The 141,811-nt window shown below is 32.7% G+C and overlaps 15 protein-coding genes, 1 non-coding gene and 2 pseudogenes across 23 annotated transcripts in view; 10 read left to right on the top strand and 8 right to left on the bottom strand.

The window, feature by feature from the left end:
- Window positions 1-832, top strand: part of LOC133677570 (protein FAR1-RELATED SEQUENCE 5-like) — a 972-nt gene extending 140 nt beyond the window's left edge. Inside the window, exon 1 of the mRNA XM_062099648.1 lies at window positions 1-832. This exon is cut by the window's left edge and continues 140 nt beyond it. Within this exon, the coding sequence (XP_061955632.1) occupies window positions 1-832 (832 nt within the window).
- A 3,907-nt stretch (window positions 833-4,739) lies between these two features.
- LOC133676859 (protein FAR1-RELATED SEQUENCE 12-like) lies at window positions 4,740-7,754 on the top strand. Its single transcript, XM_062098638.1, has 2 exons — window positions 4,740-5,249; window positions 6,091-7,754. Exons 1-2 carry the CDS (start codon window positions 4,977-4,979, stop codon window positions 7,024-7,026), a joined length of 1,209 nt encoding a protein of 402 aa, XP_061954622.1. The 5' UTR covers window positions 4,740-4,976; the 3' UTR covers window positions 7,027-7,754.
- Window positions 7,367-8,614, top strand: LOC133676860 (protein FAR1-RELATED SEQUENCE 9-like). The gene is made up of 2 exons (XM_062098639.1): window positions 7,367-8,014; window positions 8,142-8,614. Exons 1-2 carry the CDS (start codon window positions 7,367-7,369, stop codon window positions 8,148-8,150), a joined length of 657 nt encoding a protein of 218 aa, XP_061954623.1. The 3' UTR covers window positions 8,151-8,614.
- Window positions 8,615-11,651: 3,037 nt separating this feature from the next.
- LOC133677317 (protein trichome birefringence-like) lies at window positions 11,652-14,940 on the bottom strand. Its single transcript, XM_062099266.1, has 5 exons — window positions 13,805-14,940; window positions 13,254-13,446; window positions 12,956-13,149; window positions 12,699-12,857; window positions 11,652-12,416 (listed from the first exon to the last, which is right to left on the bottom strand). Exons 1-5 carry the CDS (start codon window positions 14,758-14,760, stop codon window positions 12,062-12,064), a joined length of 1,857 nt encoding a protein of 618 aa, XP_061955250.1. The 5' UTR covers window positions 14,761-14,940; the 3' UTR covers window positions 11,652-12,061.
- Window positions 14,941-26,530: 11,590 nt separating this feature from the next.
- Window positions 26,531-28,858, top strand: LOC133676456 (uncharacterized). Its single transcript, XM_062098097.1, has 4 exons — window positions 26,531-27,472; window positions 27,594-27,664; window positions 27,974-28,074; window positions 28,226-28,858. The coding sequence occupies exons 1-4, from the start codon at window positions 27,134-27,136 to the stop codon at window positions 28,645-28,647; spliced, it is 933 nt and encodes a 310-aa protein (XP_061954081.1). The 5' UTR covers window positions 26,531-27,133; the 3' UTR covers window positions 28,648-28,858.
- Window positions 28,859-29,539: 681 nt separating this feature from the next.
- Window positions 29,540-31,698, top strand: LOC133676457 (thioredoxin-like 3-1, chloroplastic). Of its 2 annotated transcripts, XM_062098098.1 has the most exons (5): window positions 29,565-30,159; window positions 30,271-30,345; window positions 31,150-31,216; window positions 31,313-31,330; window positions 31,455-31,698. In XM_062098098.1, the coding sequence occupies exons 1-5, from the start codon at window positions 29,837-29,839 to the stop codon at window positions 31,551-31,553; spliced, it is 582 nt and encodes a 193-aa protein (XP_061954082.1). In that variant the 5' UTR covers window positions 29,565-29,836; the 3' UTR covers window positions 31,554-31,698. The 2 variants fall into 2 exon arrangements, with proteins under 2 accessions (XP_061954083.1, XP_061954082.1); XM_062098099.1 differs by lacking the exon at window positions 31,313-31,330 and having other exon boundaries at window positions 29,540-30,159.
- Window positions 31,699-31,952: 254 nt separating this feature from the next.
- Window positions 31,953-34,431, bottom strand: LOC133676454 (probable protein kinase At2g41970). Its single transcript, XM_062098096.1, has 7 exons — window positions 34,298-34,431; window positions 33,796-34,052; window positions 33,572-33,698; window positions 33,220-33,493; window positions 32,765-32,897; window positions 32,597-32,683; window positions 31,953-32,376 (listed from the first exon to the last, which is right to left on the bottom strand). Exons 1-7 carry the CDS (start codon window positions 34,392-34,394, stop codon window positions 32,251-32,253), a joined length of 1,101 nt encoding a protein of 366 aa, XP_061954080.1. The 5' UTR covers window positions 34,395-34,431; the 3' UTR covers window positions 31,953-32,250.
- Window positions 34,432-36,769: 2,338 nt separating this feature from the next.
- LOC133677422 (E3 ubiquitin-protein ligase SINAT2-like) lies at window positions 36,770-41,765 on the bottom strand. 2 transcript variants are annotated; one of them, XM_062099481.1, is made up of 5 exons: window positions 41,609-41,765; window positions 40,013-40,195; window positions 39,856-39,905; window positions 38,087-38,473; window positions 36,770-37,567 (listed from the first exon to the last, which is right to left on the bottom strand). In XM_062099481.1, exons 2-5 carry the CDS (start codon window positions 40,110-40,112, stop codon window positions 37,247-37,249), a joined length of 858 nt encoding a protein of 285 aa, XP_061955465.1. In that variant the 5' UTR covers window positions 40,113-40,195; window positions 41,609-41,765; the 3' UTR covers window positions 36,770-37,246. The 2 variants fall into 2 exon arrangements, with proteins under 2 accessions (XP_061955465.1, XP_061955464.1); XM_062099480.1 differs by lacking the exon at window positions 39,856-39,905 and having other exon boundaries at window positions 39,906-40,195.
- Window positions 41,766-51,052: 9,287 nt separating this feature from the next.
- On the top strand, window positions 51,053-55,294 carry LOC133677569 (E3 ubiquitin-protein ligase UPL5-like; annotated as a pseudogene).
- A 2,763-nt stretch (window positions 55,295-58,057) lies between these two features.
- LOC133676740 (pre-mRNA-splicing factor ATP-dependent RNA helicase DEAH10-like) lies at window positions 58,058-68,919 on the bottom strand (annotated as a pseudogene).
- Window positions 68,920-69,303: 384 nt separating this feature from the next.
- On the top strand, window positions 69,304-72,615 carry LOC133676737 (gamma-tubulin complex component 3-like). The gene is made up of 3 exons (XM_062098468.1): window positions 69,304-71,694; window positions 71,839-72,274; window positions 72,381-72,615. The coding sequence occupies exons 1-2, from the start codon at window positions 69,416-69,418 to the stop codon at window positions 72,131-72,133; spliced, it is 2,574 nt and encodes an 857-aa protein (XP_061954452.1). The 5' UTR covers window positions 69,304-69,415; the 3' UTR covers window positions 72,134-72,274; window positions 72,381-72,615.
- A 783-nt stretch (window positions 72,616-73,398) lies between these two features.
- Window positions 73,399-76,086, bottom strand: LOC133676739 (DNA-3-methyladenine glycosylase). Of its 2 annotated transcripts, XR_009835656.1 has the most exons (7): window positions 75,742-76,086; window positions 75,547-75,618; window positions 75,329-75,452; window positions 74,696-74,766; window positions 74,004-74,061; window positions 73,695-73,921; window positions 73,399-73,570 (listed from the first exon to the last, which is right to left on the bottom strand). XR_009835656.1 is itself a non-coding variant. In XM_062098469.1 (6 exons), the coding sequence occupies exons 1-6, from the start codon at window positions 76,033-76,035 to the stop codon at window positions 73,758-73,760; spliced, it is 783 nt and encodes a 260-aa protein (XP_061954453.1). In that variant the 5' UTR covers window positions 76,036-76,086; the 3' UTR covers window positions 73,399-73,757. The 2 variants fall into 2 exon arrangements, 1 of the variants encoding a protein (XP_061954453.1); XM_062098469.1 differs by having other exon boundaries at window positions 73,399-73,921.
- A 5,626-nt stretch (window positions 76,087-81,712) lies between these two features.
- LOC133677623 (uncharacterized) lies at window positions 81,713-83,689 on the top strand. Its single transcript, XM_062099732.1, has 3 exons — window positions 81,713-82,805; window positions 83,098-83,177; window positions 83,309-83,689. The coding sequence occupies exons 1-3, from the start codon at window positions 81,915-81,917 to the stop codon at window positions 83,400-83,402; spliced, it is 1,065 nt and encodes a 354-aa protein (XP_061955716.1). The 5' UTR covers window positions 81,713-81,914; the 3' UTR covers window positions 83,403-83,689.
- Window positions 83,690-85,779: 2,090 nt separating this feature from the next.
- TRNAG-UCC (transfer RNA glycine (anticodon UCC)) lies at window positions 85,780-85,851 on the bottom strand. The gene has a single exon. It is a non-coding gene; the product is annotated as a tRNA-Gly (tRNA).
- An 8,231-nt stretch (window positions 85,852-94,082) lies between these two features.
- On the top strand, window positions 94,083-102,585 carry LOC133676657 (uncharacterized). The gene is made up of 8 exons (XM_062098372.1): window positions 94,083-94,662; window positions 95,218-95,586; window positions 95,663-95,922; window positions 97,793-97,934; window positions 98,067-98,438; window positions 98,543-98,674; window positions 99,686-99,814; window positions 99,912-102,585. Exons 1-8 carry the CDS (start codon window positions 94,534-94,536, stop codon window positions 102,213-102,215), a joined length of 3,837 nt encoding a protein of 1,278 aa, XP_061954356.1. The 5' UTR covers window positions 94,083-94,533; the 3' UTR covers window positions 102,216-102,585.
- Window positions 102,586-109,241: 6,656 nt separating this feature from the next.
- Window positions 109,242-110,214, top strand: LOC133677475 (uncharacterized). The gene has a single exon (XM_062099555.1). It carries the CDS (start codon window positions 109,391-109,393, stop codon window positions 109,973-109,975), a length of 585 nt encoding a protein of 194 aa, XP_061955539.1. The 5' UTR covers window positions 109,242-109,390; the 3' UTR covers window positions 109,976-110,214.
- Window positions 110,215-113,263: 3,049 nt separating this feature from the next.
- On the bottom strand, window positions 113,264-124,137 carry LOC133677473 (kinesin-like protein KIN-7K, chloroplastic). Of its 2 annotated transcripts, XM_062099553.1 has the most exons (24): window positions 123,830-124,137; window positions 123,363-123,652; window positions 123,183-123,280; window positions 122,361-122,450; window positions 122,212-122,264; window positions 121,777-121,842; window positions 121,636-121,689; window positions 121,430-121,489; window positions 120,169-120,247; window positions 119,644-119,711; window positions 118,684-118,746; window positions 118,377-118,481; window positions 117,694-117,798; window positions 117,450-117,557; window positions 117,224-117,370; window positions 116,751-116,933; window positions 116,373-116,528; window positions 115,955-116,179; window positions 115,715-115,855; window positions 115,502-115,627; window positions 115,366-115,416; window positions 114,963-115,010; window positions 114,661-114,864; window positions 113,264-114,116 (listed from the first exon to the last, which is right to left on the bottom strand). In XM_062099553.1, the coding sequence occupies exons 2-24, from the start codon at window positions 123,617-123,619 to the stop codon at window positions 113,547-113,549; spliced, it is 3,057 nt and encodes a 1,018-aa protein (XP_061955537.1). In that variant the 5' UTR covers window positions 123,620-123,652; window positions 123,830-124,137; the 3' UTR covers window positions 113,264-113,546. The 2 variants fall into 2 exon arrangements, with proteins under 2 accessions (XP_061955537.1, XP_061955538.1); XM_062099554.1 differs by lacking the exon at window positions 123,830-124,137 and having other exon boundaries at window positions 123,363-123,768.
- Window positions 124,138-135,119: 10,982 nt separating this feature from the next.
- The window catches only part of LOC133677262 (uncharacterized), a 7,422-nt gene continuing 730 nt past the window's right edge, over window positions 135,120-141,811 (bottom strand). For 2 of the 4 annotated variants that reach the window (XM_062099184.1, XM_062099185.1), the window contains 11 exons: window positions 141,220-141,501; window positions 140,851-141,110; window positions 139,956-140,109; window positions 139,529-139,638; window positions 139,317-139,404; window positions 138,562-138,894; window positions 138,409-138,483; window positions 137,119-137,726; window positions 136,377-136,485; window positions 136,079-136,258; window positions 135,120-135,675 (listed from right to left, as the gene is read on the bottom strand). In XM_062099184.1, coding sequence (XP_061955168.1) covers window positions 135,499-135,675; window positions 136,079-136,258; window positions 136,377-136,485; window positions 137,119-137,726; window positions 138,409-138,483; window positions 138,562-138,894; window positions 139,317-139,404; window positions 139,529-139,638; window positions 139,956-140,109; window positions 140,851-141,110; window positions 141,220-141,387 — 2,262 coding nt within the window. In that variant the 5' untranslated portion in view covers window positions 141,388-141,501 and the 3' untranslated portion in view covers window positions 135,120-135,498. Of the gene's footprint in view, window positions 135,676-136,078; window positions 136,259-136,376; window positions 136,486-137,118; window positions 137,727-138,408; window positions 138,484-138,561; window positions 138,895-139,316; window positions 139,405-139,528; window positions 139,639-139,955; window positions 140,110-140,850; window positions 141,111-141,219; window positions 141,502-141,595; window positions 141,698-141,811 lie in introns of all 4 variants that reach the window. The other 2 variants (XM_062099183.1, XM_062099182.1) reach the window with 2 other exon arrangements.

Genomic DNA, 141,811 nt, shown 5'->3' with positions numbered 1-141,811 from the left:
TGATTGCCAAACAGAGGAGGAATTTGAGTCGAGGTGGGAGTCGTTACTGGAGCGATTTGATCTTTCTGAAAACCCATGGCTTAGTAGTCTGTACAAGTCAAGAGAAAGATGGGCTTGTGTGCTTATCAAGAAAACCTTCTGCGCAGGTCTGCAACATGGTGAGAACATCCAAAGTGTTTTCCAAATTCCTAAGAATGAGAACACGGGTCTATTAGAGTTCGCCCAACAATATCTGGAAGTGGTGAAGAGAAGACGCTTGGAAGAGCTAGACGAAGATTTTCAATGCAATGGAACTGCCCAGGTGACAATTTTAACTGGTAGTGCAATTGAGAGACAAGCAGCCGATATATACACGCGCACATTGTTCAAAACATTTCAGGAAGAGTTTCTGAAATGTTTATCAGTGACAATAGAAGAAACCGCCAGTAATGAGACAATTACCACATACAATCTGACAGAGGAAGGCCACAAGGAGAGCGTTGTGGAATTCAATTGTTTAGACTCTAGAGTTCCTTGCAGTTGCAAGAAGTTTGAATCTTTTGACATTTTATGTGTCCACGCCTTGAAGGTACTGAATGCAAGAAATATCTTTCATGTACCCCACAAATACGTATTAAAGAGGTGGACAAAATCTGCAAAATGTGGTGTGCCATATGAATATGAACAGGAGATGGCTGACGAGACGAAGCAGCAGACAGTGAATTTGCTTATGCACAAAACTTTGAATGTCTTTACTAAAAGTGTGGCAATTGAGGATAGCAAGAAGATAGCTGGGGACTTTCTGGGAAAGACATTAGAACAGATAGAAGATGTTCTAAGAGTAAAGAATTAAGGCAGATCATCTTGAAATGATAGACATGAGCAGGGGTATGATTTAGTGTATGTTCAATTCATTATCCCTTTGTTCTGACTCGATAGTGTTTCCTTACACTAAATGTCCTTCTCCGAAACAGGTTCGAGCAATGGATTGGGAAAACAGCCTGAGATTAGTTTGTTCTCACCGTCACTTCAAGTGGATTCTGGGATTACTACTAAAGATGATGGCGATAGGGGCATTAGAGACTCGGAAGTCGACACTGCAAAAACAAGTGATTACGAAGATAACCAGTTGATCAAGATTATATTTTTTAATATGTAACAGTGATATATTAGATCAGGTTTTACAGCTTAACCTTTCATGATCCAAGTGATAGATTTCAATGAGTTTAAAAGACTTTGTATTTTTAAATTTTTTTTATTTAATTATATGATAATAAAATTAAATACAAATAAAATTAAGTACAAGTCAAATATTAGAATATTTGTTTGAGACTAAATATTTTTATATAAAAAAATCAAAATAATTTATAAAATAAAAATTTAGAGAGTAAAATAAAATGACTCGAATTATTTAAAATTTACGACTTAGGTAATGGACATGACCACAATGAGTTAACCTAGTTGAACAATCTATCTTTTTCTTTTTTTCATCCCTTATTCTTTTCTTGATTGGACCTTGATTGAATCTTAATTGATCTCGAGTTGGATTAAATCTGGAACTAAATTAAAGTTATAAAAGATTTAGAGATGAAATTTTAAAAATATTATATTATATTAATTCATTTTATCTAAATTAACCTATAAAATACATAACTCTCGACATAATTCTAATTAGATAAACCGTTTAGGCAACATGTCTCTTTCCTTTATCATCCCTTAGTCTCTAACGAGTCATGAGTCGCTAATGAGATAGCAAATACAAGAAGTCCCACTTGAGTCAAGTTTAGCAGCGAATGTTTATGCCATTGTTTTTTGGTAAAAGATGAACGTCAATGTTCAGGTGGGTAGTCACAATATTTTCTGCCCTATTTTCCTGCTTTCAAGGCGATCTTGCTTTTTGGTAAACCATGTATATACCATTTGCTGAGGACTGAGCATGACGACCATATTCATCTCGTGCTCGTTTGGATAATAATGATCCTGACACTTTACAGCAGGTGGCATTCGATACCTATATATTTATATATTCTATGAATTAAATGATGTTTCTAGGTTCATAAACTAAGAGAAGATTAAGGATAAAATCTGTTAACAGAGAAAGGACCGAGGAGATCAATACCTCTTCTGCAGACAAAATGTAGCAGTGAGTTCACATGATTGAGTAAACACCATAATGCTTATATTTTGAAAATTGGGCTTTAACTAAGAGGTGGTTTTCATGCAATTATGGTTTTCTGGAAATTATTTTTTTATTTTTTATTAAAAAAGTTGATTAATAAAAAATACTTTTTAATTAAAAAAATTTGACTTAGTTTCTATAAGAGTGTTTTTTTTATTTTGGAGGGAAAACGCTTTAAAGAAGTTGTGAAAAATTTAGAAATGTTATATTATTTGTTGATTATATCAAATTTGGTCTTCAAACTTTTGATTGCTATATATGTTTTGTTTTAAATATTTTTTCAATTTTATCCCTTAGAATTTAATTTTATATTAACTTTGGTCCTTATTTTTATGATTATTATTTGCTTTTCCCTTATCATTTTTTAAATGAAATTTTTTTCTATCAAATTTGGTCATCATTCTTTTGATTGTTACTTATTTTATTTGAAATAATTTATGAAATGGTAATTATTATTATGTTAATTTTTTCATCTTTTAATTTTTTTTATTTATTAGATTTGATATCTATTATTTTGATTATTATTTATTTTATTTGAGATAATTTATGAAATTATATATTTTTTTAAATTTCATTCTCATTCAACTTTTTAATTTGTAAGATTTGTTCCTCATTATTTTATAAACTTGGAAAAAATAAAACATTAATAATTTATTTTCCAGCTCATTTTTCATGATATAATCAAACACTAAAAAGTATTTTCCAACTTATTTTTCATTACACTACCAAACATCAAAAAATAATTCACTTTCCAAAAATAAACTACTTTCCAGTAAACAAACAAAGTTCAAAGCTCTCTATTTTTTTATTTTATTGTCTGTTTTTTTTTTATTTCAAGACACTAGACCAGCCAAAAGAGACAAGTTTTAAGTCTGTCTTACTTCCCTTATTTCTGTCCTGCGAGGGTAAATCTTCAAATTATTTGGTCACTTAATGTTAGGATCACCTGGTTCTAATAGCTGAAACTAGACTTCAGGATCATCGCTACAGAATAAAAATTGAGCAGATGAAACTGGTACTCCACTGTTGTTTACCTCGCATTTTTGTTTTTTTTTTTTTTAAGAAGAAGAAGAAGAAGAAGAGGAAGAGGAAGAAGAGGAAGAAGAAGCGTGGGCCACCTATAATAATGGGTTAGTCTGTCTTCCTACTGGACTGGATTACTAAGTCCTACTTTTGATAATAAGCCCCATACTTTCCTATATTAATTTTGAGGAGCCCATTCTGCTTTCACGGCCTGCTCCACGAATATATCGCAACACAGAGCTCCAAACTCCAGTTTACTAATGTTGTCTACTTAGATGTTTTTTTTATTTTTATTTTTCAAATTCTCCTATCTTATTTTTATTTTTGATTTACTAAATTGGGTTTTCTTCAAATTATATATCGAAAAATTCAAAACATTATTTTAAATCTATTTTTTATATAATGAACTTTATACAATTCAGGTTTTAGACAATTTAATATATTATTGAATTAAAAAAAATTAAAAGAAAAAAAGAATTTCTGGTACCTTGAAATTTTCTTCGCTTATTCTAATTTTTTAAATTTTACTTAGAGAATTATTGTAATTTTCTACTCTGAAAATTTTAACAAATAAATACTTTAGACTTCAATTTAATTCATGAAAAATTATTTATTGTAGCCTATAAGTTTATCCTGAAAGGAAAAACTCTTTCAATAATACCTAAATAAATTTTTTAGTTCAAAAGTCCCATAATTTAAATCCAAAAGTATTTAGATTTAATAATAATTTTATGTTGTGTAATTAAAGCTATTAGTGAAGGAAGTTCATTAGCTTTTGGTGTATGAAATTCTCTATAAAAAAGAGTTGAAGAAAGTGTTTGGGGTTGGTTAATTCTGAATTATTTTGACAAAACTTTACACTCTTCTTCACCAAACTTCTAGCATTGCTTTTTTGGTTTTTTAAAATTGTGTTTTTTTTTTAAATTTCCTTCTCATCTAGAGTTTATATTCGCTTCTTGTAGATGGATAATTAAATACTATTTTAAGAGTTTATTGAATCTTGTTAAGTGCACCTAAATAAAGTGTTGTTGTTGGATTTTTGTGAGGCTTATTGAAAAAAGCCATTTTGCACCAAATAGGAGCAATAAAGCCTTAAAAATAAATAATTAATCATTATAATAACAAAGTTTGATCAATTTTTAATAAGTAAATAATTTTTTTTATTTTGTTTTAATTTATATGAAGATGTATTATATAATAAGTATGTATGTTAGCACCTTATTTTGATATCAAATATTGTAAGTTCGATATGTATTTAGTGTGCATGTAGGAACTTTATATATAATCTTTTTGTTATAATTACAAGTTATTATATAAACTAAACATATTTACTTGTTTAATTTTATTTGTTAATATTGGGCAACATGAACTGCTTTTGTTAAAAAGATTCAAACTACAACTGAAATAAATCTCCTTTTTCCCCGGATAGTTAAAACTTAAAAGAGATATAATAATAGTCCAATACGTCGGTATTGACAACGTGGGTGAAAAAAAAATTAAGATAATTTCTCAGGTCAATATAGAAGGAGACTTGTGGCAGTCCCGTAGAGATTACGAAGTGGTCTTAGGACCACCTATCCTCGGTGAACCAGCCACAAGTGTAAATGCGTGGACGCCTTGTGAGTCGTGCTTGGCATTGAGAAACCCTTTTTTTCCATGTTCTGTGTAGTTTCGACATTCTCAAATTCCAAATATAAAAACAATCGGCTAGTTTTGTAAGAACTTAACGCGATATCAATAACTCCTTGATCTCGTATCTTTCTGTATTTCCTTTTTATTTTAACTCTCCGAACAAATGGTTGAATCTGTTTCAGGAAATGATCCTCAAACCAGTTCGGGTCTGGATGGTGATTGGCGCCAAGGTCTTGACGAGCCATCCAAATATACGAAGAGGAGGAGGAGGAGGAGGAGGAGGAGGAGGAATACAGATGTAAGCAGCAGCAGTGCATTAAATGGCGCTAGTGATCTATCACTATCGGAGGCTCTGTCTCAGATTTCTAAAGATCTAAGTCTATCTTCACCTTCATTATGTTCTGGAGAAGAAGAAGCAGACAAGGAGAATATTGAGGTAAACTGACATCTCCTTCATGCTATAAATATTTAGGATGGAAAATATGAAATTGGCTTAGAAGCATAAAAATATTATTTTTAAAATGCTTATTTATCTTGTACAGTTATATCATTTTCAAGATATAACTAAGTTTTTTAAATTTTAAAAAAAATAAAAAGATAAGATTAAAAAATATTTGTTTATTGTGTTTTTTTTTCTGTGTAGTAATGTATTTTTATAGATTCAAAACATAATGATGAAATAATTTAATTGTTGATAAAATAATATGACTGTTTATCAAACAATATGACTTTCATAAAACAATATAATTATTCATGAAATAGTTATATATTAAATTAAATTGAATAGCTGCTATTTAATTTTATCTCAACAATAATAAATATCAGAATTAATTACAAAAATTAATCAAATAATAAATTAATCTCATTAATATATTAAGTTTCAAGTTTCAAATATTATCTTTTAATATATAAATATATCCATATAATAGCATTAAAAAGCCAAATAAAAAAATTCATCTACCATAGATTAATTTACTATTCAATAAAAACTAATATTTTTGAGATTAGAAGGGAGTGTTTCTTTTCAACATAAAATATATCTTTTCTTTCTTTGCTTATTTATAAACTACACCAACACTATTCATATCCTCAATTTTTTTTTTTTTGGTTCAATATAGATAATTTTCTTTTCAGTTATATTTATGTGGCAATTGTAAGGGACCTTTTCTCTATCTTGAACATTTGTTTGATATCATCTTTTGGAGAGAAAAATTTCCCTTCTAATTTGAGTAGATGACTATAATTAACACTCTTTCATCAATGTGAATGTAAAATAGCTAGCTTTACATCATTTAGAGTGTTATGGGGTTGATATGCTGTCATCGGACAGCAATGAAGATGAGGATGAGATACAAGCCACATCAGTTTTTGGTGCAAGTGAATCGAAGGATAGTTGTCAAAAACCAGAAGTTGGGATGGAATTCTCTTCTGAAGAGGAGGCTTACAAATTTTACACAAGTTATGCAAATAAGATTGGTTTCAGAACAAGAAAAGGGAAGGTGCAACGATTGTCCAACGGAACCATTAGAAAAAGATTCCTCTTTTGTTCGAAACAAGGGTTTCGATTGAAGAAACAAGCTGACAAGATAACGAAGTACAAGAGGAAAGAAACAAGAACAGGTTGTAATGCCAAGATCCAGTTTTCAGTTGAAAATGGAAAATGGGTGGTCTCGCAATTTTCTCAAGAGCACAATCATGACCTTGAAGATCGTAGGCATATCACAAGATCATGCACTAAAACGTCCGAGGCTCACTTGATTCACACCGGAAATAACGCAGAGATGGCAATGGATGCTGGAGCTCCAAAATGCACAGAATTATGCAATATGGTTTGGAGTACACATCCTGAAGAAGTTCAAATCCTGTTAAATTATCTGAGGCGTCTGCAGGTGGAGGATCTGTCACTCTTCTATGCAGTTCAGCTTGACTCTGATAATCGCCTGAAAAATCTTTTCTGGAGAGATGGGAGGTCCATGGTAGACTATGACTACTTCGGCGATGTTCTTATTTTGGACACAACTTTTAGGATGGACAAATATGACATGATCTGTGCACCATTTTGGGGACTCAATCACCATCGGCAGTATGTCATGTTTGGCTGTGCTTTCTTGCTTGATGAAAGCAAGGAGTCATTTGTGTGGTTGTCGAGACTTTTTTGGAAGCAATGGGAAGAAAACAACCAAAAACAATTGTTACTGATGAGAACCAAGTGATGGTGATGCAGTAAAAGTGGTGTTGCTGGATGCAGAACATCTGTTTGGTGTGTGGTTTATCCGCCAAAAAGCATTAAAGCACCTATCTGCATTTTATAGTCAACCTGATTTTGTCAACATCTTCAACGAATGCGTCTCTTATTGCCAAAATGAGGAAGAATTCGAGTCAAAGTGGGATTTTCTACTCAAGAAATTCAATCTCTGTGAAAACGCCTGGCTGAACAATCTGTACTTGTCACGAGAAAGATGGGCTAATGTCTTCCACAAGAAAACTTTCTCCGCAGGCATAAGATGGTGCAACGACAATGTCAATGTTTTCCAAAATTCAACAAGTGACACCATGGACCTGTCAATGTTTGTTCATCAGTATCTTAAAGTGGTAGAAACACAGCGCTCGGCAGAGCTAAATGAAGATATGCGTTGCCGTGAAACAATCAAGGTGTTAAGTTCCAGCGCAATGGAGAAACAAGCAGCCAATATATACACCCCCACAATCTTCAACATATTTCAAGAAGAATTAATAAAATGTTTGTCAGTGGCCATAGAAGAAATTGCTAGTGATGGGACGAATGCTACATTCAAGCTGACAGAGGAAGGCCAGAAGGAGAGCATTGTTGAACTCAGCTGTCTGGATTCTAATCTTGCATGTAGCTGTAGGAAATATGAATCAGAAGGAATTTTATGTGTCCATGCCTTAAAGGTACTCAATGCAAGAAATGTCTTTCGTATACCAGACCAGTACATATTAAAGCGGTGGACAAAATGTGGTAAAGATAGTGTGGCAGAAGTTGAGCATGTTCAGAAGTTGGCTGGTCAGAAGCAACAGCCAATGAGTTTGCTTTTGAAAAAAGCTTTGGATGTCATTTATAAAACCTCTGCATTTGAGGATTTCCCAGAACATAGCTATGCATTATTTAGACGAGGCATCAAAAAAGGTAGAAGCTGCGCTAAAAACAAAAAAACACAGATCATTTTAAATCGAGAAGAGGTAACAATTCACCTAACTTCCATTTATTTTTCATTTCACTATAATTTTGCTTTTATTGTTGTTGTAAACCTTTGATTGTTGGGGCTATTGTCACACATTACGCTGGTGTCTGAATCGGTTTCGACAGATGGACTAGGCATCAGCCTGCCAAAGGGCTAGATACCAGCCTGTTTTCGTCATCATCTCAAATGGATATTGGGAAAGTTAGGGTTGGAGGTTGTACGGCAATAAGAGAGAGTTGGAACTAGAAACTGGGCAGGGAAGTTCAAGCTCAAATGATGATGCAGAGAACCCTTTGGTTCAGAAGGCACGACGCTCGTGCAGAGTACGCAAGCCCAAACTCCATGCAATGTAACCTGTACCAAGATGAAGCTCCGTGAGCTATAGAAGCATACGTTGTTGTTAAACTTGGATCAGCATGATGAAGCTGATGTAGTAAACTCAACTATTAAAACTTTGATTTGTCATGCTTTCATTATGTATATAAATAAAAAAGTGAAACACTACAGAGAAAAAGAAAAAGAGGGTGAGAGTTTATAATTTATATAAGCTTGTTGTTTATACAATAAAAAAATAAAAAAGTTGTTTATCTTCCCTAAATGTTTCAAAACCACTACTAGCTATCTCACTAACAATTAATATTGGAGTTTTATTTGTAAAAAATAAGAGTTTTTGAGATACGATTAAAATTTCAAAGTTATCAAAAACATGTTTTGATTATTTCATGGTATAAGGTTATTAATTACAAATCTAAAGGTGCAAAAATCATCATAATCAGAATTTTTAGTAAACGACACATATCATCTAAAACATCTGCACGGTCAACGATGCATAGCCAACACGCCTAGAGAAAAAAGATGATTGATGTGCACGCATGCATATATTTGGGCCAAGCTAAGCCACCTAAGTCACTTAAGTCGAACCATAAGCTAAACCCCCAAGCCTTTTAGTCGAGCCATGAGCCCATTAGCTAAGCCGCCATCTAGGAATATTTTCAGTTTAACCCTCTGAATCGACAAACATCTAGAATCAATTTTTGGACCGGTTCAGCCCATTTTATGATACATATAGTAGAGCTGCTTAACGTTCTTGGATACGTATCATTTTCATCTATGGTTATAGTGTTAGAGAATAATATAAATTATATTTTGGGACCTTACCTAATAACTTAAGCTATTGAGTTGAGATAGTTATTTGACATGGTATCAGAATCTTGATGATCAAACGGTCATGAGTTCGAATCTCATCATTCTCATTTATTTGATAAAAATTAAGCATTAGACAGTGGGAGTTTGTGCAAGTTTCAAGCCTAAAAAGCTTTCACTTGAGAGGGTGTGTTAGAGAATAATATAAATCATATCTTGAGACATTACCTAACAATTTAAACTTTTGGATCGAGATAATTCTTTTACATATAAAACCCTAATTAAAAAGGAAAGGAAGAGAATAGGAAAAGAAATTGACATGATAGTTGTTTGTGTTATATTACATACAATGGCAATTTCTTATTTTAATCATTTTTAAAAATTTTATTTGACTTGAGATGTAAAATGGATTTTTTGGAATTATAGTGGAAAAATAAAAATATGATCAAATATTATGATATTTTATGTAATCATTAATTTTAAATAAAATAAATTTTAATAAAAAAACCAAAATCAAATCTAAAGGAAAATAAATTAAGTGATTGTTTTGAAAAATTAGAAGATTTGGCATGGAAATCGAAAAGATAAAAAAAAAGGTTAATAACACCAAAACAGAGATTTGTTGACCACGCGTGTCTCCTTAGATATGAAAACATTTTCAAAGAGATTCCAATGTCGCTTTAGAAGTCAATGTTTAGACACTGAATGACACCGAGCATGCTGCTTAAAGTGCACAAGCATCATCCAGTCAGTAATTTTTTTAATATTTATACTTATATTTTTAATTAAAAAATCACCCTTAAAAGTCTGTGCGCTAGTTAAATAAATTAGACTTTTAAAGGTATTTTAATGATTTTATTGTGCTTTAACAAAAAACACCCTTAGATTGCAGTTAATTAAATATTGCTTTTGAAGATTATTTAGTAATTCTAATGTGCTAAGAAAAATTAAAAGGATGCACAAAACCAATCTAATAACTTCCATTAGATCCAATAAAAAGATTGTTCTACCCCTATTAGTTAGTGTAATGGTTTTAAGGCAAAATAGTAATTTTATACCCCTTTATTTTTTTATTTTTTAAAAAAATAGTGATGCACTCAAAATTCATTACAAATGAAAGGGTTCAATTGAAATGTGAGGTAACTATGAGTTTATAATATTGTGTTTGATCACTTGCACAAGAGCTCCAAGGCATTATTTTGGGATATTTCACTTATAGCCAATGACATTGGTCTAGTAGACAGTAATTGGAAACTGAAAATAAAATTCTGATATCATTTATAATATTGAGGTTCAAATCCCACTGCTCTAGATATAACAAAAACATAAACATAAAAGGGATATACTTGAAGGAATTTTAATACAACATAAAAGGGAAATTCATAAGCAGCTAAACCTACAAGGAATTTTCGGGTTGTAACCGATGCATTTATATCCTTGAATTATACCATAATGGATCTATGATCAGGAGTGTTTAAAAAAATCAAAAAACCGATTAAACCGAGAAAATCAGAAAAAAATAATCGAAAAAACCAAACCATGAAAAAAATCAATTAAACAATTAAAATTTTAAAAAAACCAACCGATTCGGTTCGGTTTCGGTTTTTTAAGCCTGGAACCGAAAAAACCGAACCGAACCAAAAAATCAGAAAAAAACCGAAAAAACTGAGCCAAACCAAAAAAACCGAGCCAAACTGGTTTTAACCAGTTTTTGCTCTACAAAACTGAACCGAACGAAAACCGGCCGATTTGAACTGGTTTCGGTTTGGTTCCAGTTTTTTTTAAAAAAAAAATTCAGTTTGGTTATTTTTTTTGATAAAAACCGAACCGAACTAAAAATGAACATCCCTGTATTATAGCATAAAAACAAAAAACAAAACTTGCCCGTGCAAAATTGCCTTTCAGCATTGAACTTCTTTCGCAACCAGAACGGAAAAGAATCACGAAAAATATGAGTTCATTAATTATTGCATTAAAAGATATGCGTTATATGAAATAAACATAAATAAATAAAAGGCCTACGTGTTTATAGCTAGTTCTGCTTGCCGACACTTGCAAAATAGGGGAAATCAGCTTGTAATAAAATGCAAAGGCACAGCATGTTCTTAAAGCACTGTCCTAGAAATACCCCTGCTATTCAATGGCATCTTCACATCTCATGTGCTTAATCCTAGGCTGCCCTTTTAATCATGTGAAAAAATAAAAAAGGTAAACACAGCATGGCGAGAGAGAGAGAGAGAGAGACCGCAGTGCGTGATACAAAAATCGTCAAAAGTAGCAATTACCTAACAAACAGCCGGTCGTCTTCATAGTTGGAATTTCCAGATTCACGGACCAAAAACATTGACCACGACTCAATTACAAGTGAAAATGACCGAAAGCTTGTTGAACATGATCATCAAAACAAATCACATGCTTAACAAAAATATATTAAATGGTTGTAAATTAAGCTTAACAATGCAATGCAATGGTGGAAGGATGAGGAACAATAATTATTAATTATAGCCCACTATTTCTTTATTGAAAAGAAACTTAGTAATTAATTTGAACATTTACAACCCTCAAAGCCTTAATTTGAGGTTAATGGAATAATAGTTTAGGAAACAAGAGTGTAAACTTCAGCTTCAATCTCTTCTCTCATCTTTCTCCTCTTCCATGTATGTATATATATAAACAAATAGATTTATATTATTAGAAGCACATACACTCGTCTCTTGCCTTGTTTCTCTCATAATTCATGGAGAAAACAACACTATTTCTTGGATCTTCCCTGAGTTTCTTTGTTTCTATAACCCAAAATTGAAGGGAAAGGAAAGCTATACTGCATGTACATGTAGTTTAAACCCCATATTACCTTTTTTTTTTGCACCCTCAAAATTTGCGTGGCCTTTCCTTGCTTTACCTATTGCCTCTTCTGCGTTTGCTGCTTCTTTTTCTCGTTTACTAAAAGCTCCGCATAGAGAATCTCATTCCATGCATCCGGCACACCGGGAAGACACCAATGGCTGCAGTCTTGGAAAAGCAATGGTGATTTCCTTTCCACGGGAGACAAGTTCTGCTTCCTGTACACTGAAGGGTGACCATCCTTCCGGAAATCGGTCATTTGTGTGACATTTAGGTATCTGACATGGGTTTTCATATTTCTCAGCACTTTCTCAAGAACCAGCATCTTTGGTGGATACTCCCTAAGGTATGTAACATTTTTTATGGGCTCAACCTCGCTGTCACATTGCCCACCAGAATTCCATTGTCCACCACTGCATAAAGACAGATGCGAGAAGTTTTAAATAATTGCTCCAAAGCTGTAAAAGTACTGAATATTAACAAATATAAAGAGATCACGAAACAGTTCATTCCTGTCATAATTCCAAGATCAACCTATAGTTCCTTATTTTAAAGTCTTAGCTTGAGCAAGATAACAAAAATTGCTTCACCATCACTCCCTCAAAAGTGAAAAGTGGAATCAAATCAAATACCAAGGGAGAAGAGTGCAAAGAAATCTTCCACTAACAAATAAAATATTATTTGATTCATTTTACCTGAAATGGGAAGCAGAATATCCTCTAAAGAGCACCAGAGATTTCATAGGATTTACATTTGCATCAACCCATCTGGCCCATGTTGTCAAAGCTTTTCGAAAGGCCTCCAGAACATTCAACTCATCATACACATGACTCCCTTCTTGGTAATAATCTTTCCTGCAAATACAAGATGGTAGTTTAGTATCCCTCCAGATATTTTCGGATTTTCAAGACACCAGTCACTGGAAAAACAATCTAAGTGATTACGAACTCACCCTTTGGAAGTTTTATCATGCGTCCACCAGTGTCCAGTATTGAAGACGATGACATCTGCACCTTTATATTGACTAGAAGACCGCCCCACCAAATCAAGCCGAAGTGTCTCCTTCTTTGATCCATCTTTTTCAGGCAATTCCCATTCTTGAACTAAGAAAGGCGATACAAAGAACTCAACTGTGCAGTTATAATCCTACCATTCATTCAACGAGAAATTTCACTAAGTTAGGAATATGCTTAACAAATCCACAAGAATTATAGCTGCAAAGATTGAGTGGATGGAATTTGATAACCTACTTTGAATAGAAAAGAGTATGAAGCTTCCCCTCGAAAATGGACCCTTCCATTCACTTCAAAAACCTTGCTTTGATCTTTCACTGAGCTTTTTAGAATACAAACCAGAGATTCCCACATATTCCTGTTCAGGGAATCACCGACGAAAACAAGCCGCTTTCCTCTCAACATGTCCAGCATATGACCAGGATTCAACCTAAGCAAAACAATTCAGATTAACAAAACTAAGGTAAGAAGAAGAAGAGGCCACAAATTTAATTGATTGGTCAATTTCAATTAATTCGTAGGCTAAAATACAATTTTTTTTCCTACGCATTAAATGAACAGGAGGAGAAAATCTCCAAATCAGGAAGCAGAAATTGATCTGATCAGTAGATTACTAACAGACTAAAACTAAATGGATCAACAATTAAAAGATCACTAATCTCAATACAAAGAGAGCCCAAACTATAAATTCATAGATAAGTTTGATTTTCTAAGATCAAAAACCCAAATCAGAAAACTTTCCCTGATAAAAATAACAGGAAACTTCAAAAAACCATTTTATAACGTACCTTGGTAAAGTGCACCCTTGAGGCCTCCATTTATATTTCTGGTAGTCTTTGTCAGGTCTGCCATTAAGTATACAATTAAACTGCTCATCAATCAATGAACAAGACCCAGGTCTGTAAAGTGGATATGAATCATCTTTAACCCATTTCCCATCAAAAAAATCGCAATTCACCAGATCATCAATCCCCTGCTTCACATCCACCCCTGAATCAGTCTCATTGCTCTGTTTGGTCACATTACTTTGTTTCTTCAAATGTGAAGCAGTGAAATTCGATGCCACACTCTTGACATCTCCTTTCTCTTGATCCCCGGAATTTTTCTTCACGAAAGGGCCTGACTTTGTGGGGGTATTTTCACTTTGATTTGCTGCTAATTGGGTTGTACTTGGGACTGCAACTGTGGTTTGATTTGGCTTTAAGACTTGACCTTCATTAGAATTCGGTGCGGTTTGAGTTTGATTATTTGCAAAGTCCGGCTCTTTAATGACAAATGAAGAATTTGCGGTCTGGTGTGGTTGCAAAACCGTGCTTGGAGTGAGGTTTTTTGCACTTGGTGGGACTTTAGCTTCTGCCTTGGTATTGGGTGGCTGAGACAAGGTGTTATTAATTCTGGTGGTGTTTTGTGAAGGCAATGAAGAGGAATCGTGGCCTTGCCCTCGTGGGGTGGTGGTTGCTGTAGGTGTGTTGTTGGGTAATAAGTAAGAGAAAATAGAAGAATCAGGAGAAGCAGTACTAGTGCTAGCACTGCTACTGAAAATATTAGTGAACCAAGGAGAAGATGAGTTTGGAGAAGGACTAAATGCCAAGAAAATGGTGAAAGCAACAAAAGCAAGCATGAACCCATACGCAAAAGTCACAGTTGTCCTTGTTTTAAGAAGAGAAGATAGGTTCTTCATATCTGTAATGATGTTTCCTCCATTAGTAGAAGAAAGGTGCTTGCTGGCTGTTGTATCAGCCATGGAAAGAAAAGACTGAACACTCTTATCTTCTTCCTATGCCGTTTCTCTCTAAGAAATAAGAAGGAAAATGGAATTGGTACCGATACTGGTTTAGAGAGAGAGAGAGCTGTGTGGTTTTCGAAGTCTAAAGTGAAGGCTGTTACTGTTAGAAAGAGAGAGACTTCTATCGTATGTAGTTTGACAAGAAGAAGACACGATCGTCGTTAAAATTGTCAAGAGATAGGATTAAGGAAATATTTTGACTGCCATAGACATGGTTTCAAGGAATATTAGCATCAAATGCCACTGCTTTTTCACTGCTTGTCATGTGACATGGTAGGTAGAGTATTTTAGGTGGTGGAGATGACAATTGCCGCCACTCATCCCTCCATCCTCGCCACCTTTTTTGCCATACTTTGGTTGTATCTAGTGTTTTACCTTGAATTTATCTTTTTGCTAGAGGAGATGAGTTTTATATATTTTAAAAAAAATTAAAATTGTCATTATCACATCTCATGATGATGATGGTATGTTTGAATTTTTTTTTGTTAGTTAGTGGTTCTCATCAATTGAAAATTTGGAATTGCGTTTTAATGTTTCTAAAAAAATAATAAAAAATATATATTTTTTATATTTTTAAATTGTTTTAATACATTAATATTAAAAAAATTAAAAATTTATTATTTTAATTTATTTTCAAATAAAAAATATTTTAAAAATAAACCATCATACCCCAGCAATAAATACTACACAGGACATTTCACAATCCTGTGAGAAACTCTTTAATGGACGGGGGCCGGCATGCTTGTTTCCAAATCAATCCTTTTCTCAAAAATTCTACGCCTATATGATTATTTTTGTACATTTAATTAATTGCATTTATTTCATATCTATGCTAACAATATTACAAACTTCTATAATTTCATGAATTTGTAGAAAAAATAAATCAAATTCAAGTGGTAGCTAAAGATATTCGATTTCTTTTGACATTTCATGTTTGAAATTTAAAATTAATATCTATAAAAAAATTGAATACATCAATTTGATATGAGATACATAATTAAAATAGATAAAAAATAGATTTAGGTTTGATTAATATATAAATTTAAAAAATATCCATTGTTATTAAATTAAAAATAATAAAAACTAGCCAGATTGAGTAAATATAAAAAAAATAACATAGTAATAAATTTTATAAAAATCCAAAGAATGTAGCAGCTACGTATAAAGGAAGTGGCAGAAGATGTAATATGCGACCCACTTGCTAAATTAGGGATACCCTTAAAAATTCCGCTTCACATCATTCAGTTGTTTTTCCACTACTTACCGCTTCACTTTAAACGCGCTTCAATCGTGTGGGACCGTAAGCGACAGCCTCCGTTTCCTAAAGTACACTAAATACCGTACGTGTCAACGATCTTGATGTGAGATTCAAGATCTACGGCCATGATTGAAGCAACACCATCTCGATATTGCAGTAGGGAGTTGTCGGTGAGTGAATGTGTGGCTGTGGCGTTATGTGATTGGCTGGACCCATCAAAAACAATATAAAATCGGCAAAGAGGAAAATCCAACTGTAATTTGTGTTGGTGCTTGCCAATTGTTTTATTTTCATGACATTGTCGTTTTGGGCCTGCAGTTGTCTTCTTGTTTATGACAATAATAATTGTTTTTTATTTAAAAATATTTTTTATTTTTTAAAATTTATTAACAATTTAGAAATGGCATCTTTCATTTCTTTTTGTTTTTTCCAATTTCCAATATTTTTTTCAGCTGGGTATTGATCAAGTAAATTCACCAATGTACACAAAAAAGAAAAAAGAATTTTGTTTATTATAATCCCTTTTCATATTTAATTTCTTTTATTCAAGAGCTAATAAAAAAAAATTATTTTCATTAGGTAATAATGTAATATACATAAATATGAACATCGGAAGATGTGCTGAGTTTCTTTTTCTTTCTTTCTTTTTTTATTTAATTTGAATTAAAATAATATCTACAATTTGATGGAAAGAAAATAAAAGGAAGGTGATTGCGGTAGTTTTTTAAAATGTTTTTTATTTAGAAATATATCAAAATATTATTTTTATTTTTTAAAAAATTAGTTTTAGATCAGCGCATCAAAATAATCTAAAAATACTAAAAAATATTAATTTAAAGTAAGAAAAAAATAAAAAAAATTAAATTTTTTAAAAATATTTTTGAAACGCAAAAACAAACATCGAGTATAAAATCAATTATGATCATTTGTACCTAAAAAATCAAGAAATAGACCAACCAAGCAAGAAAGAAATAATTATCAAGATCAACACTTAATTACTCTAAAAAAAACACCTTAGAAGAGGAGAGTTGATTGCTTGTGAAAAGGAAGGGATAATATTAATAGTTAGTGTCGAGAGAAATGTGGATTACAGCATGATATTTGCTCGAATTTTCAAAGGCCGCAGCACGGGACATCTACTTGCTACCAACCATCATATATGATCATTGTAAGCTCAAGGTGTTTGTTTGACTTCTTGCATTCATGCCTGCCCATTTGTTTGACTCCAAGAAATCGAGCAGTGTTAAAAGACCAAAAGGATTAAATAAATAATTAAGAAAATAAAAAAAGTTTGGTCTCCTTTGAAAACGGTAGCAAATTCTTTTCGACTTGCTCCATAGTTAGATATGCTTGCATTATATACGCACTCGAGACCTTGTTCAATGGATTGGTATCCTAGGATGTCAACTCTTTTTTTATGCTTACTCACCGACCTCAGACGGTCTTTTTTTTGCTATTTAATCCTTTTTTTTAATAGTTTTGATGTATTCTTATTAATATTATTTTCAATCATCAATTTTTTTCTAATTTTTTATATATTTTTAAAATTATTTTTAAATACAATTCAAGCTAGAGGTGAGCAAAAAAACTAAAAACTGAGAAAACTGAAAAAAAATAACTGAAAAAACTGAACCGTGAAAAAAACCGATTAAACCAATTAAATTTTTGAAAAAACCAGCCGGTTCGATTTGGTTTTGGTTTTATAAGCCTAAAACCAAAAAAATAATTCAAATGATTCAAATGATTTAAAATAAACAAAATAAAAAATAATTAAAAGAAATAAAACTAAGATAAAAAAAACCCAAACTTTTATTTATAATTTAAAAAATACTGGTTTGAATACAATTTATTAGGTTCCCAGTTGACATGTATTAGTAATAATAAGAAATAAATCATTATTGATATTCAACTAATTAGTTATAATTGGTCTATCTCAAATTTTTCTAGTCTATTTTAATAGTATTCTTAAATTATTATTATTTTTTTATAAAAATTTAAATTCCTCTAAATTTACTGAAATTTGCAAATTAATAGTAAAATTGACAATTTATGAAACATGCTCATTAAATCAGCCAAAATTTATTTCATTAAAAAACAGTTAAGTTATAAAATCAAATTCAATTTCATTAAATGACAAACAAATATAATTTTTAAATTTTTAAACAAACCCTAACATGTACAAATCATACAACAAATTTCTATTAAAAAAAACTATAAAAAATAAACACACAAACAAACTATATATATTACCTCAAAATGCCAAAAAAATAACATTTAAAAAATGGATTAAAATAAAAAAATGGTTAGTTTTGCTTATTTGATGTGGTGAATCTTAAAACAAATTGAACCAGAATAAGAATGCTGACAAACTAAGAGTTGGAGTGGCCGGATTTGTAATGATGAAATCTTGATTTGTAATAAAATACAAGGATGTTGTGTGTTGTTTTTTATATAATAAAAAAATAGAAAAAGAAAAAGAAGAAATAAGAAAGGGAAGAAGGGAGGTAGCTTGGCAGTTTATAATTTAAATATTACTAATGTATTTAATGTCATATCATTTTTCTTTTCTTTTTTTATTTATTTATTTCTAATTGTAATTCTCTTGATATTCCTCACTGAAAACTTTTCATCAATAATATATAAAAAGAGAAATATAGAAGAAATATTTCATTGGTAAACGAAGAGACTGTGTTAAAATTGAAATTGAAAACCACTTCCTTTCCTCTCAAATTTTCCAGTAACAGGCTGTGACAATTTTTAAAGTTGACTCAATTGACTAGGCTGTATAGTCGATATATATATATATATATATATATATATATATATATATATATATATATATATAAAATCAAAGATCAACATGGGAGTCTGCCAAATTTGAATTAACACAGTGCCAACTTATTATTTTATAAGATGGGGAGAAAATCCTTACATAAATCAGCGTGGAGTGGCTGGACTTGTATGCATCAGCATTAATTCGAGGTCCAAACGCGTCAGCCTCGTTAAAAGGGGGGCTAGCACTATTCTGTCGGTGATTAAACCGTCGCTGTGTTTTCTTTTTTTGAAAGACTTCCACGTTTGTTTGTTTTTTTATTTTGTATATATAAATATTTGGGTTAGTTTAGTTGTATATTAATTAATTTCATAAGTTTTAAAATTAATAATTATATTAATTTCTAATAATTTTTAAAAATTTTAAATTTATAATTATTAAAAAATAAACTTAATATCTGACGAACTAATCCATACTCTAATATTGTTTTTGTTCATTTTCTTGCCCTCACAAGCGGAAAAGAAAGTTAGGAGCATGCATGGGCATGATATACTCAATGGCTAGGTAAAATATTTTTTATAATGTTCAATGTTATTACACAGCTATATATATATATATATATATATATATATATATATATATATATATATATTAGAGAATAATATAAATTATATCTTTGATCTTACCTAACAGCTTAAACTTTTGAGTTGAGGTGGTTCTTTAACATGGTAGCATAGCCTTGATGACCAAGTGGTCACGAGTTCGAATCTCATCATCCCTATTTATTTGATAAAAATTAAGCACAAGGTAATATGAGTCTGTGCAAGTTTCAAGCCCAAAGGGTTTTCACTCCAGGAAATGTGTTAGAGAATAATATAAATTATATCTTGGAACCTTACCTAACATCTTAAGTTTTTGGGTTGAGATGTATATATTGAGAATGCAATACTCTGGATTAATGACAAGATTTGTTGGATAATTAGTATGGTAACTCACTCATACATTACGCTAATAAATGTATGATACATAGATGAATTTATATATGAATACATCCATTCACCAGCATGTGATGTCATTAATTAGCACTAGCTTCCGTTTGCTTTATATTAAATAGTGAAATCATAGTTGTCCTTTATTTTGCGTGCGTCAACTTATGGGTAATTGCCTGGCAAAATCAACAAGTAGAGAGGACGAGGGGTTCGGATTTGAACAAACGTAGAAATATTCGGATTATAACAAAAGTTCATTTTCAAGATGGATGAATCAATCCCCTTGCAGGCATGGCTTGTAGCAGTTGCTGATACCGATGCTTGGCTGAGTGGTTGAAAATACAGCAGAAAATTAGCAGAGCTGACGACGAGCTAAGAGCACAGGTTCTCGTAGGAGGAATTTTACTTCATGGAACTTTCATTTCAATATGAGTTGGATTATGCTATGTGTTGAGTACTGTGCAAGGATGCCTAATAAAAGGCCCATCCTGGTTTTATAAAGGCCGAAAAGAAGAAGAAAACAAAATAACTCAATTATTCAAAACTCAACCACTCGTTGAAATTCAATGCGGGGGTATATTTGCATTTCAGCAAATTCACTCGAATTATTCAAAACAAAAAACCCTAGAGGACTTTTTTCTATGCAAGTTCAAGAAAATAATTTATTTTTCATGTTTTAATTTATATATTAAAACAAAATTGGATCATAGAAGTTAAGGACGTTCAAGTAAAATCATAAACGAAATTAATGTGCATTTCAAATGTTTGGGGTTAATTTAGCATCGATGATGATAGATGGAGACCTAGCCGTAGTCAAAACTATCCTTAAGACCTTCAAATTCCTTCAAAAATCACTTTAATGATATATATAATTTGTTATAAAAACTATTTATAATTTCATGAATGATTCATGAGGTCAAGCACTTTGTATAACAAAATATTTTTTAATTAAAAATATATAAAAACATGAAATTAATATTTTCAGAAACTTCCGTGATTGTTTGGTGGAATTAAGATATTAACCCCACCATCTCGAAACAAGAGGAAACTAAACACAAAGTGACAATATATACACGAGGTAGGGGGCTAAGTCATCTCATTTAAAATATCATCCAACCATTTTTGTCCACCGACTATTTTCGCACCTTAAGAACCAATCACCACGAACCTTTTGGCCATGGAAGAAGACAAACTGCACCTCCAATCTCCATGGGTTCTCTCGATAATGGGACTTTTCTTCAAGAATAATAGTTGGCTATGGACGACAAGCTACAAAGATCATAACATGATGCCCTTTTCTGTTCACATGTGTCTCTTGGAAATCTTGTTGGCTAAGCAAAGCTGTTCCTACAAGATCTGATTACAATTAAGAACCTGTTTAACGCCAAATCCAAGAATTAAAATATTTACTTACTGGAAAACCAATGAATAGAGACAATTAGATTCTTCACGATCCATATTCCGGATTGTTTTTTCTCGTTTAATATAGTTTTTTTCTGAATTTTAAACCACAATTTTCAATAAAATAAAATAAAATAAAAAAGCAGCCTTCGAGGCCCTACCGATCGATACAAATAAACAATGATAAAATGTTCAGCTGTTAATTATGAAACCAAATAAAGATTCCGCATAGGATATGTTTAGTATAATACATGCTCTTTAATTAATTAGTAAGAAAAAAAAAGGTGAGGAGGCCGATGTGATCCGACTCATGGAGTATTGTGCCTCAGGTTTTGCCAAATTTAAGGCAATCGTATGCCTGCCTCGTACTAAACAATAAACTTTGCTATCCTCCCACCCCCTAAATAAGTCCTTTTAATTAGCAGCCGTAAATTAAATGTTCGTTCAAAAGTCAAAATATAATAAATACTCTATTTTGCTTTTTTACCCTTCATCATATTCTGAATTTACTTAAGATGAAGATACAAAGACATGATTACAAGTAGGAATGAGAAGACAAAACAATTAATAAATTTTAATTACTCTTTTATAAATTGTGCATTATAACATCTCATGTTTAGATCATGGTACAATTTTTTGGATTATAGTCTTTGTTTTGTTTGGAAGTTAAAAAATATTTTTATAAAAGTTTGAAATTTTTTTTTTTGTGTTTTTAAATTGTTTTAAAGTATTGATATTAAAAATATTTTTTAAAAAAATATTCTTTTAATATATTTTAAAGTAAAATATATTTTAAAAAATATCCGCTACGGGTTTTTCGAATAATAACTTTTGAATCAATCTATGTATTAAGAAAATACTTGGGAGAGGGATAGATCAGCACATAGCTAATTGCAGCTCGATCGATCTAATCTTAGTTTTCATGTGTTTAAACGGTCTTGAAATCGAAAATCTTTATGACATATATTGAGAGTATGAATGGCACAATTTTTGCTTTCTTAAATTTGTAATGTTATATATCTCGGCATTATATATTATAAAGACATTGGATGAAACAATTACAATTATATATGTCTATATATAACACGTACGCATAACAAATTGTTTTTCTAGATGGATCGATTTGTGATGTAAGAGACCGAGTTTCTCTCACTTACAGTTCTAGACAGATATTGCACATGGAATGTTGAGCTGAATGTAGCAATTCCTTGTCACCTCTCTGCTTCTTCGATCAGCTAGTCTCTCCACGAGTCCACGTGAATGGATCCCACATAGGGATCTTCTTCTTCTTTTTGGCCATCTCATGAAGGGATACACCCAAACAAAAAGTGTGCCTCAAGAGCATCAAAATCAAACAGTGAAAGGAATGTTAAAGGAAATTGCTTGTTGTCTTGTTTGTAGATGGATATGGCTCCACAGACGGTTTCAAGATCGATGGTAGAAAACGTTGTTTCCTCGAGAGTTATTATTCTTTTGCGTTGCGCGTGCATGAGTGTTGACAGAGATGCCATGATGTGAAGGTAATACAGCCAGGAGTGAGTTACAAGCATGAATTCGGGATCATTATCGTACTGAACTGAGTTTTATCGCATGCTGGGGCTCGCAGTACTTCAATAAATCATATCCTCGATCCCTCTCTCAATCTTAAACTAATCACATTCTTGATCTCGACTTGTTAATGCGACTTTTTCCCCTCCTAGTGCTGTTCATGAAGGAGTCAAGAGGCCAGCTAGTAGAGAGTCCATGAAGCATTTTCGGGCCCAGTGGTAGTTTCTTAATGCTGTTCTCCACTCCATCCCCATGTGATCAACTCGAAAGAATACAAAGCAAAAATAACTTCTTCTTTTTTATTAAGAAAGCATGCATTAAGTAGTAACCTAAGCAAGTTAGTCACACGACCAATTTATTAAAGTGATCGGAACATGTTTCCTGGTGCGAAGCTAACAATAGATACCATTTTGACCTTATTAAAGTCACCTGTCAGAGAATTACTTGATCAAATAAAGTAAAACTTACCTTAGCCACTTGGAAACTTTTGTTTTTTCTTGCTTAACGTTGCCTCTTGGAACTAGGAAGCTGAATTTCGTTTCATCCTGATTTCTTCATTAGTGCAAGAAGACATCAGCATAATATATTAGGACTGATGAAATGGTTTAAGTTGGTTTTTATAGAAGAGAGAAAAGCTTTATGAGATTGTATGCGTATGTGAGTATATATAGGTTATATGACAACATTTGGGATTGAAAATAAAAGAAAGAAGATCCTTACCTTCAAGGCTAAAGGTTGTTTACGTGACCTTGATGTGTCCTACCAAAGGCAAAAGTGGTTATTCACTTGCTATTTATGGTTTTGAACTATTCGAGGGTAAGAGCTTAATTAGAAATTATAAAGGCTCAATATAAAAGCTATTCCCATTCTGGGTTTATAAATTGTGCACTATTGATGATCATTATTGGACCAATCCCTAGATTAATATGTGTATGAGAAACATGCTCACATTTGATGCATGTATATTTTTTCTTCTTAATGGGTGGTTAATAGATTAAATTTGAGTAGGAGTTAGTGCATTTAGGTATACCCACCCGAGAATGTTAATATGTTAGACCCCAAAGACATCCATAGCTTCAATTCGAAGGTGCCATGCTTTGGACTCATTGAGTCATCTAGGCTTCCAAAGACCAAATCGATGACACTTGCTCTAATGACATATTGGACCTCAAAGGTAACCCTAGACCTAACTTCAAACTTATAGTAATACGATCCTGATTTAGGTCACAGGTATTTGAGTGAGTTTTAGGATCCATCATGAATTTGGATCCATATCTACCTGGGTCCAATTACGAGCAAGCAAGCATGGTCGTATCTAGGAGTATAAATCTCAAGTTCATCAGAGAGTCTCTTTCAACATGATCTAACAACCTAATTTATGGATAACAACTTTGAAAACAAGGAGACAACACATGATTATTCAAAATTAACAAAAAAAAACTAAGAGGTGTGACATTTTTACTGTATACAAGTTTACTGTGTAAACTCTCACGTCTCACTCTAGATTAGAGCAATGCCACTTTTTAATTTTATTTTTTTATTTTGATCATCTATTTTTTTCTATTTGATTTGATCATTTTGTGGTCAGATTGGTGACCAATTGATCCCAATTTATAAAGGAAGAACAATATTCAAAGGGATAGGACCAAAGTGAAAAACACGATGGCAATTTCAAATTGGCATAAAAAGTTAACTTTGATCCTTCTACTTTCCAATTAATATATTTCCAATCCCTTAGATTTATAAAATTTACTTTTGGTATATAAATTTTTTATATCTCATTTGTTAATCCTTGAGTTTGAAAGAGAAGAGAAAGAATCACTAGATTATAGTGGAAGAGAGTGAAACACATCGATTGACACTAATTTCGATCACTAAAAATGTTGATCATGGTGTCAACGAGTTTCACTTGATTAGAGAAGTTTCAATATAGCGTTCTTTAGCATTCAATTTTTCTAAGATAGTAGATCTGTACCCGTGAAGTTATTTGAATTCAGGTTGGTTTTTGTTTATTTATTAAATGCTATTTTAAAGCCATAAACAAGTTTAGTAAGGCTTTTATGTTGTTTTTTAAGTTATCTCGGATGAAAATGGGTTTAAAATGAGTTTTTGAGTCAGTTGCAGGTGAAAGCCTAACTTTCAAGTGGCTGGAATTGAACTAGAGACAACATGTTGTCTATTTAAAAAACTTTCATTGATAATATTTAGTTAATTTAATCCTTCATATCAACAACAAGAAACTCGCCTCGCTCAGTTGGTAGAGTGCAAAGCTCATAATCTTGATGAATATTTATATTTCATAAAAAAAAACACTTCTTTTTTTTTCTTTTTTTTTTCAAAAAATAAAAAGGAAGGTCGGCCTAGCATATAGGCCTTGCCTCTTTTATAGTCTAGGGGTGTTTGCACACGTGGGCCCTCAAACCTAACCTATTTTGCCATTTACTTAGTTTTTTTTATTTTAATTTAGTACATTAATTAAAATTTTATTTGAAATTTTTTCTTTGAATGCCATCTAGTATTTTGTGTTTTTTTTTTACTACGGTCATAACCTTTTTTATTACATTAATTGATGGTTTTTTGTATAACCCTGCATGATTTTTTTTAAAAAAAAAATATTCGATTGATTTCTTATGTATATTATCGCATAATTAAATAAAAAATAGTTTTTTAAAAAATAAATTTGTTAGACCCAGCTATTTCATGTGTTTGACAAGTTAATCCGAGTTAATTCAAGATGTCATTGTCTCAATATTTAAAAAATAATGTTGTGATGTTGTTATCTTGAATCTTTTCAAATCAAATCAGGTTTTTGCTAGGTTGATTGTGTCATGTTTTAACTCGCTTGGTCAATCAGGTCATATAAAGTTAACTTTAATCTGGTTTAGTTTAAAACTCCAACCAAACATGGATCCAACCCAACAAATCATTAGTTTTAATTGAAACTCATTGTAACAATATTAGCATTGCTTGTATAGACTTTATTTCATTAGAATTTAACTTTTGATTGGATATTTTAATTTACATTTGTTTCTCATCTTCACGATATATTATTTAGTTAATGTTAAAATTCTTTTTAATATTTATAAGCGCATAGAATTCTCAATCTATTTTACGAAACATATGCATCAAATTTTGCCTTCACGAATAATCTTTTTTTTTTCCTATGAGAAAATACATTAATAACTATTGGGTATTGAATAATTACTATTTGATTCCAATCCCATTTTACTACTTTTTTTTTTAGTTCAATAATAGAGGTTATTGTATCATTTTGCATGTCAATCGGAATGGAATTTTTCCTTTAAGGGATCTTAATAATACAGTCTCATTATAGGTTTGGTACGTCCTGGAGAATATATTTCACTATATTTTAACCCAATATTCAAAGTTTAGAGCACATAAAATAAAAAGTAGAGAACAAACTTTTTTTTAATTATCAATTCTAGTTCTTAATTATAATTATATATTCCTTACGAAGCTTGAAAATCCGATTTCCCTAAATTGCTTCAGGGGCATTGATGCTTCAATTGTTTTTTATTTTATTTTTTTTGCTGTTCATTAAAATAAGGGATAAATTATGCTCTGTCAAACTTTTGATAAAGAATATTACATCTTCCATAACCCCACACATCAAAAGAAACTCTGCAGCACATGCATTACATCTAAAGCTTAAAATATTTTGATAAATAAGACCAATCGTATATTGATATATATATATACTGATTCTACAAAATGTTATGAACCTGGCTTGAATGATCTTAGACTGTATGCTGCGCAAGCAGACCACCCATCAATGAACGAACCCTTGAGGCTGAGCGGTGGTGCAGTTCACCGATAAGGGCTCTCAAATCCTAGGTTTATTTGCAAACAAAATCTGTTGCCTTGAGAGGTTTCCGTTATGGAGCGGCTCGAGTCATGATTGGACATTAAACTTTTACGCCCAAAATTTGGCATTTGGTCCACGCTCCATAACACCCTAGGCTGCTGCTCTTATAGCCACCATGTAGCTACTAGACTGCTTTGGCTTCAGTGCCTCTCCATGTTCCATTCACCCACGCACACACTTGCATCCGTACATCATCAAACTCCCCAATAATTGGACAGTCATGAGCACGCACCAGGCAACAGCGTGGCTCGTTTCTTTTTCCACAAAAATCAACCGTACCCAAGGAACCGCGTGCTAGGTGTGGCTCTCTGCCTGTGCGATTATGCACCCAAGCATTAAAAAGCCTTGTACAATAACGAAGCACAGAAAACCCAGAGGTTATTTCCAAGGAGATGCGTGGGTGATCAGGTAGGGTTTTTGTTCTTTTCCAAGAAATCCCAACCTGCAAAAATCAAGCGATTACATGAGTCAATGAAATGAGGATCAAGAAACAATGGAGGGATGACCCTCATTATCATGCTTATTCTACACCACCTCCACCACCACCACCAGATCGTGTATCATCAACAGTAGACCAGGCGCCAACTGATGATCCTCTTTTGAATGGTATTATCAGAAGAGCATCTTTTATAAATTCACAAGAACCACATGACCGCTACCGTATCAGCCCACCATATGTCGATGATACCAATAAGTTAAGTCCCCATTCTTGTGTTTCTCATAATGCACAGCTCTATCTACCCAAAAATCAACGGTCCTTTGACCCACCACCTGTGATGAGGAGCACAATCAACGCCTCCATTTGCTCTAACCAGGTTCATCATCTGCAAATACTTTTCATTCCTTTTCTTTTGATTCTTGAAGCTCGAAAACTTATGTTGTATAAGCTTGGACATACCTCGCTTGTCTGATGTCTTTAGCTGGATGCTTTTGCAGAACCCAGAAATCTTAGCAGAAGAAAGAACCATTGAAGAGAAGAGGCTCGTTGCTGCAAATGCCCATCAGAGGTTTCTTTACTATCCTCAAAACAACACCAAAAAAAATAGCATTCCTTGTTGTATCTAATTAATCACCAAGCAGTTTAATTAAACCCCATGATTTTTTTCTTGCTTAAATTTATAATCCCATATCGTGTAATATTCGTTGTAAGTAAAGACTGCTTATTTATTTATTTATTTTTTAGCTTTCTTCATCTTACTTATCTGGTAATAATTAAAATGTGAAGATTTTCAAGAAACATTATTAATTATATGCATTTTGTTAATTAATTATCAGCTGTAACAGGTGTGTTTTTTTTTTTTTTTTTCTGTACCCAGTACTACTACAATGGATAACAACAGGCACAGCAGCAGCAGCAGCAGCAGTAGCGCAGACATATCAGCTGCAACTTCAGTTTCCTCGTCCTTACCTGGTTATGGTATGCATAACTGTCCATAACTACATGATATCATACCCCAGCTCTACCATAATATTATACTATAGACATACTTATGTGACATCGGTGATAAAACTATGTGCATATAGCTGTTATTATAACATTGATTTGGTTATTTGTTCATGTACTACAGGAAGCTGGTGTGAGGAAGAGAAAGTGTTCCCCTTAAAGAAAAGAAGGATTAGCTTGGAAAGATTCATAAGCACCCAAGAATCTAGAAAAGTGGACAAACAGAAGCGAAACAGGAAGATTGCCAAAATGTGGGCTCGCTCAGGAACTGAGGCTATCTATGGAGAAGAGAGGGACTACAATGAGGTTGAGATCAACAGTGATCAAGCAATAGAAGAGAATTTGATGACGAGGTGCACTAAGGTGAATGGGGCAGGATGGAGATGCAGCAAACGGAGGTTTGAAGGGTATTCTTTATGTAAGCACCACTTCAACATGCAAAGGATGTACAACAGCCGTCGTCCAAGATTTGGTGGCAGTAAGAAGAGGAAGAAGGTAATGATAAGCAGTATCCTTGACCGGACAATGCCTTTGCTTGATACATGAAAAACTTATTACTAATCAGGTTCTCACTCAGAGATCATGACAATGTATATAGTAGTTGAAGTAGGGTGTCATAAACAAGTGAACAAGAAAATTAGTTCTGGTGATAGACAAGTAATCATAGAATGTCTTGATATAGATGTCTTTTTGTCTCAGACATATGATCATGTTTCGGTGTCACAAGTGGAAAAGAAATACAGAAGTAATTTGCTTATTTTCCCGTGCCATCCATGTTTCTCTTTACAAGTTGGCATTTCCCTGGATCCAAATCAGACCAAGATTTTCTGTTGCCTGCCCAGACAAGGCGTACGAGGTGTTATTTGCCTCGATCAATTTTGTTCTCGTAAGGACCACAATTTTGTTGACCGATCGATCATTCATGGGTTCCATCTCTACGGAAGTTGGCCTACTAATAAACCGGGATAGTTTGTGCTTTAGTGATCAAAAGAGAAATGAATCTTATTTGATAATTCGAAGCCAGAAATGTTAGTTCATGGAGGAAGCGCACTTCTGCATCAACCTTTTTTGAAGACAGGTGGGCTCTCCATCCATGTAATAGAAAAAGGAAAAGGAAAATAGAAGGCCTGAGGTCCTCAAGATCCAGTGAACCGATATCTGGGTCAGACCAAAATAAATGGATATTTACCTGCCTTCTCTTCGAGACGGTAGCTCTTCATTTTCATTAAATAATTATTCTAGACAGAAAACATTTTGTGAATATAGATGAAGGAACCACACTGAGGATTTCAGAAATAGCATATTAAAAATCTAATTAAGAAAATGCTTAATTTTGAGACCAAAAATAAGAATAGATTTGGGGCTTATACAATAAAAAAGGGCCTAAATCCAATCCAAATTGCATCAACATTCAACGATGGCTCCCCATCTGTGGCCCCCACTTCCTTAGCTTCCTTCCCATCCCCAAGCTCACCTTCAAGAAGATAAGCTTCTTTACAAGTTGCAACCATTTTTTTTCCTCCATTTTCGAAACAACCAAAAACACTTAAAAAGAAAGAAAATCCATTCTATCTCAAAACCTCAAGAAAACACCACACCTTAAAAAACATGATTTTCTTCAGTAATTCTCCCCAACCAGCATTTTAAAATATCCCATTTTCTTCCTTGAATTTCTTCCTTGAAAAAAAGAGAGCGTTATATATATAGAGGGAGAGGGAGGGGGAGAGGGAAAAGAATGTCAGTTTTAGCAGCGAATCCTCACGTTTTATACAGAGAAGTGCAGTACCACAATAAAGACCAACAACAACAGTTATGGAGTGGTGGTGGTGGTAGCAGTTTATTGTTATCACAAAGAACTTCTTTTGGGTGTTCTTGGTTTGATGGCAGAAACAAAGACCTGTGTAAAAAGAATTCAAAGAGAGATGTTAAAGTAGCAGCGTCTTGGCCAGATATGACTAGGCCAACCTCCGTAGAGATGGAACCCATCGATGATTCTCACCATCTTGATAAGATTCTCCTTCAGGCTCACGAGCTTTCCCAGCCCATTATCATTGACTGGTATCATCACTCTTTCATATTTTGCAAGAACACCGTTGCTTACACTGAATACTATACATCTCCTTTCATGTCCCAGTAAAGGATTTTTTTTAAGAAAATTATTTTGGTTAGGATGGCTTCTTGGTGCCGGAAATGCATTTATTTGAAGCCAAAGTTGGAGAAATTGGCTGCTGAATATGATACCAAGTACCCTCTCTTCCTCCATCTCCTGTGAATATATATATATATATATATATATATATATATATATATATATATATATATATATTATTTCCAGCTTTGGTTTAGCATGATTTCAATTCATAAATATCTCTGACTATTCCGAAATATCCTAGGCAGCCACTTTTATGACACCACATATTTCACGGCATATAGCGGCCGGTTCAACGGTGTTTTAATTTTATTTGTTTATGAAGAAAATTAGTTTTAAATTATTTTTTTAGTGGTTTTAAATTGTTTTGATGAGTAGAAATTAAAAATAAATTTTAAAAAATAAAATAATTATTTTAATATATTTTCAAGTGAAAAGTACTTTAAAAAATATCTCTACTATACTTTTATCAAATCTAAAATTATAATAGTATGGTGTATATTGTTTCTTAAATTATTTTTACTAGAAAATATATTAAAATAATATTTTTTTAATATTTTTTATTTTTAATACAAGAAGACAAGTAAGAAAAATAAAAAGTTAATTTAAAATAAAAAAATAAAGCTAAAAAATAAAAAATAAATAAAAACACAGTTGAATTTCAAAATCAAAATGTAGCTATAGTCCATTAAAGACCCACACTCCATTTACAAAAATGGTCCATTAAAATTCTAATTTCCATCATATCACGTGTTTTTACTTACTATCCAATTTTGTGTTAATTTGCTAATTAGGAAATAAAAAATTTCTCTCGTTGCCCCTCTCCATTTCACAGGTTATTGATAAAATGTTGCCATTTTAGTTGATTGATTTTTTTCTTATTATTGGTTCGAAAATAGAATCAAATTTTATTGCGTGGACGTCAACAAGGTGCCTCAGGCTTTAGTGAAGCGTGGAAATATATCTGTATGTTTAATTTATACTCTTGTCTCAGTTAGTTTCTTGGCTTAACCATTGTTTAATTTTAATTTTATTTTTATTTTTTGGGGTCCTTCTTGCCAGAAAATGCCTACCATTCAGGTTAGATTCACTCTTTTAATTATTTTTATTATCTATTCTATGATTTACAAAAAAGGGTTGTTAATTAGGTAAAATATCGATGGATATATAATGACAGCACCATTGGATCGTCATTGTATTGCAGTTATGGAAAGATGGAGAGATGAAAGCAGAGGTGATCGGAGGGCACAAGGCCTGGCTTGTGATGGAAGAAGTGAGAGAAATGATCCAGAAATTCGTATGATATCTGTACTGTGCATAACGTTCTGTTCTTGTCTTCAATTCCCATATAGAAAGTCAGAAATATGTACAGTGGAACTCTTGAGTTACTCCTCTGGACTCCATTAAAAAGAACCTGGCAAATAAAGAGGTAAAGCTTTGGTAGTAAATTGCTATTATTTTTATTATTACTATCATTTGTTTCCCATGTAGTAAAGCGCCAAACCACCCTCAATTCTCGTCCCTTGGGCCGAGTGGTCAAGGGGGTTTCCCGGCGAGAGTTCGAGTCTCTCAGGCGACGTTGATGTCTTCATTTTTTTTAACCCAATGCTGCCATTTTGGCTTTCTGGGACTTGATATGATGCAAGTACGCGACAAAGAAAGGAAACGAGAAGGCAGAGTTTTGATAAATGACAGCAGTCCAAGTTCAAATGAGAGTAGTAATAATTGATGGAGGGCAGCAGCCAGCCTCGACACCGAGCCATCTATTCAGAGTTTCTATTACAATTTTAGATCCTTCCAAAATCAAAAGAAGTTCTTCCGGTGAAATTCCACAGCAAAAAATAGTCGAACACTACTGATACATGATGGAAATCTTCCTTCTTTGTCCAAGTAAAACTAAACATTATTTCAACTTGACAACGTCAATATCAAAGCCATTTTGGAAGGACCGAGAAGAGGTTTTCATATCACGGAAGCCTGGTCCTGGAGTAATCTGTGACTTATGCCTGAGACTCTGGCCCTGCTGGTTTTGAGTTGAGAAGTGGCTGAAGAGCCTTGACAACAATTGTCATGTTTGGCCTAAAGTCCGCTTCATACTGAACACAAAGTGCTGCAACTGCTGCTAACTGATATACCGATTAAAAACACACACATAAATGAGCACAAAATACGAGGGAAAAATAGAAGAAGAGAAGAGGATCAATTGCAGTTGCCTATTCCCAACATTCACTTTAACCTATTCTTTTTCCCATCACAATCGCAACTAGAGCCTAGCTACAAATCTGGGCTGCATGCTTGATAAAAATAAACTATTGAGGAAAAGCAACCAGGGGCAATAGTAAGAACCTTGGCAACTGCCTTGGGAGGGTAATCATTGTTTAGCTTGGGATCCACGCATTGCTTCACTTTATCCTCACTCAGTCTTGGCGTTGCCTGCAGCAATTACATTTCTGCTAGGTATAGGCACAGATGAAAGCAAAGGGAAAGGAGGCGTGCTTATAAACTGAAACATACCCAGGTAACAAGACTCTGCTGCCCTTTCGGCATTGTATGGTCTACTGGCTTTCTTCCTGTCAGCAATTCTAGAAGAACAACTCCGAAACTGTAAACATCACTTTTCTGAGTTATCTGCCCGGTCATGGCATACCTGAAAACAAACCATGGATTAGAAATGAGGGTGCAAAAAATCTTAGATACTGCAATGCAAGCATCAAGGAAGATAGTAAAAATATTATGGCAGAATTAAGAGTTACTACTACCTACTAGGCAACCTAAAGAAGTTTAAGCAAGCTCTTAGCATCTTGAAAGCAATAGATAGCAGAAACGATGCCCATTTTGGTTTAGGACACTTCTCTACATTTAGACAGTCATTGCTTTGATAATAGATGAGAGGGTGTATGTTGATGATTAGTAAGCCAAGACTGCAATTTCAGACAACAGGCTAGGATTAGAGAAGTTATGAGGCTTACTCTGGAGCATGGTAGCCAAATGTTCCCAAGACCCTAGTCGAATGCAGTCGAGCAGCAGTGTCAGAATTGGCATTGGACAGGTTGAAATCGGCAATTTTGGACAAGAAATCATCGAAGAGTAGGACATTGCTTGATCTAACATCGCGATGAACTATAGAAGGCTGAACCTTTTCGTGCAGATACTCGAGGCCTTTTGCAGCACCATAAGCAATTTTAACTCTCTGGTTCCAATTCAGAACTGGACCTGGTTCAGCCCCTTCTACGCCCTTCCTCCCTGCACCATAAAATTAACTAAATATGAACCAAATTGCAAGAAGAAAATGAAACTAAGAAACATCATAGCTGGAATTACCATGTAATACATCATGTAAAGAACCCATCACTGCAAACTGATAAACCAAGATTCGGTTGTTTGCCTCCAAACAATACCCCGTCAACTCCACAAAGTGCTCATGTTTAAGTCTTGAAACGACAGACAACTGCATGACCCCAGATGCAAACACTGAATCAAGATTTTGTGACCAGCACATTGTATTTTACTAGAAAGAAACTTTCCCGTTATCTAACCTATCTAACCTGTGCTTCAAAATCAGAATCTGGTTCTTGTGAACTGCTGGTGTCTAGCTTCTTAATTGCAGCAGGCATGCCATCTTTTAACTTGGCATAAAAAACTCGCCCGTAAGAACCTTCTCCAATCAAAGCCTTATTACCAAAGTTTCCTGTCATCCTATTTAACTCATCCAATGGTATTGATGGGATTTCAATGGGTAAGACCTTCTGTGGAGCTCCACTTCTGGCTTGATTGGCACCTCTTGGCTCTCCTCTCGCGCTGCCTACAATACACAGTAAGAATTATTGCGTCAGAAACTCAAGAAAGAAGAAACCCAGGGAATTCTCGAGAAAACATTGACGGCTTGTTCTGCTTGGCTGCTATTCTATTTGGCATTAAACTATACTCATTCTTCAGAGAAGGAATTGCCAAAAATCTGGCATGCATGCTATTATATCTCAATAATCGAGGCCAAGAATTCAAGAAAATTTAAAACCAAAATTGGAAACAAAGAATAGAATGAACTACCGCCGCCGCCATATACATTCGCTCCTTTAGGTGGGGCTGTGTATTGATTAGCCGGCGGGCCATTTGGTTCCTCCTCATAACCACCGCAACAGAACATATCAACAATTGGATTAATCTAACAAAAAACAATATCCTGCAATCCCAGAAAAACCAAACCGTATAAAAACATGTTATCATGAACACAACTAAAACAAACAATAAAAGGTCCTTATTAGCGAATCAAAACCCATGATTAAGAACTATCTTTTAGAATAAATTGCACCTATTTTCATCCCTATTGAAATATTTCATCGAAAACAATGCCGACTCCATAACATTATATCAATTTCTGCACAGTGGGCTACACTAATGATGTTGTCAGAATTTAATACGTGTTTGAATTGTTAATCTACATTTTTCTCAACGTTAAAATCAAGAGGAAATGGTTGAATGGTCATCATTGAAACACACATACCTACAAGGCGGAGATCAAAGATGACTCGATAGAGGCTGTCAAGAAAAGAAGTAGAAATTGACAGACAGAGAGACAGAGGGAAAGAGATCTAAAGATGAAGAAAAATGTGGAAACAAAAGAGACAAAAAGAGATTAATTGTTGTTGATGTTGTTCTGTTTTTGGGACTGAGAGGCACAAGGTTCCCTTTTGGCGTCGCGGGAAATTCGGTTTAGGAAATTGTTCATCCGCTAGAACTAACCTACTTCTACGTACAGACGTGCCTTCACGTTTTGCATACATCTGCACGTCCCTTCCCATGCACTCTTTCTTTCTTAATTTTTAATTTAATGCTTACTCATACGGTCCATCTTCAACTCATCATGATTCTTTTTTTCTTCATAACAAATGATGATCATCAATCATCTTCTTCTTGGGAGACCTCACATCAACGGGTCATGGTCCATACATATGTAGACTTCGTTGCATAATTGTCAAATCTGACCTGGGATTTAGCCTATTCACTTTCTGAATTCTTAGATTCATACATGAATATAACTGGAGAATATTTTTTTTGTAAAACTTACTATAATTTATTAATAAAAATAATTTTTGATATTTGTTTACAAATTTTTTTAGTAGTGATAGAAATATTTTATGTTAGAGAATAATATAAATAGACAACACCTAACAACTTAAATTTTTAGGTTGAAATGGTTCTTTGACATGGTATTAAAGTTTTGGTGATCAAACGATCATGAGTTCAAATTTCATCATTCTTTTTTATTTGATAAAAATTAAGCACAAGATAGTGTAGACTTGTGTAAATTTCAAGTCCAATAAGTTTTTGTTTGAAAGGGTGTGTTAGAAAATAATATAAATTATATTTTAAAACCTCATCTAACAACTTAAACTTTTAGATTAAAATGGTTCTTTGATATTTTGGGTAATTAGATCACAAGATCAATCGTATTTTAAAAAAAAAACAAAATAACTTCAAGTTTTTTTTAATTTTTATGTTTTGACTTGTCTAGGTTTGGATCATGATTTTACTAGGAATCCATCAAGTTATGGGTCAACTCACTGAGTCACTTAGATTTCAACAACTCATTGTCAAAATCAATTCAAATTAAAACCCAATTTGGGTTATATGCTATAGATTATGGGATTAACTAGGGTTTAATACCATGCTTTATGCTTGCATGGTGGATACCTGCTACTGCCATGTTCTCAAATCTCCCTTGGTTAAGGTCATGGGTCAAGGACTTGACTTAATTTGGCCGCGTTTGTTTCTTTTTATATTATGATTATAACAACAAATTCTGCCTCGAACAAGCTGGAGCAGAAAAGATTGCAAGAGTATTCTCTTTTTGGCTGCATAAAATAGTTGTTCTTCCATCCTTCTTTTAACACCTGAGATTTCCTTATCAACAGATTCGACCATTATCTTATTATTTTGTTCTGCCCTAGAAAAGTTCAGTGCTGATTCACGCCTTCAAAGGAATTAATCTCCCTCCTGGGAACCAAGTTCTTAATTATACTTAAGATTAAGATGCACTGGTTTGAATCCATTAATGATTGATGAATATCCTAAATCTATTTCACCAAATGAAGAAAAAATGCAATTCAATTACAATAAATAAAATAAATTTGATTGGAGTCATGAAAACTTGGATAAATTATATTTAATAGGAAGATAAGTACTTTGGTAAGCAGGAATGTTTAATTTTAGCTTTATATATTGCTAATCTATTAATTTAAGCTAGTTTTCAAGAAGCCAAATACTGTCTTCCCCACCTTGTAGTATTTTGATGGTTGTTTTTTAATGTATTTTTTATTTAAAAAGATATTAAAATAATATTTTTTTTATTTTTAAAAAATTATTTTTAATATTAGCAAATCAAAATAATATGATAATACCTCAAAAAAATTAATTTGAAGTTTAAAAAAAAATGCAATTTTTTTTTCAACCATGCTTTTGAAATATAAAAATAAATTGATTATTAATTTGTTGGAGTGACACTTGAAAGGGCACAAGGAGTTCAAACTACGAATGCTAAAGATTAAAAAGAGATGTGGTAAACCTTGCAGGTTTGCAGGTACAGTATCAACTGATATTAGTAAGGCATACAAGGAGAGAGAGAGAGAGAGAGAGAGAGAGATGATCTTTTCTTTCTTCTCACCTCGATGTGGGCATGAGGTACAACAACATAGCAAAATAGAATTCAGTACATTCAGTGATATCCAAAATGTGTTGACTACAAATGCTTGAGCTGAACAGATCCCTCAGCCAGCAGATTTCACACCGAATATCCAGTTCTTACACTGTCAGCAGAAATCTGCTCCATTCAACCGCGCTGACAAAATGGACGAAAGAGACCAATCTCGATCATAACACACCAAGACAACTGAAAACACCAATCGAATAACCAAAGCTTCATCTTTGGCGCATTGAGAAACCCTGGTGTCCTCCTAAATTTTGTTAACTGTACAATAACCTTAGCATCAGCTTTCAATCTCATTCTTCTTTCCATACACGACCAGTAACCCTCAACTTCAGCTCTTTCCTATCCCCACCAGAGAAGTAGAGAGCCAAATTCCTTTGAATAATAAGCCCATCCTGGCTATCGCGAACTTTCCTGTGACTATCACGGATGCTCCTGGGAATTCCTTGCCATACCAATTTTCGGCCATTGCCACCAACTTCTAAGCTGTAACTGAATTTCTTTGCTTCATTATCATCACCCATAAACCTTAAGAAGGCCATATAGACAGGTGCCATGCCCAGTTGGAAAGCCTCAAAATGCAAGCAGAACTGTCTTCCAAAACAGTTAAATACCTGCAGAGGATCACAAAATTCAGTCGCAGAGTGATTAGCACTGCCAGCAACACAACTAACAAGTAAATAAAGCATGATTAATGATTTTGAGAACAGCTTTCCAAGAAAAGTTTATTGTAACAGAAGATTATGATGCAACCATGTCAAAGCAGCATGTAAAACAGTGCATTTACACTTCTAAATGCATCCACAGCCAGATAAACGCAAGAACCCATGAGAAGAAAGAATAAACAACTGCTCCAAAACAACCCAGCAGGAAGCATGCATGAATTATATCAAAGTCTCTTTCATTTTATTTTTTCCCGTTTCCTTTAAGGCATTTTTCTATTAAAGATTGAGTCAGCATCTAATCTCAACCCCCAGAAGAGAAAGGAAAATTAAGAAGTATGGCAACATCTTACACGTATGAAAATAAGTCTAGCATCATGCACAAATGCATGCAATGACACTCATACAGATGAAGAACCCACAAAAAAGGTTAAGCAATCCAACTTTATCATGCAACGTATTAGGACTTACAGTAAGCATCCATGTGGCATTTTCAACTTCATGTGGATTTGATTTGACATAGCGATGATTGAAGGTACACCCATCATGCATATCAACCTTGTGATCGTCCTTGAGATGAGCAGCAAGGGCAGGGATGTCACCAGTGACAGAGCACTCAGACCCAGCATAAGGGCAGCTATATGGACGAAATCGACAGTGTTGCTCATGCTTGAGCTTGCTGTAGTATGGGAAAACATCAAGACATCCTAAACTCTGGTATTTGCAGGGCAGCTCCAATGATTCTGCAACTTTCTCCAAAGCCAAGCACCGTATATTTCCAAGATCATAGCGGCAAGTAGGGCAACAGTTATGTACTCTAAGCTTGCAGGCTGAACATAGAGTGTGTCCATTTGGGCACTGTAACAACCAAGTCACACAAGGAGGGGGAGTTAAGAAAATTAGTTATAATATTAAGCAAGTTTAGAAGATATAAAACACAAATGAAAAGGAAAAGACTTTTGTTAAAAAACCACCTCAACCCAATAGTTTAAGCTTTTAGATGAGGTTTCAAAATATGATTTAGATTACTCTTGAACATATCCCTTCAAGTGAAAGCCTTTTAGACTTAAACTTGCACATACTCAAATTACCTTGTGTTTAATTTCTATCAAATAGAATGGGGGTAGTGTGATTCAAACTCGTGACCGCTTGGTCAATAAAGCTCGAACCATCTCAACCTAATAACTTAAGCTTTTAGGTGAGATCTCAAGATATGATTTTATATTATTCTAACAACTTCAACTTACTGATTTGAAACAATGAACTGAATCTCCAAACCTAATTGACCTAGTAAGCAGCAACAAGTTATCCAGTAAACCACTCACGAGGCATTTTTGTCCTAAAATGACTCCCCCTCGCCCACACACACACACACACACACACACACACACACACAAGAGTCTACAGCTAGCTCGCTCTTTTCCCCAAACAGATTCAAAATCCCTTCTCAATTCCTTTTCCACCCCCCTAATGCAAGCAACACTCTCACCCACAAGTTATTCTTCTCCAAAGCCCTTGATGAGCATAGCTGTTTTTTTTACGTTCATGACCTAAATAGGACATATAAAACAAATTGGTAGACTTCCACACTTTTGCAAGAAAACAAAACAGCGAAGAGTCTTCAAACAGAAGTTCACATATCTTTGGAATGTTTGCAGTAAAGATTCAATCAGGATTGGTAATCAAAAGCGTATATGGCTCCAGAGGTAACATCCATTCTAGCATTTTCATAATGCCTGTATATAGTATTTACAACTTGTGCTAATAATATTACATTACAACACAAATAATGACCATATCCACAAATCTGTAATTTTTATGAAATATACTTTATGTCAGTAATAACCCCATAAACAGGATAACATAATTGATTAACTTCCAAATTTCCTTTAAGCATCAGTTCCCTAGCAGTATTCCACCTCCCCAGGTTCACTAAAATGAGTACTTGCCAGTCATTGACATGATAAATGCCTTATTACGGCAATCTACAATTAATCTATCTTAACTTTTTGAGATATCATAGGCAGTTTCCTTCACTATAACTTTGACAACTTGTTATAAGTTTCAGCTATTCCACATGTTGAGATCCTGAATTAATCTCCTTCAAATATTTTTTTGGGAAGCAGTTTCAGGTGACATGTGATAGGTCAGAAACTACTTAAAAGAGCATGGAGTTTGCATGTTGCTTTAAGGAAGCGACCAGATTAAAGGAGAAAAATCCATGATAATTAAGAACAAACCTGGTGAATTGGAGGATACATTAAATTTGTACAGACAGGACACAACAAACCTGGTGAATTGGAGGATACATTAAATTTGTACAGACAGGACACTCAAGGAGTTCATGGACACCATTGTTTGAATAAACCCCGTGCTTTCCGCTCAGAATAACAGTACCTTTTGTAGGTGCAATGTTATTTTCTGATTTTGACGTTGCAATGTCACATTCTGCAACTAATTCAAGAACTTCTTTAAAAGCACTGCCCCCAGGAGCCATTGCTATTCCGAACTGGATAATGTTTTCCAATAACTAAAAAATGCACCACTTTCAACTCTCAGAAGGATCCACACTCCATTGGCCTGTAAAAGAAATAAAAAATATATATATATTAATAGGGAAGCTATATCTCATGCACAGCATACCAAATGTATAGTCTAAATTTGATCACTTCCAACGCAACAAATGAACATAACACTTTATTAGAAAGAAGTTACTGTGTTATTTGTTTTCAACTTAAACATGCTAGAAGGAATTTTGGCGGGTTTAGGGTTTTGAGGGAATGTACAGTAGCCTATTGTACATGGAGACCACTGGCCAAGAACTAAATTCAGTGTGTGCAAATTCATGAGTGTTTTATTAAAGTTTGTTAATTGGTTTTCCAATAGATTTCAGCTTAACATATAATTTTATTCTCAGCCCACCCCTTCAAAATCACATATGATTTGAGAAAGCAAAAGACGTTTCTTCTCGTAAAAAAACAAAAAACATGCAATAAAAGCATAAATATGACATGAAACACCATTTAGAAAACAGGGCTTTTCAAACTTGTTGCCCCGTTATGCTATCAACCATAAGACATCTTTGGTAACCAGAAGAAAAGGGAATGAAGAACAGTATAAAAAATACATGTTACAAGCTAAATAATTGACAGAGAACTGTGCAGAATAACCTGACTTGATGAACTATATGCAGTTAGAAGAAAGTTTCAAATTGCCGAAGACATAATGCTTCTACAGAAATTCATCCACCATCATCAATGTGACTGAATCTCTATTTTAAGCAATATACGTGAAAATGCTAAAGACTTAATCAGAGTTTTGCAAGAAACAACCTTCCCCGCCATGTATCCATCAGAGCAATCAAAATTAGTTGACCAAAGAAAAGGACGTAAGAAATGAGCCTGAATTCTGCCTAAAAATGCCCATTTTACACGCACCAGAAAGCAAACAATCAAAATATGAGACGAGAATAGCAAATAAAAACGAAACCCATTTCAAAACTTGGACCAATCAACCACTTTTATCAAATCAAGATTCCGACAATAAAATTACCTTTAATATTGAAAATACCCATCGGACCAATCACAAAATGAGACAAATAAAAATATGAAAGGAAAGAAACCTATTTTCCATATTAAACATACACATTCAATCTATATATCACCCAAAAAAAAAAAAACTTCCCAGCCGACTTAATCATAATCAGAGCCACCCAATCAAACACGAGCAACAATGAAACAAACAACCCCCATTTTGAATTTCCAAAAATTAACCCAAAAGCAAAAACAAAAACAAAACAAATACAACAAAAGATAGACCAAAACAGGAGATACCCAGTTCAGAATTTCCAAGCTCTTTGTTGTGTCTTTACATGTATAATCAATTCAGACAAAACATCGAGACAATGAATTGGGAAGGAAAGCAAAAAAAAATTAAAAATTTAAAGAGAACAACAAAAAAAAACAAACTTGACACACGAGGACTCCGCATTACCCGGATTTGGAAAACGAGAAGAGGAGGGGGAGTCTTGTTTGCATCGATGTTAGACCGTAAATGGTCTCGGTCTGGCTTGGTTTTGTCTATTTATAACGAGTTCTGAAGATAATTCAGCTAAGCTCTTTCTCGAGAAAATATAAATAATAATTGAGCTCCTTCAATATATATTGGTTTCGTAATATGGATAAGCGCATATCAGTCCCCGTATTATATAGTTGCTGACAAATCAAACACCCATCTTCAAAATCTTGCAAACTGTAGAATCTTTGGGTAAGATAACGCAGCATTTTAAAACGTTGATCTATGACTTGGTGATTCAGGGCTTAGGCTGGCCGAGTTTTAAAAAAATAGAAGGAAAATTGACTTGATATAATCTTGGTCAATTCACTTTTTCCATGATCTAAGATTCATCCTGAATTGACCTTAAGTCAACCCATTAGCTGAATTTAAAAACTATAGTTTAATGTATTTGTGTTCCTTGTCAATTTGCTTATGTAAAATAGTTAAATTTAATAGAATATAATATGTTAAATAAATAGTTGTAATAATACACTTGTATAATATTATATTTCAAGCTTTCCATGGATAGTGTTATGTTTTCAAGGTATAAATTAAAATTCTTTTGTTGACTATATAAAATGTACAATAATATAACATGATTTTATTTGTAAACACAATAAAAATATTGTTTTTGCATAGATGAACTTTTTGCTAAGGAAAAAATAGGAAAGGAAAACATATAAAGAACCTCACCATTAATCCATTTTATATTATTGTTGGTTCTATAAAGAAAAAAACATTTAATGAGGCCATTGAATTTAACTTAATAAGTTATGCAAACGAAGATTTAGGGGACTTGTAGTATTATTTTTTTTAATTTTCTTTTCTTTTTTCTAATAAAATTTTTTAGTTAACTAGTTTATTTTTTCATTTTTTTTATAAAATACATTCAAAATTCGATATTAAAAACTTGTTTAGCGATCAAATTTCATAGGCATCCAAACACAACATTATTTTAATTTCATATAGTTTAAAACTCATCCTAACCTTACATTTGAACATTCTAGACGCGATTCAACATCTAGATGCGTAAAAATTAATTTTGATTTAAGTTTTGAACATCATGATCTCTAAAAAGCTAAACACTTTAAATTTAGAATTGACTCAACACTTGAACATCTTAACACATAGTCATGCCCGATTCTTAGATGCCTTATTCTCTAATCCAAATCATTTTAGAGACAATCCAAAATTTGTTCCAACCTTAACCTCAAACACCTAAAATGTGGAGTTAGCCTCCTTCATCTAGCTTGGCCTCCAAGTGTTCCCTAATCCAGCTTCATGATAAGATTTTTAATGGTTTAATCTATCCCTGGATGATGAGATATTTCTCCTATTTATATTTATATCTCTAATTAAGTCTATTATATCCTTGAATGTATACTAATTTTTTAATTTGCTATTCATGCAATTTTTCGAGTTCATCATTAGAATCAAACATGAAAGTACATGACTTGGAAACTTGAAAGCATATTCAAATATAAACTTATTTTTATTTTTATGGTGAACAAAAACTGTATTCAAGCATGAGAAATTAAAAAAGAAAAGGTTTAATCAAATATTATTGTTTTTTTATTTATTAACAATTCAAATATTATTTTCAAGTGTTTTTTTAATAGATTAAAAAAAATCGGCCATCAAAACTGGTTTGCATTCTTTTATGGTGATAAAAAACTAAAGGGATAAACCATGGAAGGTCTCGGAGACATTGGCAAGATTTTTAAGTTTAGGAACCGATTTGTTAAATCCCACAAGCCCGAGGACTGATTTGTAGTCATTTATAATATTGAACACGGTGGTAAAAGTCGTCGGTAGTTGACCAACGATTCTACGCGCACGCAAGCTTTGAAATTTCTTATGTTACGTTTATCTTGAGATCGGTTGGAGCTGACTCTTACAGCATATTTGGCAGTGTTGTTATAGATGCTTTTTAAATAGTTTTTTGTACTGAAATGCATGCTAATGATATTTTTTTATTTTTTAAAAATTATTTTTAACATCAGCACATCAAAACGATCCAAAAAGTACAAACCGCACTCAATTTTAACAAAAAAAAATTCAAATTTTGATAAAACACAGATACAAACACAATACCAAACACAATACCAAACGTTCCCTTAGTGTCCGCAATAGGAACAGCCTCATTACGTCCTCTCCACTATGCTCCAACTTTCTTCTTGCATACAACACCGTTACTATCTCCAATAGTTGCATTTAAAATTGATCTGATTTGGCCGATCAATGTAGTAAAAACTTCAATTAATTTTATTTTTTAAATTAAATAATATTATTTTGTTTTTTAAATTTTTCTTATTAATCCAAATTAACTTTCAAATCAGGTTTATTAATAATATGTTTTTGTTTATCATTATATTCACTCTATATAGGTTTTGAGATTTTAGTTTTGGTCTAAATATTTATTGTATTTGTTTTTTAATTTTTAGGTGTGAGAAAAAAAAAGAAAGTCATTGGATAACAGCTAAAAAAATAATTTTAGTTTTCTTCTAGACATCTCAATTGTTTCTTGATTTATCATATTGGCTAGGTCATGTCATGTCATGATAATTTTATATCAATTAATTTAAAATTTAAATTAAAAAAAATAAATTGAAATGTTATAAAGTTAATCACCTGGGTAAAGTTTAATTATAATATCGGGAGGCTTTAACAATTTACTTTTACATTTAAAAAATTGGTTGACATGCATCTTATCGCAAAGCAATCATTTAGTACTTATCTTGGTATGATTGTTACTTAAGATCTAATCGGTGAGAAATTTCAATGTAGGAAAATTAATCTAAAGATAATATACATCACTATGAAAAAGAAAATCACTACTTGATGAGCGCAATAGCCTACCATTCATGTATTTATGAGCATCAAACTATATATTAGGGATTATTAATGAAACTTTTTTTTCAGCAATTTTGTTTTTCTTTGTTTTTCCTTCCGAGGCAACTTTTTTTTAATTATTAATATAGAGTTTAGGTTAATTTATGTATATCTCGATTAATTTTATAAAATTTAAAATTAATAATTATATAAATTTTTAATGAATGTTAAATTTTTTTTTGCAATTTGACAATCACGAGTATAGTTTTTTATGTCGACTTTGCTAGAAAGATTGCGTGTTCACTGTAACATGACTGTAACTGTTGTTGTCTCGACTCTCATGTTTGAGTCTACCTTGGCATTTGACTTTCTATGCATTGGTATACTGGAATCCTATATGCATTGACCCTTCCAAGTGAAAAAGAAGATGCATCATCTTAAATAGGATGAAAAAGAATAATATAAATTTTAAAATTTTATTTAATAATTTAAATTATTAATTTGAGATGATTCCTTAATATAATATTAAAGTTTTAGTGACCAAGCGGTCACGAGTTCAGATCTCATTATCCATATTTTTTTGATAAAGTAAGGTAGACCTGTGTAAGGTCCCGTTTGTTTGCTGGAAAGTAATTTTTTTTTAGAAAGTGAATTATTTTTCGATGTTTGGTAATGTAATGAAAAATAAGTTGGAAAATATTTTTCCAGTATTTGGTTATATCATGGAAAATGAGTTGGAAAATAACTTATTAATATTTTATTTTTTTCAAGTTTATTAAAATAATGAGGAACAAATGTTACAAATTAAAAAGTTAAATGAGAATTAAATTGAAAAAAAAATATAATTTTATAAATTATCTCAAATAAAATAAATAATAATCAAAATAATAGAGATCAAATCTAAAAAATAAAAAAAATTGAAAGATGAAGAAATTAAAATAATAATAATTAACATTTTATAAATTATTTCAAATAAAATAAGTAGCAATCAAAAGAATGTGGAAAAAAATTTGATAGATAAAAAAATTTCAATTAAAAAATAATAAGAAAAAAGCAAATAATAATTATAAAAATAATGACCAAAATTAATATAAAAAATAAATTCTAAGGGATGAAATTGAAAAACAAATGTTCAAAATAAAATATATATAGCAATCAAAAGTTTGAGGACCAAATTTGATATAATCAGCAAATAATATGACATTTCTAAATTTTTCAAAACTTTCAGAAAGTGTTTTCCGTCCAAAATAAAAAGAAAACACTTTTCTAGAAATCAAGTTAAATTTTTCTTTGACTGAAAAGTGTTTTTCGTTGATTAATTTTTATAATGACAAACAAACACATGAAAGTTTGGAAAATAATTTTCTCGAAACTAGTTTCTAGAAAATAAACATAATATCTAAGTTTAAAACAATTTTATTTAAAAAAATATGTTAGATAATAATATAAAGTCTATTAAAAAATATCTTTTAACACATAAAAATGAAAAAAAAACTGAGAACTTTCACATTGACAACATTGGTCCAACGTTCACCAACCATTGCTATTATCTACAGAAGATGCCAAGGTAGGTCCATTATTCAACATATTGCCGACTTATATTTCAACTGCCGACCTATATTATCATTTCACATACAAATTATAGATGATCCAATATGGTTGTTAAAAATAAAATAAAATAAAATAAAATTAGGTGATATATACTATTCATAAGCTATGGCACTGAAAACTACATGCAAGCACTCATACTTGTTTTCTATATATATAATTGCTATACGTCATCGTAATGCTTATCCACAGCCAAACCCTACCATGCATCCGTCAGCTAATTTATCTCATAAGTCATATCCCTACCGAGCCTCCTGTGATAACATGCTAAAGTCAATAAATTATTTCCACCTAAATCCTTATGGACTTTGTTTATTTCAGTATTGTGTGGATTTTGTTTTGTAAAGTATTTTTTTGTTTAAAAATATATTAAAATAATATATTTTTTTAATTTTTTAAGTTTATTTTTTACATCAACACATTAAAAAAATTAATTTGAAATAAAAAAATTAATTTGAAATAAAAAAATTCAATTTAATTTTTTTAAAAAACAATTTTAAAAAAAACAAACAAATATATAAATAAGTTAATTACACCTTGATTGTCTTTGATGTCCAAACATGATTAAAAAAAACACCTCCTGTGTCTATATATGTTAAAATAGAAGCACAAAACACGCATATCTTAACAAATAAAACTAATTGGATACTCATATATATATATATATATATATATATATATATAATCGATTTATTGTCCTTCTCCCGATTGTCTTTCCTTGTATTATCGATCTTGATCTCTTGTGGATAAGGATGCTTCTTAGTCCACAAAGGATAGGGAGCATAAATATATAAAATGATGGATAAAATAAAGATGGGGTTGGTATTTATGTCGTATCTCGTAGATTATGTGTAGCAGGTGTTTACAGTAAACAGATTATGTAAATCGTGAACTACTTATAGAGCTAGGCTATTTTACAAGTTTCCCATTGTTGGCAGATAGGCCAGTTTTTGACGGGCTCGGAAAAATAGGCATAATATTTTTTTATAAATAAATAAATAAATATAATATTAACACATACAAAATTTCGGAAAAATAATATTTGACCATAATATATATTAATGAAAATAATAAAATGGTGAGTTTTGCCTTTTGGGACATTGTTTGTTAGGCGGCCTCGACTGCAAGTGGGCGGTGAGTCCCGAGATGTCTCATCCAGTCAGGGGGTCCATTCCGAGTTCCATCCCAAGGCATCTCATCATTACCGATATGTTATGTTTAGAAATATATAACAACGAGACGAGGTCACCGCGCCCTGCTTCAGATTTATAAAATAAATATATTTAATAATATTATAATTATGAAATAAATAATAAAAATTAAAAGTATGATATAACAAATATTTCATGACAGAAAAAAAAAGTTGTGTTGGTGAACAAAAATTTAGAAACTGAACAAAATGATTTGTAGCAATCTACAGTATTTTTTGAGGAAAGATACAGTGTTTTCACCACATAATTTAGCTTTTCAGTTCATAAAAAGAAAAAAAGCTAAATTCTTTACTAACATAATATAAAAAAAAACCAACAAATATAATTTTGGAATGAAAAAAACTCATGAGAAAAAACGTTGCAGCAATTGACAATGTTTTGTGAGGAAAACTATAGTGTTTTTCCCAATAAAATAAAATAAAAAACCATTTAGAGAAATATTATAGCAATCCACAGTATTTTGTATGAAAAACTACAACGCTTTCCTCATATGATTTAGCTTTATTGTAATTATAATTATTAACCAACTCAATATTAAAAAAAAATCGACAAAGATAATCTTGGAAAAAATCATAAAAAATCACATAGGAAAACACTGCAATAATTCATAGTGTTTTAAAGAAAAAAATTACAAAGCTAAATTCTTAATCAATTCAATATTAAAAAAAAATTGACAGAGACAATTTTAGAAAAAAAATAACAAAACAAACACCAAAAAAAGAAAAAAAATCATGTTGGAAACACTGTAGCAATTCACAGTGTTTTGTGATGAAAGCTACAGTGTTTCCCCACATGATTTAGCCTTATTTGTAGTGACTTGTAATTGTAATTCATAAACAACTCAATATTAAAAAAATAAAATTAAAAAAGATAATTTGAAAAAAATTATAACAAAAAAAATCCATGCAGAGAAACATTGTAACAGTTAACAATGTTTTATGAGCGAAGCTACATTGCTTTCCTGACATGATTAAGCTTTATTACAAAGTTAAATTCTAACAAACTCAATATTTAAAAAAATAAAATCGACGAAGATAATTTTGAAAAAAAATATTATAAAAAAAGAAAACACAAAAGAAACTGGGAAAAACCATGTGAGGAAAAGCTGTATCAATCCATAGTGTTTTGTGAGGAAAAACTTGTATTTACTTGTAATTGCAATTCTTAACCAGCTTAATATTTAAAAAATAAAATTGATAAAGATAATTTTAGGAAAAAACATAACAAAAACTATTTGGGAAAAAACACTGTAGCAATCAACAGTAATTTTCGAGGAAAGTTACAGTGCTTTCCTCACATATTATAACTGTAATTTTTAACCAGCTCAATATTAAAAAATAAAATAACAAAAGATAATTTCAGAGAAAACCATAAAAAAAAACCAAGCGGAGAAACACTGTAGCAATCAACAATGTTTTAAAGAAAAAAAATTACAAAACTAAATTTTCAAGTAGCTCCATATTAAAAAAATCGATAAATATGATTTTAAAAAATAAAGAAATAAAATAGAAAAACTATGTGGAAAAACATCACAGCAATCCATAGTATTTTAAAGAAAAATATTACAAAGCAAAAATTTTAACCAGGTCAATATTTAAAAAGTAAAATCAACAAAAATAATTTTGAAAAAAAAAATAAATGAAAAAAAAGAAAAAATAGAAAAGTTGAAAAAAAAAGTAATTTAAAAAAAAACAAAAAAAAAGAGAAAAGTTAGCAAAAGAAAAAAGATTGTAATCCACATTACTTTTAGGTGTGGGGGGGAACAGTGATTCCCCCGTATCATTTAGAGTATGTTAATAATATTTTTTTATATTTTAAAATTTATTTTTAATATTAAAAAATATTAAAAAAATTAATTTAAAATAAAAAAATTTTAAAAGCACAGTCACCCAATAATAACAAATAGGTTTTAAATTGAGTTACTATAATTTTTATCATAGTAACAAACATCATATATTAATTTCATAAATTACTAATTTAGAATTTAATTAAAACCGAGTTAATAAAAGTTTTTTAACTAAAATAATATTAATTTTTTTAAAAATCACATACTAGATTATCCCGAATTAACTCTTTATTCATCACCCAACTTTTAAGATCAAGTTAGTCATAAATCGAGTTTTATAACTATAAATTTTACCTTTATACATTCTCAGCTCAGCTCGGTAGTCCACAATCCAAACACCAGTTTCCAAGATTGCTCGCTAGCCTGGCTTGATTATATTTTGCCAATGCTAAAGTATCTTCTTCTCATATGGTCGGCAATTTCTGGCGGAAGTCCTCCGAACTTGGGTTGATAGCCAATTTCAGGCAGAACTAGCGCCTGCCATGTATTATAGGCTCTCCTTACTATATATACTCGAGCCAAACTTGAGTAAGTTAATACATATACTCGATGTTAGGGATGATTTGGTCTTTCGAGGATAAAAAAACTAGATTGAAATAAGTTGTTTTCTATTTTTCTGCATATACTGTGTTTTTTATTATAGTACTAATTGTTTTTTAAATGTTTTTTTATTTAAAAATATATTAAAATAATAATATTTTTATTGTAAAAATAAAAGTATTACTGTATTTATTTTCATCTAAAATATCATTATCTTAATGGTATTCTAACTTACTAATTACGCTCTCATTATTATAAAAGAAAAAAGAAAAATAAAAAGAAAAAAGAGTATGTATATAAATATGATCATTTTATTGGATTAATTAAATTGTGGGATATGCTTCCTGAGGTTTTGCAGATCACACCGTCATTGCTCAAGAAGTTGTTGATGGGTTCATCTTTTTGTTATGCCACGTGGATTTCATTATGTGTAGACGGTAGCACACATTGTATTGTACACCGACCCTAACTAGCCTTGCTAACACATGCCACGGTACACTCTAGAGTACAGCATTCAAGTTCGCGGGAAAATATAATTATTTTTTAAAATATTTTTTATTTATAAATATATTAAAATAATATTTTTTTATTTTTAAAAATTATTTTTAATATTAGTAAATCAAAATAATCTAAAAATATTAGTTTAAAATAAAAAAATAATTTTTTTTAATTTTTTTCAAAAATACTTTTAAAACACAAAAACAAATTATTTTTTATATTGAGCTCAAGAATATATAAAATTTTAAATAAATATCATTAAATATTTGTTTAGAATTTTTTTTCATCAAAAATATATCTACATACAAATTAATTTTATCATCTTCTTATCAACATGTTTATTATCTTATTAAAAAAATGGAGTAGATGCATGTTAAATTCATGAATACATACATACATACATATATATATATATATATATATATATATAATCTCATCATTCAAAATCTATTGTTTTTATAAAAAAAAATTATAATATTTAACTATACTATAAACACTTAGGGACCGTTTGGGAACGCGGCTGCGGCCGCGTTCCCAAAAAATTTGAAAATTTTTTGTTTTTTGTTTTTACTAAAATTTAATATGGTTTGTACGTTTTGGATCGTTTTGATGTGCTGATGTCAAAAATAATTTTTAAAAAATAAAAAAACATCGTTGGCATGCATTTTTACACGAAAAGTTATTTAAAAAGCACCCGCAACCACACTGCCAAACACGCTCTTACTCGGTACTAAAATTCAAAATTTATCTTTTCATGTAAAAAAAAAATTATAATGCTCAAGATGTAATTACCATTACTTATTTAATAAAAAAATAAATCCAAAATTCATTGCTGACGGCTGTTAAAATAAACACCCAGAGCCAGTCCCTCAAGAAACCCCACCGAGACAGAGACGACTCCATTTTCGTCCAGTCCTTTCATCGTCGTTTAATCTCTCCGTTAATCAAAACCACGCGGTTTCACTCTCTCCGACAACGATCTCGAGCCTTCTCCCCTACCTTAAAGTTTCCCAGGTCGGGGAGAACACAATCATCACCGTTCATCAAATTTCTCTTCCCCAATCACCCACCGTTGATTGTCTTCATCAACAGCGCTCCTCCACCGTTGATCACCGTGTCTCTTTTCCAAACGCAAACTAGACGATGTGGATGACAACGACGCCGTTTTCTCTGACTTAATCTCTGTCGGGATGCGTAAAGACGACACCGAGTCATCCACCGGCAACAATCAAGAACAACGACAACCTCCCTCCATCTCCTCCACCAATCAGCTCTCCACACGTGTCTCCGACGCCTCCACCTCTTCATCATCCACCAACTTCCCCTCCTCCGCCATGCGGACCACCACACCCTCGCCGCTGCGGCGGTCGCAATCAAGACTCCAATTCTTTATCAGAATCATCTCCGAAGCAACTCATGTTGTGATCAACGCGAACTCGAGCGATTCTGTTAAATTACTCCACGAACGGATTCGCGTGATGACCGGAATTCCGGTGATAGAGCAGAGATTAATCTACTTAGGTAAGCAATTGCAATACGAGAACAAACTCTCCGATTACTCTATTGAGAACGATTCGATCCTTCATTTAGTCGGTCGAATGCGTAGCACTAGGCATCCTCGTACTTGTCAATTGATTAATGATATGGTTTCTTACATTTGTCGGATATGTAAGTCTATGTTGCCGTGTGGTGCTCATCCTTACACGTCAAAGCATATAAAGGAGTTGATGGATGAGTTCTTTAGTTTGACGCCCAAGGATGATAAGGAGGATGCTTCGGAGCACTTGAATGTTTTTTTGTCCAATAGTGCACCGGCTGCGCTAGTTGCACTTTATGTTTCGAGTATTAAAGGGAATAAGGAGTGTGCGGAGGGTGCTATTAGGCACTTTTTGAATTCGTGTAGGATGTCGTTGCCTAAGAATTTTCATTTACAGTGTGTGCCGATTGTGATGGAGTTTTGTAATTTGTTGAGGAAGGTTGGGAGTGACGATCCATTGTATGTTGTTTGTAGGAGTTGTCTTGGTTCGTTGTTGGAGAATGGTAGGGGTACGTGTGGGTGGAGGTATCATGGAGAGGAGGAGGGGAAGGGAGCTGTTGTGCAGGAGATTTTTCCATTTGTTAGTGAGTTGGGGAGCAAGTTGTTTAAAGATTTGATGGGGAGTGTGGTGGAGAGTATGGGGCCATCGGAGGCTGATGTTAAGGATTTTTCGGCGTTTTTGATACCATTGCATAGTGTGATCTCCGAGCAAAGGGGATTTAGGAGTCCAATTTCGATGCCTCTGAACAAGTTGGCGTGTAATTGTCCATTGTATGCGAAAGAAATTGAGCAGCTTCATGTGATATTCATTGATTTGCTGAATATTATGGAGAAATGTCTTGGGAAAATGCAGGATTCATCGAATTTGAAAACGAATGGAGAAAGTGAGTTGAATCATACAGGTTGGTCCCAATATTTGTTTATTTTGAAGGAGTTGAATAACATTGCTAAACTTTATAAGGGTGCTGAGGAAAAGTTTTGGACGGTTTTGAGGCTTAGAAAAGCTTCCTTGTGTGTGCTGATTGTTAGATATGCTAAACGAACTGATGATCATCAGTGGCTTCTTCAGCATAAGGATGTGACTGATTTTGACTCTAGTAGGCATTTGGCTATGATGATGTTCCCTGAGGTGAAAGAAGATTACGAGGAGCTGCACAAGATGCTCATTGATCGGTCGCAATTGTTAGCAGAGTCATTTGAGTACATAGTGCATGCCGAATCAGATACACTGCATGGTGGTTTATTTATGGAATTTAAAAATGAGGAAGCAACTGGTCCTGGTGTATTGCGTGAGTGGTTTTTCTTGGTTACACAAGCTATATTTGATCCTCAAAATGCCCTTTTTGTGGCATGCCCAAGTGATCGCAGAAGGTTCTATCCTAATCCCGGTAAGCTTCTGCTGCCTTTTTAATAAATGCTTTACCTGAACAATGTATAGGCTTTCCTATACGTTTTATCTTTTCTTGATTGAATGTAGTTCGAGATGATGAAAATTCATAAACAATATGTTGAACTTCCCTGTGTCTAGTGTGGCACACAAGCATCATGTTTGGAACATTGATTTGCATATATTCATACGGGAAAATAAAAATATACTTAGAGAAACTCGATGGGCAGTTCCTGCTATTATAGGAACTTATATTTAATGTGTAATGATGTTACTAGTGGGTGAGTTCATCTGAAATTGCTCAACCTAAATTCTTTTGGAAGTCAAAATCAGGATTGGAAAAATGATTTTTGGATGGTTCAATAGTTTTAACGTGTCAATGCTTATCCATCACTCACAACCAGGAAGAGTTACACCTAAATCCGAAGAATGTGAAACTTAATATTAAATTTAGGTCATAATTTGGATTGAAATAACAATTTGAAGAAGGTTGGAGAGTTTTCCCACACTTGATCGAATACTGTGGGGCTTAAACTTTTATATTTTGCTAATATTGTTTGGTATTTAACTGTAGGAGAGATTAGTCATTGCACTCTGTTAGTGCTCTTTCACTAACATTTATTGGTATAAAAGGTGTTTACCATGTGCGTCCATGGCAATATGGGATAAAGGAGCATTGCATCCTATAGAATAAGTTTCCTAGCATAAATTTGTTAAGCTCTAATTGCTGAACCTCTTGTTTTACAAATATTTTTTTGTGAAATACCTGAGCCCCTAGTATTGTTCTACATGAATGTTTTCCATGTTCTCCAATTCTGTTATCTGAACTCCATATTTTGACAAATATGTTATTGTTTCTGTTTGGAGGATTAACATATGTAATTACTCCACTGCATTAAAGTTGCATTGATGAGCTCTGAAATGGCTCTTCAAAGAATTATCATTGAGGTTTTTTATTGTGTTCTGGTTCTGGTTCTGGACTTGAATTAAGTTCCATTGTCTTGGTTGGATTCAATTGTTGGCATGGACAACCACTAACAAACAAAGTATAAATATGGACTTCATTGTTTTCACTTCACGTGCAGCATCTAAGGTGGATCCCATGTACCTTGATTATTTCACATTCTCTGGTCGAGTGATTGCGTTAGCTTTGATGCATAAAGTGCAAGTCGGCATTGTATTTGATCGTGTGTTTTTCTTGCAATTGGCTGGGATGCATATTTCTTTGGAAGACATACAGGATGCAGATCCATGCTTGTATAGCAGTTGCAAAAAGATTCTTCAGATGGATCCTGAGTTCATTGATTCAGATGCTTTGGGGCAGACATTTGTCAGAGAAGTTGAGGAGCTAGGATCCAAAAAAGTTGTGGAACTTTGCCCTGGTGGGAAAGGCATTGTTGTAAATAGCAAGAACCGGGAGAAATATGTCAATCTGCTCATTCAACATTGCTTTGTCACATCTATTTCTGACCCTGTATCTCGATTTGCACGTGGTTTTGGTGATATTCTTTCAAACCCTGGGGAACAGAAGCTCTTCTTCCGAAGCTTGGAGCTCGAAGATCTTGATTGGATGCTATATGGAAGTGAAAGACTGGAAGGCTCACACTGAGTACAGCAGCTAAAATGAAACTGATCCTCAGATATCCTGGTTCTGGAAGGTATGCTCTTGCACGCTTGCATTCATGTTATATCTCAAATCTAAACTTTTTTTTTTTTTTTGGCGGTATAGGTTCTTCTTCATCTCATATTTCTAGACTTTATAATCTTATAATCAGTTATAATCTTTATGGGATGGATAATATATTTTCTTGGGAAACAACTATCTGTAGAATGCAGACTGTTTGTGTTCTTTTCTTTTTATATTTCTTGGAAGTTTCTTTTGTTCAATATTTTCTACACAACAGAACAATTCTTTTCTGTATATCCTTACCAGGTGTGCTGCTGTTTTGCTAATTAAGTATAGCCTAAATACTATGTGAAATTCATTCTTTTCTAATGTACGAGGGTGTGAAAAATAGGACATGTGAGGTTGTTTGCTGGTTCACCATTTGACTGCTGCATGTCAGATAATCACTTTGGTGCAATTTCTTAAATGCTGAACGATGTGTGACTTAAGTTGTTGACACATGATAAATACTGAAGCAAATTCAAAGTGCTTTCCATATTTGGCTTGTCACATCTACAGATCATTTTGAATATCAAATGCTTAAGGTTGTGCCTGGAATTCCTCAACATAGTGATGATCTCATGGTTAAACAAGGAAAGCATATTAGGAACTTAGTTTGTGTTTGCTAAGATCAAATTTAAGAGTTTTAAGTTATGTTGTTATGGGAATTTTTGGTGTTGAAGTTTGAATGCATGGTATTCATGCAGGCATTTACACAAATACAAATATCAAAATGTTGAGCATGACTTGAGTGAGGTAATTTTCAATCAAATTGTTTATTAGGAGTCCTCCTTCCACTGATATAATTCAGACAGCAACGAAGCTGAGATTACTCTGTAGTGATCGAGAAGATTGCTCACCGGCTTATTTAAAAGTGGGATTTTCAAACAATCATTACACATCCACTGTCAAATAATTTCTTCAAAAAAAAAAAAACATTTTCTAAAATGTTGTTGATTCATGGTGCCTATAATGCCAATCGAGCACCACCTAATACCAGATTGATGTAAGATTCTTCACTAGTTTAAAAGGCTTGAGGACCTCCAGGTGGTGATAAGGAGAAGTTCTTATTTTATGAAATTTGACAAAAATCAAAATTCAGACAGAAACACATGATTTTCAACCTAAAATTTAATGTTTCAACCAGATATTATAATATTCCTTAAAAAAAAACCAATATTAATCTATTTTGCAACGCTTTTAAGGAAATTTGTGATGTTCGGTTTGGATTAAAGACAGTTCTTTAAATTAAAGTGAATATGGATGGCAATAGAATTCCATTCTCTTATCTTGTACTCGTTTTTCATATATCTCTTGACCTTAATATTTAACTTCGTTTTTATTTGACCATAATATATATTAATGAAAATAATAAAATGGCGAGTTTTGCCTTTTGGGACATTGTTTGTTAGGCGAGCCTCGACTGCAAGTGGGCGGTGAGTCCCGAGATGTCTCATCCAGTCAGGGGGCCCATTCTGAGTTCCATCCCAAGGCATCTCATCGTTACCGATATGTTGTGTTGGCTTCAGAAATATATAAAAAATAATATTTTTTATATTTTAGAATTTATTTTTAATATTAAAAAATATTAATTAAAAATAAAATTTTTTTAAAAACACAGTACCACTATAATAACAAATAGATTTTAAATTGAGTTACCATAATTTTTATTATAATAACAAACTGATCTGTTATATTAATCTTGTAAGTTGCTGATTTAGAATTTGATTTAAATCGAGTTAAACTAGTTTGACTTGTTTTTTTTTTATTTGACTCATTTTTTTCTGTTTTGCTTGGTTTTTTCCTGATTTGGCTCGATTTTTTCTGATTTGACTCGGGTTTTTTTTTTTTTCCAGTTTCTAGCTTTTATATATATATATATATATATATATCCAGCTTATAATATGAAGCTTCTATTTTTTGGGGTTTTTTTTTTAATTTCATCTTTTAATAAGAAGGTTTTATTAAATTTTATTATTTGATATTAAGCTGATGATAAATAAGTTTTTGTATTTTTTATCATATAATAAAAACATTTGGCTCTTTTTTATTTTTTGACAAATTTATCCTTTAATATAGAGTTTTTATTTCCTTCAAGCTTTTTATTTTTTTTAATCGATATTTTATTTGCTACAATTTATATTTTAATATAAATTTTTTTATTTAATTTAATTTTTTAGTATTGTATTGATTTTTTTTTCTTTAGACCTACCAAGCGAATAAAATTTCATATATTTTAATTTAAAACTTATACCAAACAAATAAATAAATAATTAGATTGATTGAGATATTTTAAATTTAAAACTGTTGTATTGAATTTTATAATAATATTGAAAAGTTTTCAATTGTTTATATATTAATTTTTTTAGCACGGTCGATAAACTAGTAATTAGACAGGTTATGAGTATATTCTCCAAAATCAATCTCTCAGCATGGTCGCTTAGTGGTTGGACAGCATTTCAGTTGGAAATATCATCCTGCAAGGCAGAATTCTCTATGGGTTCGTTCTCCTGTCATTTCCGGCTTTTGGGTATTGTTGTGCCCTCGTGTGTTTTCTTCATTGTAATACTAGATAATTGGCACGTAATTTTATAGATTGAATTAATTTTTTTAAAATAAAAAATATTTTGGTATTATTAATATTTTTTTTAATAAAAACAAAATATGTAAAAATTAATTTAATATGACTTGGTTATCTTAGTGATTTCAAAGACAACCCAAATAACATGTAAAAGTATAGTTTTAAATCAAAATAAATATTTAATATGAGATTTTTTTAATAAACATTGAAACAACAACATATTAGATTAATTTGGGTCAACTCGGATTAACTTACACATCTGCATATCAAATCATAATATCATGATAACTCCATAAACAAATTACAAACTTTAATTTTTATTAAAATTAAAATGAATGTTGAAGAATGAAACTGAAAAAAATTAATTAAAAAAAACCTAAAAAAATTACCCAAGTTAACTTGAATTAACATGTCAAATCTACGATCTGGATCATGAAACTAAAATAACTCAATCAAAAACAAATCAAAACAATTATAAATCACAATTCTTAATAGTATACCCCCCCTCCACACAATTATTGTTCATTAAAAGAAATCCCTTACAGTTATAGAAATCATGTTAGATTATAAAAGCATGTGTGTTCAACTAAAGTTTAATCTAGGTTAGTTTGTCAAACCTGTAAATCAGTTCCTTCGTAAAAGATAATCCAATAAAAAAAAGAATAAAACAATAGAGCTCATTTAAAAAAAGAAAAAAGGTAATTAAAATATTAGTTGATAGAGTTCATACCAAAACTTCAACCCTGCATTGCATAATAGTGAGGAGCAAGCTCAGTCAACCACAAATAATCAATTCTAGTTGTGTTGCGAATGTACTTCTGACTTGTTTGGACTAGTTCATCAAAAATTACACACTCCACCTTTGAGTGGTGCAACACAGAAGTAGGGTGGATCTGCACTACTTGACCGCTTGCTAAAGCCCTGCCATTCATTTCAGCAAATTTGAGGGTCTTGATGTAGGAGAATGGAAAGCGAGACATGACATGAAAAGGGATTTCAAGAGAAGGTGGATGCCATGACGAACTCGCCAAAGACTTGTTAACAAGGGAGAATAATAGAAAAACGAAAGAATCCTGAAGGAAAATGCAAATGGATGTCTGAGCTTATATAGAGAGATATAATACCTGTATGTTCCCTCGGGTTGCTTCAAAGCTGCATTAAGGAAAAATGAAGCAGCAAGGCATCTACGGAATTGAAGAGTGTCCTCTCCACAAGAAGAAATAGGAAGACCCATCTGTTCAACATGTCCTCTAATCTGGCTGCAGTGGAAAATGACCTCTTAAATCAAGATTGCTAGCTAATAAAGATCACAATAGGTCGAGTCTCGAGAATTTCTTGAACATAGAATCCATATTGAAATTAAAATTTATAAGTGAATCCTACCAGAAAGTAAAGTAACCTAAGGGAAATGAGGAAGAAAAAAGGGTAAACAACCTGTGAATGCCACAAGCGTGCCTTAGTGAGCGACCATTAATAAAATTTTCCTGGCACCATTTTCTCAGTATCTTTTTATTTTTTCCTTTACAGGATAGTCCTCAACAGAAAACTGAAGAGTAAAGGCAGCAAGTGATTAAGTTTAGTAATTCCTCATTTAAAATTATTGACTCTAAAGATATAGTAATATGGAGAAAACAAAATTGTTTCAAACACCGTCAGAACCAGAAACGCCCCTTGTTTTAAAGAGAGGAGGACGGGTTATTCACATTTCATTTGATGGTCAGAGACGAATTGAAAACTAAGCAGTGAGAATTCTAAAGGTGAAAAATAGAAATGTCTCCTACATTACCCCTAATATATGGAAATATTGACGTAATTTCATAGAATTATTTGGTCTGAATGCTACATGAAGAACATAAGCCAGATGAAGGAATGGGAAGACCTAGGATATAGAGGAGCATAACATGTGTGATTCGGCAGAAAATATAGATTACCTACCCCATGCTCCTTTTTTTTTCCATTCTATTAAAAGAAACCTATTCAGTTAGAGTCCCCTGAAATATCTAATTTTCGGTATGAAACAAAATTTTTGGTACGAAAGACTCGACTCTTATTACAAATGAATTTAGAAAAATGATTTTCTATTTCGAAAAATTTCTAGAAACCATTTCATTTCTTAGTGTCAAAATAGGATATATGGTATAAAAATAGAGAATCTAATATTTTTCTCATTTTTTTTATACCAGGTTCCATCCCTCTCTTCTGTAAAAGTTCATCAGCAACGCGATAAACATTAATCAAAGTAAAGTGGTCACCATCAGGACTTGCAAAAAACTTCTTTGCAGTTTTTGCCTGCCAAGAGAGAGAGAAAATGCCTTTTAACATAAGGTTTTACGGGTTTGGGTAGGTAGCATAATACAATGCAAGAATAGAAAAAAGCCAGTCCTAACATCATATTGACAATGTTTGAAGAGATTCAGAAACTACAACAGTCCTTTAGCAACGAATAACATATCACACAGAAATCAGAAGTGCTGGAACATTTAGAACCCAGAAAATATGTATATAAAGAAAAAAGTAGAAAGAAATAAAAAAAAAATGAAAATTCTCATCAGGTCATCCGTACTATTAAAAACTACCTAGATCAGTGTTCCAATCATTCTCTGAACACCTAGTCTCCCATTGACTTTGCTCACATAATAGATAATTCTCGACCAGTTTTTATCACACACATCAATGATAACTTAGCTAGACAATGCAATGTTGGGAATTCCAACCGATGATGTTCTAATAGTTGTCCATTGAAGACTAAGCACACTGACACAATATTTAACGTGGTTCGGCAAATCACTTACATCCACAGGAGAAGCAATTTGATTATATAGGAAGAGAACAAGATTTACAACAATAGAGGAGAAGGAATTATCCACATTTTGCAATGAGATGACAGGTGCAAGGAGAAGAAGAAGAGTTCCCAGATGAAGCTCAGAGCAGAGACTATGTGAAAAGTCCATGTTGAGTTCATCCCCACTTATTAGCTAAGTTAATATTATCAAGGTTGAAGGATTAAACAATGATAAAAACAGTTGTCAAGGTTAGGATTCACTAATGGTTTTAGAAATAAGTATGGTATAAACTATTTTTATTACTCAACTAGAAACCACACACAAAGGAGGTTCCAATCGGATGATTTATCCTAAGAGTTCATTATAAATTTTTAACATGACCATATTAATTATCTTATTTTAGTAATACCATACTTTTAAATGTTATCAGAAATTCATGATGCTAACTTATGTTAACAACAAATCAAGTTCCTCTCATAACAACGATGTCGGCCGAAGACTATGAAGGATCAAGCATTTATTGTACCAAGTGTTATACAACACCAATTTAGATTAATCATTTAACAAGTAAGGTATTAAGAATTAGTAAGATAAAAAGATATGAGATATTAATAACAAACTTTCTTGGTTATAAACATTGAAGTCCATGTTGAGTTTATATTATACATATTCTAACACCATTAGTGAAACCTTTTCACCTTGACAATATTAACTTTACTAAACATTATGAATAAGAAAAACATAAATAAACAAGATGAGAACATAAATATGATATAAGTTAACTAAGAGTAGTAAAGGAAATGAAAAGCATAAACAAAAAATTAATGAAAATAAAACATGAAATAAAACTTGAATATTACAAAAAGAGAGCAAGAAAATGATCTTGATTTGAAAATCAAGATGCCTAAATGAATGACAAATGCCTCTTTTTATAGACTAAAATTTGGAACTATTCATTTGGTAATTGATTATTAATGTAGTGGCAAACTATTGATTTAGTGGACAGCAGCACTCAAACATTTTGGCTAGATGAAATGATATTGATGCAATCAGAATTTGGCAAAGTGTTCTTTATGAAAGTTGTTGGCAATCATCTCCTCTTTCCACCCACAACATTTCAAAGCATTTGGATCACTACAGACCGAGATATGGCTAAAATACTGAGTAGTGATTCTGATGGACGTGGTGGATAGCCCTCAAACTCTTGTCTGGATGAAATGTCATTGCTAACATAAGAATATGAGCAAGTAGTCCTCATGAAAGTTGTTGGAAATTATTTTATTTTTCCACCCACCAAATTTGACATTATTTTACCCATAGCTGAAGTTCTAGAAGACAAAATGACGTCAATTTGGTGGGTAGAAAAATAAGACAATTTCCAACAACTTTCATGAGGACCACCTGCTCATATTCTGATGTTAACAATGACATTTCATTCAGACAAGAGCTTGAGGGCTATCCACCACGTCCACCAGAAGCACTACTCAATATTTTAGCCATATCTCGATCTGTAGTGATCCAAATGCTCTGAAATGTTGTGGGTGGAAAAAGAAGTTGATTGCCAACAACTTTCATAAGGAACACTTTGCCAAATTATGATTGTATCAATATCATTTCATCTAGCCAAAATGCTTGAGTGTTGTTGTCTACCAAGTCTACTAAATCAATAGTTGGCCACTACATCAATAATTAATTACCAAATGAATAGTTCTGAATTTTAACCTATAAAAAGAGGCGTTTGTCATTCATTTAGGCATCTTGGTTTTCAGATCAAGATCATTTTCTTTCTTTGTAACATTCAAGTTTTATTTTCATTAATCTTTTGTTTATGCTTTTCATTTCCTTTACTACTCTTAGTTAACTTATATCATATTTATGTTCTCATCTTGTTTATTTATGTTTTTCTTATTCATAATTTATAGGTACTGTAATGAGACGACAGGTGCAAGGAGAAGAAGAGTTCTCAGATGAAGCTCGGAGCAGAGCCTGTGTGAAAAGTCCATGTTGAGTTCATCCTCACTTAACAATTCAGCACACATAATTGGGCAAATGTGTGCGACTTCTTCATCTAGATCAACCACCATGATAACCTTTAGATGCCTTCTTATCGGGTAATCTCTTTTGTTAATTCACCACCACCACTTTCGGTTCAACTCTCAACCTCACTCTTTTCTCTCTTTGCGATGCTGCAATGGCAGCCACTACTTGCTACCCTTGGTAGCCCACTCTCATATTTCTCACATCTTTCTCTACACTCTCTCTCTCTTATTTTGCCTCTAAATGATGCCTCTATTTATAGGCTTTAGTGGCAAGCTCCTCCAGCACATTTGTCAACATTGATGGGACAAGAAAGCCATAAAACGTGACACCAATTATGCCACAACATGTGCTTCCACTTTGTACCAAGTGGGAGATGAGTTGTTCCACCTGTACAAAGTGGAAGCACATGTTGTGGCATAATTGGTGCCATGTTTTATGGCTTTTTTGTCTCATCAATGTTGACAAATGTGCTAGAGGAGCTTGCCACTGAAGCCTATAAATAGAGGTATCATTTAGAGGCAAAATGAGAGAGAGAGAGTGCACAGAAAGATGTGAGAAATATGAGAGTGGGCTGCCAAGGGTAGCAAGTAGTGGCTGCCATTGCAGCACTGCAAAGAGAGAAAAGAGTGAGGTTGAGAGTGAAGTGGAGTATTTGCCGCAATAATGGCAATTTCGTAACATGTCAGACAATGACATGAACAAAGTTATTGTTGGATGCCATGGTGAAATAACTTAGCATTTGACTTAGTACAGATGAGGAACTTTGTCCAGTCACTATTCATCTTAGAAACATATAACAAGCAATTGATAAGCACATACCTCTTCTGACTTCTCACGAGGATTATAAAAAAGAAATTCCACAGAGAGCATTGAAACAGCTATCAACATTTCTTCCAAACAGTTGAACTGACTAGCAAGGATGAGAGCTTTGGAATAAACAGGGTCTAAGGGAAGCCGAGCCATTTAATGCCCAACAGGATCCGACAACTTACAGTCATCTGTCAAAGCACCCAGCAGAAACAGCTCCTCCAACGATTTTTGAATAGCTGCCCTGTTACATTCAGCAACAAAGGATTACTGATCTGTTTAAAAAATGCAGGTCCCTAGAGACAGTACAGAGGAAACAACTCTATTCAACCAGACAGCTTCAGTAATTACAAGCCAGGTAAACATCAATAAATAAGGTTACCAGGTAAACATCAATAAATAAGGTTATCTGCCACGGGCATGAACCAAACAAGAATATTATCTCTTACCCTCACTATACACAAATAGATGGCCAGCCAGCCTGGATTAACCCAATTATAACATCCAACATTCAGCATCTGAACCAGCAAAACAATCAATTTGTTAAGTTTTTAACATCTTAAAAATGTTAGGTATATTCCCAAATGGTTATTTATACTATACTATACAATACAAATCAATAGGTAACTTGACCTCAGGCTCTACCAGTAAATATGGGCTGAATTCATGTTCAACTGAAGGAGACTTGAAGATGCAACATACACCAGAAGAAGCCCCTAAGAGGAGGCTGAAGGGGATGGCATGAGAAAGTGGCTAAACTGAATCTTTATGGAAAGAAAGACATGTCCATAGTCAAGCAGAAAAACATGTGGGGAATTTCCGTCTAGGTTAAAATCTTAATGATGGTAACTAATCTACAATCATCTGCTACTAGCAACACAAATGCAGAACGAGAATGGTGCACCAAATCAATGGAACTGTGAAAAAAAATCTGAAGATTCACCTTGATGGTTTTTCCAGGAAATCAAATCCTATAATATCATCAACGCCTAGAGCCTTGAGCTGCAAAATAACATTAGAGAGGTTGCACCGTTTGATCTCTGGCTTTGTTGAATCCTCAAGCTTCTCAAATTCACTCTCTGGGTAGAGTCGAAAGCACTTCCCTGGTCCTTCATGGCCTGTGCGTCCACTGCAGTAACAAAATGTTTGTCAATCTTGATTATTATTTGATCAAAAACACCATTTGATGGAGACAGTGTGTGTGTGTGAAATAATGTTCAATGAAAACTAAATAAACAAAAGAAAACAAACATCTATTTCTAACCGTTTAGATAATTAATGCATTCAACCAATTCTAAGCTTCCAAACATGCAAATTCATGTAAAGGATGGCACACGCGCTTATAGAGAGGGAGGGGGGATGCACCCAATGGCATAGGACCAAAATAAAAAATCCAAGGAGATGGTTATAACAGAGCATGGATAGTTTCATAGTCAAAATAACCATGAAAGAAAATCACTCAGATGTTATAAACAAGCTTATGTATAGGCAGGCTGGATTACAGGTAACAATTTGTTGACAGAAAGTGAATCGTACAAATTTAAGAGGAATCTAGTAACTAGAACCGAATTAAATCTCGTTGAAAGTTGATCACTAAACTCAAACTGAATAGCCTTTGTATTAGTCTCTGTTTCACCCAAGCATAATTCAGCATGCCTACCTCCTTTGAAGAGCCTGGGCTTTTGATGTTGGAATAATTATCAATGATTCCATCCCTTTGACCGGATCGTAAGAACGTGCTTTTATGAATCCAGGATCTATAACATATTTGATTCCAGGTATAGTCACTGATGTCTCAGCAATATTTGTTGCCAATATCACCTACAAAGTGCTATGATTAAGAATACTGAATGATCGCACGGAAATCAAATCAGAGTTTAAGGCACATGTAAAATATTAAATCCATTAATGTGTAGCATAGAGATCGAAAGCATCTAGAAATACTGTGTTACATATGAATTATTTGTATCCACTCACCATACATCTATTTCCGATTGTGTGTGTGTGTGTGTGTAGAGATGAATTATAATGGATATATAAATAATAATTATGTTTACCAGTTAACATAACCAGCCACTAAGATTCATGCATTTCATTTTTTTTCAGAGATGATGCCAGTAAACTTCAGATTATTATCATCATTGTGGCTGTCAATTCTAAGTGCCACCAATTCAAGTGCTATATAGAGGATAGCTCAAAAATATCATTAAGCTACCTTACGATGTCCAGCTGGAGCTGGCATGAAAACTCGCATTTGCTGTTCTGATGGAAGAGATGAAAATATTGGAACAGTTAACAACTTTCGACTTTCTTCTGGTAACTTTTGAAGTTGCTCCTGTACAAGTCTCTCAACACCTTCAATCTCTTCTTGCCCAGTTAGGAACACAAGAATATCACCTGGGCCCTCCTCCAAGTGGATCTAGCACAATTAGTAGTAGCAATATAAAAAAACTGCACAATGAACTTAAATATTTGTGAAAGAAAATCATAAGGGTCCAAGAACCATTTGAAGCATTCGAGTATTAGTTTACAAATCAATCACACTCGGGTCAATTGAGGGAAAAGGAATTTTTTAATTTTTGTGTGAAAAGTTGGAAAAAGATTGATTTCCATCTTCCACGTAGAACTATTCTAGAATAGAACCGAGGAACTTGATTTCAGCTATACATGTGGCACCAACAAACATGAAAAACTGCATTGAATATGAAAAAAAATGGGGACATTGAAAGGTTTGACAATTTGAAAATTTTGGTGGTCAAAAGTGAAAGTCAAAAAGCTTGAATGCAAAGTCTCAGAACTGCAAAACTTTAAAAGATAATGAAGGTTGATGGATAATGACCTGGAATATGGTAATCAAGGCTGCATCTACATAATCTGTCTCTGCATGAAGTGTATAAAATATACACATGATGCTGACGGCCTTCAACATGAACAGCTCTGGCACCACCAAAGTACTCTGAGAAAAGACGCGCATCCAAACTGGCAGACATGATTATTAACTTCAATGGAGGAAATTTCCTTTGGCACTGCTTGAGAAAATTGGTGCATTCGGCTCCTTTTTCACTCTCCTTCGTTATGCCATTGATGGCCTTCTTATTATTGACAACAGCATGGTCAATGACAGATTTCAACCTTGCTCTCTGCACATTTTTCAGCAAGCCCAGTAACACATCGGTGTGGACAGTTCTCTCATGAGCTTCATCAACAATTATTGCTGAATACCTAGAGAGATATGGATCCAATAATGCTTCCCTGTAAGTGCATCAAGAATTCCATCAGCTCATTCATATTGCAACGATCTGAAATCTACTATCCTTGTCATCTTCAGCCTACAGATTCATCATTCCTCTCTCAAACACTTGGCTCTCTCAACATACCCATAACATAATGTTTGCAAATGCCCCATTTACAAATGAATAAGAAAATATTAAAAAATTCTCTGACCAGATCATTCTATGAACACTGACTCCTTCACATGAAAAATGAACCAGTATCAGCAATCAATAGCACACAGCAAGCAGCACCTTTAACCCTAACCCTTACAATATCTACACAAACTATCAAAGAGTACAAGACTTTATTAGAAAGCTCCATAAAAATGAAACAATACAGCATTTTTAACAACAAAGGACCTAAAACTGAGCAGACTTATTGGTTGCCTCAGCAACAATCCAGCGGTCATGTACTTGATCCTTGTTGAGCTGGAAGTCTTATCATCAAATCTAATGGAATATCCAACCTTTAGATCCAACTCAACACCACATTCCTCTGCAACTTTTTTAGCAACCGTGACAGCCGCCACACGCCTAGGTTGTGTTATCCCAATAACTTTTCCATTGGGACAGAACCCAGCATTAAATAGAAACTGAGGCAACTCTACAAATCAAAAATAAATAAATTCAATTGATAAGAGATTTACACTCACATCAACAAATAATAGTACTGCAAAATTAAAGAACTTACGAGTTGTTTTTCCGCTTCCAGTTTCACCAACGATGATTAAAACGTCATGGCTTTTAACCTCTTGGGCAAGTTTTTCCTTAACTGGATAAGTGAATTTGTTTTTTAGGTAAGAAAAAAAAAGGTCAGAGAGAAGCATTGGTTCTATCTAACCTGAAATATTTCTAAAGATCTAGGAATTAAAAAAGCACCTGAAGCAATCGGTAGAGACTCTCTCTGGTTTTTAACTATTTCACTCCTGCATTGCAATACATAAATCACTTCGGTTTCAGCCAGAATTTCAAAAAAAAGAAGAGGAGGTAATAACTTCAATTAGCTCCTAGAAATTTAAATTCATTGAAGATCTTTCGAGATCGGAAGTCAAATGGAATCCTCTTTCTTTTCTCTAATTTACTAACCTGAAAACAAACTCATAAAAAAAAAAAAAAAAAGCGTAGAGAGAGGACCTGGAAATAGCATCGGCGGCGCTGCGAGGTTGATTGGAGAGCTTGAGAACAATTTAAGAGAACAATTTAAGAGAACAAAATGAGTATCGAGGGATTAATGGAAAACAATCAAAGCAAAAAGAATGGCTTCAGCGTGACTGAGTTTACATGAATAGTGCTGTTATCGCATGCCGAGGAGTTATTAAAGTCAACAAACAAGCTACATAGGTAAACTATAAAATTTTCGTTACACAAAACTTACTTTTAAAGTTGAAGCAGAAGACACTGAACCATCCAAGCCTGGCCTGCTGATCAGGCTCGAATCATTGTAGAAGTTATGAAGCAGCTCTGGAGACTTGGATAAGGTATTGTAGTATTGCTCTGCAAAGGCATTCCCCACCACTCTTGGATTAAGTTTGATGGTAGATTCATCCACCTGTGTTGCCATCTATGCGGAAATAAAATGAACATGTTGTTAATAAGAGGGTGTTGATTTCTATAGTTTTGTTGTTTCTAATAGCAGGGTTTACACACTATCACTATCGTTTGTTTAGACACTATTTATGTAATGGGATGAGAGAAGTAACTGTAGGTGATGATGATAACTACTGCTACTTACAAAGACGAACGATCAGAAAATGAATTGTGCTAACAGATTCCAATTAACAGCTGTTGCTAATACTTTTTTCTATAATTTCTCAGGCGTACGTAAATTCAGCAACAAACTACTATCTGCTTCGACTTCCAAGAATAAGTGTTTACAACGTCAAGAAAGATGATAAAGAAATTGTAGAGTAAGTCGAGCAAGTCATCAAATCTGAAGCATGCCCCCTAAACACTGATGCAAGGTTTACCACACTCACTCAGCATCACATCAAAAAGCTTTCTAGCTTCATCACTTTGTCATTGCAGAAGATATCCATCCATCATGTAGCAATATTTAATACACAACCCAATATTCTCAATCTTTAGGTTCATTTTATGATTAGGTTAGATACCTTATTGCCACCATTTCATCCACTAATTTCATATCTTGGTTATATTTCTACTCTTCACCAACTCAACTTGCAAATTGATTTTCAAACTAAATAATCCAAAGTTCACACAACATGCAAGAAACACACATTATTCGTCAAGATATGAAGGGTACAAATAATATGATTCCTACCAATTCCATTTGTTCGAACAAAAGTAACACGATCTCGTGCTTTTTCAACCTCATACTAAACTCGACGATAGAAGGCCGAGGATTCCCACCAGGCATGTGACTGGAGCAAACTAAGGCACCATCAATGATACTGAAGGAGACCATGCTACTGCTACAACTGTAAGTACAGGTGTTAAAGGGAGAAAAGAAGGCCATACCCATTTGATGTTGAATTAAATACGGTGTTTATAGTAAGGAAAACACTTGGCTCGAGGCAGTGCCGCCCCATCACCGAGATCGTTCTTTCTGGCTGATGCCTAGTGTTTTTGCAAGAAAAGACTTTTAAAGGAAGCATACCGCGCGCGTGAGAGATACCATGTTAAATTCTAGTATCTAAAAAAAAAAAAAAAATTTATCTTTTAACTGGGCCGATGCCCGAGCTTCACAACCACGGGTTTGTTTTATTTTTTATTAAAATATTTAGATATAACAAGTTTATTTTGAAAAATAAATAAATTTAATAGTTAATGTTATAGTTTCGATTAAGTTAGTTTTATAAAAATAATATATTATTAATTTGGATTAAAAAATAAAATTATAAATAATAAAATTTTATTTATTTTTTAAAAATTATTTTTGATATTAATATATTAAACTAATTTAAAAATATAAAAAAATTATTTTAAATAAAAAAAATTTAAAATTTTTAGAAATAAGAAATATTATTTTCAATAACTACATTAAGGACTCCAATTTAAAAAATATAAAAACTCTACATTTCCCCGCCGATTAAAAAACAAACAAAAAAAAAACCTCTCTCGCCCTCAAAACCCTCACTCTCTCTCCTCCCTCATTTTCAAAAAACAAATTCCAGAAATGGAAGAAGACCAGCAGACAATCTTAGATCTAGTCAAAGAACTAGTCAATCGCTTACTCTCTCAAAACCCACAAAACCCTAAACCTCCAATTTCTAACACTAACCCTAACTCTCCTGATTTCCAAAATTCTCTTCGCTACGCAATCCGCATTCTCTCCAGCAGGTTAACCCCTTCAATTGCGCCTGATGCCGCCGCAATCTCTGAATCAATCAAGCGTGGTCTCGCTACTCAAGGTAAATCCTCTCAAGCTCTCACTTTTTCTGAATTATACAACAAATTTGCATCCAAAACGGGGTCGGGAAGTATTAATAACAAATGGGCAGTTCTTTATTTGCTCAAAATCATTTCTGAAGATAAAAAAATTGCACAGAATGCGCCAAATCCATCGCCTTTGTTAACTAACCTGGGGTTAAATGAGCTTGATTTGAGTAGTGAATCACGGGTTTCGCATAATTTTAAGAGAGGGGAAAAGGATTATGATAATGGGGTTTTGTTCGTTACTAAAGATCCTGAGAATTTGCGGAAAATCGCTTTTAGAGAGTTTGTTAATTTGATTAAAGAGGAAAACGAGGTGTCTGAAGAGGTTTTAGTGAGAGATGTGTTATATGCTTGTCAAGGGATTGATGGGAAGTATGTGAAGTTTGATGCGAATGTTGATGGGTATGTTTTGTTGGATTCAATTAAGGTTCCAAGAGGTACGAGGGTTATGGTTAGGAAGTTGTGTGAGTTGGGATGGTTGTTTAGGAAAGTTAGGGGGTATATTTCAGAAAGTATGGATCGGTTTACCGATGAAGATGTGGGAACTGTAGGGCAGGCATTTTGTGCTGCCTTACAGAATGAGCTCTTGGATTATTATAAGTTGTTGGCTGTGCTTGAAGCGCAGGCGATGAATCCAATTCCATTGGTTTCAGAGACGGCTAGTTCGGGTAATTATTTGTCATTGAGGAGGTTGTTGGTTTGGTTTGCTGAGCCAATAGTGAAAATGAGGTTGATGGCTGTTTTGGTTGATAAATGCAGAGTTTTGAGGGGTGGGGCGATGGCTGGGGCTATACATTTGCATGCCAAGCATGGAGATCCATTGGTGAATGAGTTCATGAGGAGCTTACTGCGATGTGTATGTTCACCACTTTTTGAAATGGTTAGGAGTTGGGTTTTGGAAGGGCAGTTGGAGGATATTTTTGCTGAGTTTTTTGTTGTGGGTCAGCCAGTGAAAGCTGAGGCACTCTGGAGGGAAGGTTACAGGCTTCATGCGGGGATGCTTCCTTCATTCATTTCACAACCCCTTGCTCAGCGCATTTTAAGGACTGGGAAGTCAATAAATTTTCTTCGTGTCTGTTGTGATGATCGTGGTTGGGCTGATGCCACAACGGAGGCTGCAGCTGCTGCTGGGACCACGACTAGAAGAGGGAGTCTTGGATATGGTGAAACTGATGCACTTGAAACTCTGGTTGTTGAAGCAGCAAAAAGAATCGATAAGCATCTGTTGGATGTTATGTACACGAGGTATAAGTTCAAAGAACATTGCCTTGCAATCAAGCGCTATTTACTTCTGGGACAAGGTGATTTTGTTCAGTATTTAATGGATATTGTTGGGCAGGAACTTTCTGAGCCTGCTAATACAATTAGTTCATTCCAGTTGGCAGGGTTGCTGGAAAGTGCAATTCGTTCATCTAATGCTCAATATGATGATCGTGACATATTAGATAGGTTAAGGGTGAAGATGATGCCACATGGAACTGGAGATAGGGGCTGGGATGTTTTCTCATTGGAATATGATGCCAGAGTACCATTAGACACAGTGTTTACAGAATCTGTTATGGCAAGATATTTAAGAATTTTTAATTTCCTGTGGAAGCTGAGGCGAGTAGAGCATGCTCTTATTGGTGCGTGGAAGACAATGAAACCTAATTGTATTACTTCTCATTCTTTCACCAAGCTGCAGCATGCAGTCAAGTTGCACTTACTTTCAACACTGAGACGATGCCAGGTCCTTTGGAATCAGATGAATCATTTTGTAACAAACTTGCAATATTATATCATGTTTGAAGTTCTGGAGGTTTCATGGTCTAACTTCTCAAATGAGATGGAAGTAGCGAGGGATCTTGATGATCTACTTGCAGCACATGATAAGTACCTCCATTCAATAGTAGAGAAATCTCTTCTTGGTGAACGATCCCAATCCCTTTACAAGTCACTCTTTGTCTTGTTTGACCTTATATTACGTTTCAGAAGTCATGCTGATCGGTTGTATGAAGGAATTTATGAGTTTCAAACAAGGTAAAAATCTGCTATGTTTTTTAATGATTTTGTTTTGTCAATGAATGCTAGCATTATCAATACATAATGTCAATGCCAATATTTGAATAGTTTTTTTTCCTTTGATGAATGTGTCCAACCACTCATTATTCCTATCATCTGCAGAACGAGGGCATCCTCTTTATCCTCTCAAGACAAGAACAGATCACGGAGGCAGACAAGAGACAAATCTTCAGAGCCTGGATCGTGGCTTAATGATGGCAGGAAAGCTCTAGAAGAACGTGCTGGTGAATTTCTTCAAAATATGGGGCAGGAACTGGAAGCAATATCAAAGGAATATACTGTGTTGCTCGAAGGTTTCTTGTCTCAGTTGCCTGTGCAGCAACATGTTGATTTGAAATTCCTCTTCTTTCGGCTTGACTTTGCAGAATTTTATAGTCGGTTGCATCCTGGATCATAGCAAAGTTATTAATACAACTGAGTTTAATCCATTGCTCGAGGCATGAGCAGAGTTCAGTTATTTGCTGCACAATGAGTGAAGAGTCATGCAGTGTCTTGCTGACGCCAGGATTAACCTTTATATTCCACTGCTTGATTTTAGGTATTGTATGAAAATAGCTGCTCAATCCTTTAATCAAATTAGCACATTCAAATAATTTTGTTTTCGCTTCTTTCCAGGAGTCTGATATTATCTTTTATCTTATCAGATGGTTTGTGCTCCTTTCCAAGGGTTTGCGTGAAAGTTTGCGATCATGTCAAAGGTATCTTATATCACGAAGGAGTTCTTGAAATCACTGCAAACATTTTGGATATTATAACCCAATTATTTGTTGGCACGTTTCTTCTTATTGTTGCAAGCTGTTTATGCTGAGCTTGTGCATCTGTATCATAGTTATGTATTGCCCAAATGTTGAGCATTTTGATATATAATTCATTTTAGCATCTGCTTGTTTTTTCAACCCTGACATTTGATACTTGCTGGTTATTTGGGTTGGGATGGCTGCACTTTGTGTTAGCTGCAATAAACATATCATAATTCCTTGTGTTCCTGGGAAGCCGTCCTTGCAAAGAAAACTGTGTTCTTATCACAAGGGAATGAAAACATGCCACAGTATCTCAATATGCTTCTTGCTGGCAAAGAACGGTCAGACTGTTGTTTAAACAATAATCATCGTAAAGATTTGCCCTTATTTGATTATTACTAACTAGAAAATGGCTCTCCGCATGCCCACATAGATGGCTTGTGTTGTTGGAGAATTAGAATGAGGTGACAGCAAATAGCCAGTTGAAGTCTTGGAGAAAGATAAAGGCGACTTTACACAGACAAGGGAGCACCTCCTCGCATGCCAAAGAGTGGATTGGTGTTTTAGTCGTTGTATAAATTAATGACAGTCTTGTTTAGGGTCTTCTCTTAGCATTTTCTAGCAGAAGATGTCAAGTAGACTTGTATATATAAGAGTTAATTATAATTCAATCCTTATAGTTTATCAAAACAAATTAATTACTCGTTATAGTATAAAAAACAATTAAATATGTATTAGACTACTGTTGATAAATGCTTAATTTAATGGTATTTTGTTTATAAAAAAAATCATCTGTCAAACTTTCTATCCTATCAACTTATTTTTTACATTTTCTATTTTTTAAAACAAAAAAAAATCATAAAAAAATGATAAAAAAAGCATATAAAAAGGACAAAAGATTAAGCTGTAAATGAAGATAAAAAAAGAAGAAGAGGGATTTAATAATAGTTTCTGAAACCATGAGGAGTAAGTAATTAAGTTGCAATAATTTTTGGGATTAGAGAATCCATGAGAAACAACAAACGAGGTTTTCGGAGACTCGGACAGCCTTGGCCCCTTGCATAGGTTCAAAGACTTGATGAACATGTGCTTTTCTGCGTGGTCATTATGTACAATTCAGAAACAGGGAAACTCATACCATTTTTGATGAAAGAAAAAAAAATGCCGTCTCATTTTCCTTCAAAATTACGTGTACATTGCAGGGGTGAGATACTTTACCAATTTAAGACAAAAGGGTTCTCTCTTGCTCCCAACTTCACATAGCACATTGCTGCTTCAATACTAGGGCGGTCTTAGAGTGTTTTTGGGAGCACTTATCCAGGCAGTACCAGCAATGGCAAATCTCCACAGTGCACTTACATGTTCAGGTAAAGCATAATCAATGCCGACACGTGGACCGACTAGTATCTTTTCAGGTTCTGGGCCATCCAAGAGTTCTAAACCACCTGAGCCATGTCCATTTATTCATTTCAGTTACATGTGAATTTCATGAGTTTCGGATTAAGGGCGGGCAACTAGAAAATTTACCAGGAGAGTGAAGGGGATGGTTAGACCATTCCGTAGAAATCCCCAGTGCTTGACCAACCTAGATGGCACATAAAGGATTCAGCAAATGAGAAGATCTACCGAACAGAAGAAAGCATGCTCCATTTGCCTTAAATCTTGAGTACTTTCCAACATGTTATGCACAGCAATCGACTACTTGTGATATTCTGTAATAAAACTAACCCAGCATATATCATGAGAAAGCTATTTGAAGGATGATGCCAACATTTTAATCAACATTAACTTTCATACATGCTAGCAAGTTTATAACTACTTGCAAATTTTTCTTAAAAACACTTGGTTGTGGAAATTAAAATGAGCCATTGCACCATTATAATTCCTGAAACATGGAACACGTTTTTGTTACCATTTATGGAATTTAGAAGAACTATGAAAAATAGTTCAACATAGGTGCCCCAGTTCACTGAGATCATAGCTGGATGATGACCTTTTCCATAATTAAAGACAGTTAATCTTAGTAAGTTCAAATTCTTTTGTTAATCAAAGACATCAATGAGCAATAAAAAGTTATAAGTTATCACCATACATGTAGAACCACATAACATTCATCACACAATTTATTATTGAATCATGACAATTCCACAAGTTTGTTTAGTTGCCGTCCAGTCAAATGTATGTTAAGTGTGAAACGTGGACGATGAAATAGAACTGACCTTGCCAGGTCCATTGAGGAGAGCAGGCTTCCCTGTTTTCTGACCGCGTCGCTCCTGAATGGTATCCATCCCTGCCATGTCAAACTGGATTAGGAGAGACGCAATACAAGCTTTTTCCACAGTTTCATATGATGAGCAGCTACAATTCATCAAGAACAAAAGGGAAGTAGCGATTAGTTTGAATCGTCGTAGCAGTTGCAAACATAGTTTCTCTAATCTGAGCTATTCAGATAGTTATTGGTGTGAATTTTTTTTATCTAGACCTAAGCTGTTATAATTTTACCTTCGTGAAATTCATTCAAGTGATACCCTCTTGAGCTGTATAATTGCTTCCATAAAGTTTTCAGTTATAACCATATTAACTACCAGTAAACCATCCAAAATACCGAAACAGTGCCTGTACAGTTCCTCTATATCAGATTCAATATGTGCTAAATTAAGTAATGGGTGCCCAATATCATATTCCAGGGTGTGGAGGGCTTCATTAACGCGAAATGCCTGCACTGAGACAAAGGGCTAGAACCTGGAAGCCAGTAATACAAAGCAAGGAGAAGAGAACTAATTTACAACTCAAAGCGCATTCACAAAAAACAATTCAAATGCCACTACTCGTTAAAGCTACATCAAAATTACCACTAATCGGAGCACAAGAACGAATCAACACAGCAGCACCAATTCCTTCTTTGTCCGCAACAACATTGAGCATTGTATGCAAACCATAGCAAAGATAAACATAAGCGTGCCCTCCCGGTCCAAACTATATCCAATCAAACAAATGAAACACAACAATCAATTAATACAACCAAACCAAAACTATGTTCAAAATAAATAAAAAGTGCAGCGTATCTTACAACTGGAGCAGTTCGTGCTGTAATCCCAAATCTACCATGACAAGCTGAGTCATTCGGTCTATAAGCTTCTACCTGTCAAAGATCATTCCTTTATTACATGCCCATTTGCTCATTTTTTTCATCTCGGCTAGGCTAACAAAATACATTCAAAAGAAAACCCAGGAATTCAAAATTCTTACTTTTGAACTATATTACCTCAGTAATCTGCAAAACAACGTTGTCTCTCTTCAAGAACTTCCCAAGTAGACGAGGAGCTAGGTCAAGAGCGTCAATTTGAAAGAATTCACGGGGCAAGATTGTCATTTGATCAAAAGTCAATGACGTTGAGGGTGGAAGTGAAAGAATTTTAGGCCTTTTGGGTTTGACTCTAGTGCTTATGGATTTCAGAAGCTGAGTTGACCGATTTGCAGCTGAGTCTTCGTCGGGTTCGCTCTCTGGAATCGATTTCTTGGGTTTTGAGACTCGCTTGAATCGCTGAGTTCTCTTCATTGAACAGTTCGATTGATCGATGCTTAAGCTTTTAGACTTTTATTGGCGGTTTATAACGACGCAATTGAATTTAATTACAGTATTAACGTTGGGAATTATGTTCGCGATTTTAGTTTAAATTATTTTTTGTTTAAAAATATATTAAATAATTTTTTTAAAAAAAAAATTATTTTTAAAATTAATATATTAAAATCATCTAAAAACATTAACAAAAAATTAACAAAAAAAAATTAATTAATGGACTGCTAAATTTAACTAGTTATAAGTTTCATATAAAAAAATCATATACTCAAGTTTTTTTTAAGTGTTTCTATAGTTTAAAAAATTTAAGTGAAAATTAAAAAATTTATGCATACATATAATTAAATAAATTAAAAATTATATGAGCAAAAAAAAATTATTAATGATACATAAAAATAAAATTTTAAAAATTAAGAGACAGATAAATTAAAATATTTAATTTTAAATACGAGATATTTATCTGGTTATATTTGTTAAATTTTTTTATTAAAATAATTTTTTTATTCAAACAACAATAATAGAAATAGAAACATAAATGAAATTAATTGAATAAAAAAAACCATGTAAGGTTGTATATATTAGAAATATTATCTAAAATTATTTTTTTCATTTCCAAAAATAAAATTCATACATACAAAAGATAAAAAAAAAACCCAATATAAATGAATAAGAAAAAAAATTTAAATTTAAATACACAACTAAAAAAAACGTCATTTAAATGAGATTTTGCAAATAAAATCAACGAAAGAAAGGATACAAATTTAAATATAAATTAAAAAATTAGAGAAAAAACAATACAAAATTATTAATTTAAAAAACAATTAGAAAAAAAAAAAAACAAAGGTTAGGCGTTGTTGATCCTTGCAAGTCAAGTCAATTTGCTTAACTTATTTTATCACGGCCCTCACAAATGGACCTCTAATTTTTTTGTTTGCACCTGAGGCAGACAATTGTTCACCCTAAATTATTTTGAAAAAGAAAAATCAGATTACGCGTTGTCTGATTTGCTCAGATTTCAGTCATTATGGTACTTGAAAAATCAAGGCTTGAGTTTTTTAACCCAAAAACCTGTTTTTCAACCAATTTTTTACCCAAAATACCTATAAAATATTGTAGAAACTGTGATAAACCTATTTATGGCCTAAAAACCAAAATCAACCCGAACTCATATCTGTTATTTCATGAACTTTAAAGGTAAAAAATATCTAATACGAATTCTCCTCATCAAATAAAATCATTTGACATAATTTTTATCTGTTTTGGTTGTCTAAATCGGTGTCAATAATAATTGTTTCTCTTTACTACTAGAATTCGACGATCTCTTTCTCTCCTCTCTCAACTAGAGACTAAAAAATAAAAAAAATAATTTTTTATACCTAATTGAATTGAAAAAATATTGAGGTATTGAAATTGTATAGTTTGCGTAATTTTTAAAGTTCAAGGACCAAAATGCATCACTTGTGAAACTTATAGCATGTCATTCATGTTTGGTGTCTTTCATTTCGATCCATTTTCTTTCAATCCCACCATTTCACAAGAAATCAAAATTAATTAATATTCAATTAAGATTAAATTATTAGAAAAAAAATTTAAAAATCAAATTAAATGTTTTTTTTCATAGCTCATCCACATGAGAAGATGAATAGTGGAGTCTTGCAAGCTAAAAAATGCATGCATTTTAGAGTTGTACTTAATTTAAACTTAATTAATAGATAAGATAAATTTATATGTTTTAAAAAATATTTTATTACTAAATTTAATTTAATTTAATTTATTATTATATTACATTTATCAATTTTATCTTATTTCTTCTAATTCTCTTAATATTCTAGATATTTTCAACCACAAAAAACTCACATCTTTCGACTATGACAAGCACTACTCTCTCTTTCCACCTCCATTTTTCTTCACTTTTATCATCACAAACAACTCAAAAAAATCAAATTCAAATACCTTTTTTAAGATTTTATTTTCTCAAGATTATACAAGCTAATCGAGGACAAACAAGATAAAATATGACGAGAAGAGAAGAGAACAGTGTTTTGGTGGTGATGTAGTTGAGGTTATAATTGTGGTATATATTTATTCTTGACAAGATGGAGAAGAGTGAAAAAAATAATAATAAGTATTTTCTGATTTTTTTTTATTTTTAGATATTGAATTCTTTTTTAAATTTAATTCTTGATACTTAAAATGATTTTATTATAATTTCTTAATTGAATTCAATTTAGAGTTTCTTGCCGGTATTACTTTTACAATAAAAAATAGATGAGCAGTCACACCTTGCTGTTGGTCTTCTTTTTTTAAAAAACTTTTTTACTAGAATATTTGTTTTAAAATAAAAATTTATATAATTTAAATTCCATTAAAACAAATTAAATTTCTAGTTCTCCTTTTCTATTTCTTTCAACAAAAAATATAGTTTTTTTAATGATGTTCTTTCTGATAAAGACTGGAAGGAGTTGGAATGAAGATTAAAAAAAAACAAATGATTCAGAATAAGAATAAAAAATGAATCTATTTAATAAAAACTAGTTTATCTTATTAATGTGCTCCCCTTTTTGTATTACATTTATTTTATCAGAATATTTATTTTTTAAAATAACAACTTATTAGAATCATAAGAACAAATTTCAATAGGAAAATATGTTTTGATAATTTTAACTCAAATATATTAAAAAAGCATAAAAATAATATACTTATTGTGTGTTTCTCTACGGAGATTTTTTTAAATATATTTTTTTATTTAATTATACATAAATTAAAATAGATATTTATAGCAGTGACGAGGAATCAAATTTAAGGGAAAAAAAGATCATGAAGGCCTGTACAAAAAAAACGTTTCCTAATACCATAAAAGGAATGTTATGGTATTATTTAAAAACAATTTAAGAATTGAATGATATTTAACAAAACAATACCACAAGTATATTTTTAATTATTTTTTCTAACTAATTTTAATTAAAATTGATGTAAAAAAAATGCCTTAATAAAAAAAGTCAAGAGCTCGAGCCTCGATGGGCAAGCATGTTTGGCCCGTGAGAGAAAAGGTCAGGCTCGCGTACCTGACATTGCTTCTTCTTTTTTTCTTCTGAAAATAGGTGAACGATGGGATCATTCGCCCAACTTGCTAAACATAAGTAGATGATGAGTTGATTTTGGTGAATTTGTGGCCATCAGGTGGCTAAAAAGTCAGGCATTAACTTTTTTTTTAGATTAAAATATCTATTTCCAACCCCTTTTATCAAGAATATTTAAGAAACACCTTAAAAACCTTAATAAATCATTTTATAAACTTAAAATAGAATGAAAAACCATTATGGATCAACAAAATTCTCAAACCGTGATCTATTTTTTCTAAAAAAATAAATAATATAAGAATATATTAACGACACTCTTCTCGTCAATCAAAATTTATTGATACCAAAATTAATTTTTTTGGTTATTAGAGTATGATCAATCGATCATTTTCTCTTTCATTCTCTAATTTTTTATAACTAAGTTTTTATCTCAAATTTAAAATTGAAATATAAATAAAATAAAGTTTAGGACTAAAATGTCAAAGCATAAAAAAACATTAACCAAAAAAGAAAACAAAAAAATTCAATGATGAAAATGGACTCTTGTTTTCAATGACAATCTGGTCCCTAATCTGTCAATTCTTCTATATTGCAAAAATTTCATTTTATCCTTAAAGATCGAGCATAGGTTCAATACTGTGACGTTTTAATTTGTTAGCGATTGGAACAAAAAACTGCTTAAGGGGCCAAAAACAAATACTAAAAATAATTTGGTCTATTTTATTAATTAGTTTATAAAATTTATTTTTGATATCAATACATTAAAATAATTTAAAAATATTAAAAGTAATTAATATAAAAAACAAATTAAATTTTAATAAAAAACAGGTTTAACTTCAATGCTAAACAACCTATATTTATTACATACTATTTAAAAAGTAAAAGAACACAATCAATATTTGAATTTATATAATAAGAAGAAATTACTCTGTTCCTCTTCATATTTGAATTTATTAACACTTTCTCTTTTTAATTTTAAAGATTAGCCTTTACATGCTAGATGAGCATAAAATTTAAATTTTGATAATCAAATAAAAATTTCTCTTATATAATATCACTCTGACTCAAATGACAAATCAATTAATCAATAAGAGAGTGTTCATAGATTTTGATTTTCTTCTTTTTTTTATAAAATGATAAAAAATATAGTAATAGTTGTTTTTTAAAATATTTTTTTATTTAAAAATATATTAAAATAATATTTTTTATTTTTAAAATAATATTTTTTATTTTTAAAAAATTATTTTTTATACCGGATCCTCAAAACAATATAAAAATATAAAAAAAAATAATTTTAAATATATTTTTTTTAATTTTAACAAAAAATAAGTTGAATCACTCAGTCAAGCACATTCACAATCAGAAACATAAATTAAAACAAAATCTTATCTTTATAATCAATCTCATTTCTCTTCCTTGTTGGCTCGGTTTCTCTTCTCTTTTCTCTTGGGCAAAAGTCAGGTATGATTCAACTTCAACATGAATTGTCTTCCCTAAAAATGATTTTTTTTTGTTAAATCATTAACATTTAGAATCCCTAACACCTTTTATGATTTGTAAATGAATTGTTCTTGTTTTTTTTTAAAATCTTAAAAAAAAACTCTAAATCTTTTTTTATTAGCATGGATGTCCGAATCAGATTACGCGCATCTTGACTAATCTCATGAGTCTCGAAGTTAACAACAATATAAACTTTCGGTGATCATCATATTAACAACTACAAAACTCGAATTAAAATCACAAAAAAAACAAATTTTTTAATTTTAAACTCTTACCATTAAACATGTTCTTATAAACTCTGAATTTTCATTCACTTTGTTTTGTCTTGATCAAGACACAAGAAATGGTGGATGATTCATCGACAGAGTTCAAGCATAAACAACTTTGTCATTGGGAACTCTCTAGAATTCGCCAGATGGTTGCTTCCTATCTTTCTCAAGCACAATAATTTCTCCAACTTTATCATACAATTGAATAGCTACGTGCGTCCTCTAAATTCATTTTTTTTTTAATTTTCTAATTCCAAGTTTGTCTCAAATTAGTAATTTATTTTTTTTAATTGGAATTCTTGATGCTATAGTGGTAGTGAAGATTAAATTTTTTAATCTTAGGTTATTCTAACTAAAATTTCTAAGTCAGATTATTAATTGAAATTCTTGACGGCATAGTGGATTAAAATTCTTGAAATGACTAAGTTAAAAAATTTTAATCAAGTTATTCTAATTATTTTTTAAGTCAGATTATTCATATATTTCGGTCTATAATTTAAGTTGCATGATTTTTTTAAAAATAAGATTACAATAATTAAATATTTTTTTAAAGTTTGAAAAAACCTTACCTCCCCCTCCTTTTTTTTAATAAAAAACAAAAATAAATAAAAACACTTCTAAGTATTAAATTAAAAGAAAACTATTTTCCGTAGTACAACAAATTCAGTTAACAAAACAAAATAATTCTAAAATATAAATTTATCTTCACAACGACAAATCTTCCCCGAAAAAGCCCAAAGGCCCAACGGGCGAGAAACCAAGTGGGTGGCTGGCCACTACAAACAATAAAACCCTAACGAAACACAACAGCATTCTAGACCTTTCCACAATCACCCCCCTTCTTCTTCTTCTTCTTCTTCCTCTTTTGTTTTTTTCCTAAAAAATTCTAGACCTTTCTAAATGAAATAATAATAATAATTAAATAACCCTCAAGAAACCACATCGCCCTCTCCATCATTCCCACCCAGATTTCCCACACCAGAAACGATCTTTTTTTCAAGAATCGTCAATGGCCAAGTACGGAGAAGGAGACAAACGTTGGATCGTAGAAGACAGGCCAGACGGTGCCAACGTACACAACTGGCACTGGGCTGAGACAGACTGTCTAGAATGGTCAAGAAATCTTCTCTCCAAACTCCTCAACAACCTCAAAGTCCTCGACGGGGAAGGAAACCTCTTTATCAAAATCAACAAGGTTGAAAAGGTCGAGGGAGAAGCTTACGTTAATGTCCGGAAGGGGAAGGTAATCCCGGGTTATGAATTGAACGTGGTTCTTTCGTGGCAAGGCGAGGCGAAAGATAGTGAAGGGAATAGTTTGTTGAAGGTAGATGGATCTGTTGAAATTCCTTATATTTCCGACGAGAACGCTGATGAAGATCCTGAGATTCGTGTTACGGTGAAAGATGAAGGCCCAATTGGGAAGACTTTGAAAGATGCAATGTTTTCAAAAGGGAAGCCGGTGGTGGAGGAGAAGGTTAGAGTTTATGTGCAGAGTATGGCGAAAGGTGGGCCGGCGAAGGAGGAATTGGAGAGTAAGAAGGTAGAGAAAAGGGGGCAGCCGGTGGCTGGGGCGTCGGTGAAGAATGCGGGGAGTGTGGCTCCGGTGGTGGAGAAGGAGGTGAAGAAGGAGGTGAAGAAAGAGGGGAAGAAAGAGGGGTTTAAGAGTATTAGTTTGACGGAGAAGTTTAGTTGCAGAGCGAAAGATTTGTTTGAGATATTGATGGATGAGAATAGGTGGAAGGGGTTTACTCAGAGTAATGCGAGGATTAGTAAAGAGGTTGGAGGGGAGTTTAGTATTTTTGATGGGTCGGTGACGGGGAGGAATGTGGAGTTGCAAGAGGGGAAATTGATTGTACAGCAATGGAGGTTTGGGAACTGGCCTGATGGGATTGTTTCGAAGGTGAGTTAAACAGTGAACTATTGAAATGTTGGTTGCTTGAATGAATGAAATTTGAACTGTTTATGCTATTGAATGCTCTTAAATTGTTGGCTTGGACTGGTGATGAGTAGGCGAAAATTGCTGAATTGAATGGATTGTTTGTAGTTTTTCCTACCACTTTTTGCATAGTTAGGGGTTGTTTTGCTGCGAGTAGGATTGTTTTGTGAATTGTTGAAGATTGATAACTAGTAGGATGGTATGGATAGTTGAGTGGAAGATAGGTTAGCTGAATGAATTTGGATGGTGATTGCAGGTAAGAATTACTTTTGATGAGCCCGAACCCAGGGTTACTATAGTGAAGGTGATGCATACTGATATACCCGAGGAAGACAGGTTTGTTTTTGTGTTTTGAAGTAGTTATTTTGTCATTCTAATGATTTTATTCAAGTTTTATTGGTTTTCTTGTTCTTTGGGTTCATGATCCTTTTTTCTTTCTTTTTTGGTCACCACTGTTCCTGATGCAGGTATGGGAATGCAACTGTGGTGGAGAATACTGAAAGAGGATGGCGCGATCTTATTTTAAACAAGATACGGGCAGTTTTTGGTTTTGGCGTATGAGTCTTTTTCATAGCTTCTTTGAAGTGTAGAATCTCATCAATTTATCTTTCAGCAATGAAATCTGAATTACTGAATGCCTGGGGATTGTTTTGGTTTTTAAAGACTTTCCTTGATAATTCAGTCCATACAGTTGTAATCTTATTAAATTGCATGTCATGTCACTCGTGTTTTCTAATGACCAAAATGCTCTATTGAGCAAGCTTGTTACAATTACCGTGTTTGTAATCTGTCAAAGTAACAAACCTTTTTAACTGCTTCAAATCTCGTGCTGTTGTTTTCATGGAAAACTGGATTCAATTGTGGGCACATTAGTTCCTTTGTTTGCTTGCATTCACAGATGTTCTTCACAATTGTGATAATATATTTTAGCTAATCCGATGTAATCTATAATGTTATTTATTTTATAGCTGATAAGCTGCAATGAATGTTCTGGTAATTGGGTTTTGGTTGTCGCATGATAATTGGAAGGTTTTTAATGGTCAATGATGGATGTAGAAACTCAGTAGCTTGAAGTGACATTTTTCTTATATATTTTGTTTAGTGTATCTCGAGTTTGATCACCGCGGGTAGAGCAAGTTGTTTAGCTTGTTTGGTTTCTCAGCTAGTTTTTGGGATAGGACAGTGCCCAGTGATGATAGGTAGGGTCTTGCACATTTTGATACAGAATGTGTCCTTCATGCTGCTATGCTGGAAATCTTCCGTTTATTTTGGATAATGCGCTTCAAGAAGATGAAAGCTCAATACCGTGGTTGTTGAGCATGATTTTCTGCAGTCATGTTCCTTTTTTAATGTGATATAAGGTAGCGGCTGTATGACTTGCACACAAAGTTCTGTCAAGTAATCTTATTGCCAGTACAATGCAGTCAAATATGATGCGTTACTGATTTCCTAAGCATGCAATGCTGTAGAGTATAGAGAGACACATTTCCTGGATTTGAGAGGAAATGAAAACCATGTATAAATAGTTAGAGTTCATGTTTTTGGTGCTGATGGCTTAGGAAAACCTTTTTATTAAAGAGCTGTTGGGAAAAACATGGTGCAGGTTTTGACTTTTGAGGAAACAGGATATTGATTCTTAAAGAGAATGGAAAGTTTGAGTGCATGGTATGTTTTAGATTTTTTGGATGTAGTTAAAGCTTGAGAGGAGTGCACTGGTGATTTCGGGTTTTTATTCGAACCGTTAACAGTAATTTGACCTGCTGGCAGTCAATCTGCGTATCCTTCGTATTTTTTTGTTCGAAATGCAGCTAACCTGATATGGTGCATGGATTTATTGAGAGAATAACACGTCAATTAGCTGTGAATTTGAGAAGTCCCAGGTTTCGTGCAAGAAAATAAAGGTGCTGATGTCTTTGCATGCTTAAAGATGCAGACTTTGCAAGGAAAGCTGTCTTGAACACCCAACACAGGAGAAAGTTAAATTCTTATTAGGAGGTTCATTTCTGCCATGGAAGGCCATGCCCTCCTTTTTCCAGTACATAATTGCCCCTGTGGTGGTTGTAATTTTAGTACTTTGTTGCCATGAACTTGAAAGTCGCTGTTTTTTTTTTTTTTGTTTGTTCTTGTTGGTGGTGACCACTTTAGAAGAACATGTTTGAAATTGTCTTTTTTTGAATTTTTTTTGTTTAAAACATATATCTTTATGTATTTTTAAATAAAAAGTACATTAAAAAATAATGATTTTGTAAGTTACTAGAGCATGTGATATGTTCGCATACCGGGAATGAAATAGATAGTGGTAATACTGCCACCAAGAGGAGTGGACTCAGGACTGGAGGCTTGATTGACGGCGTTATGCTTGGTGATGCTCAGAATTGCATGTTGCCAGGCTGAGCTAAATGAGGTTGCTTGACTCGGCACGTCAAAAGGAAAGAGGACAAGCTAGCTTGATCTGCACTTCATTATATGATTTCAACAAAACGAATTTCTCACTGTGTTGGGTTTTCAGGACAGCTTTCCATGTGCAGATCTTGAACTGCAGCAAGAGGGAAATATTCCTTTTCAGCCTAATCTAACCTCTCTTTGTCCTGAAGCTAGTCATCGTACGTAATTTGAAGGTTATTTTCACCGTAATTAAGCTGTGAAATGTCTGATCGTAGAACAGTAGCGTGTACCCGCGACAAATTTATCATACTGTGGTGCTAACTTGTGGGCGAGAGAGATGGGCGGAAGGTATTCTTTCAGGTTCAGTCTTGCCAGAGCAGACGGTGTTTTGTATGGCCCAGATAGGGTCAACTTTGTTATTGAAAATCGGTGAGGCTAGCTGGATCAGTGTTTTTTTTATAGGAACTAGAAGCGCGACAATTCTTGAAAGAAAAGGAGTTACGTAGGCTACAAATTAAGGTTTTGAAAAAAAATTAGAAGTTTGCAGGAAAAATGCGTCTGCCGGGAGTCGAACCCGGGTCTATTGCTTGGAAGGCAATTATCCTAACCGTTGGACTACAAACGCTTTCTTGTGGATGGATGTTACAGTGAAAATTTAACCTTTAATGATCTGGAGCTTCGCTTTCATTACTCTAAGACTTGAAGAGGATTGTTTGCAGGGCGGAGACAAGAGGTGGCAAGCAGGGGCTGAGCCCCTGCAAGAAAATTATTTTTATAATCTTTTCTTGATAATTTATATGATTTTAGCTAAATTAATAACACAATTGAAAGTTTCAAATCCTGCAGTTTCAAATTTGGTCATTTGCGCTTGAAAGTTGAATGAAACCCTTTATTAGTTTACTCGGTTTTTGTTGATCTAGTCGAAACATTGTTTGTTCAAAATTTAAGTTTTATTTTAGTATTTTTTTATTGTTTTAATGGGCTGATATTAAAAATAAATTTTAAAAATAAATATATTATTTTAATATATTTTCAAATAAATAATATTTTAAAATAAATAATTACCATTCAAAATAAAAATTTCCTTGACTCATTTTCCTTGCTGGATCTACTTGGTTTTTTTATTTCAGTAATAATGTGGTTCTTTTGGGGCCTGTCCAAGGTTTACTAAAAATTACTAAAATTGCAGATTAGCTGTAACTTATACTGTAAAAAAATCCGATCCCTGGCACCACAAGTACTTTTATGGCTATTTTGTTTTTGTGGTGTACACTATATTTCATGATTTTTTAAATTGTTTTTATTTGAGATTAATATTTTTTTTGTGTTATTAATTTTTTTTGATATATTAATACTAAAAAAATTTTTTATATATTTTTAAATAAAAAATACTTTAAATACCAACAACTATTACAAATACAAATACTACCTTGAAAATCATCCATTCGAGGAGTACTTTGACAATGATATGATTTATCATGTACGGCTGATATTGATGCGCAAACCCCCATCACACACAATTTAAGGAGCGTTTAAAATTTAGAATTAACCTGTTAACGTACCCACGCTGCGCCGTGTTACAAATAAAATTTCAAGTTAATTTTTAATATATATATATATATATATATATACCCATTGACTGACTCATGACATGTTCTTTAATGGTATATTTTCTAGTCACTTTTATTGATTGAAAAAAATAGTCTTTAAAATTTTTTAGATTTTAAAATTTAAAATTTCAATTTTTTTTATTTAGAAACCCCAATAAATCTATTTTCAATCCTAAAACACCCTTTAATTAATTAAAAATCAAAATGAAACCGAATAAAAAAAATTCACTATCCCAATCTTTTTCTTTTTTTCTAATATGTTTGCAGGTCAAAAACCACTTTTATTTTACTCTATTCTCTAAAATAAACTCATTAATATAAAAATTAATTTTTTTTGTCCAAAATGTGGCTGGCCAAACCATTTCCCTCTCATCTCTGTATTTTGGCAACCTTCTCTCTAATGCTTCAATATCTAGAGATTAAAATTAAAATTTTTTATTTTTATTTTAAAAAAAATTATGTTTGACATCAACGCATTAAAATAATATAAAAATATTAACAAATATTAATTTAAAATAAAAATAAATAAAAAAATCAAGATTTTTAAAAATATTTTTAAAACACAAAATCAAATATAAAAATATAAAACACCTATAACAGGAGGACGCGAGTAGTGGGGTAAAGGCAGGCTACGCCTCGGCAGGTTATTATCAATAATCCGAGGGATTTAACTTTGAGAAAATTGGAGCTGTCACACTTGTTATTGGGATCGAGCAAGTACATGTCATTATCATGCGCTGGTTGATTGACGTGAAAGAGGCGAAGTTTTAAGAAGGAGATTTCTACGAGCTGGAACGTTTCTTCTTTTTTTCACAAATGGCGTCAGGTTGATATTTATACGAGTGGAGACATCATCTTGATCACTAACATCATGCCACATTATCTTTGATTTGATGGTTAGATTCCTGTTAATAATTGCATCATCCATGTTATATTAAAATAATTTAAAAACATATAAAAAATTAAAATAAAAAAAAGAATATTTCTAAATACAAAAAACAAACAACTCAATGTTCATCGTTACATATTACATAGTGTACAACTTGTGTTTGTAGCTTTTGTTTTTATATTTTAAAAATATTTTAAAAACTAACTTTTTTTATATTAAATTCTTTTTAAAAATCTGAAACTAATTCAAACCAACCAGTTTTGATTTAATTTGATTTTTTAAAATAAAAATCGGTTCAAACTAATTTGATTCAATTTTTCTAATTTGGATTCACTTCGATTTAGCTCAATTTTTTTTATTTATGCTTATAAAACCGAGCTAGTTGGTTTTTAAAAAAATTTTAATTGATTTTTTTTACGGTTTAATTTTTCAGTTATTTTTTTTCACTTTTCTAAGTTTAATTGGTTTTTAGTTTTTTTTTCATCCCCAATCATAATAATTTTAAAATATAAAAAGAATAATGATAACAGTTACCCGTTAATATTAAAAAAAAAAAGAAAAAAAAAGGGAGGTTTGGGCAGCATATCCACCTTTTATTTAATATTTACGAACCCAAAATGAATAAAACCTGAGAGATTAGCTTTGAACTAGATAAAAAAAGGAGACTGTGCTGCTTTTTATGGTGGTTATTTTGGCTCAAACCCCAGCATATATCTTTTATGCTAATACTAAAAAAATCATTAAAATCTTGACGCTCTCATTCCTAGATTTGAACTCTTGGACTGTCTTAATTCTCAACTAGCAGGTCAGGTGGCCTCAGCCAGACTTTTATTACCTGGTGGTAGGGCCCTCCGGGAGGCCAGAAAATCCAACCAATAGAAGGTCTCTATGTCAACAAAATGACAACACCACACTCCCCATCTAACCAGGAGAAAGGAAGCAACTAGCAAGCATGACAACACCATTGCCAATAATTTCTTTTTATATAGATCTTAATTTTAAATGCCAATAAAAAATTAATTGTTTAATTTTTGAAAGGGAAATATGATTTCTATACAAAATAATTCAAAGGTGTATTAGATTCCACTTTGAAAAGCATGTGAAATTATGTTTTTTTTCCCCTCTAAATGTGAGGCTGCTTATTATTTTAAGATAGTGTTTAGGAACGCGATGGAAATTATGTTTTTTATAAAATTTATTTTTTAAGTTAAAAATTAATATTTTTAGTATATTTTGGATTATTTTGATGCTCCGATCTTAAAAATAATTTTTAAAAAATAAAAAAATATAATTTTAATACATTTTAACATGAAAAACATTTTGAAAAGCAACCGCAATCACACTCACAAACATGCTATTTTAAAATTAACTAACCTCAATTATTTTAATTTAAGTGTTTTATCTCCCAACTTGTATAGATCTTAATTAAATTATTTAGTAGTTCTGTCTACTTTAAAAAAAACATGTAATGCTTTGAACAAATTATTTTACTTATTTTTATGTGTTTTAAAAAGAAAAAAAACTATTTCTACATAATTTATTTAGTTTCTTGAAGAAAATATTTAATTTATTAAAAAGAATGTTTAATATGTTTAATTTCAATCACAATACAACACAGCGATTCATCACTAGATAATTTAATATGTTTAATTTCACAACACAACATACCAAAAATATATTTTCAAATGATTTTTCTTAGGGAAAAAGGAAAATCATAGACACGTGTAATTGTATGATTTTACTCGACCAATTATTTTCCTTCAGCTCAAGTTCTCCTGTAAAGACTCCAAGCTGGAAACAGCTGAAAAGGACAAAATAGCGAAAACGTGCTCCCAGTACCTACGTACGACACGTAGTCTAATGAGCTCAAGGCCCTCCCTTCTTCTGTGTAAAAGGAAGGAATCGTGCCACCCACCGTTTCTGGCATTTGGCAAGTTACACTGTACACTAACCTCTTACAGTCGAGGACATTGTCGTCATTTACTTTTTTCCCTTTAAAAACCAAAACATTCTGTCGTCACTGTTTTAGTTCATGAATCAAAATTTCCCCTTTTTTCTGCCAATTATTTTTCAAATACTTTTAGTTTAAAAATATATTAAAATAATATATATTTTAAAATTTTTATTTTTAACATTAACATGTTAAAATAATAAAAAATAAAATAAATAAATTTTAATTTTGAATTCTAGCAAATCTTTGTTTTAACCGTGGACTGAAGTTACAAACTATGGTAAAAAATAAAAATACTTTTCTTACGTAGCAAGAGCTAAGAAGAAACGGAAATATCTTCTTCTTATTCTCTCGTTTTTTGGACAGGTGTTATTTATCAATTTATTTATTTATTTTTATGTTACAAAACAGTGAAAACTATGTCTGGTAAATTGTATAATTGTTTGTATTTATTTCATATACTAAGTTTTGTAGCTATATGATTATCTTGGGTGGGTATTTTACCCGTATTTAATTGAATTGAAGGGGTTGGTGTTATGTGCTAAAAAGCCTTTTCTTCCATTAAAAAAAAAAAAGAGTTGGTGCAATGTCTACCAAACAACATATCTTTTTTAAAAAAATAGTAAGGAGGCTTGAGATTGATTATTTTTTTTAGGCTTGATTATTTTCTTAAAAAAAATTATTATTATTTGTGTAAAAATTGTTTATTTTTTTTAAAAAAAATTGAACATGAAATGGCTTTTCAAAACTTGTTGTTTTTTTTTTTAGAAATTGAAATTCACTAGAGGCTTACATGGTCATTAATTTCAGGACCTGCGGGATTAGTTGAAATACACGCAATCTGACCTAAATACTCATATTAATTAAAAAAACACTTATCTCCTTTTCTTTTTAGAAAAATAATTTAAGCATCATCCACCAAATAATGATCAAGAATCACTTATCTTATATATGAGAGTTTGGAATTAAAATGAACTAGTTTAAATCTAACTTAAAATCCCTCTATTATTTTAAATTTAGGGTCAAGATTTTTATTTGTTTTAGATGAAAATTTATTTTTTTGAACACCTGAATCGGTGAGAATAATTTATATATACAAATATATAATATGGAAGTAATTAAATGCATTGAATTTTCTTTTCATGCTCGAGACCATTCTAATTTCTAAAAGTTTATCCATAGTACTTTACAAATTGTATATGCATAATTAATTTCACTAATAATTGAGTTAGGGAATAAAACTTTCAAAGGACATATACATTTTACGTTAATTTAAGTTGATTTAAATCCTTTAATTTGTCCCCAGCTAACTTGAACGCAGCCACAAGAATCTTTTAATTTTACCTTGTTAGAATAAAATCGAATGATGATCTGGTGAGTTAATTAATTGTTATAGCACAATCAACCGATGCTTTTCTTTTTATGTTTTTCACTAAAGGTGCATTTGGTACTTTGGTGTAAGTTATTTTTGAATTAAAAATATATTTTAATTTTGTATCAGCTCATTAAAAAATATAATTTCAATATATTTTAAATAAAATATAATTAAAAAAACACTTTAAAAATAAATCATAACACAAAAATAAACACTCACTATGTGTTCTAGAGACACCATGTTACCACCTGATAATTGCATGAGCTGTATATTATAAATTTACTAATTACGAGTTTGTGTCGGTTAAAATTTTTGAACTTGAACATTCATTTTGGTTTTGAAACGTGACTTTATAGTTTGCTTTTGCTGATAAATAATGCTTTTATTTTTTTAATTGTTTTGATATATTTATATTAAAAATAAATTTTAAAAAATAAAATAAATTATTATTTTAATATATTTACAGATAAAAAATAATTTAAAAATAACCACTATTTTTAACCTAATAATTTATAAGAAAAAAAAAAAAACAAAAACAGAACTTCAATGCAATTTCATGTCCAACCAAAATCACTATAAACAAAATTCTAAAGGGTATAACTCAACTAATCATGTTCTAAATTTGTTCTTTATAAGTTACCAGTTCGAGTCTCATAAACTTTAAAGCCACTTGAAACTTATATGGTCATTAATTTCAGGACCTGAGAGATTAGTCGAAGTACATGTAAACTAACCTGGACTTCCATTTTAATAATAAAAAAATCACTCTAAACAATTTTTTTTTAATTATGTTTGTTGTTGTTTGAGACAAGAAAGAGTGAAATAATATGAAAAAAAAACGTATTCTTTAGCATCTTTTAGATAGAAATTCAACATAAAATTACCATAATTTATTTGATATCTCTATTAATTTCTTTTATATTCCACAGCACTAATTAAACATAACATCTAGCATCATTATTTATTGCACGAATTGTCAAACACACGGTATGCGACGGTGTGGGGGAATCACTGTTTCCGTACACACATTTCACTGTGGATTACAACAGTAATCCACAGTGATTCTTCCCTATTTTTTTTTTTTCGTTTTTTTTTTCAAAATTACTTTTGTTTTTTCAACTTCCTAATTTTTGTTTTTCTCTTTTGTTTTTTTCAAAATTATTTTTGTTGATTTTACTTTTTAAATATTGACCTGGTTAAAATTTTTGCTTTGTAATTTTTTTCTTGAAAATACTGTGGATTGCTGCGATGTTTTTCCACATAGTTTTTCTATTTTATTTCTTTATTTTTCAAAATTATATTTTTTGATTTTTTTAATATGAAGCTGATTGAGAATTTAGTTTTGTAATTTTTTTCTTTAAAACATTGTTTATTGTTACAGTGTTTCTCCGCATGTTTTTTTTATGGTTTTCTCTGAAATTATCTTTTTTTTTATTTTATTTTTTAATATTGAGCTGGTTAAAAATTACAGTTACAACATGTGAGGAAAGCACTTTAACTTTCCTTGAAAATTATTGTTGGTTGCTACAGTGTTTTTTCCCACATGGTTTTTTTCTGTTTTCGTTATGTTTTTTCCTAAAATTATCTTTGTCAATTTTATTTTTTAAATATTAAGCTGGTTAAGAATTGTAATTACAAGCAAATACAAGTTTTTCCTCAAAAAACACTATGGATTGATACAATTTTTCTTCACATGGTTTTTTTCCAGTTTCTTTTGTGTTTTCTTTTTTTGTAATATTTTTTTCCAAAATCATTTTCGTCGATTTTATTTTTTAAAATATTGAGTTGATTAAAATTTAACTTTGTAATAAAGCTTAATCATGTGGGGAAAGTATTATAGCTTTGCTCATAAAACATTGTGGATTGCTACTGTGTCTCTCCGCATAGTTTTTTTTTGTTATAATTTTTTTCTAATTATCTTTTTCAGTTTTATTTTTTTAATATTGAGTTGTTTTTGAATTACAATTACAAGTCATTACAAATAAGGCTAAATCATGTGGGGAAGCACTGTAGCTTTCATCACAAAACACTGTGAATTGCTACAGTGTTTCCAACATGATTTTTTCCCCTTTTTTTGGTGTTTGTTTTTTTTTTTGAAAATTATCTATGTTGATTTTTTTTTAATATTGAGCCGATTAAGAATTTAGCTTTGTTATTTTTTTTCTTTAAAACACTGTGAATTGTTGCAGTGTTTTCCCATGTGATTTTTTTATAATTTTTTCCAAAATTATCTTTGTCGATTTTTTTTTTAATATTGAGTTGGTTAAGAATTATAATTACAATAAAGCTAAATCATATGAGGAAAGCGTCGTAGTTTTTCTCACAAAACACTATGGATTGCTACAATATTTCTCTAAATAGTTTTTTAGTTTATTTTATTGGGAAAAACGCTATAGTTTTCCTCACAAAACATTGTCAATTACTGCAATATTTTTTCTCATGGGTTTTTTTCTTTCCAAAATTATCTTTGTTGTTTTTTTTTAATATTAAGTTGGTAGAGAATTTAACCTTGTATTTTTTTTTGCTTTTTATTAACTGAAAAGCTAAATCATGTGGTGAAAGCACTGTATCTTTCCTCACAAAACACTGTAGATTGCTACAAATTATTTTGTTCAGTCTCTAAGTTTTTGATCACCAACACAACTTTTTTTTCCGTCATGAAATATTTACTCCATCATACCTTTAATTTCTATTATGTATCTAGCGCTGGTTCACAATTATAATACTATCAAGTGCATTTGTTTTATAAGCCCGCGGCAGCGTACGGGTAAGTCATCTCGTTCTCATGAAAACTAAACTTACATATGGACACGTTTGTGAGTTTTATTTTTTATTTTTAAGAAAATGTTACTATATTAAAATCACAAAGAAAAACATTTTTATTTCTTATAAAACAAATGTAAAACCCTATAAAGAAGAAGAAGAAGAAGAAGAAGAAAAAAGTAACAGTGTGATTATTATTAATATTAATGGTAAGCATGAGGGTGAGGGTGAAAAATAAATAATTTATTTTTGTGCATTACCAAAATAATCTCTTTCTCTTTGTTCTCTCATATCTTCTCCCCTTGCTTCCCTTCCATTTCTCTCCTTAAATAGTATATTATAAAAACAACAACAACCAAATCTCGGCATCCTCTCTTCCTCATATATATTAAACCCTCCTCTCTTCCTTCTCTTTTTTTGGTCCAATTCAATCGAATCCTTCATCTACGATCTTGATTTCTATTCTTTCTATTTTTTTGGGTTTTGATTTTCTTGTTTATTAGTTCCTGTTTTTATTGAATAATTGAATCGATTTGGGTTTTGGATCCCTTCTTTTCATGATTTGTATTATAAATAAAAATAATGAGGGGTAGAGATGGAGGGATTGATGGTGGTGGTGATGATGATAAATCTAAGATGAGGATGGGAGTACAGAATTAATTATAAGAATCTTGTGATTGAATTCAATAAAATTAATTACATAACAAGTATAATATAGGATGCCAGGATTAGCACATAGAAATGAGCAATTTAGTAATGCAACATCATCCGGGGGTTCTTACTCAATTTCTGCTAATGGGTTCTGGTCTAAACATCGTGATGATGTTAGCTTCAACCAGCTCCAGAAGGTACTGGGTTGTTCTTTTTTTTTTTTTAATTTAATTTTGATTGATGTATTAGAGTGTATGTTTTTGTATCTGGGATTGAATTTGATCACTGTTTTTACCTAATTTTAATTTTTAATTTGGTTTCTGATTGGATCTTGATGTTCAAATCATTCAGTGAGCTTTGTTTTATTAGTTTTTGATGTGGGATTTTGTATTTATCTTTTTCATCGGGTTTTCATTTTTTTTAGATCCATTTTAGCTCCTTGTACATGAATTCACTTATGGAGTTCTGTGTTTTTTATTTCTAAAAGAGAGAAATTTTATGTCACTTACGATTGTTTATACTAGTGAGAATTGATTTCGAGTTGAGGCAATGCTAACGACGATGACAATGGCATTTCTAAAATAGAGATTGCATTTTGTTATATAGGACTAACATGTTTCTTTTGATAATTTTAAGTTTGTGTTGGAATATTTTAGGTTTTGTTTAAATGTTGTCTTTCAGTTTTTGGCCTACTGTTACATGTTGCAAGTTGTGATTAGTCATTGATGAAGTTTCATGTACTTGTGAAATAGTTCTGGAGTGAGCTGCCACCACAAGCTCGACAAAAGCTACTGAGGATAGACAAGCAAACCCTGTTTGAGCAAGCTCGTAAGAACATGTACTGTTCTAGATGCAATGGGCTATTGCTCGAAGGTTTTATGCAGATTGTCATGTATGTTAAGTCTTTACAGCAGGAAGGGGGAGGGGGGCACATTCCCTGCAACAGACTGGAAGCCTCGAAAAATCTAAATGATTGTGGATCACATGTACCTAATGGGTGCCAAGATGAAATTCAAGATCCATCTGTCCATCCATGGGGTGGTCTCACGACGACACGTGATGGATCATTGACGCTTCTGACATGCTACTTGTTTTCAAAGTCTCTGAAGGGACTCCAAAATGTGAGTGCTATTTTTTTTTTTTTGCAATTCCATTGTCCTTTTTTAGTTAAGTGGCTTAACTCTTTCCTTAAATCAGGTCTTTGACAGTGCACGAGCAAGGGAGCGGGAAAGGGAATTGCTCTATCCTGATGCCTGTGGTGGGGGAGGTCGGGGTTGGATTAGCCAAGGAATGGGAAGTTATGGTAGAGGACATGGAACAAGAGAGACATGTGCACTGCATACTGCCAGGCTTTCTTGTGATACACTGGTGGATTTCTGGTCAGCACTTGGAGAAGAGACCCGGCTGTCTCTTTTAAGGATGAAGGAAGAGGATTTCATAGAGAGGCTCATGTGCAGGTGTGTTTGCGATTTGCTTATTCTTTATATACATCATTGATTTAGAAATCAGTGGGAAGACTGAAAGGTAGTTGGCAGCTCTGCTTTTCTTGGGGTTGGAGCTTTTAGATAACAGCTGAGATCAGAGATGATCATGTTGGTGATACTGCCAAAGAACAGAACAAAAGCTAATTTGAAAGAATGAAAATTTTATTCAACTACTGTGCCTTTGAATAGTCTAGAATCTCCCAAGAGTGCGCTGTGTTTGTAAGAATCACAGATGCCTTCCAGTTTATAAGTTTGGCAAAGTTAGAGCTTATATCTTCCCATGCTAGCAGGCTCTCTGATGGAATAACAAGCAAAAATATCTGGATGGCAATTCAGATAGGAAGTGATCATTTACCTGTTTCATATTGAACTGAATAGAGGGGAGTCATTTGCCATGACTGATAGTTTTTGTCTTTGAGTTATTGTACATTCAGTTTGATGAAAAAGATGTGGTTAACATCTAAGGAAGTGATGAATTTTGCCAGAATAAGAAATTATTCAAAACTTCATCATGGGGAACCTGGAAGTATCTGTTGTAGAAATGGTCCATTTTCTGAATTCATCTTAACTGAATATGCTCTCTTTTAGTTAGTTTCTCCATCCATTGTTGCTTCGGGGACTCTGTACCTATTGCCAAATTTGTTATTCAACTATCTTTGAGAGCCTTGTAGATTTCACAAAGTGTACTGGCTTGTAGATATCTTGACTGCTAGTTTGAAAGTGTAGATTTTTCCTAAGTAAAACTTTATGTTGAGCATGGCATCAGAGAATAAGAATTTTGAGCCATGAATTTATGGTTGCTCTTTTTGCAGCATTAAAGCATTAAGAAGTATAATTCTACAAGGCTGAATGATTGGTAAATGTACAGCACCCTAAAGGGAACTAAAGACAACAGTTAACCCTAGATAGCTGTCAAAGACATGGCATAGTGGCTGTGTGATGGAATTAAGAGTAGCCTGCCCTTCTTTTTATCTGAAATGGGCTAAATATAGACTTTACAACTCATTTTTGTGATTAATTGGATTGGTTTTATGACCTGGACTTCATTGATGAGGAAGTTCCTCTTTATCTTTCAAAGAAAGATATGTTTGCATTTTCTCAGTTGAATACACAGGACATATTGGCCTCATTATGCTTGTAATTTCTTTCTCATTTGTTTTTCCTCTGAAAAAGCACCTGCAATATCTACAGTAGCCTATGTCGTTGTCCTAAGAATCAGAGGTCTTTGGTTGTAAGCCATCAAACTTCACTAATGCCCATGGTTTATGAGTGATTGAAGATATCCTTAGAATTAGCAATGGCACAAATGGGTGGGTTCACTTTGAAAAAAAAAAAACCTCAGATTTTTCTCACTTTTACCTATCAAAAACTCAGTTTTGTCTATTAGAACTGAGAAACTTTGTCATTCACTTGGCAACACTTGTTTAAGATATCTCTTGAAGAAACTTTTGAAATTGTTCAACAAGAATTAAATGATTGAAGCAAAAATTGATTTGTTTAAGTGTCCTTCATCATTGATTCTTTGTTCTTTCTTTTCTCTACAACTTTGTGGTTTTCTTGATAGTTTGTGTGCTTCTCTGCTGAAATGCCGCACAACTTATCGCTCTAATTGTTTTAATTAACTAGATCCTAAAACTTAAGTTTTCTCTTCAACTGGCGTGGATCCATTGTTTTTTTTTCTCCTTCTTAAATTTTACTTACATTTGTTGTGACTATTCCTCGTGTATCTAGCTCTAGCTTCTTTCTCCTTGCCCATTTGCAGTTCTCATTCTGCATGTTTTCATGCAAGGCTATTGTGTTGATTTGTTCAATTTTTCTAAACAAATATGTCTCCATCCCCCAGGTTTGACAACAAGAGATTTTGTAGAGATTGTAGAAGGAATGTTATTCGTGAATTTAAGGAGCTGAAGGAGCTGAAGCGCATGCGACGAGAACCTCGCTGCACTAGTTGGTTTTGCGTTGCAGACACTGCCTTCCAATATGAGGTGCATTTTTGTCTTCAGTGCGATTTTGTGGTTAATGATCTAAGATTCAAAAGAAACAGATTTGCGGAACAAATTTTGGAAATTCACTAGGGATGTGACTGGTATGACAAATGATCTTTGCTATTTCCTCAGGTGTCTGATGATTCTGTCCAAGCTGATTGGCGCCAAACCTTTTCTGATACTGTTGTATCATACCATCACTTTGAATGGGCAGTTGGAACAGGAGAAGGAAAATCTGATATTCTAGAATTTGAAAATGTAGGCATGAATGGAAGTGTTCAAGTCACTGGTCTAGATCTTGGTGGTTTGTCTGCATGTTTTATCACTCTGAGGGCTTGGAAATTTGATGGTCGCTGCACCGAGCTTTCTGTAAAAGCTCATGCCCTAAAGGGTCAACAATGTGTGCACTGCAGGCTAGTAGTAGGTGATGGTTTTGTTACAATTACCAGGGGGGAAAGTATCAGAAGGTTTTTTGAGCATGCTGAAGAGGCCGAGGAAGAAGAGGTAGTCCAGCTTTTCCCACCAGGATCTCCAGAGTGGAATTAAATTTTTTATAAATTTCCTTCTGGATTATACTTAAATTTCTGTTATTTTTTGTACACTTATAGGATGATGATTCTACGGATAAGGACGGAAATGAACTTGATGGAGAATGCTCCCGTCCCCAAAAGCATGCGAAGAGCCCTGAACTTGCTCGAGAATTTCTTCTAGATGCTGCAACTGTTATTTTTAAGGAACAGGCATGTTTACAGACTTGCAATATGCTTGCTGTTCTTTCTCATAGTAGTTTAGAAAATGATAATTTGTTTGGCACTATCATTTCCCATGCGATCATTGTAGGGGGCAAATGTTGAAGGTTGTACAAGGGGAAGGGGTGTATTAAAAATGTGCTGGGAAGGAGAAGTTCTAAATATATGTATATATAGATGGAGGGATTGGTTATTATTACTGGGTCACTGGACTTGAAGTTGATCTCCAATAACCAAAGTAGCTATGAAATTAGTATTGAGCCTGGACCTTGTAGACTTGCTCATTATGTTAGATGTGATGAAACTTGAGTGAATTATAAATGAATACGAGGGCTGTAAGTACAGTAAATCTAAAGGACAGGTTGAGATATTTTTTTAAGTTGATAAACAAAAGATTTAGAAGTAGAAACCTGACAGATTTATAGAACAGATGATCCTACTAGGGGCACCACATCTCTCTTACACTGACAGAGCAGGCCTATGGAAATTTCTAAGGTCTCCTGTGTGGTTAAATGTCTCCTTATAACTTAAATTAGATTGTGGTTAACCACCTCTAGGAAGCCCTGCATGGCATCTAATGGACCAAATCAAGGAATTCAAATAGTGTACAGTGATACTAAAGAATATTGTTTAAACATTTCTTTTCTAAGTTAACCTTTATGGTTTAGAATGTAACAGGACCATTTGGCACTGCCCAAAAGTATCTTTTATATTTTCTCTCTAAATTTTCATAGTTATTTATTAGCTGGTATTTAAAAAGAGATTTTTCAGGAGTACCTTTGTCAACTGGTCATAAAATACAAATGTGCCTTCTGTCCACCTAAAACAATGAAATTTACTGGCTGTTAGAGAAACTCAACATCTGAACACATATTCCCACCTTCTTGTCAGAACCTGAGGATGAACTAGTACAATGTTTTGGATTCTGCTGCTATGTGTATGTGAAGCAATTGTGTCTGTATTTCAGTTTCAGAGATTCTAAAACTCAATGCATTGTTTCAGGTTGAGAAGGCTTTCAGAGAAGGAACTGCTCGCCAAAATGCACATAGCATCTTTGTTTGTCTTTCACTAAAACTACTGGAAGATCGGGTTCATGTTGCTTGCAAAGAAATTATTACATTGGAAAAGCAGGTCCTAATACTTGTGATTTTTCATTTGAGTATCAAAATTGGAACAGATCATCTTTTTTTAGGAGATGCATCTCTGATAATATAAATTTTCAATGCAGATGAAGCTTCTTGAAGAAGAGGAAGCAGAAAAACGTGAAGAAGAAGAGCGCAAGGAGAGAAGAAGAACAAAAGAAAGAGAGAAAAAGATTCGAAGGAAGGAGAGGTTGAAAGGAAAAGAAAGGGATAAAGAAAAGAAGTGTCCTGAATCAAATGATATTTCCATATTTCCTGATGTTTCAAAGGATGAAACAACACCAAGTGTTGATGAAGAACTGAACAATGCTATCTGCTGTAGGGATTCAGTAAGTGAAACAGGCGATATTTCTCTGTCCAGGCCTGGATCTCCTGACATTCAAGATCAACAGTTTTCATATGGATGTGAGACTTCTATAATGGAAAATGATTCCTACGATAGTCCTGATGGGGAGGTTGCAAATTTGAAAGAAGGGACCGGCTCTTTTTCGACCGAACAATCAAAATATTCGCACCGACGATTGAAATTTCGGAAAGAAGTTCAACTTGATTCATCTTTGAAGTGGCCTGATAGACGTCGATTTGCAGTTATTTCAGAAAGTGGGGCCGTGGTTAATAGATCTGAGTTAAGACACCACAATGATAATTTTGAGACTCCTTCTAGGCTTGTTAATGGATTGACTAGGTTGTCAAGGATTAATGGTCCAAAGTCCAACGGTCGAAATTGTGGCCTTAAGTTCAACGAGAACTTCCATTGTTCCCACAACAGGATGAATGACAGATATGACTTCCATTCTTGCAGCTGTCACCAGAACATTGAATGCAGGGTAAAGGTTGAACCACATGTTTCATCATTAAGATCGGATCAAGAGAGCAAATCTGTTGGCAAGTCAGAAGCAGTGATGGATATGCCCAAGCAGTTCTATCGTGGTAACAAATATAGTCCAGTAAATTACATGCGTGAAGGTTGTGGAAGAATCAAAATCAAATCCAGCATGGGAAACAATTCTAAGAAAGTTTGGGAGCCCGTAGAATCACAAAAGAAGTACTCTAGAAGAAGCTCAGACTCTGATGTTACCATGAGCTCATCTACTAAGGTTGAAGCCGTGGTACCAGACAGCAAACTCTTCAAGTCATCTGGTGATATGTGTTCCATTGAGGTTACAGGAGATTCCATTGAAACTGATCATGATGAGAATAACTTGAAGGAATCAAGGGACCGCAGCCTTGCAACAGTTGAAGACTGCCAGAGTGGATGCCATGTGGAAGCGAATGGTTGCTACTCGACAGAAACTTCTTATGAGGAAGTCAGTTCATGTCCTGCAAAAAACTCTGCATCGTCTGAGACTTCTGATCCCAGCATTGGAAGCTCTTTGAGTTCTGATAACTGCTCATCTTGCCTTAGTGAGGGAGATAGCAATGCAGTTTCTTCAAACAATGGACATCCTGAATCGTCTTCCACTTCAGATTCAGAAGACACCAGTCCACAATCAGAAGGAAGAGACACTTCAACATGCAGTGGAAATGGTTTCTCCAATTCTCATGAACTGGTGCTGGACAACAAACCGAGTACAAATGGAGATGAGGTGTTTGGAAGCAAGAAACCTTTTGAGCTTCAACCAGATGGTCTAAGATTGAACATTCTGGGAAATCCACCGATAACAACTGTCCAAAATCCTGACAATGGAATACCTCCTGTTAGTGTGGGTTTGCAACGTCAAGTTGTGTTTCCACCAATGCATAACCATAATTTACAGTTTCCAGTTTTTCAAGCTCCTTCAACAATGGGCTACTACCATCATCAAACTCCAGTTTCTTGGCCGGCAGCTTCAGCCAATGGATTAATGCCCTTTCCCCAGCCTAACCACTATCTATATGCTGGTTCTCTTGGCTATGGTTTGAATGGAAACTCACGCTTTTGTATGCAATATGGTCCAGTGCAGCATTTGGCAACTCCGGTGTTCAATCCTGGTCCGGTTCCAGTTTATCAGCCAGTTGCCAAAGAATATGGCTTGAACTCAGAGGTACGGACAGAGACACGAATGATGCAGGAAACTTTAACTGAAGCTAATAAGGAGAGGGTGGTTCCAGCTAAATCACGTTCAAAAGAAGCACCACCCAGTGGGGAAAGTGGGAAAGTCGATAATTCTGCCAAGTTGCCCAACGGTAGTAGTGGATTTTCCTTGTTCCATTTTGGTGGTCCCGTCGCTCTTTCAACAGGATGTAAGTCGGATCCTGTGCCTTCAAAAAATGGAATCATTGGAGATTTTTCTTCGAAGGTCACAACAAATCAGATTGAAAATGATCCTGCTTGCAATAAAAAAGAGATTGCCATGGAAGAATACAACTTGTTTGCAGCAAGTAATGGCATAAGGTTTTCAATCTTCTAATATATTATTAAGAAGTTGTGAGGTAAGTGTTTGGGGCCCTACCTTCTTATTTCGTATTGGAAGTTTGATACCATGTAAGCCAGTTGACAATAATCTTCCGCCGAGAAATTCCAATTTTAGCTCTAGTTTTTTTCAGATGATTTGATATACAATTTGGCTGATTTTTTTTCCCTTTTTCTTTTTTAATGTAGAGAGAGAGAGAGTTGGGAGAGTGGTATAATGTTTGAGGTTTTCTGTACGAGGTCAACTTTTTTTCTTTTCTTTTTTCTTTCTGATGAAGCATTTGTTGGTATGAGATTTTACAATTGTTGAAATCATTTGAATTTCTTTTTTGGCTCCTTTTACTTCTATAAACTCTGCTGTTGACTTATGGCTATGTTGTTAACAATAATTGGTTGGATTGACATCTAAAGGCTGTGCATTGATTACTTCTCTTTACATGATCAAGTTTGATTCGTACGCAATATGGAAGCCATTTGCCTACTGAAATACTTCCAGAACTTGTTTGTTGTAATCTGTCTTGACGTCTGTAACCTCCCTCTGTGTGACTTTGATTTTCCTTGGACAAAGGAAAGTTTTCCAATTTTCATCAAAACCCCATTATAATACCATCTACGAGACTAAGAGTTCATGTTTCACTATTGGCTTTTCATCAACTTCTTAGCAAACAAACAGGATGTTGAACTTTAGAGCACATAAATAGCCACCTTACTCTATAAATCTAAACAAGTCTAGCCTATTAAGCTATAGGAAAAAAACTAGTAAACGATAAAAAAGAAGCTAATCTAGCCTGTCGTCTTGGCGCAGACCATTATAAACTGGCCACAACTTGGGCGGTTTTGCACGCTTGAGGACGGAATAGAAGGATTGGTGGTTTGTGATAATCTACGGGTGAAGTTAAATTTATTTTTAATATAAAATAAGATGTTCAGGCGACGCTAATATCTTTAAAGAAGTAAAAAAATAATAAATTTAGTTAATTTAATCTTGAACTCTGTTGTTATCGACTTTTTATCTAGCTTTATTTTTAAATTAATTAGTATAAGAATTATCATGATATGACCTAATTAATTTGACAGATTAAAAAATAATTTGGATGATTTATAAACACGTGTTTTGGCTTAAAAAATCATGATGATAACTTTTATTGAAAAAAATATTGAGATTGTAACTTATTGGATCAATCTCAGTTTCAAAGCTTAATCTGCAAACCAATAACTCAGGTCATGTACTCCATTAAGTTTAGTAAAATTGTTTCTAAACTATTTTTTTATTTGATTATATGATAACCAAAATAAATGCTTGTAAAATCTAGCATAATCCAATATTGAGATGTTTGTTTGAAATCGTAATAACCTATAGAAAGCAAAACAAAATAAAATATTATGAAACTCAATTCCAAATTATTCCAAGTTAAAACGTTGAACCCACAACTCGGGTAATAACTTTGTTTTTTTTTGAAAAATTATTTTTTTATTTAATTATATGATAACAAAAATAGACACCTACAAAATCAAGAACCAACTCAATGTTAAGATATTTGTTTCAGATTGCGATAATCCTATAAAAAACAAACTAAAATAAATCATGAAGCCAAATTTCTAATCAATCTAGTTTAACCTGTTAAACTTGTGATTCAGGTTTTGAACTCCACAGGGTTTAATAAATTTGTTTTCTAAAATTACTTTTTATGTAATTACACGGAAACAAAAATAAACACTTTCAAAATTAAGCACCAACCAAATACGAGGACATTTGTTTGAAACCATGACAAACTTATAAAAAGTAAACTGAAACAAATTATAAAGCTCAATTCAAATTTCAAATGTCAAATAATATAATTGAAAAAAAGTCATTAGAAAAAAATCAACAAAAAACTAATATTTAATGATGAAATTGAAAAAAAAATTAGAGAAAAAAAACAAAAAAAAACGAGTAGGGCTAGGCCTTAAAAAAAAGCCTAGGCATCTGGGTCTATACAACATATAACACGTCATCTACCACGATAAATAACACATCACCTATTGCTCCAAATTCCTTCTTGAAAAATCGAGGGGTTGTTTTTTTACCTAAAAAATTATTTTTTAATCCATTTTCACCAGAAAAACATCTTTTAAAAGAAACCAATTTATAAAAAGAAATCCTTCAAAATGATCTAAAAATACAAAATCAAACCAGATAAATAAGAACTCTTTCAACCTCTTATCTAAATTCTCCAAGAAGATGAAGTTTTTGAAAAACTCAATAGGACTCCATTGTCGAATGGAACCCTTTGACAACAATTTTGGTCTTTTTATTGCTAGAAAGTGGCCAACATATAACTTTCTCTCTCCTTCGTAGTTATCCGATAATTTTCATTTTCCTCTCTTAAACACATAATTGAAGTATTAATAAGATAAAATTTTGAAACCAAAATTAAAATTCAAAAACTAAAGGGATTGTAGAGGTAGAAAAAGAAAAGTAGGTGGATTAAACATAACTTTTTTGTTCGAGTTTTAGATTCTTCTTATTTTACACTTTGTTTTTTTTTTGTTGAATTTTATCTTTTTCTAAAATGGTTTAATAAATTGATCATTAATTTGGTTATAAAAGGTTGTAATTGAAAAACAAATTGAGAATAAAATTGAAAAAAAAACTTGTAGTTAATGTAAACTGCTACATAAAATGCCTAATAATTATATTTTATAACTATAATATAATTAAAAAATTGTTATTTCATTGATTTAGAAAAAACAACTAAAAATGTAATTTTGCAAAAAAATTAGTTGCAAAATTTTAATGCCTCTGTCAATTTTTTTTAATTCATGTTAAATTGATGAGTAATTCATCTATAAAAAAGAAAAATAAACCTATGAGCAATTGTTTTGACTATAAGTTTTCCATTGAGATAGCATTGTCACTGAAAAACCCATTTGTACCCATTTGTACATTTCATATGTGATGTGCTTTAATTATGCTTCATCATGCGAATTTTACAAAATTAATCCAAGACAACCAGAAAAGGATAAAGATATGTTATCTTTACTGAAGAGCATGACATGAAAGTTTTCAAATTGAAAAAAAAAAGTCTTCGGCAACATCTTCCTTCGTAGAAAAAAAGGTGTTGGCTAAACTAGGAGGGATTTTAAAGGTCTTAGCTAGTGGTAAAAATTAATTTTTAATCATGTTGGAAAAAAAGGAGTTAACAAAGGAATATAATAAAATTTTATCTCAAAAGAAAATTTATTAATATCATAACTCAAGATGCCATTAGATTACTTTTGATGATAAAAATTCATCATAGTTCCATACTAAAACTATTATTAGGCGGTAAAAGAACAAGATTAAAGCTCTAAAAGATGTTAATAACCGGTGTGTGTGGGATGAATAGACTCTTAAATGTTTGGTAATTAATTTTTATCATAAGTTATTCTATAACGAGAAAGATACAATTCAGGTATTCATATTAAAAAGAGCTTTCCCAGCTATAGATCATGAAAGCATGAATCAACTTCTTCCATCAGTGATATATGATGAAGTGAAAAAAACGTTGTTTTATATGAAATTGTTTAAAACCCCCGACCCGAATAGGTACCAATCTTATTTTTATCAGTCTCAATGGAACATAATGGGTTTTATAGTTTGCAAGTTTATCAAGGAAGTGGTCGAAGACAAAATTAGAGTGGCTGGGATCAATCATTCTTATTTTGTTTTGATCCTAAAGATGTATAAACTAAAGTATTTACACTAGTTCTGGCCAATTGGTTTGTGTAATGTTAATTTCAATATTTTGACTAAGCTTCTAGTGAATCATATTAAATCTTTAATGCAAAAAATAGTCAATAAATATTAGAGTAGTTTTGTCCTGGGTCGTTGGATTAGAGATAACATAGTTGTGGCTCACGAGGTTTTTTATTCTATGCGAGATATGAAAGGGAGAAAAGGCATTATGGTTATTAAAGTAGATTTGGAGAAAGCTTGTGATAGACTAAGGTGGGATTTCATTAGAGACACGCTGATGGATGCGGGTTTCTCAATTTAGTTAGTGAATCTAATGATGCATTATATTGAGACAACTAATTTAAGTGTTTTATGGAATGATAATCTTTCTTCTAGTTTCACACATTTGAGAGGTATTCATCAATGTGATATCATCTCTCTATATATTTTTGTTTTGTGTCTACAAAGGTTATCCTGACTCAATTGTCACGTGGTTGAATTAGGTGTATGAAGTCCTTTTAAGGTAAACAAGAAAGGACTTCATCTGTCTCATTTATGCTTTACAGATAACATACTATTTTTTGTTGAAGCTAATTAGAACCAAATGAAGCAAGTTATGCACTGCTTGAATTTGTTTTACGATGCTTTGAGATAGAAGGTGAATGTTGACAAAACAAAAATATTTTATCTAAAAATATCTCACATAGTGGCAAAAACATTAAGCTAAATGATTGTGTTTTCTATTACTGAGGAACTTGGAAAGTATTTGGTGGTACCTTTATTACATCATAGGATTACCAAACAAATATATAACTACTTATTAGAGAATATGCATTAGAAGTTGGCTAGCTAGAAAGCTAATAATTTATCATTGGCGGGAAAAATTACACTTTGTAAATCAATCCTTCTAATGATTCCTCTATATCCAACGCAATCCTTTCTTATTCCAAAATCAATATGTATGGAGATTGAGAAAATATACCGAAGGTTTATATGGGTGGATAATAAAGGAGGTAATAAAGTTCACCTTATTAATTAGAATGTGATATATCAACCTAAATTGAAGGGAGATCTATAGGCCTTAAAAAAATGCATTCGATGAATAAGACCTGTATTATAAAGTTAGGGTGGGGGCATTATACATAATAACACTAGTCTTTAGGTTGAGTGTTTTACAAGGAAAATATATCAAGTTGAATGTTTGCATTCCTAATATTCAAGCTAAAGGTGGAGACTCCCTACTATGGAAAATAATATGTAAAGTTTAGCCTTAAGTTATTGATGTCGTGAATTGGTCTATTGGTAATGGAGCAGATATTTGGTTTTGGAAGGATAAATGGTTGGAAGGATTTGGACCATTAATCAATCATGTTTTGCAAGAGATATCGAAAGAGATATTAAACACGACTGTTGTTGAGATGGTTTCCATTACTAATTAATGGAGGTGGGAGGAGTTTGCTCATTTAATTCTAATGCAGGTGGTAATGGTTATGGCTAGCTATCCCCCTTCAACTAATATAATGAAAAGTGATTCAGCTTTTGGCACAATTCTTCTAATGATATATTTTCTATTTTGTCTGCTTATGTTGTCCAAGTGGAGACATTGAACAAAAACACTCTATAAAGCCAATTTGAAAACTAATTTGGAAATGGAATGGGCTACAACATATTAAGATATTTATATGGACTGTTGCACATAATAGCTTATTAACAAACGAGAATTGAGTACGTAGAAACCTGACTGAAGATCCTAATTGTCATCATTGTCAATTGAAAATGGACAATGTAAGTATTGAGAGATTGTTATTTTGCTCATATGGTATGAAAGATGTTAGTCAAGTGTAATGATATGTTAAAGTTCTTCAATGTATATTTAAACCAGTGGTTAATAAATAATGTCATCTAGTGAATACAACAAAGAAGAAGTTCTATGGGCAATATTGTTTGAGATTACTATATGGTTTGGGATTATTATATGATATATATGGAAATGGAGGAACTTGAGAATTTTAACAAGGAAGCTATATTTGATTCTAACCCATTAAATGCTATCAAGTGTTTTATGGTAAATATCAAGAATACTAATGAGACTATAGTTGGTCATTCAAATAAAAGTAAACAAGTTTATATGGTTGACTAGAAATATTCCTAGTTGGAGTGGACAAAATTAAATAAGGATGGTTGTAGCAAAAGTGACCCGAGTAATGTTAGAAGAACTTTTTCAGGATATTTTTAGAACTTGAATTACTAGTTTTGTTATCGATATCGAAATTTGTTCATTGATCAAAGTTAAACTGTGAGTGATAATTATTAGGTTAGAACTTGCATGGGTGTTGAGTAATAGTAAGTTAATTTTGGAGTCAAATTCTATTCTTGTTATAGATTTTATAACAAAAAAAAAACTATGAAAATTTATGCAAACCATATGGTAATAGCAAAGGCTATAAAATTGTTAGCAAGATAGTGAGAGGTTAAAGTACAACAAGTATTTTAGGAAGCTAATTTGATAGCTAATTTTAGATTGTTCGAAAGTTATTTAGATATGAATCACTGAATTATTAATGACTCTTTATTAATTTGTATTTGATTTTGTATTACAACTTGATTGAGTTTACTTTTTCTCGTTTAATTTAAGTTTTTTAGGATTGTAAGCCCTAATTTTTTTTAAAACAAATTGTGCTTCATCTAAGCATGAATTGAAGCACACTAATTACCTAGATTTGTGCAAAAGTATTCATTAGAAATGTCATATGGTGTATTCACAAAAATATCCTTAAAGATTTTTCTCATGGTATTTAGAAAAAAATAAGTTAAAATTATAAATAAAATGGATTATATTAAAACGAGTTTAATAAAATTTTTAGATCATTAATTGTTTAGTTTAATGACACTCTGTTAAAGAAGAAAGAAGGGAGAATTGAGTTTAGTTTTTTATTCAAAATCTTTAAAAAACCAGTTAGAATTTGTAGTTATTCTAAAACTATACGGCAACTTTTTTTTTATATATTCTTACCCCTCTCACACATAACTATCTCAATGGACACATGCAACATATGAAAATTTTATTTATTTATTTATATTTATAATCAATGTGAGATATTTAATAATCATTTATTTAATTATATGTATAGTAACTTTATTTTTCATGTTACATAACCAGCTCAAAATATTTTTTCATACTATATTTAAATGTGTTTTGTTAAAAAAAATAATATTAATAAATTGGAGGTGAATTCCAGATAAAATAATGAGGGGGGTGTAATTCACGAATAGTTGACTAGACTCCTGAGCAGAAGACTATAGTTGGAGTTGGCTGTTTCTGAAATAAAGAAGGATTTGTAGTTGGAAATTACCACCCAAAAATCCCCCACTTAACAGGACACCAAACACCGCCTTAAGTCAAAATCACACGCAACACGAATCGAACTCCTCCATCCATCAAGAACAAGCCATCTCTCTGACTCTCGAGAATCTCAATGGCTACCCCGCAGTTCTTCCTCTCCTCATCGAAATACTCAGACAGCCTAACAGTTGTCGGAATCTCAATCTGCACTGCAATTATCTGCGAAACCATTTCATGGATCCTTATTTACCGAACAAACTCTTACAAATCTCTCAAATCCTCCATCGACAAAGCCTCTAAAAAACTCGAAACCATGAAAACCGATACCGCTAAAATCACCACCAAGAAATCCAAAACCAAGAAAATCGACCGTGTCGAATCTTCTTTGAAAGAATCAAGCCGTGACTTGTCCCTTTTCAAATTCAAATCTGGGGCTGTCGTTGCTTTAGTTTTGATCGTTGTTTTTGGGCTTTTGAATTCGCTCTTTGAAGGTAAAGCTGTTGCCAAATTGCCCTTTCAGCCTATCACTCTTGTTATGAAGATGAGTCATAGAGGGTTACCTGGGACTGATTCCACCGACTGCTCCATGGCTTTCTTGTATTTCTTGTGTTCCATCAGTATTCGTACTAATTTGCAGAAGTTTCTTGGGTTTTCTCCGCCTCGTGGTTCTGCTCCTGGTGCTGGTTTTCTCCCCCTTCCTGATCCCAAGACCAATTGATTCATCCATCTTCGGGTTTGTTTTTGTTTAATTTGATGGATTTTTAGTTTTTTTTTTCGATTTAGATTATGAATTCTACGATTCTCTTCGAATGAGAAGTTATTATTGTTGTTGTTGGATAATAATTTGATAATGGGTTCTTAGAACTTGACTGAAATTATGATCTATCGCCGTTTAATTATGGTTGGATTGAAGTCAACCGTTGATTATTAGTCTAATAAATTAGATTTATCTGCTCAGTTATCTTGATTATGTGATGTTTTTATTGTTGATGGAAATTGTTTACTTATCATGATTTATGTTTTTATTTTATTTTATGAACTAGAAGATTTTCAATTGTTTTGATTGCGTTGTATGTTACAGTGAGATTGTAATTTGTATAGCTAAATTTTGTTTAATAATTAGAATCTTAATTCATTTAACAAATTAACATACAAAGTTACCCCCTTGCGATGATTTATTTTTGCTTGCCATAAATGTAGTGCCTTTTAGGCTTTTATTTATTATCTGATAAAAGTATGTTAGTCATGCAAATATTTAAGATCATTTATGTAGAGCTTGGATGTGCCATTTATATATTTCTCCGTTTATCAAGCAAAGAGTTGTTGAAAGCTTAGACTACTAATGGAAACCAAGAATTTTAGGTGCTTATTGTTGTTCTTGGTTTAACATTCTGAATTGAACAGCTATATGTAGTGATTAAGATTCAAGGACAGATCTTCAATGGTAAAATTAATGCGGATTATTGATTACTTGAAAGTTAAAATTTAGTGGTTTAGAAGAAGCCTAGCTTTACCTTTAGTTTTTCTGTGATTTAACTGGTAGGATGAGGTTCAAATCTGAAGTTGATTTTACTGATTTATGAAAGTTGTGCATCCCTATTTATTTTTCATTATAGATTACCCTTTCTTGGTTTCCAAGATCAGAAAGATTGTTTTGTGGCTTAAAATGCATCTGTGGTATCTGTATGATGTGGTTTGAAGGTGTGTTTGGTAATGCGTGCAACCTGCTTTTCACCTGAAAAAACAAATTTTTAAGGTGTTTTTCAATGATTTCGATGTGCTGATGTCAAAAATAAAGAAATTATTTTGATGCTTTTTTTCAATTGAAAAGTACATTTGAAAAACACTATGTACCGCATTACCAAATACACATCAAGTTAGATAGCATGGGGATGACACTTGTTAAGGGACATTGAGGGGAGTCGAGTGGAGGAATAAAAGTGTCCTTTTTAAGCCATTCTATCTTTAAATGTGTTCTTAAACATATCCATTCTAATTCAAATGATGTTTCAAACATTTTCACTGCTCTGAATTTACAGATTCCATGCTGTATAGGAGGTGCATCTTTATAAGTTTTCTTGCAAATTTGCAATGGAACTAACGAGTTGGTGTGGTTCCCTTGTGGTTCTGGATGCTTAAAGTCCATATTTTGTAAAACTTCTCCCACGCCTTTTAATCTTTATTGGAAAATGATTTCGCATAGCCGGGAGAAAGTTTATGCAAGGCTTTGCTCCAGGATTTTCTGGTTAGTAGTTGGCATTGTGCATGGCATTCAGATACTTCTGTTCCGATCAACTCTATTACCACAGGACTTTCCACTTTTGAAGATTACTGATTACTATATAGTCTTCTGAAGGCAGGACAGAAGCATTTCGTAATGGCTGAACAGACACAGTCCAATGCACGAAGTGATTGAGAATCAGAACTGCATCTTGTATGTTTGGTATTTTGGTGTAGGGTGTTTTTCAATTGAATATGTTTAGTATTTTGGTGTAGGATGCTTTTCAATTGAAAATTCACCGAGGCTTGTGAGGGCAAAAAGGTTTGTGTGTAGCATTGACTCGAGGACCATAGCCCCTAAAGCCGGCTAGGTGGCTGACCAGCCAAGGATCTGGGTTGTTGGGTCATGGATTAACCCCTTAAGCATATGCTGGTCTTAGTGGGTTGATAATTGTTTTTAGGATAGGTTCCAAGTGATTTTGTTTTTTTTTTTTCAAAGTCAACATTTAACTGGAATAGATATTGATTAGATTAATTGAATATAATCGGATTAATTCTTTATTTTGTTGAACTTGAAATTTGTTTAGTGCTTGATCTAAGGCCATAAGGTTTATAATCATGTGACTAAAGAGTGCATCAATAATTGTTTTTTAAAGTGTTTTTTATTTTTAAAAATATTAAAATAATATTTTTTTTAAAAAAATTAATTTTGATATTAGAATATCAAAACAAGCTAAAAACACTAAAAAAAATCAAATTAAATAAAAAAAATTTAATTTTAATGAAAAACAGGAATACTGGACCATTTATCTTGCTCCTACATATAACGATTGCTATGAACAATAATTCATAGAAAGTTCAAAAGTTATAGATTCACATCAATAAATTCTCTGGAAAGCCTAAACAAATCATGTCGGTTGAGAGTGTTTGAAATGAAGAATGACTTTCTTTTTTTCCCTTCCTAATCATAAACAAAATATATATCTCTTGCTAGTTTTTTTTTAGCTTGAAAAGTTTCTTCAATAAACTTTTACTAAAATCACACTCACACACTAAAAAACAAAAACAAAATAAAATGGAAAAGCATGGAAAGCAAAATGATAAAGAGGCATGTAAAAAAATAAAAAAGTTAGGACAAAACCAAATCTTGATCGTGAAGTGATCTTGAATAATCTAAATTTTTTAACAGGGGTAAGCTTGATCGTGAAGTGATCAAGATTTGGTTTCACAGATTGTCAACGTCGGCCAGTGAAACGATGGAGATAAGCTTCATCGTCGAGAGGGAAACAATCTGGATCACCAGCTAAAAACTTTAAATAACCGTTTATGGAATATATGACAAAGGTAAAGGGTTAGAGTATTTCTAAACATCTTTCAAGTTTAAGAAATCCATTTCTTTTATAGCTCGAAGTCAAAGGAAGGATCTCAACCAATACAGAGAATTCTTTAAAAGTGGATCATGGTTTTTTATTTATTTAGAAACTCTATTCATTATTATGGCGATGGGTGGCAGTCCCTCAAATGATTTTAAGTGCTTGAGAATATTTGACTGTTGATACAAAGATTTGTAAGAATGTAGTAATACTCCCTCCGAGGGGCAACCTGGAGAGAACTAATATAAAATTCTGATGTCCATCTCATGTTCCCTTTCTCTTTTAAATCATCTTATTTGTTGTGCGCTTGCGTTCTTTTGACTTTAATTCTCAAATTATTCTTCACTGGGTCACTTAGTTTTAATCTTTTTTAACAGTTCAATTACACACACACACACACACACACACACACACACACAAACTTTGCCTGATATAGCATTCACAAGTGGATCCACCTGAACCAACCACAGTTATTAGTTCATACAAATATTAACAGAATATTAAAAGGACAGGCTCAAATTTAGATCAACGTATTTCAAGTACCATTAAAAACATCATTTCAAATACACAAACACTCCTAACTTGGAATGAGCTATGCACAACACAATTCTCTACACGCTAGACTCTCAAGCCGACTACTTGAAGACTGTTCTGTGACTCACTCAACAGCCTTAAATCGTCACTCTTTGTTAAAATTCAGATTCCAAAACCGTCCGAGACAACTCTTGTTGTCTCAGAGCCATCCATTTCAGCTCCTTGGTCCATCTCAGCTCCTCGGGATTTCTTCAGCTTTGCAACGAGAACCCACATGTTGGCAAGTTCATTTTCCAGATAGGATTCTCTTTGTTTGGATTCCTCGACTTTCCTTTGAAGTTCAGTCTCTCTTTGATCCTTCTCGATAAGGGCAGCTTCGTATTGAAGTTCTCTTTCTCGACTCACGGCGAACTCTCTCTTGAGTTCCGAGGCTGCCCCAACTTGGTCTTGGCGTTTCATGTGATTGTCTCTTCGGCCATTGCGGACAGTACTGCCAGTTCTCCGCTGAGTGGGCGAGTTCTTCAATGCTGTCAACTCAGCAGTTAATCTCTCATTATGATTCATGAGCTTGGCAACTTCTTCTGATAATGCCTTGAGCTCAACAGCAGCAGCTGAGGCTAGCCCTTTGGCATATGAACTCTCCTCAGCCAATTTTTGGTTCTGAGTTTCTAACTGCTCTTTTGATTCTGTTAGTGCAGCAGCTTTTTGCTTCAGTTCTTCTATCTCAGTGGTCTGATCAAGGAAAAGCAATGATTCAACTCATTGTACTAGTATGAGAAATGAAACTTCCAAGGCATCAAATAATGGAAATTATGCTGTGAAATTTGCCACTAATAAAAACAAAGTATGAAGAGATACAAAAAGCCAGGCATAGAATTTTCCAACTATATGTCTGCAATTTGCCAAAAGCTTATTTTTCTGGACAATCCACCATAAGTACAAATGGCAGAAGAATACATTTCTTCATGCAAATAATTTCTTTAGCTTCAATAGAACAACAAACCTCGCTTTCATCTGCTAGGCTACATGCTATGCTCGATACATAGTTTCCTAGAGACGGTGATCCTCAAGGTCTACAAGGTTCTATTTTGGTTTCGTAAGGCATGAGAAACTTGTTGACATTTCAATGGTATTATCAGAAAATTTAGCACCGGAATTTAGAATACAATTTTCCTTTCTTAAGTTCTTTCTAGGTGGGGAAGCATGATAAAAGGAAATAATGCTTTAGCAATCAAAATAACACTTGATTGGGGTGCCAAAAGGTTTAAATACAAACCTGTGCTTGTAGAAGCAAATCTTCATTTCTATCTTTTGATGCTGCAGTTTCCCTGTCCCCATGATGCTGTGCATGAAAAATTTTTAGTTCGGAAATTCGTTGAGAGTAACTTGCTAGAGGGCTAAGCTTTTTCGACTCCAGTGCATCTGAGAGCTGCTGCTTCAAAGAGACTACTGTTTCCTGCAATCCTTCACATTCACAGATCTGGAGACGCAATATCAAGTTACAGCCGGCCATAAACTGATAACACAACTTGCAAGACAGTGAAAGTTATATATCTATATAATTGTCAACTTTTTGACCTTTTCATTGAGCTGCTCTTGAATTATACGATTATCTGCTGCTTTAACCTGAAATGGTAAACAGCAACACAACAATCATCAGACCAGATTAATAAAATCAGATGCCCAAAAGAAGACCACAAGTATGGATAATTGACAAAAAATAAAATAAAATAAAAAAATAGTACCATTATTAAATAAGCTCACACAACTTAGGAACTGACCCATGACTACAATGTGTACTGTTTTCATTGATGACTCCAATTTGTCATGCAAATGAACTTAAGATGGAGGATGAAAAGTTTTCCAATTAGTCTTAACAAACAAGCTCAAATGATTTTGTCAATTGGTTATCAAACATGTTTTTATATGCAGTGCCGAGCTAATACAATTTTTCTCAGGTCAAACTGTATAGGTAGATCACCTCAAGTTCAAATGACTTCTCATTCAACTGCGCTGTCAGTTCAGCAATCGTCTGCAAGCACACAAGGACAAAAAGCTTAAAGGTGGACTTGCAGCCATACATGAGGAGTTTGTGCTACTAAAGGAACTAAACTTACTTGTGATGCTTCCAAGTTATCCATATTGTTGTGAGAGGCCATGATGGAATCAGCAATTTGCTTTTCCAACAAAGCTATTTGTGCATTCTTCACCTTGATTTCGTCACTCAACTTCTTCATCTCCAACTTGAATGCAAAAGTACGACAAAGTGAAATTTCTCAGTTCGTCAAGAGCAAATAATAATGAAAGGAGGTATAGAAACAGCAAAATACCTGAATCTGTTCCTTCTGGGGATTCCTTGAAGCCTCCTCAGATAATCGCTTCAAAGCACTTGAATGGAGTGCCACCTCTCCAGATAAAATTTTCTGCTGCTCCCTTAGAAGATCAATCTGATCACTTGTTTGTATGCTAGTCTAAAAATAAGGAAAGCATGAAAATTAAGCATGCAGACCACCATAAAGCATCCCCAACCAGAAAGATAACACAAGTAAATGAAAGGACCATTAGCATACCGAAGGAGTTTCTTGCCCAAGGAAATTGTCCTCAGGAACCTCTCTATCCTGCCTGACCTCAGATAGAAGATCAGCTGATGGAGAGCTTTCTGTAAGCAAAGGATGTGAAAGTCTGGATTCTGTATGATAATTGCAATTTTCTGCTTGATGTGTTGAAGGTGCACCATTAGATTTAATTCCACTTGATTTGTCACTGGTGCTCATTCCCAACCCATTATCTCGTTTCTAATCAAGGGCGATAAATATTTTTGAGATAAAAGAAAATTGAATTCAAATGTACTAGAGCTGAATTTAACAGAAGGAGAGCACTTCCAATCAATTAAGGATCACTCATTATAATGACAAGTTTAACTAGTTCTACAAGAGAACCAGTTAAACTCAAGTAAAACATGCATAAAAATCTTTTAGCTATGCATACCCGTAGCTTTAACCAGTTCAGCAACCCATGCTTTCGAGTTTTCTTCTCTTTCAGTGTCTCATCTACACTTTCAGTATTCCCTTCTAGAGAAACATACGAGTCAATGTTTTCATCATCCAATATCAAGTCCCGCCTCTTGTACGGTAGGTATGCAAGCTGCAAATTACACATAAACAACCACAATCGGATGAAAGCAAGTGCAAAAAATGGGGGTAAAACCCTGGTATACAGAGGCTCACTCTACCCCTTAAGAGTTCCAGAATAGGAAATAGTAGAAATAAAAGCCATTATCCAACATTTTATACAAGAATTAAGTCATAATCCAAAAGAAAAATGGATTGAAATACAAATGAAATGAAACAAATTTGCTCTTCGTACCTCTTCTTCGCCAAAGGAATGTCTCCTCCTTGGACCTGGGCGGTGAGAGATCCTTGATGGATGTGAAGCTTTTGTGGACACCAAAATTAACTTTGTCAACCGCTGTATTCTGCTCAATAGAGCTGCTTTAGCTTCCTCTTCTTGTTCCAATCTTGATTGCAGTTTCACTTGACCATCTTCTAGCTTTATATTTAAAATCCAATCAAGGAAATTGTATCATAATGCTAGTTAAATAGACTAAATGTATCAGACCATTATGCATCAACTATTTCATGCCCAACATTGGGAAACAAGATGAAAAAGTAAGGAGAAAAACAAAAACAACAAATGATAATGTTGCACTGAGAAAAGGACTACAATAAACTAACATTCATATCAAACATGACATAAATTAAATCTTCTAGTTATCTTTTGAATATCTTATAAAATTAAGAAAGAATGTTCATGTGATGGTAGAACTCTCTATGAAGTACCTTCTGCTTGAGGAGGACAATGTCATCTTCTACCATGTCATTCAATTGAGGAACTGTCACAATACCCCTTTTCAATTGTTCCAACTCTTCCTTTAAACAGCGTATCTCATTTTGGTACTTCTTGATAAGCGATTTCTCATCAATAATCTGTGAATTATTAAACATTATTTCAAATGTTGGCAAACGAGATTGTTTGAATGAATGCATACAATCTAGGGAAAACTACCTTGTTCTGTGCTGCTTGAATCTCAATGTGCTTTGCACGGTGGGCAAATTTTAAAGTATTGTGTGTCTCTTCCAAGTTACTTGATGAGGGAGTGACAGTGCAAATGAGCTGTATATTCAGACAGGAATGAAAAATGGGTCTCTTAAATGCAAGCAACAACTGTTCTGAAGCACAATGGTGTGAGTACCACACATTATAAAAAAAGACAAGTGCTTTCTTTTACCAAAATTTATCAAGCACTTACTGATACACGCCCATGACCACTTAATGAAGACTGAAGAAGCCTTGTCAATTTCGAGTCCCTGTATGGAATATGAGTGGCTCTCCCATCTGTCAACTTCGATATAACCTATGCAAGTCACAAATTACACATTCCAAGGTAAGTTTATCCATACAATTTAATCGTTTATGATTGAAAATTATTTGGGACTATCAAATGAAGCATATAGCATCTTTTCATGAGGAATTATAATGGCATAAAAGTCATAGTTCATTTAATTCTAAATAACGGGCACCAAATTGATGGTTTCCATTAAGCACAATATCTTGCCAACATGATGGGGCAGCTGATAGTGAAAACCCGATATTCTAAAATTAGAACATATTTACGTACAATCAAGGTGTGCATGTACATGTACATGTGGGAAGGACAAAGAGAGAGGAAAAGAAGGATAGAATGCATTCAGATCTTGGCACATTTAAAGAGCATAAATATCAAATTATGATATCAAATCTCTAAAAGCACATGGACCTAGAAGCATGAAAAGATAGCTAAAACAAATCAATCAATCTTGAGGTAACCCAGTCATACTGGTTTCTCCTTTTCTATCATGTTCCTGGCTCAGGATAGTTTTAAGATTATATATCATGTAGAATGTGGTCAGCTATTGTTGCACAGATGAATAATAAAGGTCTAAAAGGCCTCACTGTTCCAAGTGTCAGCAAACTTTTATTAATATAGGATCCTTCTTTCCGTCTCAAACCAGTAGTTTCAGCCTTCGAGCTTTCAGAACCTGCCAGATCGATGAGGTTCTGCAGGTATAAGTACAATATTGAAAAGTTAAAAAGAATTTATTGACATCAAACATAGCAAGCAAAATCACTAATCATAGTAAATCAAGGGGAAGAAAGAGCTGTTGTAATTCAAGAAACGAGAAAAAATCCAGTGACAAACTTAAAAAGGCAACCAACAAGTCTTTTGACATCAATTCTAGATATACGCCTTAGGAATTACCAGCTGGGACAAATTTACAGCCTCTCCTTTGCTATTTTCACCATACAGGCTACTCTCTATTATCTGCATTTAGAATAGTTGGAAACAGTTAATGGAAAAGGATAAAACCCAATGAGATGGATATATAAATGACCAAATCATCGCTAGTTGATTAAATGTATTATTCCAAAACAGGGTTGAAAATGATTTCTTGCAATACTTAAAGTTGTGACAAGATTGAAAGAGGAGTAGCATTCAACTATACCCCATAAGGCATCTTCCATTTTGGAAGGTAATGCCAAATATGGAATGAATAATCATGACCTTAAAACATACTCTTAAGGCTGAAACATTCATGCATAAAAAAAAGTCATGAATCAGGTTGTGGACCTTGATAGGAAAGAACCAAATTACATTTTGATGATGACATGTTACAAATAATGAAATTTAAGCAGACAAGGAATGCATGAATTATTAAATTAGAAATCTTTATCTCTTCCTTCCCCAAGCTCAGTTATAGAAGGGGAAGGTACCAGCAACAACAGGTTTCAATATAGGGCAGCTCAGAGTATATGGAGATTTATAAGAAAGAATCGTTAACATTGCTTCAGGAGTGCCTTTGAGAAATCTCGAAGAAGATACAGATTTTATTTTTTATTTTTCATCTTTTTCATTGATTTTTTATCTGCACTCAAAGGCATAATTCCGAAACTGCCAGAAAGACTGGATATTGACCACCGAGAGGGCAGGTGGTGAAAAGATGTGGATAAGTGAATCTTCAAATATTTCAGGAAAATGAATAAGTTTAGCACGCAGGTTGATGAATATGCATGTGCAAGTTGGTTAGATGTATGCTAGAACTATAAAAGCCACTTGCAAATGCAATGTAATATAAGAAACTTGGAAAGCTTAGAATTATCTTAAAGGAAGAGCATATGAAATGCAACAATCAACTAGAGCTGCATGAAGATAGTGGAATACCAGTGTAAATATTGTATGGCTCCTGCTGCTGAGTAAGTTAAAGTTTGTAGACCCAACATGTCTGTGCTCTGTGTCAAAAGAAAAATCCCAATAAGAAACTGCAGAAAGAATTGTGATGTCATGGAAATAGACATTGCAGTTTTGCTAAACATAAAGGGAGGGAGGGAGGGAGGGAGGGAATCAAGTAGCATCTGCGGTAAGACAAACAAGTTCACCAATTTGTAACCTTTTCTACCGGTCAACTTTCAACAAAATTACCTACTGCATTAACCTTCACAGTTCTACCAGTATAAGTAATGCATGTCAATTTTTGAAGGATACAATATAGAATTTTCCATAGATGTCGGCTCATTACTTGCATAAATGATTCAATTTAAAGGGTTATACGCCAATTAGATTCTAATTTATATAGTTTTTTTTCCTCCAAAAACTTCAGATTTTGGGTTAAATTAGTTTTGGTAACACAATTATTTTGTTCTTGGAATCATCATGCGCTTACTGCATATGATGTGACTTGAGAGTTACCTTCTCCAGCTGCTATAAGGGAGAGGGCATGAGCAGGGGATAATACAACTTCTTCTTTTATTCCCTCGACAAAGGTTCCCTACAGGCAAGAATCAAAATAAATTAAAAGATGCTTCTTTCCAACAGCTAAAACTGACATTTATGAGTAATTAGCTGGCCATATCCATTAGTAATCAACTGCCCCATGCAAGCACAGATAGAGTTGCCTCTGATGATGCAAAGACAAAGTACTCCATATAACACCAGATGCTTCAAAATCCCATTCCTTAACCAAGAGTGTGAACTGATATAAATAATGAAACAGCAAACTGAAAACCCACAGTAGCAAAAGTGTAATAGACACCCAGCAACAGCCCATTCCACCTAAGGAAACAAGCAGGCTAGCAGCTTGCACCATAAGATGCATGCATATTCCAAGACCTTGCACAATTTATTGTATGATAGAGGGAGCTCCCAGTCACAGGTGAATTATCACTTGATGTTGTGCCTCGGTAGTAGAGAGGTGGGTCTTGCCATCATTTTCATTATTAAATAAATACTGCCCTCACAACTTTTTCTTCATTGACATCAGCTCGATATTGATTTAACGTGGCAAACCATCATCACGAGAACCTAGATTCATCTGAGGCCCTCTTTGAACTGCTCTTCATAATTTCGCAGGACATGGTGCCCATCTCTACATTGATATGGTCTCATAATTTATAGGTAACAGTTGAGGGAATGGTGTCACCATGTGGAGCCTTTTGTGCAATCATTAAATGTTCGAACACAGGCCAAAACTTGTTCCACTTAACTTAATGTCATCCAGACTAGAAAATGAAGCATTAAAAGCTGAAATACCATGCCAACTATAGCAACGATGTCAATGGCATTTGTGCAGACTACTTGACTACATGATTGTCAAGTCATAGAAGTGCCCCAAAAGTAAGGTTATGTTGTTGTATAAACTATAGAAGGGTATGAGAAGACTAAGATGCCCAAACTTTGGGAAAACTACATATACTGGATGGTTGTTGGCCCTCTTTGCTTGGCTTTCAGGCTTGATGATTGTCAAGCATTTATTGATATATTTATATTTAATGTGCGAAAAACTCAAAGTTGTTAAACAAATACTCTAGCAAGTTGCAGTAGGGCAAGCAACTGCAAATAGTTAATTGTATTCTGGTATTAAAACAACTGTAAAAGTTGTTGCCATGAGCATGATAGTATCAGTGTGGAAGGTAGCATAGAAAAACATAATATGGAGTTGGTAAGCAAGTACCTGAGCATCTTCTCTTATTCTTAAATTTTGTCCTGCTGGATTCAACAAGTCATTAACAACCTGAAATGAAGAACACCAAATAATAGAGAAGTTTTAAACGGAGCATCAGTGGAGCTAGCTCATATCCAACAATAAAAGGTAAGAATAAGGCAGATTTATCGCAGTATTATAAAGACAGTAGCTAGAGAGAATGGGAAGCGGCTGACCTCATTATAGATCTCCAAGTATGAAACACGGAGAAGGAACTCTCGGTTTGGAGTCTAAAGCAAAGAGAAATGTTAAATTGCTTGCATTCAAACTAGGATCAAATAGAGTCATATAGGGAGGTCAAATTCATTGTAAAGTACCTCTTGAATGATACCAAAAGCATCCTTCACTGCTAATGGTATGATTCCAGGCGACCTTTGATCCCCCTGCCATTGTTATATGGATCAATGTAAGCATTTTGTTTTAAAATTAGTAAGCAGTCCATGAATAATCCACCTCAATTGCACAGACAACAACCAAAAATATACAGGCCAAGGAAAATATGGCATTTTCATTTTATATCACATGAGTTGTAAGCAGGGAACGATTTATAGTTTGTTCTTTTTTTCCTCGCAGAAATCCAAGAATGATACTATGAGATTTAAGGCATGGAAATATGCACCCTTGAATTCATACATGCATACATGTGTGTGTGTAGATATTAGGAATATATGACATTTCTATTTAATTTTGCATGCACCTTGTATGCATCGTAAGAGTAAAACAAAAAGGTATCTCAGGTAGTAAAATCTCACATGCATGGTATGGGTTTTCCCACTGCTTGTCACTCCATAAGCAAAAATGGTGCCTGTAAGAGCATGCAAAAACAAAGGTAAAATATTGTAAACATAAAAGGAATGAAGAAATCGAAGTTCCTTAGCAGAGGGATATCTATTTTGTTTACCATTTATCCCTTCCATAGCACCATTGACAACATGCTGAGCAGCAACATCATATACATGGCGTGTTGTAGTTGTAGGACCGAATACCCGATCTAAAAGCATGGGAAAGTAAATAGACAAAAATAAAATGAATATGTGTTATATAAACAAGGTTCATTTGGCTATTATCCCGAAAGGGGAAAAAATGAAGAGACTAATTGCTTATTAACTAATCCTGGGTAGCAAAAATCCCTACATTTTTTGCTTTCTGATTTTGGTAATGTTTCTGGCATGAGACTTGAGAGGAATAGAATCCTCCTAGAAACTCAAAAGAAGTATATAACCATATAGTCTGAACAACAATGTCTTCATTGTACCAATAAAGCCTTCGATAGATCAGTTATCAAAATTGAAACACAAAGCTAGTCCATCTACAATGTGTTCTCACATTCACCACCATGATGCAACAACTACGGAAATATCATTCAGAGTTTCACAAACAAATGACTCAAAACATATAACCTTTGAATTGATTACCCTGCGGCCATGGACTTCGGACAACATTGCAATTTCAGTTCCAATTAAACTCATTGCACCAATAATCCATTATATGGTTTAATTTCTTCAAAATTACCATAAAAGACACCTCTCAATCAATTCAATAAAAAACATACAAGTTCTCGACCACATTCTAACTTAACTTCCAACTACCTATCGACGCATAAACTAATCCCTAAATGCATCAAGCTTACACTACCAATGCCATTCCAATTCAATCAATCAAAACTAACTCTCCTGTCCATCCAAACAAATTACATACATTCAAAGAAATCTTAACAACTTACCATAAGCATACGCGATAGACGGATTATATTCATTACGCACGATAGTTTCTCCATCTGCATACCACGCAATCTCTTCTCCTTGCCTAATTTCCCTAGGGCTAAACACCAAAAAAATAGCAAAAACAAGCATTACTTATTTTCAATAAAATGAAAATAAAACTTTACAAAAAATGCACGAACCTTAGAGGCCGAAACCGGACAGTGACAGTTACATTTTCTTTGGATCTTTCAGTATCTAAATTAGCACTTTCAGAGTAAAAATACTGTGGTTTGCTTAGTGCTGAGGAGGATGCAGGCGAGCTTTGACCGTCAATTGAAGTCTCTAGAAATTGCTTAGAAGATGATGTTGTTGATGTCGACGGTGAATTCGCTGCTGCTTTCTTTGAATTATTGATTATATTTGATCTTCTTGATTTTGATCCCTGTGTGGTCGCCATTGTTAATTAATCCGAAGCCAGTCCTCCAATTAACTGTAACAACAAGAGGAAACAAAAGGAAAAGAAAAACTTGAAAAATTATGTTTGGAAGGTGAGAAAATGTGGAGAGGAAAGAAAATGACAGAGAGGCAGGTCTGTTTGGTTGCTGAGAAAAAAATATTAATAGCATTACTGTATAAGAAAAATAAAAGGAGAGTAAGAAATTATTACCTTTTAAAAAATTAGAGGAGCAGCAGCAGCTGCAGCATTGTAGAATAATAAAAGAAAATAAATAAATAAATACAGAGAGAGAGAGAGAGAGAGAACGAGAAGTGGTCGTTTTGGATTGTTAGAGAGGGGGAGAGGGAAGCTAAAGATTGAGAAAGAAGGACATCATCATAATCACCAATCATCAGTCGGGGAGAGAGAGAGAGAGAGAAACGTGGATAATAGACCCTTTTTCCTTTCTTTTCACTGCTGTTTCTTTTTTTTTTTTTTAGGTATTTCTGCTTTCTATTTTTTCTTGCCTTGAAAGCGAGGACGATGCCTCAATCTAAGGCTTGATTGCATTTTATATCCTTTTTGGTTTTTTTAAATCTTAACTTTTGAAAAGGAGGTTACAGGTAATCTGAGGACTAATTCGCTCACCATTAAAGTCAGAAAGGAAATGCAATAACCTTATTTCGAGATAGTGTAATTTTTTTTAATAAAAAAAATATTTAAAAATTATTTACAAGATATATTTTAAATAAATTTTTCTGACAAAATATATCTATTTTATTGGTTAGTCGTAGCGAAAGAACAATCTCTTGAGCATGATTAATTCTCTTTAAGTTATTTATTTTGTTATATATAAAAAGAGAAAAGTAGAAAGTAAAAGAGCGAAGGATTGGCAGCCGAAAGAAAGAATTTACATATACCGTAATTTTACAAATATAATAAAAAAGAAAAGAAGAAAGTAAGGTTTTTATTTATTTATTTATTTATTTATTTTTCTAAAATACTTCTGAGACAACGGGAGGGAGACAGAGTTGCCGAGGAAACAAGATGAGTCACAGGAGTCGCGTGTGAGAGAGGTGGTCGAGGGCGGGGCTGCTGTAGGTGGGTCCCATAAGGAGTTGTATACGTGTTGGCTGTTTAAAGCTCGCACATCTGATTTGTCAACGATTTTCTGTTAATTTTTTCTCTATGTTAACAATATAACTTTCTGTTGATTAGAATAAGAAGTTTATTGTTTAATGCATTTCTTGCTCCGTCAATAGAGTGTTTTTTTCTTTTTTTACTATAGCATTTTGAAAAAAGAAAAACAGATAAAATAACAAAGTATAAAAAACTATTTTAAAAAATAATATAGCTTAGAGAGATTCTAGAAACATACTAAAATTTTAATAAAGACATTACCAATATTTTTTAAAAAAATTTGACGAAATAAATCCAATGATTTCGAATAAGATCACCAATAACAATTAGAATATATATCATGAGCCATCAGAAGGCAATTCTTCGCTGAAAATTAAGGATAAAAATCAAAACCATCAACAATTCTTATGAATTCATAGCTTTAAAACAGAAAAAGCAATTAAACATTCCAAGTAAGGAAGTTAGTTCCATAAAGTTTGATGAAAATATCTTTGAAAATAAAATGTAACAAAAGACAACAAAGAATTTGTAGCGGCAATCATATGATTGTTAGAAGTATTAGCTATAGGAAGCTCTTGTATCATAAAAGAATTGAAAAAACTCTAGATTTGCTTATAATTTAGACAACTTGTACTACTTACTCCTATCATTATTTGTGATTTTTTTTATGTTTTTAAATTTATTTTATTAATATTACTATTGATAATGTTATTATTAAAGTTTCAATGTTTCTCTCTCTCTCTTTTATTATAAATTATGTGATCTTATTTTAGAATTCGAGAGACTCGAAGATCAATACTGCTTGTCATTTTACTGCCTGTGAAAAATATTGTATCTTTTATCCTCGGCGTCTTACTGCTTGTCATTTAGTGCTCGGAGGTAGTCTTGATTCAATCAATTTTACAAACACACATTCAAAGAAATCCTGACAACTTACCATAAGCATACGCGATAGGCGGATTATGTTCATTACGCAGGATAGTTTCTCCATCTGCATACCATGCAATCTCTTCTCCTTGCCTAATTTCCCTGGGACTAAACACCAAAAAAAATTAGCAAAAACAAGCTTGATGTTCATCCACGATAGTGTCTTGATGTTCTTTTTTATTTTTTTAAATTAATTTTTAATAACAGTATATCAAAATGATATACTGAAACCTCTAAAGGAATTTTGATTTGAATAAGAGACCAAGCTTGCATGTGTTTGAAAGCTTCTGTCGTTGTGGTCTTTGGTCCATACAGTACTAAGGTTGTTCCAACAGCAAAGATTATCTGTGATGAAATAAAAGAATAGACGAGGATATTGAAAACAACAACAATAATAATTAAAAAAAAAAGGCAAATCATATTCATCTAATGGTTGTTTTAACAAGCAAGACAATAATATTTATATATTCAACCTCCAATTCCAATTGATAAATGCAATTTGGTGCTACGGTGGTCATCAGCCTGGAAGAATTATGTGAAAAGAGGTTACCTTTTTTTATTATTTTTTGGGCATGAAGTCTTCAATATTCCATTACACAATCACACTGTGTGAGCTGCTTCATGTGGTTAATTTAATTTGTTCAGTGGGTTGTAATCAGGTTTTTGATCTAGTTAATTAGATCAGTCTGTCAAGTTACATTGAATTTTTTTTTATTTTTTTCAACCCGGCTCGATCAATTCTAGCCTCAGGTCGGTCAGATTTCAAAATCATAAAAATTATTCATAGTTAAGCATATTCACAATTCTTTCGAGGTATGTTTTGTAAAATTGAAACAAAAGTTTTAATATTCCTAATATATGAACGGAATGAGGTTTAAATAAAAATGAAATCTAAGCATAGTTTTATTTCTATGAAGGTGAGAATAAATAAATAAATAAATAGAATGAGATTTTTTCTTCGAAAAAACAATATGGTATTACCAGTCGTTATCTACCCACTGGTTGCACCTCCATCATTATCAGGGCGCCCACCATTATCAGCAATAGTGATAATATATATTTTTAAATTTTTTATTATTATTACAAGTATTGCCACTTTCATTACCTTTATATATCATTGTTACGACTCCATTAAAATCTAATTTTTTGTTGGGATTAATTATAAGGTTTGTTTGAGGATACATTCACACTTAATTTAGCAAATATACATCTAATAATTTCCTCGTACAGTTTTCTCTATTGTTGTGTAATGATAAATGACTATTCTAATAGCCTAAAATCACAAGACCCAATAGGAGAAAAAAGTAGTATCACAAGAACTACTTGCCTATATTTGGTAATGCAGTATAAAATGTCTTATAAAAATATTTTAATATATATATTTTTAATATAACACGTTAAAATTATCAAAAAAAACATATAAAACACATCAAGTCTGATATATATATAAAAAAATTAAAAAAACAAACATAAAAACAAATTATTGAGAGTCTAGCTAGTAGGTACGTTGTGTTGGAGAATAATATAAATTATATCTTAGGGTCTTACTTAATAGTTTAAGCTATTAAATTGAGATGATTATTTGATATGGTATCAGAGCCTTGATGACCAAGCAGTCACAAGTTCGAATCTCACATTTCTTATTTTTTTTTAATAAAAATTAAGTATAAGATAGTGGACCTGTGTAAATTTCAAGTTCAAATAATTTTTATTTAAAGAAATATGTTAGAGAATAATATAAAATATATTTAAAAATTTAAATTATTGAGTTTACTTTTAAAACGCGCACTGCCTTTTGTAATATTTTGAACTTCAAAATTGAATAAAAACGCTGGGGATTGACATTTATCAGGCTCACCGGCAAGACAGACAGCATGGAAGTGATCTACAAATGGGCAGGTACTGTTAAACTGGCACCTTGAAAATAAATCCTCACATTACAGCCATTTGAATTATTAATTAATGGTTTTTCTTTTTGATATTAATGTTGTTTTCAAAACCCTACAAAGTTGATGAAAGGACGACTCGGCAAACACCATGCATGCCCTATCATCTCATTGCTAGTTTTACACATACCAGAACACAAGTTATTTTGAATCATATATATGCCTTTAGTTTTCTAGTGAAATGACATTCTGTGGTCACTCATTTCTGTTTTTTGCAAGGGAATACTGGAATGCTACCAAATGAATCTTTTGTTTTTTTCTCAAAAGAATGTACTATTTCCACTCAAATAATTCGTTTTGTTGGATTGCAATGGATTGCGCGGTATTTAATTGTTTTCTAAAGTTGTTTTTGCTTGAGAATAATTAAAATAAAATTTTTTATTTTTTAAAATTTATTGACATAAGTATAGAAAAGAACTTGAAAATATTTAAATATTTTTAAAACAGCATTTCTGTAAAAAAAACAAATAAAATATTAATTAATTGAATTCATATAAATTCGTTTCATCTATTTTCTCATGAGGAAAAAAAGAAAAGAACGTAGGGACAGTTGTAATGTGAAGTGAAATCAAATCATAGATGTGCTTTTAAAACTTTGATTAGATATAAGATTCCATGTACTAGTGTAATGCAATGTGGTTTAAACTATATTTTATTTTAATTATGGTTTTAAAGTGTTTAGTTTTGTATAGATACTATTAAAAACTATTTTTTAAAATTTTAGTTAAGAAAATATTTTAATTTGTAATTTTTTTAAATTTATTTTTTCAAACCATAATCCCAAAAGATATTATATTCAAATTATCACCTACTATAGTAAATAACTATATATATATATGTATATGTATTTTTTTTATTAAAAAAAACTCTGAAACTCTGTTCAGTTCAAAGAATTTAAACATTGTTTACTTGGGGATATGCCAGCCAAGACCGTTGTTGACCCAAGGTTCACGAAATGATCTTTTGGGCACTTACGTGTACAGAGAGGCTGCTGGTGGAGTAGATTATTAATACAAGTAAAGTTTCCGTACTACCACACTATAACCAAATAAAATAACTACCCACTAAAAAGCATAAATGGTTAGTTAAGATTTTGGTCAGATTTAGTGCCTTTCTGTACTAATTCACATCTAGAGCACTTCTTTTGGTCCATCAGGACATGAACATTGCGCCAATGGAACAACTGCTCTGTGAGCGCAAAGAAATTAGAAATACGTAACTTGTACTATCATCATTCATTCATTTATTAATATAGTTGTCTCCATGTATTTTAATTAATTTTACGATTTTTTAAGTTAACAACTGTATAAATCTTTAATGATCAAGAAAAGACTCGTATGAAAACATAACATATCATAAAATAATATAAATCATATTTTATAATCTTATCATTTCTATTTATTTAATAAAATAATTCTTTGATATGATATTAGAGACTTGATGACCGAGAGGTAAGAAGCTTGAATTTTACCATTCTCATTTATTTGATAAAAAATAAGCACAAGATAATATATGTTTGTTCAAGTTTTAAGATCAAAGAATTTTAACTTGAGAGGATACGTTAAAAAACAATATAAATTATATTTTGGGATCTCACTTGATATCTTAAGTTTTTATATTGAAATAATTCTTTGACATAATAAATAAATATTATTTTTTTAATTTTTTTTATTTATAAATATATCAAAATAATATAATGATTTTACATTTGTTTATGGTTTAAGACAATCTTTCTAGTATAATGTAATGTTTTTTTTTTAATAACCCCATGCCAGAGGAGAGAAGGTTGCACTACCATCCACTCATTTGCAAATGGCAACTAGAGGATTCCTTCTGTCTGGGTGTTCACTAACTTCCTCGGATTCTTCATCCGCTTGGAATCCGTTGTACCTGAAACCATGTGCATCTATCTATATTCTCAGGAAAGTGAAATTCCTCGTAAAAAGAAATTAATAAAGTAAAAAAGTGAAGTAATTAAACAAATTAAAAGGAAAATCCCTACTTTCCGGTTTGCTCCTTTTATTTATTTATTTATTTTAGTTTAATGTAAATATTCGGTGAGCTTGCGTGTATCTCAACTAATTCTACGAATTCTAAAGTTAACGACCATATAAGTCTCAAGTAACCATCATATAAGTAACTATAAAGCTCAAACCTGAAATCATAAAGAAAATAAATTTTTTAATTTCAAATTCTTAATACGGCCTTTCTCCTTTTATTTTGGACATAGGGTTCATGGCAAGGTAATTTACATGACGTGGACCATAGTATACTTATAGTATATTAAAATTTAATCGATGGGATGGTTGGATAGGACCCACATATACTTGCATGATTGTTAAATGGGCTTCCTCCCTCCTTTAATTTTAAATTCAAAGAATAAATTTGGTGATTAATTAAGTAGCGTTTTCTTAAATTTCTTATCTTAAAACTCTAAAATCAGTGTTTATAAAAATTTATTTCTCTGACGTGTTAAATTGATATAAAGGGTGTAGCTTGAAATTGTTTGGAAAAAAAAAAGAGCGAGCTAATTTAAAAATACATTTTATTTTTTTAAAAAAATTTGTATTAAGTACCCATAATCAAATAATTAGCGCAGTACTCTTTAAAAAAGTAGAAGAAAGTGTAATGCGGAACATGAAAGAAAACTGAAAATACAGTAGATACGATGATGTCGAGCACAAAAGATACATGTGCAGAACAATTTTTATTTAATATATTGAATTGTTTATTTTTATGTTTTAAAAACATTTTAGAAAAAATAATATTTTTATTTTAAATTAATCATTTTATATGTCGATATTAAAAATAATTTTTTAAAAATGAAAAGTATTATTTTAATATATTTCCGAGTAAAAAATACTTTAACCACACTCTCAAATACCCCTTAAATAAAAACTACCATGTTTCTTTTCCTAAAATAAACACTAAAAAGAAACATTTTTGTACGTAATCCATGAATGAATGATCATGGGAGATAGCTTGTTAACTTGAGGTTTTTAATAATCACATATTTATATATGGATTAAAAATTATAAATAGTAGAATTTAATCTAATAATATATTTTTCATCTACTTAATTCCTTACCACTTAATTATTGTCGGGAGAGCTGTGTTAGCTCTCCCTTGCAACTTTGAAGGCTATGTGTCACCATATCGTTATATAACAATAATAATAATCCTTGTCATATACAAGAGTTATGCTGATTAATTCTTCATAATTAATTATCCTTCTCAATCATCTAATGTCCATTTCAATATGCATTAAAAAACACTAATATATAAATCACTGGACTATAGAATAAGAGTTTATATTAAGAAATTAAGAAATATATAGCTAGCTAGCTAGCTTTTCCATCTCTATCAAAGACCTAACGTCCAGCTTTATCAGTGATCTACAGAGGGAAACATACATAGCATCAATTAGGTGGCTCTCGTCATGTTCTTGTTTTTTTTATTGTCGGCATATCAGACACGTTCCAAAATGTTTTGGTTCTACTTAATCCAATAGGAAGCAAAAATAACAACAAAGAAAACGAAACATCTCATTCTAAGCATAATTAATGCGACCTATAATCTCACGATACCTTACAGTAACCTAGGCATTGGCTCCATGCATGACAAGAACAGAAAAGGATTCATTTAGGGAATTTGGGTCCTCGATGTTACACTACTACCAGAAATTTTAGATTTATCAAAGAAATTCAAAGAGATTTTCAGTTAGTATTTATTTTTTTAGTCTATGAGCAAGAATTTTATCGACATATTTACGGATAGAAATCTTCTATCAAAATTTTTTTCATAAGTGATTTGTGATATGTCGGTAATAATTTTATCGATGAATTTATTAACAGTAAAAATATACTAAAAAAATTTTACTCATTTTATTCTGTTAGCATTTTTATTGGTGGATATAAAACATCACCGACAAAAAATGTTAGAATTTGTTGATGCTTGGAACTTCTTTCATGGACTGATAATTTCTAACCACCATGGATAGTCATCTAATTTTGTTTCTTTTCTTTGTCATAATGTCATGAAAGTTGGATTACTGATAAAAGAGAGTGCAATTAAGTTTATAGATGATATATAGAAATTGTTATCTTCCTCTTTCCCATTTTTCTTAGATTTATATGGGATTCCCAATTTGGATAGCATTCCATAATTTGGGCACATCGGATTTTGTCTGATTTCTCCATTAGCTCTCGATTTGTTCAAGTCTCTTCATTTAACAGAAAGAAAAGAAAAAAACTGGAGGGAGGGAGTGGAGGGACTAATCTTATTCATATTGAGAAACTACAAAGATTTGTAGCACAAATTGATTTGATCTCTTGTGCAGGAATTAAGAGGTATAACTTAATTGGTCAAGTATGTGTTTATTCTTTAAAAATTATCAATTCAAGTTTTATAAATCTTAAGATCATTGGGAGTTTACATGGTTATTAATTTTAAGACCCGTGGAATTAGTCAAGGCACGTGAAAGCGAACCCAAACCTCGACATTAATCTAAAAAAAATAAAAAAACCAAAATAAAATTAGCTGTATGGTAAAAAAAAATAAAAATAAAATCCAAAGTGATGCCCTAATGCAAAAACCAAGTTCAGTGTTTCCAGCTCAAGCTATCAATGCGTTGTCTTTCTTAATATGCAGAGCAATCGAAATCATGGAACAAGGGAAGCCATCATTTTAAAAAAATATATAATTAATTAATAATCTTTTTTGTTAGATATTTATGTGGTCAGTGCTCAATGTTCTCATACTACAACTGGAGAATAGGATCTGTGCTGTCTGGCAGTACTGTCTTCTCTGTTCGAGGACAAAGTGAAGCAGGTACCACTATATATAAATTAAGATTTTATGCGCAAATTAGTTTGGTAGATGAGAATATTATAAAAAAAAAAATAATTATGCTTATCTCTAAGAGAAACGACAGAAGAAGCAATTGTTTATGTAAAACCTTATAATAAAGTTTGTTATCCCAAATATAAATAGATTATGGGTCGCTCCGTCTTTGCGGTTAAATCGTAGTTTAGTAATTGTTTTTAAAAATATTTGTTTTAAAATAATTTTTTAAGATTATTTTAATATGCTAATGTTAAAAATAAATTTTATAAAATAAAAGAATATAATTTTAAAAAGTAAATATTTTGAAACATAATCTCCATTATACTTTAAAGAGATTATACTTTCAAATAAATGCTAATAACCGAGGAAAATTAGCTACTGTGCTGATTAATTAGCTTGGCATGCATTATAGAGAAGATTTTGTTCCAAGGTGCCATTGGAGTAGCCATTCCCTAGCAATGCCTGCTGTGTTAAAGAAAATCTTGTAATGTTTTAATGTGAAATCAAGGATTTTTCGTGATTTATTATTTATTTATTTACAATTTATTTTAAACACATTAATGTATTATAGTATTTTTATTGGAGAATAATTTTCGACAAAGCCTTAACCTAAAAAATGAGTAAATAAGGATTCAATTAATTAAAAAAGAAAGAGTAAAAATAAAAATTTACCTGCTGAGAGTGTGGAAGAAGAGATAAGTTGTTTTTAATAAATATATTTTTATATCGATCCGTTTTAATTATTTTTATATTTATAAATATGATTGAGTCATATTTAAAAATTATTATTAAAATTTATGTTAGCGTAAAGTTGAATATTCCTTTTAATTAAAAAAAATTTAATTTCACATACGGCAGAGCGCTCGCTCATAAATAATATAGCTGGAAGGTGGAACCAATTATACAGTAGGTTAATATGGTTGGGCCTATCTTCTAAATTGTAATGTTGGGCCTACTTCTTACAACCGACACACTCAAAGTTAGTGTTCCTGAGCAAGAAAGAGAAAGGAACAGTTGAAGAAAGAGATAAAGCCTTCTTCATAACAAGCGCGTTTGGTAGTGTGGTTATAGGTGTTTTTTAAATAACTTTTCATATCAAAATACATGTTAATGATGATTTTTTAATTTTTAAAAATTATTTTTAACATCAGCACATCAAAACGAACCAAAATATATAAATTATATTAAATTTTTTTAAAAAAATTTTTAATTTTTTTAGGAACGCAGCCATAGCCGCGTTCCCAAACGTGACCTTCAGGAACCAAGCGTGTGAAATTCAAGCCTTCTTCTGGACCGTTTGGGAACGCGGCTGCGGCCGCGTTCCCAAAAAATTTGAAAATTTTTTGTTTTTTTTTTTTTGCTAAAATTTAATATGATTTATACGTTTTGGATCGTTTTGATGTGCTGATGTCAAAAATGATTTTTAAAAAATGAAAAAACATCGTTGGCATGTATTTTGGTATGAAAAGTTATTTGAAAAGCACCCGCAACCACACTACCAAACACGCTCTTCATGTGCCAGCAAAGGTCTTTCAGCAACACGTTAACGAAGATTTATCACAACAGTTCATAAGTTCAGTAAAGGTTTTTCTATTCACCTCTGTCTCGTGACAAATGAATGGCTTGGATCAGTTATTCACAGCGTCCTTTCTTGTACTTTTCATTGTTTGAGTTATAGTAATAATTAATTTTTAAATTTTTCTTCATTTAAATTGAAAAAATATATTTTTTAATATATTTTTTATATTAATATATTAAAATAATAAAAAAATTAATTTGAAGAAAAAATTCAAAATTTTAAAAAACTCCAATTACAATGTTATCTCAAACAAATACTTAGTATATGCATAATTATATTTTTAAACGAAAACTAACTTAATTTATTCTTCCTTCTCAGACTTATATTTAAACGAATGATTAAAAGTGTTGTAATAGTTATATTTTAAAATATTTTTTATTTAAAAATATATTAAGATAATATTTTTTTTATTTTTTTAAAAATTATTTTTAATATCAATACATTAAAATAATCCAAGAATATAAAAAAATAATTTTAAATAAAAAAAATTAAATTTTTGTAAAATATCTTTTAGGTTGCATCCTCGAATTAGTTTTGTCGCTTTATTCTTTTATTTTTTTATCAGTATTATCTAACCTATTCTTCCAGCAGATAATTCATAAAAATAGATAAAAATACCTTCACATAATAAACTCAAATCTAATCTGATTATTAACAAAAAAAAAAATTTGAAAAAGAAAAAAAAAAGAGGACTTAGTGCTAAAACTTGTCATTTTCAACACCTTTTTCTTTATAAATTACACTGCACAAGACCCCACATGAGAGTTTTTTAGTCGGTTTGCTAGATTAGAAAACGGTCCTATATCCAAAAATAAAAATAAAATTAAAAACATTAGATTTATAAGAACAAATTGAAAGCTAGATCTAAAATTTAAAAACAAATCGAACCTAGCTTTAAATTGTCACCATCTATGACATTCATGTAATCATTGGAGCACCATTTTTCACCAGAACACCCTTTTGATTCACCATCACCATCAATGTTTATGGATGGGCAAGCATGCTCCAGGATTCATCATTATCCACTTCGAATATATTTGGAATCGCATGTTCAATATAGAATCAAAGGAAGCATAGGGACATATTACAGCAAAATTACTTCATAAAAATTGTGAAAATGGTTTTCAGGTAATAGAAACAGTCGCCTGCAAGTTCTGATCATTTCTCTTGCTGGCTGAGGATAGAGGGTCAATGCGTTTCTTACCCCCAAACAGAATAATGTGCTGATTGGGATTCTGCACACCCTACCCAAATTTAAAGGCCGCCAGCGAGTCCAGAAGCAAAGAGAGAACAAGAACCTTGTTGGACATAACAAATATTCCGAACAAAAATAAACACATGGTCAGTGGTGGACCTGGGATCGTGAATAGAAAGGGTAGAATATTAAAGTATTTTTGGTCATTATCCAAGGATAAATTTTTATTTTGACGTTCTAGAGTTACAAGTGGATACCGGGCTGACATTCAAACAGCTACATCTGAGTTCATCTCCTTGAGAATCCGACAGTATCCATGGCAGTCGGTAGTGTTTTTAAATCCTGGAGTAAAATCTGAAAAGAATCTCAGCACTGCAGCAAGGAGTTGAGAATCATTGGAAGACACAGCTGCTTCAAGAAACAATGATGGCCGGACAGTCACAACCTGGACAATGAATGGACTGTTTTGTCAGGAACGATTGAAATCCTTTCCATCTAATATTTGAGCTTTAAGATAAAATTGCTTAACAATAGCAACTAAAGACATTTTCTCTTTGCTCAATTAAATACACAGCAGGTTTTATTCAGCATAACACAACATCTCCCCCCATGCTTCAGCTGGAAACTTAAAAAAGAAAGAAAAAAGAAAGAAAAGGAAATAAAGAATACAAAAAACTCTCACAATAATTGATTCTCTGATCAATAAATGCACGCATGAAGCAAACGCAAAGTAATCGCATGATCATGAATGCAACAATAGCTGCTGCTTCCATACCAAAGTTTTAAAAAACAACTCATTTAGCGAAGCACATTCACATCTATTCCTGAAGTTGGTAGTCTAGAATTACCTTGTGCTTCCTAGCATAACGCAAGGCTTCAAGATAATACCCATCTTGAACTAGTAGCAACACGTAGTCATGATGCAAAGAGAGCTGTCTCAGCATGTCTAGACCCAGCTTCCTAATCTGGGAATTTTGACGACCTAATTCTAGGAGCTGCATTGCAACTTCTTTTGAGGGTTCAAGAATCTGTAATGAAACAGTTGCACTCGTTAAAAAAGGGTTTAAACATAAAATAGAGAGCTTTCATGACTATTCAAGAGATTTCAATACTTCATAAGCACACTTTTAGATGATGTTTCAAAACCTTGTTTATGATGAACAATGAGAGTTCTGCATATCGCTCATTGCGTGCTAGAAGTTGTATTGTCAGCACATAGATGTTTGGTTGAACTTTAATCTTTTCTGAACTTGCACTGCAACATTGGAATTAAGTCTGTCATTAGGTGCGAGCCTAATATACATAAGTAGATATCAAAACGAGCAAAATAAAAAGAAAAACAAAACTACATCAATCTTTCCCAAATACTTTTTCATTTCAGTTCATCTTTCTAGTCACTTGCCTGGCTCAAGTTACATGATAGGTACATGAACCATCAAATACACACTTTCAAAAACCCAAGTTCCCCAGTCCATTGGATGAAAGAAAATCACCAAGTTGACTATTTTCTGAACTGGTCCAATTGAGAGATAATTACCCAGTCAACAATTGTTTCTGCATTCTATAATATAACAACAAACCAGCCTGCATTATTGTTGAATTTTATTATGCATTTCACTTAATTCTTTTTATATATATTAACAGGAGCTCAAACATACTAGACAAGGCACATTATCTTTCTTTCATGTTGTACCTGACAGGCTGGCTAACACAACTGCAAAACCAGAATGGCTTAAAGTTACCCAGTTCCACATTATGAAGTAGCTTTGCATAAACATACACGCAGTGGTTGATAAGAATATGATATCACTTTGCACATATGTAAGACCCATTTTAATTACATTAGAAACATTGCAGAGCTGTGAGTCAAATATAAAGAATGACATACCTACGAAGAAACTCTACAATGATGGCAACCAAGTAAGATGGGTCCCCCACCATCTCTTCCTCAACTGGAGCAAACAGTAAGCTATACATCTCATCAGTTGAAATTGCTGGAGACATAAGTTGAGACTCCTGCCTTTCAGAAACACTAGCATTTAATGGACTGTTGCTTGGTCCAAGATTCTGAGATTGTAAAGATGACGGGTAAACTTCAGAGCTAGAACTCTCAGCACCACTTGATAATTTCTCCTTGTTCACTTTCAGGTTTGCTTTTAATGAGTTGAATTGGGTATTGTCCTCAGAGTCCGAAGTTGAGGAGTTTCCAGATCTATTCAGAGATTCATTGTCAACTATGGCACTAGATTGGTGTTTGGTGGATGTTCCATGTGCATCAACTTCTCCTGTAGATGCACTGGCACCAGATCGCGGGATACCAATTTGTGTCCCAGCAGAATGTGAGGTTTTCTCTGTTTTTATTCCCTTGAGATAACTGCCTGTCTTGAGTGACAGGGAATAAGACATAAGCAGTATATCTATCGCCTTGGCAACCGTGGACACTGGTCTCCTTTCAAGAATAACATTGCGTGTTATTGCCAAGCACAGCTGTTTGGCCTGAAACACAACAATTAGCCCCAGCGAATCAATAAGAGATCATATTTAAGAAAGGCTATTGAATGAATGCAATAAAGCATAAAAAATAAATCCACTTTGTAGTAACTTCTCCTTTAGCTGATTCTCATATATTTTATTCTTGTCAAAATGACCAGTGGTGGATCCTCATAGAGACAGGAGGGCAGCAGCCTCCCCTAGGATTTTCATTTACTTTAACAGTTTGGTTACAAACATTTGAGTCGCTATATTTTTCAAATCATTCAATCCAGTCCCTGCATCTCCAAATTTATTTGCAATTCGTCCCTTGGTTTCAATTTTACTTTTTCCTTAAAAAGAGTGTTTTCAAAATATTGTTTCCTTTCTCTCACACAAGAATAGTGTTTATACAAGATGTTCTCTATATTAGATCATCAAAATTAATACAAAAATTTTAAAATTTAAACTGTTGTTTTTTTGAGTTTTGACAAAATTTGTTGTCTAAGATTGACATGGGTAAAATTGACTGCCAATACAAACTACGAGCTTGTACTTTAGCCATTCTCTTGCATCCCTAAAATTTTATTGAAGATCCACCATTGAAAATGACTAATTTAGGTTTTATTTTGGGTAATTGATTTCATTTTCTTATAAATATCCCTTACAACAATGAAAGAGCATATCAAAATGTAAGAAAGGCATCCACCTTACTAGCTTCCAACTTCCGTCGTTGCAAGAACTCAAGCACTGATGGAGCTTCAGAGCTGCTTGCAGAAATTGCCTGCAAGCAAAAGAATCTAATTACAAGATATCATTTATGCGGGGAAATAAAAAGCACTATAGAACAGGTTAAACTTGCCTCCAAGTCTAAATGGATCTTCCATAAAAGCTTATTAGAAACATCACATATAAGGTCAGGAACAAGAAATGTCCAATCATCTCCGTAAATAATTGCTTCAGAATCACTTGTGTTGGCCTCTGGAATTTCAATATCTTTTGCAGTAGATCGAGAGGAAGAAGTATTAGACCTGGGGAAACCCCTAAACAGTAGGGGAAGTGGAGCAGAAATGGGTGATCGAGAATCCGCAAATATGTCATAGAGTATTACAACCTTAGCACCCACTTGATGGATAAGAAGTACATTATCAACCACACTAACAGCAACTTTGTTTGAATATATTGGCAAGGAACCCTACAAAAAAGGCACATTACCATTTCAGATTCTAGCAACTGATTTGTGTCTTATTATGTAAGAAGTCTAGTATTTAGATGACACAAAGAGGCACAAAATTCTTGGAAAAATTGGGAGTTTCAACAAGTTAGTCATAACTATAAGAATGCTATGATCCATGGAAAGGTACTCATACATTAATCAGGGACCAAAAATCAGGTACAGGAACACTCATTCATGCAACTAACAATTTACAGATAAGTATCAAGTTCAACTTTTCACCTATTAAATAGAGTGCAACAAAGCATGTTCCTCAACTCTACAGTCACCTTCCAAAATTCTACCAGTTCTGTTCTTGAAAAAAAATTAGGTGACTAATTGTTATTCACAAAAAATCCAAGCTTACCAGAGACAGAGAAAAGAAAATAAGAGAAACGAATTACCTGCTGTACAACAGCGTCTCGATAAAATCTATAAGAATGAAGTAGCATTGCAACTCTGTCAATTTGCAAGCAGTAAATCCTCCCATAGCTGACAATGTTGAAAAGTTTTAACATCAATATAAGCAAACAAATCATTCTTTTCTTGGTGAAAAATGTCAATGAACAAGTTATATGTATTAAGCTATTAGCAATCGGAGTACCAAATAACCTACATGGTTGCAATATAGACATCTTCATCTGCTAGGACAGGCTTGCTGTTAGCCTCAGATTTGGCCATTACCATCTCAAACTTCGGCAAGCGAACAATCCCAGCAGATGAAAGCTGAACAAAATAATAACAAACTTGTCAGATTTTCAGAAGAATCTTCAAGTAAAGAAAGTGATCATAACCATGAAGCAGCTTTAACTGATAGCCATTTCAAAGTGTCAAACATTGAATAAGCTCTTCTAATACATGCCCTAAAGAATTGAACAAGTCAGCATCTTCTCGACATTCTTTTATAGAAACCATAGCCCATGAAATCAAGGTTAATGCTTGATTTTTTAATTTCCAGAAATGCTATGTACACAGTGCACGGCCCAAAAAAATTCAGCCAATAACCAATTACAATTGAAGCCAGTGATGAAAATTTGGCATACCTGGAATCCATTGAAGGTCTTGCATTGCATTCCTGAAGCAAGAAGAACCAATCGACTCTCATGTGTATATACATACCAGCTCACATTCAATTTCCTTGTCTCTACAACATTAAGTGATTTTGATTCAGCATCACAGGCGAGCAAATCCAGCCCACTGCGATTAAAACTCCAATTTAGTGAAATCAAAAGGAAAGATCTTAATGGCATATAAAGACTGAACCAAGTCTGGACAAAATCGAATAGAAGTGAGTGCTACTAAAGAAGCTATTGCTAGAGAAACTATCTATCTCTATTTCTATTTTTTATTTATTTTGTTTGAACCAATAGCCATGTGCAAACAGCTCTGTGCCATAAAATGCCCCTAACATTGCATAAACCCCAAATCACACTCAGGGGTCTCCTATATATATATATATATATATATATATATATATATATATATATATATATATATATATATATATATATATAGGAGACCCCTGAGTGTGATTTGGGGTTTATGCAATGTATATATATATGAGAGAGAGAGAGTTCTGCAATGAAGATCTCAATCTTTAGCATATTAGAAAACAGAATTTCCTCGTCTCAGTAGCAACAAACCCATCAAAGGTGTAGATAGCGAGGTATGGAATTTTTCTGGTATTATGTTCAGCATGGCTAGATTTCAAATTTGAATCTCACAAAGAAAAATTATGGCTGGAAGTTCAAATAGAACAAAAAAATACAAATCCATTTCCTTCTCATAATACCCAAGTTTCAACTGATTCCTTATTTTTTTCCCTCTCTGAGCAAGAATTGAAGGAAAATAAACACATTGAAGAGTTAACAAATTTAAGACGAACAAAATATGTTTTTTTCTTTCATAACCACATTAAACAAAAAGAGGGCGTCTTACCTGGTTTTTACTAGTACAAAATCGCACAGCGGACAATCTGTCCAAAAAAACCCCAGTATACTATCTGACTCTGGCTTACACTTGTGATAAAAGTTTTGTCCAGTTTCCCTATGAAAAAACTGTATCTCTAGACTGGATCTCTGGATTGCTATGATCTTTGCATCCAAAGAATACCGTATAGATAGGATAGGCCCTTCACTTATTGAATCAGAGGTAGGTGCAACATGAGGATCAAAGGGTACAGCTTTCCAGGAAAAAACCTGAATTACCAAAAAAAAAAATCAATTTCAAAACAAATAATCCACAATCATTTAGAATATCATGTCAATGCAAATGAGCTTTGAATAGCTGATTTTAACATCTGATTACCTGATCAGATGTTGGAGAGATCAGTAGCTTATTTCCATCATCATAAAATAAACCCCTTGTTCCTGGCGCATTACATCGTAAAGGAGGGTGCTGAATATAAACATGCGACAACCCTCCAGACCCACTTGAACTAACACTAAGCTGCGAACTTGATGCTTTCGCAGACATCCCTGACCTAAATTCTTCACCTCTCAAATTCAAGCTACTAAGATTATGCTTGCACTAGTCAGTGTCTGCCCACAAGGTATCAAAGATATGAGACCCTCAAGCCTTTCCTCTAATCTGCCAAGCAAAAGGATATAAATTTGAGCAGATCCTAAAAAAAGAAGCAAAATAGCAAGAATGTTCACTTTCTTCAAAAACTCAAGCTTCATACTGTATTCTGCATGCAATTCTTTAGGGCAAGAAATTCTTTCAAACACATATCACGCTCAATCTCTGGAACCCTTGCCGCAACACATCCCCCGTATTCTTTTGCCTACAATACATATAATCAATATATATATATATATATATATATATATATATATATATATATATATATTCAATCAAATTAACACTTTACACTTCTTTCACATCTATCAAACATAAG

Source organism: Populus nigra, chromosome 17 (assembly GCF_951802175.1).
Source record: "Populus nigra chromosome 17, ddPopNigr1.1, whole genome shotgun sequence".
Lineage (NCBI taxonomy): Eukaryota > Viridiplantae > Streptophyta > Magnoliopsida > Malpighiales > Salicaceae > Populus > Populus nigra.
Note: the sequence above shows the minus strand (reverse complement) of the source record. Positions and strands in the feature narration are given on the sequence as shown.

Bases quoted from the DNA above. Each gene is read 5' to 3' on its own strand.
- LOC133676739 (XM_062098469.1), bottom strand. From the start codon at position 76,035: ATGAAGAGAACTCAGCGATTCAAGCGAGTCTCAAAACCCAAGAAATCG. The intron at 75,453-75,546 runs GTAAGATACGCT...GATTGGATATAG, and splicing joins CAGCACGAACTGCTCCAGTT to TTTGGACCGGGAGGGCACGC. The intron at 74,767-75,328 runs GTAATTTTGATG...TTGACATGGCAG, and splicing joins TTCTTGTGCTCCGATTAGTG to GGATGGATACCATTCAGGAG.
- LOC133677473 (XM_062099553.1), bottom strand. From the start codon at position 123,619: ATGGCGACCACACAGGGATCAAAATCAAGAAGATCAAATATAATCAAT. The intron at 119,712-120,168 runs GTAACTCTCAAG...CTTTTGACACAG, and splicing joins CCTTATAGCAGCTGGAGAAG to AGCACAGACATGTTGGGTCT. The intron at 116,934-117,223 runs GTACTTCATAGA...TTAAATATAAAG, and splicing joins TTGTCCTCCTCAAGCAGAAG to CTAGAAGATGGTCAAGTGAA.
- LOC133677623 (XM_062099732.1), top strand. From the start codon at position 81,915: ATGGCCAAGTACGGAGAAGGAGACAAACGTTGGATCGTAGAAGACAGG. The intron at 82,806-83,097 runs GTGAGTTAAACA...TGGTGATTGCAG, and splicing joins CTGATGGGATTGTTTCGAAG to GTAAGAATTACTTTTGATGA. The intron at 83,178-83,308 runs GTTTGTTTTTGT...TTCCTGATGCAG, and splicing joins GATATACCCGAGGAAGACAG to GTATGGGAATGCAACTGTGG.
- LOC133676859 (XM_062098638.1), top strand. From the start codon at position 4,977: ATGGTTGAATCTGTTTCAGGAAATGATCCTCAAACCAGTTCGGGTCTG. The intron at 5,250-6,090 runs GTAAACTGACAT...AATGTAAAATAG, and splicing joins CAGACAAGGAGAATATTGAG to CTAGCTTTACATCATTTAGA.
- LOC133676737 (XM_062098468.1), top strand. From the start codon at position 69,416: ATGGAAGAAGACCAGCAGACAATCTTAGATCTAGTCAAAGAACTAGTC. The intron at 71,695-71,838 runs GTAAAAATCTGC...TATCATCTGCAG, and splicing joins ATTTATGAGTTTCAAACAAG to AACGAGGGCATCCTCTTTAT.
- LOC133677475 (XM_062099555.1), top strand. From the start codon at position 109,391: ATGGCTACCCCGCAGTTCTTCCTCTCCTCATCGAAATACTCAGACAGC.
- LOC133677422 (XM_062099480.1), bottom strand. From the start codon at position 40,112: ATGGCTCCTGGGGGCAGTGCTTTTAAAGAAGTTCTTGAATTAGTTGCA. The intron at 38,474-39,905 runs GTTTGTTGTGTC...TGGTTGTTACAG, and splicing joins TGTATCCTCCAATTCACCAG to TGCCCAAATGGACACACTCT. The intron at 37,568-38,086 runs GTAAGTCCTAAT...GATCCTCTGCAG, and splicing joins ATGCCACATGGATGCTTACT to GTATTTAACTGTTTTGGAAG.
- LOC133676860 (XM_062098639.1), top strand. From the start codon at position 7,367: ATGGACCTGTCAATGTTTGTTCATCAGTATCTTAAAGTGGTAGAAACA.
- LOC133676457 (XM_062098098.1), top strand. From the start codon at position 29,837: ATGTCAGTTTTAGCAGCGAATCCTCACGTTTTATACAGAGAAGTGCAG. The intron at 30,160-30,270 runs GTATCATCACTC...TATTTTGGTTAG, and splicing joins CAGCCCATTATCATTGACTG to GATGGCTTCTTGGTGCCGGA. The intron at 30,346-31,149 runs GTACCCTCTCTT...GTTCGAAAATAG, and splicing joins GCTGCTGAATATGATACCAA to AATCAAATTTTATTGCGTGG.
- LOC133676454 (XM_062098096.1), bottom strand. From the start codon at position 34,394: ATGTTCTGTTGCGGTGGTTATGAGGAGGAACCAAATGGCCCGCCGGCT. The intron at 33,699-33,795 runs GTTAGATAGGTT...GGGGTCATGCAG, and splicing joins ATTCTGATTTTGAAGCACAG to TTGTCTGTCGTTTCAAGACT. The intron at 32,684-32,764 runs GTATGTTTCAGT...TAATTGCTGCAG, and splicing joins AGCAGAGTCTTGTTACCTGG to GCAACGCCAAGACTGAGTGA.
- LOC133677317 (XM_062099266.1), bottom strand. From the start codon at position 14,760: ATGGCTGATACAACAGCCAGCAAGCACCTTTCTTCTACTAATGGAGGA. The intron at 13,150-13,253 runs GTAGGTTATCAA...AATGAATGGTAG, and splicing joins CATACTCTTTTCTATTCAAA to GATTATAACTGCACAGTTGA. The intron at 12,858-12,955 runs GTGAGTTCGTAA...TTGTATTTGCAG, and splicing joins CATGATAAAACTTCCAAAGG to GAAAGATTATTACCAAGAAG.
- LOC133676456 (XM_062098097.1), top strand. From the start codon at position 27,134: ATGAGGATCAAGAAACAATGGAGGGATGACCCTCATTATCATGCTTAT. The intron at 27,665-27,973 runs GTTTCTTTACTA...TTCTGTACCCAG, and splicing joins GCTGCAAATGCCCATCAGAG to TACTACTACAATGGATAACA. The intron at 28,075-28,225 runs GTATGCATAACT...CATGTACTACAG, and splicing joins CTCGTCCTTACCTGGTTATG to GAAGCTGGTGTGAGGAAGAG.
- LOC133676657 (XM_062098372.1), top strand. From the start codon at position 94,534: ATGCCAGGATTAGCACATAGAAATGAGCAATTTAGTAATGCAACATCA. The intron at 98,675-99,685 runs GCATGTTTACAG...GCATTGTTTCAG, and splicing joins CTGTTATTTTTAAGGAACAG to GTTGAGAAGGCTTTCAGAGA. The intron at 99,815-99,911 runs GTCCTAATACTT...TTTTCAATGCAG, and splicing joins TTATTACATTGGAAAAGCAG to ATGAAGCTTCTTGAAGAAGA.